The 121,028-nt window shown below is 38.1% G+C and overlaps 1 protein-coding gene across 9 annotated transcripts; it reads right to left on the bottom strand.

Annotated features, from left to right (window-relative positions):
• Positions 1–2,132: 2,132 nt before the first annotated feature.
• On the bottom strand, positions 2,133–106,415 carry PEX5L (peroxisomal biogenesis factor 5 like). 9 transcript variants are annotated; one of them, XM_051626657.1, is made up of 16 exons: positions 106,071–106,415; positions 46,754–46,819; positions 44,955–45,059; positions 43,545–43,583; positions 31,282–31,393; positions 29,485–29,694; positions 28,245–28,371; positions 26,983–27,082; positions 20,878–20,973; positions 15,272–15,388; positions 14,227–14,370; positions 13,297–13,367; positions 11,916–12,113; positions 10,050–10,215; positions 9,522–9,679; positions 2,133–8,949 (listed from the first exon to the last, which is right to left on the bottom strand). In XM_051626657.1, the coding sequence occupies exons 1-16, from the start codon at positions 106,089–106,091 to the stop codon at positions 8,745–8,747; spliced, it is 1,935 nt and encodes a 644-aa protein (XP_051482617.1). In that variant the 5' UTR covers positions 106,092–106,415; the 3' UTR covers positions 2,133–8,744. The 9 variants fall into 9 exon arrangements, with proteins under 9 accessions (XP_051482617.1, XP_051482620.1, XP_051482623.1 ...); XM_051626661.1 differs by lacking the exon at positions 2,133–8,949 and adding an exon at positions 8,964–9,224; XM_051626660.1 differs by lacking the exon at positions 15,272–15,388.
• Between the last annotated feature and the right edge of the window lie 14,613 nt (positions 106,416–121,028).

Here is a 121,028-nt window from a genome sequence, read left to right as displayed (position 1 = left end):
AATATTCAAGCCTTGAGTGGATATAAAACATGGCAAAAATAGAAAATAGGATTTAAACTTAAGATTGGATTTTTTTGTTGTTAACTTTTAAGCCAGTTGACATTCTTTGAACAGTAGAGTTGACAATGTTCTTATGGAAGTGGTGTCATTTCACCCTCAGATTCCTGCTTTATCTTTTTCTGTAACTCCTCATACTCATTTAGGAATTTTTCCTGCTATTTTGTAAAGGAGAAGTATCTTTTCCTCACGTGTAGGGGCTTTATATAACAGTGTGACCATCAGGCCTCTGGTAGATGCAAGAACAGGCCAAAAAAAAAGACTGAGGTAAGGCAACCCTTTCATCTTTTTATAGGGTCATGGGACTGGGAGCTTGAGTAGAGGTAACAGGCCTATAAGTGCATTTCCTGACATGAAAGTAGAGAACGAGTGAAGTGTTGAACAATACAAAATGTACAGATGATTCAGCATCTGAAGACTAAATTTAATGACCTGATTTGGTTTCTTTTCTATCACAGATGTCTTCTGTGACCACACTGTTCATATCACTTGTAGCAACTGGAAGAGCTGGGAGAATGTGGTTACTTGTGCAAGCTACACAACCTTGTTCAGACTTCATGTAAGAATTTCCTGTACAGGTTTTGTACCTACTAACTTTTGCAGACTGCTTATGGAAGGTAGTATTAGATACCTGACAAGCTAACACCACCCCTGCTCTCTGTTCCCCTTCACTAAAATGGGAAACAACACCTCTCTGTCCCTCAGGTGTGCTACAAACATAACATGAGTAAGGGAGGCACTGTGACAGCGGTGGTAAAAGACAAATGCCATAAAAATATTGAAGACACATGCATGACTGACAGCTGGTGTGGAGTAGGTGATTATATTTTCAGGCTTCTTTTCCCAGTATCCTTCCCAGTGATTCTTTTGAGCAGTTTTTTGTGTAGGATTTACTGTTACATTATGAGAATGAGATGATGAGAATGAGAAATGTTAATGCTTTTCTCCCAGCCACTCTGTGTCTGGGATGCAGGGCTGCATTCTGGTCTGTGTTGGCCACAGAGCTCAAAACTAATGGGCATTCCTGCTGCTTCTTTGCTGTTACCTTTGAGCAGCAAGAACTAAACTGACCTTAACATCTCCTGGCAAAACACACCAGTGTCAAGAATACACATTATTTGCATCCTAATTGTTAGTGTTTTTAGTATCTGTTCACTTTTCTTATTTTGTGGAATGTTCTGGTTAAAGCCTTAGACAGCCAGCTGGTTTTTCTGACAGAGCTTTTCTTCTACAGGCAAACTGGCTGTATCTTCTGGTTTGTGGGGGTTTTTTTGTTGGTTTTTTTTGGGGGGTGTTTTTTTTTTTGGGGGGGGGTGTTTGATTTTTTGGGGAGGTTTTGCTGGTTTGGTTTGGTTGTGGGTTTTTTTGGTGAGTTTTTTTGTTTGTGTTTTTCTGGACCAACTCGCCTGTCCATGGAGTGTCAGACTTCAGATCCATGCCAGTGCTGTCCTGCTTTGTCAACAGCCCCCAGGCTGCTTGTCATCTTTTCTGTCCACAGCAGCATACAATAATTGTATGTGCCTCTTGTGTCAGTGCTTGTGTTAGTGTCTCACAGCAGAAGCAAGAATATGTCATTTCTACTTTGCCAGCTCTTTCACTTCATCCCATAAAAACCAAAACTGAGAAACACCACCAGCCAACTCCCACCGTGGTTTATGGGATGTTGCTTGAGTAACAATTTCCATCACTGAATGCTGGTGGTGTTTTTTCAGAAAGGTTCTGTTGTGATATTGTTACTTTTTTAATTTTGAGGTGTGCAGTTGCATGATCTTCAGGAAAAATTCTGATCTACTTTTTTCCCTTTTCCTTCATAAAGAGTGTATGTGCAAAGTCCTTCAGGCCATACCTTAGCTAGTATAAATCCCAGTTATAGGTATAATCGATCAACATGTTGAAATTAAAAAAATAAAATTATAAAAACAACTGTACCTGAGAGTAACAAGGAATTTATGGAAAACATTTGGTAATTAAAAAAGCCAGAAGATTGGTTTATTTCACAGAGAAGTAGATCCCTCCTTTCAGTTCAAGTAATTATAGTCAAGACCATTGTCAAATTGAAAAGAGATTTTGAAATATTTGAAGCCACAGACAAAGTTTATTTTTAAAACATATTTTAAAAATGCACAATTATAAATACAGGTAAATAAATACAATTTAATATGTGGAAAAGAACCTAAGGAAGGCATGCTTCCATTACAGTACAAAAATACTACATTAAATGTGGTGCTCTGCAGATAGTCTTCTATGACCTTAGAAAATGTAACACATCCAATATGCACATTGTTCACTTTTGAGTTAACAGATTATTTCAAAAAGCAGTGCAAGGAAACATTTAAATTAAAGCATCAGTAAACTACAGGTCTGTGTTTAGTATTATACACAGCTGATAATGCACTAAGTAGACAGAGGCAAAATTACCTGTAGTAAGAAACAAATCTTTTACTCCCTATGTACTTACAGACTCAGATTCTCAATCTGGGTCAATATGAACCTTTGTAACAGAATGTAAACATTCAGGTGTAGGGCTGAACTCCCACCTCCACATCCACTGCCCACCCCACTGCTAAGCTTTGCATTTAACTGTCAACACAAAAGGTGAGCAATGTAAGTCTTTGCAGCAGCAGGGCTCTTCAGATGGCTCAGGTGAAAGCATCTGCCAACCCTAAAATCACTTCTTTCTTGTATGTTGGCTTAAAAATAAAGCCAAAAAAACTGATGCAAGATTGCAAAGGTTTTCAAACAGTTTACAACATAGAGAAGAAGCAGCACAGAATGCCTCTCAAATATAGAGTTTTATTTTACTCTAGATATGCTACACTCTGATATATAAAATATATTTATAAATATTTTGATTTTTCTGAATTTACAATAAATTACTGATATTAAAAAGGCTATTTAAAGTAAAGTTTTAGGCAATGTCAATGGCATTCTGTAAATGTGGAAGGGGAAAAAAGATCAAAGCACATTAAGTCTTGGCCATGCAAGCTTGCTCAATAGGCTGTCACATGTGCAAGCATTTGTAAAGTTTATTTTAGGAAACTAGATTCCTTCTGCCTCTCTGCTGTCCCAAATACCTGTCGCTTTGTGGGCTGAGGCTCTGAAACTTTCTGTGGATTCTGTGACATGCTTGTTTTTCATTTTGACTGGGTTTGTTGAAAGCATTAGTGATCTCTTCACACTTGGCACTCCTGTTCTCTGATTTATTTCACCAGTCTGAAAATAGTAGAACTATAATGAAGGAATCTGATCTCTAGCATAGATGAGTTTTAAATAGTAGATAATACTGCATTGCATACATCTTTTCCATAATGGGCAGTGCATTTTGTCTATCATGTCTATCTGTGAAGAATCCATATTTTATAAACACTTATTACATAAATTCACTGTACAGACTGCTAAGCTGACAACACTGGTGACCAGAAATCTGGTTTTCAACTGTGCAGGTTATTCATGCAAAGTAACTAGCATGTCTCATTTTTGCAGATGCACATTTAGGCGAAAGAGATCTGCAGCCAATTTGCGTTTCGCTCCAATTCTCGCTGCCTCCAACAGGCAATGATTTAGGCCTCGGGTTTTGCTTCTGCTGCTGCCAGTGATGTTATCAGTTATTATTTCTGCTATGGTGGCTTTTGTGTTATGGAGGCCCTATGCTCTATAGATGCTCATAGGATCACCTGGCTGATCTGTTGGTGTAGTCAGAGTCCTCCTTTTCATCTGACAAACAGGCCCAAGTTATCTAAGTTAGCATATTAGCTCCTCTCGCTTAACTCGGTGTTCTGAGCTTTCAGCCGAGTTAAGTTTCTGCAGCTGAAATCCATAGATGCAGCAGACACTCAGATTCTGTTCAGTTTTACATCTACATATTTCAAACAGGACAGTCAGATACTGAGCACCCTTCAGAGCTAGATGGCAAGTTTGAAAAGCCTGACCCATAGGAAATGTAGACAGAGGCCACAGGTTGTTTCACTCTTTCTTGGAATCTTTTTCTGTAGTTTGGCATTATCTGGTTTAGACTGAAGAAGACAATGGGAAAAACCAAATGTCCATCTTCATGGTAAAAACTGCACACATTTAGCTTTTTAATTCTTAAGAAGATACTAAAACATGTCTGCAAAAGCTGTTACTGCTCATATCTGTCATTAATTAAATACTTGAAGCAAACATGAATTCCACAACACAAAGTGATTTCTAAGGGTGAGATTTAAAAAGGGCTCTGAGTTCAGTCTAACCTCTTCCAAATAACATGAACAACTTAGTTTTGAGTTTGGCAAATGCAAAGTACTTTTAAAATATCCCATAGAAGATACTAGTCAATAGTATAAAAATATCTTATGTGTGGGCTTTCTGCATGCATTCTGTAAATGTATACTCGAGTAGCATTGCTGCATGCTTTGTGTTAATATTTCAGTGTGGTTATTTGTTAATGCAGTTGCATGCAATATTGTCATGTGAAGTTCTGTCATTTGAATGTCCCCCTCAATATTTTTACAAGTGTTGTGATGAATCAAACAATAAGAAAATACCATTAGATACAGATAAGTATACGTGTTTACCTAAAGATCAAATCAGTCCTTCAGACTGACATCAACCAGTCTATTGCAACAAAAGTCATTACAATTTAAAGAGATCAGTAAGAAATGAGCCTATTGCTTTCATTGCAAAGCCTCACTCCATAAATAATCACTTTGATTTCAGTGCCTGCTCAGCAAGTGCAGTGGTATCAGAGGCCAGCTCTCATCTGGTGACTGAAGACATGTGCACAAGCTGATCATGCAAAATGCTGAGGAGTCCTGTGAAAGCTATAGACTTTCAGTCTATAGTCAGCTTGATGGATCAGGCTTATAGGTCATACATATTCATAAAGCTTTGCAGAGGAGAGGGACAGTCACAAGCTGAGGTTAGGAAAGCAGTTTTTAATTGCATGAAATATAAAATAGATGTAAGACTCAAAAACTTGGAATCAATTACCTGGCAGTGATAAATCTCCTCTGGAAAAAGAGAGGAGTAACAAGAAGTGGAAACAGGCATGGAAAATGATGATAAACCATTTTAGCAACCTAATTCAGCATCATCCCATAGATGCTGTGCAGTTCCATCCTGAAATGTCTCCGAGTTTCTTCTCTGCTGAAATTGCTAGTCTCCATGTAAAACTGCTTCCTCAGGTAGACCTGAGGAACCTTGTCTCTGTTACCTTTCAATTTACATTGAGTGGTGACTTCACTGATGCAGGCTGTGAGAGAGTGGCACTCCCCTGCTCTCACGCAGTGCCATCACAGGCAATGGCTGTTATTTGTCCATCTTCCTTCCTTGAACACCTGGCAAGTCATGGATGACAGGAGGTTTTTACTTGATCAGGCTCACAGGGATCACTGAGAACAGGACCCAGATTTCCAGTCTTTCACTCTCAGGCTCAACCTCTTATTTTTCAGCGCCTGCCTTATTTACCCTACTTCATGTGTGTTTAGAAGTAGGAGTAGATGAATTTCCTCTTCAGAGTGTAAATATGCTGCAGCCTCCTCACATGTTTTGTCTTGCTGTTTCAGGCAAATGTATATGCTTGCCACTGAATATTTAAGAAATGCCATGAGGAGGTCAGATCGAAGTGGCACCTAATCCTGTCTCCTGCACTGACAGTGCTTGGCAGTGGGAGCTAAAAGACAATAAAGCCCAGGATGCTGAAGAAGTCCCTGGAAGTACCAAGAACTGCTGAGCCTGACCTGTTGAGAGTGAGGTGAGCCCAGTCACCAGCCACTCTCCCACACAGACCAGGCCAGAACTGGTATCTAGTATGAGGGGACGTGCCACCATCCCCCTATAGGTCAGTCTGCTTTAGTCTTTCTCTCACGTGGTGTCTTGGTCAGCAGTACAGGGTTGACCAACCATAGGCCAAAACAGGAGAGAACAATTGGGATAATCTCTGAGCATGTGCCCAATCTCTTTGGTGTCCTGTACAGCAGAACTGCAGTGCTTGTGATGAACCAGGGGCCTGAGTATCCCCTTGGGAGGCAGAGTTCAGCCCTGGGTAATTGGTCTCTAGGTTTACACAGAAAACTTTCCATTTTACCACTGGCATAGCTGTGGAAACACATCAGCAGATGAATGCAGTTCTGAGCAGTGTCCCAGGATAAGTCAAAAGCTGCCTACTCTGCCTGTTCTTTTGGGGGAAACCAGGGGCAGCATCAGGTTTACCGAACAGAATTGCTGTGTTACTTGTCCACAAACTAGAGGAGAAGAGGTTTAGTGGACTGCCACCAGTACCAAATGCCCCTTCTCATTCTGACTCTGAGAAGTCAAGCTGTTAAGTTTTGGGTTTTTTTATTTTATTTGCAAAGTATAAAAATAAAGCTCCTGAACAGCTCATTCCTTTGGATGAACACTGATTATCCTACATCACAGCAAGAGGATATTCTAGTAGAACTTGTGTGATGGCAGGGCATCAAACAAAATCTAAGCACATATGCCTTTGCTTTACAGCCTCTTCTCAAAGCTTCCTCCCTTCTCTCTTATCACTTTTGAAATTCAATTGCACTGCACCTTCTGCTCTGCCTTATCAATAAAGAGCTGTCATCACACATCGCTGTCAAAGCAAAAGAGCAAACTGTTGTCAGCAGATATGCACACAGCAGCCCACTTAGCTACAATGACGTTCCCAGACAGTCCTTGATAACCAACCTTAGAGAAAGTTGCAGAAATCAGTTACAAAATGCTCATTAGATAGTCATATATATGTAAACAATTAATTAATAAAGCACTATTAAAAAATTCCTGTAGCTGTTTCAGCATCTGTGTTCTGGGGGAGAGAGTGAGTGTTAAGTCTTTCATTTTTTAATGATTTTTTTTTAAACAAGCAGTAATTGGTGATTAGATGCAGTGGTTATGCTGTCTTACATGGAATTTTCCTCTAAGTGGTTGCTCAAAATAACAGACAGCTGCAAGAAACTTCAGGTTTGTACTGGTGAAACTGTCCAATTCCCACAGAGCTGCCCTCTCTGTGATCTGTGCAGTTGCAATTTTTTTATCCAGCTGATCAAGCTGGATTTTTCTTTTAATGCTGTTTAAAGGAAGTGTGCTATTTGTCCTACTTAAAAACATTCCAATAGCCACCCTGCACGTTGGTTTCCTGACCACAGATCAACACACTAGCCATTTATTTGCACTTTTTATGTTTGACTATTTTGGAAAAATATTTAAAATATCAGCAACTGAAAATTACCTCCTTAAAAAAATTCTACTCCTGTCTTTGATTGATACATTCACCTTGAGCTAAATGTGTTTGTGGCCAAATCTATCCATTAATCATGTGGCAGTGTACTGCCCCCAATACTGTTCCCTGTTCCTTCAGTCAGGAAACATGAAGCTTGTGTATATACACCATCTTTAAGCAGCTATAACTACCAATGTTATTTGAGGATTCAGTCTGCCACGACAGAGGTCACTGAGACTTTTGCTTCTGCTTACTGTAACAGCAGGATCAAATCTTAGTCTTGATCCTACAAGCATTAAATAGAACAATTTTTTCAAGGAAAACTTTCTCTTGAGCATGGTCTGCAGACATTCATTCCTATGAAGACTTTTTTTGCAATACATATCTGTGGCTTTCTATGCTTTGAAATGTCATAATTCACACACAACATGTATGGGCATGCACATGCATGTATGTGTGTCATATCTAATGGATGCATAATAGAATAATCTTTCTAATAGATATTGCAATTTATACTATATTTGCATTCTTAACACAAGAATATTGAAAACCCTCTCATCACATTTTAGGGAATGGTATTTGGTCCATTATGCCAATGAGGCTATCCCGTACATTCTGGTGTTAGTAACTGAAATAAAAGTACAGCACTATTTTACAAAAAGAAAGATTAAAGTGCATAAGTACATAGTGCAGATCCTGCTATGAGCTCCTTTGAAGCAGACATACTCTGACCTAGATTTGGGGTAGCTGGTTTAAACAACAACAACTCTAGTGCAAATTGCCACTTCTGCTGGCAACACTTGACCTTCTCTTTGTACGTGGTCTCCATTTACAATGTTCCTCCTAACACTGCACATTGTTTACAACTCTATGAGCCTGCAGAATTGGGCCCAAATTAATCAAGGTACCTTTGGAAGCAAAAATTGTCTTGACTGACAGCTAATAAATATATTCAAAACAAAATACATCAATTTTACATGCATCTATTTTCAGAGCTATTTTAAAAAAAGACCTTGAAAAACTTTTCAACTAAGAAACCAAAGGATGGGGAATCCACTTTGTAGGGCAAAGTGATGTCAGCAAAGTGCAATGAGCTACTAAGCAGGTTCCTTGGATGCATTGCTTGCCACTCTAGTGTGCAATGATGATTATCTGGGTTTGTTCTTAATATCTTTTTCTTTGTATACCTGTGCATATATAGAGAAATACAGCTTGGATGGAATGAAGATTCTTCAGAAATGGCTATCTCATCTAGTTCAGAGCTTTGTCAGATTAGCCGCAGTTTATTTCAATCCTTGGAGTTTGAATTTATTTACAATACTTTGTGCTTTTGAACTTTTTTTTTCCTTTTCAAATAATGTCCAGGAGAATTCCCCTACTGATCTACAGCCATGATCTTTTGGAAAATGTGGTCATTTGAGATGAGTAATAAAAGAGGTCTCTGTTTCCTAATACAACTTAATCAATTTGTAGATACTTTTTATTACGGCTCTAGGTTAAAAGCTCTTAACAGAATGTCTAGATCACCCACATTGGCAGCTTGAAATAGTTCTGGCTGGTCCATCATAGACAGAGCAATTCGAAGTGCTGCCCAAATATTGCCTGATAGAGCAGGATGGGGAACCTGTTGTTGATTCCTACTCTTCCTTTGCAAACTGAGAGCAGTGAGAAAATTGCTGACAGCCTCTCTGTAGGGGAGAAGAAAAAAGAAACAAGCAATATAATTTGCTTAACAATGAGAGTAAAACTTTTAAAAGTTCTGTGCTAGACTTAAGTATATTTTACAATGGGGTTCATCAGTCTCTGTGTTATTCTTGCTTGATTTTCTTTAAACAAGTGGACACGATGTGTTGTAAGGTAGAGCTAATATATCTGGAGATATTGTCTTCAATGCTGTGTAGCTCCCCTTCATCTTAATAGTCTTTAGCTGACAGCTGGGACTCTGGAATGTCTCCCTTGATTCCTGAAGGATGTATGAAAAGTGTCTTTTGACAGCATTAGCTACTTGAAGCAGTTTAACTGAACTCTCCTTTCTAAAGACAGGCCGTTATCTTTTATTTTAGAAAAGATATTAAGCACAGGACTAAGTTAAAGCATGAGAACAATCTGATAGTAATAAGACTAGTTGCACTGAGAGCTAAAAATATGCTTAAGCAGCTACATTCTGAGGTGTTTTTTTGCTTAGCTCCAGCTAGAAAATGAATTTTCAGTTGGTAGTTAAGACCCCTGACTTTTTTGTTGATGCATTTTTGTAACTTACCTGTATGCTCCTAGGTTTATGCAGCTTATCCCCAAATTGTATCTGGACCTAATGAAGCCAGGCTGTATTTCTAAAGCACGTGTGTAGGCCTCGACAGCTTCTTCACTTCGATCCCCATTTGCCAAGGTTGCTCCAAGACGGTTCCATAACGTGTAGTCCTGGTGAGAAAATCAGTTTTCTATTGTAGGTGTCAAAGAGGGACATGATAGCTCCATTTTTGCTTGCAAAGTAAGGAGGACTGCAGAAAATATCAGTACTGTATCTTCTAGTTGACGTGGAATGTGAGGTTCTCACCCATTATTATAGGCAACTTTATATAGCTGGTACAATTAATCAGCACACAGCTAGAAACTGGATGTGTATAAATCTGCTTCTAAATGGGACTGTCTTGTAATTAACATTTCTATTTCAGGTATTAAAATTTTAATGGCTGAAGTGACATCTCATTAATATTAACCTGATCAAGAGGGGAGAAAGAAAGTGGCCTCTGAAGCTAAATTCCTAAAAATGTAAAAGCATAAAATGTACCTCTGGCCGAACAGTTAAAGCAGCACTAAATGCATCTATTGCTCTGTTAAATTCTCCATTCAGGTGGAAAAGAACTCCAAGTCCTGTCTGCAAGTCAGGGTCGATCATATCACCATTCTGGTGAGCAGCCTCCAGGTACAAATCCTTTACTTCTTCAAGTAATGAGCTAGAAATGGGTGAAAAATAACTTAAAGTTCCATCTCACGGTTCTTTACAAATATTGCAACATGTATTGCATAGCCAGAAAGTATCAGAAGTTATATACTCCTAAAATTTGAAAATCAGCTTCTTCAACTTTATAATGGCAAAGATTCACTTTCAGGTGCTGTTGTGAACTCATGTCTGGAATAAAAAAAATTACCTCTATAAGGAAGAGAACAAGTCTTACTAGGAGCATCTGAGGGAACTGGGATTGTTTAGCCTGGAGAAAAGGAAGCTGGGGGGAGACTTCATCACTCTCTACAACTGCCTCAAGGAGGTTGCAGCGAGGGGGGAGGATGGGTCTCTTTTCAAGAAACAAGGGACAGGACAAGAGGAAATAGCCTCAAGTTGCACCAAGGGAGGTTTAGATTGGATATTAGGGAAAATATCTTCAGGTAAAGGGTTGTCAGGCACTGGAACAGGCTGCCCAGGGAAGTGGTGGAGCCACCATCCCTGGAGGTACTTAAAAGACGTGTAGATGTGGTGCTTGGGGATACGGTGGACTTGGCAGCACTGGGTTAACAGTTGGACTCAATGATCTTAAAAATCCTTTCCAACCAAAATGATTTTATGAAGTCAAAATGCATCTATGAACCCAAGTGAGATAACATGAAGGCTTGTTAAAACTATTAAAATTGGATTAATTTTTCAGACAGAAGAGATCTTTATTGGCAAAACTAGTAGTTATTCTTAAGAGGAAGAGATCAAGTGACTAGCCAAGGCTCCTAAAGAAAGATGCTAAAATTAAAGACTTCAGTATCCACTCGAGAGTTAATAAAACCTTTGCACTGACAACATCAGATGCCAGTGGGATGAAACCAAAGCAGAATAACACACTTGGCAATGAAGCAGAACATGCTTTTTTGTGTGTTTCTATTAGATTATCTTATCAACTCAGACTGGTTAGTGATAAGGGTAAAACATAAGACCTGTCTTCAAAATGATAAGCAGTGAGATGGCCCTAGTGTTTTAGTTCTATAAATCATGTTTATGCCTTTATTGACTTTATCATGCATCTCACAATTCAGAGATACATCAACCTCATGAAATCATGACAAAGGGCTGCCAACTTATGGGGTTTTTTTGTTATTTAAAATGGCTGCCAGCTCTATTACGGGATGCAAGACTGAAGTCAGAGAAAATTACTAGACTGTCTCTTTGGTTAGAACCAGAATGGCTTTTAAACAAACAGGTGCTACCTCCCAATATTTTCAGTGAAGCCATATCCTGATGCAAAATGATTATAATTCATGGATTCAAGTGGCTTTGTGGGGATATAGGAACTCTGATGAACAACAGGAAGAACACATGCATGTAGAGCAGGATACAGGCCTGATATGGATTTGGAAGCAGCTGAAAAATGAGGATGTGGGATGTGAGAACATGGACAGGAGACAAGGTGAGAGGAAAGTGGTGGGACTTGAGGGGAAGCATCTCTTTTTAGCTGTTTTGTTGACTTTTGAGTTCCAAGGATGGCATGAGATACAGCCTTCAGCAGCTGAACCTCATGTCCTGTGTTGGCTTCCCACTTCTGCCACTAGAGACACTGACTCTTCCATCATAGGGAACAGGAGGGATTTCTGTGGAGTAAGGGGGCACAGCACGCACCCTCATTTCAAGTGATGCCATTAAAATTTGCACCATCAGGATTTACAGCACCTTTACCTTTCATCTGATGTCTTGGACATTCTCCTGGTAAGTGCTGGGGACCCTTTTTTACTTTTTGTGATATACTTGTATTTTGGATTTTGCTTTATCCAGTTTCTTAGAGCTTGATAGGCTTCTTGTTGATGGCCAGTGTTCGTGTAACTTACAGCCAGGGCCATCAGAGCTTTTAAGTTGTTTGGCTGTAGTTCCAAGCACCTCGGCAGAAAATAAAAACATATTGAGGTATTTATTTAGTTTTTGCATTCTTCCAAAATAATCTGTGAAAGAAAAAAAATCACTCACACAACCAAGATCTATCAAATAACTCTCTTAAAGAAGGGTCTTAGTCTTATTTTTCTGTGAGAAGTTCATTTTACGTATGTGTACACAGACAAGTACATGCACATTGCAGACACACATATGTAGATAAATATATGCATACAAGATTTGTTACCATCCTTCTGGTTATAAATAAATGTAGGTAGATTATTTTGTGTAGTAGCTGTCTTGTAAACAAAGAGAAGATTTATGTAAATTCAAGTGAACAGTTTAATATGGGTTGCAGCTAGACAAAAAAGCATTTTGAGGGCAAAATTTCTTGCATCCCTATGAATCTTCTCAGACATCCTGATTTCTGTTTTTCTTTGATAAAGCTGAAGCAAATCAGCTCCAGTGGTCCTTTTATAGTTGTATGTCATTAAACGAAAACAGTTTTCTGAACCTCACTGTTGCTTGTTTCAAAACTGTGGGGATATACAAGCCCTAAATTGGGCAACTCCTGGGTTTTCTACCCAGCTAAGCTAATAAGATAAGTTAGAGCATCCTTAGGTGAAATGACTTGATGGTTAAAATTGCTGATGCAACTGAATTTGGAGAGGGTACTTGCTCCAAATGGGAACATGAAAACCCACTACAGAAAGATGATACTAATGCTGGTATTTTGGAACTGACATTTTACATAGAAGCTTGCAGTGATCTTCATGTCTCTATCAACCTAAAAGTGTGGTCAGTTTAGCATTCAGCAGCTGAAGGAAGCTCATTCCAATTAAGAAAACCTCTTCGTTAATAGACAAACTACAGAAAATATGCTAAGTGGCTAGAATATAAAAAAGGCATTTTATTTGCATCATACCTAATTCATGCTTATCAGACCATGCCACTTTTCTTTTGTGCAGCTGCTTAAATTACTAGAATAAATATTGCACTTTTTTAATAAAACAGAAATATTAATCACTAGTCATACCTCTGAAGTCACTGGGAAGATTTCTGTATCTATGTCTATGCTTTACTGAGTTGAATAAATGTGTCACATTACAGGGTAAGTATGATGTTAAATATACTTAGTCCACAATCACCTAATACTCATCAGACCCCTTATTTAGCAATTATCTTCATCTACCTTTGGAGGGCGACAATAGCTGCCTGCTCATTTTCATTCTCTGCCTGTGTTATGCCCAGGAACTGCCAGGCCTGCAAAAATAATCATCATTGTGTTATTTTGTTATATATACCCAACTGTAAGCAGAGTCACAACTCATATCACTGTGTAGCAGCAAGGTGGATAAAAACAGCAGATCTGTCCAGCAGTAACTACAGATACTTCTCTGAGGTGCATACAAACAGTGCCAGTCAATGCAGCTTTGATTATCTTTGGGCCTGATAGTATTTATAATCAATGAGTGCAAAGTTATTCTGCCAGTGTATGATCACATGCTGATTTCTTAAATTTGAGTTACTGTACGTTTTAAGTGTTGCTAGAATTTTATGGAAAAAGGTGAAGAAAAATGATCAAGTTCTACAGGCTTAAGGGATTCTAGGGAATCTGGGAATTCTCTGTGCTTTTTGAGATACTGCTTCTTAATTTAATGCAGCTATAGATTCAGAGAGACTTACACTGTAATTATTTTTCATTTTTCACAAAAAACAGACTTTAAATATACAGTAACTGAAACCATTAATGTTGCAGAAATTGAGATAACTTTTAAAAAAAAATTATCAGCAGTCTTGCTGAATCAAAAATGTTCACCTTTTCAATAGCAGTGTTTAAAAGATAGTTTAAAACATCAGGACAAGAAGGAAAGGCTTGAGATCTCATCACTGTTTTAAATGACAGCTTGGAAATGTTATGATTTCAAAAAACATTCTCAGCTCATGAAGAGCTCACCTTTATCTATTTCAAGGCATACACTCTTCCAAAGCCACCACTAGGGTTCAAGCTGTTTCGATCAGTCATGACTAGCAAAGGTTTGGGCCCCAAAATCATTCTATCCTTGCATGTTAAAAGGGAATCCCTTTTTCTTTCATCAGTTAAAAGCACATGAGTAAATACCTCTGCATCATTGGGCTCTTGTAGAATAGCAGCCTCCAGGTATAAGATTGTAACTGGCAGGTCACCTTCTTTCATTTTTTTCACTCCTTCCTCAAAAGCACCAGGCCAGTCTTTGAAGGGATTCTCAGTATGGAAATAATAACCCTAGAGAGAAGAGACAATAGACCCATGATGAAGCACCGAAGCAAGGAATGGCAAGTCTATAAAATTAAATGATTCACTATTTTCCAACTGGATGTAAACATCCTTTGTTTTATGAAAACAGTCTGAGCTCACCCATCAAATTTCAATGACAAAAAGTCAGCATTACTGAACATTTATGTTTCTGCTCTCTATTTTTTCATAACTCTGAAGTTACGCTTACTGGTACTCACGTTGGGCTCTCCTGCTCCTGTCAGAGATAATGGCAACAACTCACACTGGCTGCACTAACAGCAGAACTTAACTTAACATGAGCTCAGTACATCAATTTGATGTTAAAGAGCAAACATCAAGCACCTGACTTCCTGCAGTCTTTCTAACCTAAAATCTTCCATTAACCTCCAAGATACAGAGCAGTGTTGCAAGCACCTGAGTTTATTTTAAGATTTCTTTAAATTTTGCCTTTTCCTCTTCTTGTCACTGCAGTGTAAGTGCTGTATGCTAATATGGGCTGCATAATTTAAATCAAAATAGACGACGGAGGGAATGAAGAAGAGAGACAGAATCTCTACCATTTCTGTCCTCAACAGTGTTTCAAAGTGACTGCCCAGATTTTTTATTTGGCTCTCATCCTGAAGTGCCTGTCTTCAAAAGGGCCCAAAATCCAGCAGCTGGCTTCATGATTCTGTCAGCTGAACTCAGGCAGTTTACAAGTCTAAATGTATTTTCACTGTGGTAAGGTCTTCTAAATCTACCCTTCTCACTAACACTTACAGAGGTTGAGCTCTTTGGGGTAAAATTAGTTTCCATGTCCAAAGAGTTTTCTTGGGTTCCCTTGAACAGTTGAGGTTCCTGTCAAAGTTTCACAGGAAGGATGTACCGTATTAAAAAACTTCTGTGCTACCTTCTCAATGGTTGAGATGGTGACTTGCCCTGGTGCTTCCTGGTTCTCTGAAATCCAGTTTCTGCGGGCCATTTCTTCCCATTCTGCTTGCATCTTATCCCAAAACTCTGTGTCTGACTAGAGGAAAAAGAGGGGAAAAAGGAAGAAAATAAACAACAAAACTTTAAAATAAAATGGTAAGACTTTAATTTTTTTTTCAGTGGTCTGAGTAGGGCAATTTAGCTGAACAGTATTAATTCTGTTAATAGTCATACTGAAATACTAGTGCACAAATTTGGAATTCCATAAAATTAATTTTCACCTCTTATATTGGAATGTGTTTTGTCAAGAGAAAACTCTGTCTGAGAGGTGTGTTCTGTTTGAAGCAGGATTTGCAGCAGTTTGCACTGCATCTTACTGATGCTTAACAGCAAATTGCTACAAAAAGTTTGAAGGCAATGAATGCTGCTACTCCCTAGACAAAGGAATACTAGGAAGAGAGGAAAGGAGAAAGAAAAACAACCATGCATAAGTGCTAAAGAATAACAATAGATAAAACAGTTTAAAAGAGAACAAACATCCCTCTCTGGTACATTCAGCATCATTTTGTATTATGTAAAAGAGTAATGGCAAAGCTTGGGCAGAGGGGGTTTGCACAAGAGAATTAATGCCAATGGGGCTTTTGGCATAGTGGACAAATCCTAATGTTTCACCATATGCTGTGCCAGTGAGAGGAATCTATCAGAGATTATAAAAATGTACCATGAGATTAACACTCAGCTCAAAGACAAGAGGGGAAAATACATATACAAGAGAAACGATGAAAATATGAGATTTAGGATGTGTAATGACCAAAATGAGGGAACCACTGTAGCTACTAGAAAATGATGCCAAGAAACAGAAATAGGATTTAAAAAAAAGAGGGGAGAATCCAAATTAAGTTGCTGTATTTTCAGATTCCACACATTAGTCATAAGCCCTCAAAAGCAGTTCCAGAACAAAATATATGCTCAGCACTACAAGCCTTTGCAAAGTTCTCCACTTCCTGCAAGGTCGTGGCTAGAACTTGAGTGAACTGATGCTACTGAGGACAGTTTCTCAGCTCAAAGACAAGAGCACAAATAATTCTGTTGAGGTTTAGATAGAGCCATTTGAGAGTGAGGTGCTAAACAAAATTAACTGAAGGTATTATCAACTGCTTCAGGTAGTTTTGTCTGAATCTTCCTTACAAGACTGACCACTTTGCTACTGCTCCACAGCCAGGCATGATTAGCTAAAACAGAGCTTAGTCTGTGATTGAATGACTTCTTCTTAGGCACCTGGAAAAAGGAAAGCACAGACTATGAACACATCTAGAATGAGTCAGTAATTTGCACATTCGAGACTAGGTGTGAAGAATTAGGAGATTTTGCACTGGCTAACAGTAGGTGTGGTTGCCATAAATCCTAAGGTTCTTCACAAATGCCAAGGTGCGTTCCCTCTGGAAATCTGACAGGCATTGCCCTTTGGCTCCTACTGTAGCATGTGTCTCCTTCCTCCAGGAGACTCAGAATTGTTTGATTTATGCAGTTATTGGATCTGGGAAGGTACCTGCTGTGCTCCTTTGTGGACTAGAAAACAAACATGAATCATTCACTCCTGGAGATGAGATTTCACTCGTAATAGAAATGAGCAGAACATAACAACTCTCTTATAAAACAAATTCTGAGGTTTTGGAATTTGCTTTCATTCTAAATTTGAAGGAAATACAGCCTTTTAAATAGTTGTGAGTTTGTGCTGGATGTGCTGGAATGTCCATTTGGGTTTTTAGGAGGCTAAGGTAATGAATTAGATCATTCCCTCTTTTCTCAGCCATGACCAGAGAGAGGCACTTGAATCCCTTAAACTACCCTGTTCAATGGATGGTTCTGTCAGCTATTTTGTATTCAGAGGAAATATGCATTGAAGAAAACAATTACTTGACAATGTTTTTACTAGCAGTAATTCTGAGATTCAGGATGAGATAAGTTCAAATTTCCCCTTCCTACAGAGTAATTACAGAGTAATGTTAATAAAACTACTGAAAGGTAAGTAGAAATGCCTTTTAAAATAGATTATCTTATAGAACTAATCGTATATAGATACATTTACATACAAAAAATACATTTTTATTGGAATTTTTTGCTTATATTTTACCCACAAAAATACCTTATGAATTAATGCTTTGGAAACATATTGGATAACTTTTCTGCAGATCATAAGCAAGCATATAAATGATTTTAGGTTCAAATTCTGCTGATTAATTACATATTTATAATTCACACAAGTTCACTTTGGGCATACTCCACTTAAAAATCTAATGAATTACTATGAGCTATGCTTAATATCTATGGTGAGTCAAAGGTGGAGGAAAAATGTAATGGGGGAGGGAAACCCTCATTGCTATGAAGTCTCATATGCTATTTGGACAGGAGCCAGGACTCAACTGTTACTTTTCAATTATATACAAAGATTTGCTTGGTTTGGGCCAAAAGGACTTAAGTTTCAGTTGCAGCTTTCTAAGCACATCCAGCACATGGGTCTCAAAGTGGTGTGGCAAAGCTGCCCTGAGCAGCTGGATCTCACATGACTAGACAGCCTGACAAAATGCTCTCAAGTTGCCATGGCAAATAACTCTCTCACTAGCAGAGCAGTTTAATGTCCTTGAGAAAGAGCACCATAAATATTGCACAGCCTTCGTTAAAGGCCCAAGTCTATTTCAGCTGTGATTAGTACCCTTTTTTTCATTGACTTCAGTGGCAGGAAGGTTAAATAATTATTGAGTGTTTCTGAAAATCTGGCTCTGGATCAAGACTCCTAGATCTAATTTTAATGCTTTTTGCTATGTGACTGGTGCCAGTTAGTTATTTCAATGGTTTTGCTACCTTAATGCTGGCAAATTACTTTGGATGTTCCAAAAGTTTTCAGATCAGTTGAACACTTTTAACACATTCTTAGATCAACTGCAGCAGTTGAGTGCAATGACAACCAGGAAATGTGTTTGTGCCATCTGACTCCTTCCAAGCAGAATATTCTGCATTTTACCAAAGAGGCTATTTTTACTCTTAGTGTTTAAAAATTTGCTGAAGCAGTTCAGCAAATGGGAGGCAAAGTATTTCCAGGCTCTTTACATCCTAGGATACAGTGAAGTGGGGTGGGATGAAGTACTTTCTGAGTATTGATGTCTAATTTCTAAACTTACCTATATTCACAGCTTTAAGAATAGAATTCTGCCTGTCAAAATTTAATTTTCAGTGTTTCTTCTTGACCAATGCATAAGAAACAAAGATTCTGTGGGGTTTTTTTCTTTGAATTACTGCATCAACATACTCTTCAATGTGAAAGACACAGTAAATTAACTTGTGTGTTTACTACTTAAGATTTCCTTAGCTGATATCTTCTCAAAACAGAATTTGAAGTATGAGTTTTGAGTGAAGTTTAAAGACAAAAAACGTATAGCAAGGCAAAGATTCCCACTGTGATTTGAGAGAGTACCAAATAAAATTTATCTGAATGACTCAAGCTCCTAGATCCCAGTTTGAAAGGCTGTTTAGGCAGTTTCAGGCACATCCAAAAGGGATGTTGAAACAGTGAGACAGGAATATCAGAGGTAGAGAAAGGATTTGGGAACGACAAAGCTGATGATTCTGGACTAGGCTAGAATACATTAATCCCATCTTCTTTCCATTATTGTCACATAATTTAGTTCTGATACTTCAGAACATTGTATTATATATAGTAGATGGCTCATGTGACATGGTGGTGTAAATGAAATGATGCTAAGAAGGACAGCTCAACATTTATTTTACTTAATCTCATAAAACAGTTTGGTATCTGCACTTTGCTGTCTGCATCACGGAAATGTGGGATACCAAAATATCAAAATTGGTTTTTTTTCCCCATCTCTGAGACATTTATCATTTGGAAGTTTTTGTATGTTTTCATTTTTATTTATTCTAACTCACTATTTATAGGATGGTGGAGGATAAAGCAATCATTTTAACTGAACATAGGTACAGGATGGATATGGAGCCCCATGCTGGCATTTAAAAAAAATTTTAAAATGCCAATTATTCAGTAAAACACAGCTAATTTTTAGAAAGATTCCATTAAAATATATTTGGTATGGTAGTGAAAAATCATGAAGACTTTAGGCTCTTTGTGTTTCCCTCACATGGATAGCAAAGGGATGAGGCAAAAATCAAATCCAGTTTCCAGAATGACAGAAAATGCAACCAGGTCTGCAAGCACCCAGACACTGCAAGTAAATCTGGACCCTCTCTGGTAAAGAAGCTAATACACTTACCTCCTTATTCTTAAAAGATTCCCCAATGGCATAGACATTAAACCTTCTTAAGAAAGAATTACCTCACAGATCTTCATTAATCTCAAAGTTCGACATCTTAAAACCATTCCCAAAGCTCTAAAGTGAATACTGGGTGGAGGATAAAGTTTGGTGTCTTCATTTACTGAATTGTTAATTAATTCATTTCAAACTAGGCCACAAAGAACCTGAGATTTGCTTCCTTTTCTTAGTCAGTTTTATGGCTAAAACTCTTTCCTCTTGGAGCTTTCCCCTTTAAAGAATATTACAGAAGCATCCAAAGCCTAAAAGGTGAAATTTTGAACTGCATCCATTCTCCACTTGAGGAGGCACTAATCTTTCTGAGATGGGCTGCAATTTATTTCGATCACTCCAGCTTTCTAACCACTTCATTTTAGCTAGGATGAAAATTCAACACTTCTCATATGCAAATGCAAATAACTCCTATTTAAGGCCCTGAAGAATTCTTTCCTTTATATTTTAACTACCTGGTCCAAGTTTCTATTTTCTATTTTTCTATTTCTACTTTAAGCGGAAAGAATATTTTAAGCCTTCCAGCTACACAGTTAGGAAAACATTTAATTAGATTATTTTTAATAGGTGCTTTTGAGATGACATCAAAGCATTTTAATGACCTGTCCTTTGTTGTCTCAGAATGACCTTTTAATGTGCTGGGGCAGGGGGTGGATGGGTTTTGCAATATATTCTCCTCCTTACTCTAATACAATAATGTCTTGGAATCCACTGTTGGCCTCAGGTAATTTTTTCTCTCAGCTGAGTGCCTGGGAACTCCCCATCACACACACGTGGTTTCTGGCAATTGCAAAAGTACTGATCTCATTTGTTTAACTGCTGCCAGTAATGCTCTGGTGCACGGTGGCTGCTGCACGTGCAGTTTCACTCTGCAGAGCTGGTTTGCACCTGAGCTTAAATTACTGATTGCAAACACTCAGTGGCTGGGAAAAACATGTTTCACTCTTACACTTTCAGTTCAGAAGTACTTACATTTATAGGGAATTTTGTTTCTCTGACTTACTATAGCAATACAAAATGGAGCTGAAAAGTTGGTTCTGTCTAATCTTATAGCTAAAGTTTCGGGGGGGTTTATTTGTTCGTTGTTGTATGAGGTTTTTTTGTTTTGTTTTAAATTAGTAACTCCAGGAAACATATCTCTTATCTGCTTTAAATAATCCAGTTCCAACTTTCCCCTGTACTTGTACTGCAAGGTGAATAGGAAATCCATAGAACAGTAGCTGAAAATGAAAATGATAAAGAGAAGTCATACCTCAACAGCTGCCTTTGCTCTTTCAAATTCCTCCTCCAACGAGTGATTTCTGGAGAGAAGAGGCCCTCCCCAACGCTGCTCCTTAGTTGATCGTGCCTAAAAAATACAATAAATCAGAAAATGATGTTGTACTCTCTGCCACATCTCTGAGTTATTTCCTTAATTGCCTAGTGCCTCAAATGGCCATTTTCTTGGGCAAAACTAGTTGTGTCCCTGCCTTAATTCCTCTGAATTCTTGTACACTGTAACAGAGATCATTCCTCATGGAAAGCAAAGTAATTTATCTTTTCTGGACTTTTCACTCCAGATGTGTGAAAGATAAATAGACATTCAAGAAAAGAAAATGCAGGAGTTGGGCTACAAAGGGAAAAGCTGACTGACTATTTTGTATAAGACTTTTACCTTAATTGTTCCTCCACTCACTATGCTCCAGAAAGAAAGCATCTCATTTTCCCTATACATTTTGTGGTTTTCTTTCAGGTCCTGCTTTGGGATAACGTTGGAGAGCCAGGTTTGCCATGGATTTCACTGAAGGGACAAACCCTTTTTATGATCAGAAGCTGTCTCTTCCATGCCTCACTATCAGCTGATCACATTGGAAGTACCTAACAAGTTTCTTCCCGGTCTTTTACTTGTTTTTGTTTGGTTGTTTGTTTTGGTTTTCTTACAAAAGGCACAGTGCAAAACCAAACAGTATTCAGTGACAGCACAGAAAAACACAAAGTGACCTAATCTTGCTAAACAGAGCTCTGACTGCTAATCCCTTCCCTTGTGTTTGCTAGAGGTTAAACTCATTAGCCAATTGCCTGATCATGGTCCCAATTGCATAAATTAATGTAATTATATTGCTGATGTCTGTACTTGTAATATTCAATTTCAATGAGCCACGTTGCTAAAACACTGATTTTGCTCACTTCAGACTCATTGGGCTGTATCTGCAGTGTGGGAATGTTCACTGTTGGGATGAAACACCCCAAACACCCCTGGGTGTTCATACAAGCACCGTGCCAGGTGTGGTCAAGCACACAGATCTGCAGGCACATGGGTTTTTACCTAGAAAGATCACATTTGTTTCTCAGTCTAGACCTGAGGTTTCTCTGTTTTCCTGAGGTTTTTTTTATCTCTTGGATAGAGGTTGATGAGTGAAAAGCACGTTGGGTTGATGATACACGGTTAGAAAAGAATGATTCAGTAAAACTCCTGTGAGAAGGGCATGGGTGGGGGCACTGGGTGTGCTCTGGGCATGGCTGGGGGCACTGGGTGTGCTCTGTGCTGGCTTCTGGGCTTTGCTGCAAGTGACTGAGGTGCAGAGTGTGAGGGAAAGCTCACACTGACCATCTGTGTTTCCTGCTTTCACATCAACTACCTCTGGTCCGTGTTTGAAAAATATTATTTTTTCTTTGGTGAGGTCAGGAAGAGATTTGAGATTGTAATTGAAAACATACCGAAACCCAACCCTGTACATAAACCAGCTATTTTACTGATTAATAGAATTTAGGGCAGAAGACATAACTGGCTCAAATCATCTGGTTATCTGTGTATCACATGACAGTATTTCACTCCATATCTGCAGGATAAAACTGATGTTCCACAGAGAATAAATTGAGGTTGTCTGGAATATGTGTCTGAGAAAGCTGCTTGGATTTAATTTAACGTTATCAGGAGACCTTAATCTTATCACTATGTTTGCAAATTTATTTAATTTGCCTCCTTGTTTCTCTTATTAATTTTAATTTCTGTTTCCAACTATCACTTCTTATTTTCTTTTTCCAGTAGTGTAAAGGACTTTTTAGTACCCCTTATTTTCTCTGTGGAAAGATACTGATGACTTTAGTTGGGTTTTAACTGTCTTTTGCATGATATAAAGAGATTGAGATCTTAAATTCTCTCTTTATGAGGCATTTTATTCAGATTTTGACCATTTTTCTGTCTTTTACTCTCCCTCTTTTTTGTTTTTCATACTTTATTTTTTAATAACCGTACAGGCAACCAAAGTGAATCCTGGATTCCAATACCTGTCTTGTTGTTTCTCTGTACAAAATCAGGTCATCTCCTGTCTCCCACCAATTAAGTCTACTTCTACATGCTCTTCTTGCCACAGTACAGCACAGGGAGCACTCAATGCTGACATCCTTATACACTCTCAGCCATAGCTTCCTTTCAAATTACTTTCCATCGTGGTGTTGTAAGTACAGCCTGCATTCTTGTTCAGAAATGTATGTTTTTTTCAAGCAACTGTGTTGTAAAATGTATTTCTATAGATGTCTTGGTCACCAGCTCATTTTTAATGACTCTTTTAGTTACATTTTTTTAATTCCACTGTTGCATCATATGGAAATTTTATTAGGAATGGCTTGCACATTTATCTTCAGATCAATAATACTGAAGATCGTGGTTTCTCTTTGGAATCACTGAAGAACTCCCATGTGATTATAATTCCTAGTTATTAACTACTGCTCTTGAGAACGTGTTATCTGGTTTTAATCTGTTTAACAGCTGCTTTATTCATAGTATATGGTGTTAATTTTAAAATCAGAATATGGCATGTTCATTCAAACATCTTGCAGAATATCACACAGAAATATTTATGAACCCAACCTGCAATCTGATCAAAGAATTAATTTTGGTTTTCTTGACATAAAACTCTGCTCATAGAACTTAATTATGTTCCTAGCCTTTTTATTATTTACAAGTTGGCTCTTGGAAAGCGTTTGATTACTTCTGCTTTTTAATCTTTTATTTCCAGTGACTGCAATTTCCTCAGGTCAAGGACAATAATGTAAATCATTGTGTTCAGACTGAGTAGTACTGCAGGAGGGGAGAGTGAGCTTGCAGAGGCAGTAGAGAAGTGAGCAGGAAGAGGACAAGAAACACAGAAGTCCCCTCCTCTGTCACGTATCAGAGCATAATCCCTTATATACCTTCTTCCCCCTTAAAAGCACACCTGCCCTCCTCCAGAGGGAGAAAAAAGTAATTAACAAAACATGTAGACAATGCAGAGTCATATTCTGAGTTGTGATACCCAGAAATGAAAGGCATATAACAAACATCCTGCCTTTTGCTAGTGCATGAAGAGAGGGGATGGGAATGGAAGGCCAGTGCTGGAGAACCTCTCATCTCCAGCAGGTGATGGGGTGGACTCTGCAGCTGCCTCCCTTAAGGTGAGGTGTGGGTCAGGGTGGGATGGGTGTGTCTGAGGCATGGACACTTTGGTTTGATATGCTCACCACTCTACAATGGAGGTGCTGTAGCTGATCACTGACTGCTGTCTTCAGGAACAAAATCTTCCATTCCAATGCATTTGCACACACTTTCCTGAGCCTGTAGTCTGCTTATGTGCTGTTGGACCTTAACTGTTGGTGAGAGGCTTAAATTATAGTCTAAACTTTTGAGCAAGTCTTCAAATAATGAGCTAAATCTGTCCCTCCCTTGTAGCTTCATTTCATCGAAGTAACTGGCACTGCCCAAGGAGAGCTGGGGCCTTATTACTGTAGCTGTTTGGGAGAAGTGGGGAATGATATCAGAATTATAGAAGGTTTTTTAGCATGTCATACTCTTTGTGTATGCACTCTGAGTGAGCAATAAACATCTAAAAGGCATTTAGAAAGTCAAAACATGAGCAGACTTTATGCATGTAGAATTGAACACATTATCTCCCTCTGCAGTTTGTAATTATAAGAGAAAAGTTAAACATTCAGAAAGCCTAAACACTGTAGGATATCTCAGTGCTGTTAAAAGCACAACAATTTACCTTCCAGAATAGCAGATGAAAGAAAGAACAAAGATACTTTGGGCCAGTGCAGTGTAAGTGTTAATAATAGGCAATGTATGATGTGAGTGGAATACTGAGGGGCAAGATGGCCACATCCTGTGACAGCCACCAAGCTATTGCCCATTTCAGCCTTCAGACACATTGTTTCCTTATTAATTCAGAGCTTGTCTTTGTGATTTCTTATTGGCATAAGTGCTGGTAAACACAGGATTTTGCTAAGAAGCTTGCATGATTTTAATGAAATATGACCCAGTTACTTAGTATTTCACTTTGAGGAACTAAATCTACCCTACCAAAGATAAATGATGAAGGTGATAGTCTGAGAAACTGCTGATGGAAAACTGCAGCTAGTTTGACAACGTGAAATCTTTAGGGTACTGCAGAATTTGTTGCATATGCAAAGGTTACCCTTAAATGAGATAGACAAGATGTATAGAGGACAAAGTATGGAAAACATATGCTTTGATAAAAGCTCTAATGTGATTTCTTTTACAAGGAGATTAAGAACTCAGTCAAGACAGATGAGCCTGTTTGTTGGGAACTGACAACTCTTGGCAGTTGCAGTATAAGCAGGATGAGCAGGCAGTGAATGAAAATACTAAATTTCTAAGGAAACTACATAGAATAAGGACACAATCCCACTTCAGGTCATTTCCCTGTATTACTAATTAACAGTTTAACAACATTTTATAACTTGAATGGATCACAAGTTTGAAAAAAGCAGCTCATGATAAAACTCAACAAAACATGAAATATACCAGAATTACAGAGAAGAATTTTATAGTCTGCTTCTTTTTCAAGTTGGCTGATTCAACTTCACAGTATTTTATTTTGAAATACCAGTAATTTTACAAAATATGATGGAGTTTCAACTGACTGAATCTATCCCAAATGAAAAAAAATGTGGAATTTTGGTTCTGAATTCATTCTCCTGAAAGATAAATAGGAAACAGAACATATAAAGTAGAGATGTTACATACTAAATTTTGTAACTGCCGTTACAGAGAGCCACAGCACTTAAATGCTGTTACTGTCTACTTGATTTACACTCATCTCACTTAAGCACAAACTTCCTGGCATTTTGATCTCTTAGGCTGAGGAACAGCCTCCTGAAAAGAGATTAAGGTACTTAAAATTAAGCTGGACATAGTATGTGAAAACACACCCTCATTCTCAAGTGGATGTTATTGTGCAATAGATCTTTTCCATTACTAAGATGTTTAAATGTATTGCACAGAAGGGAAAGATATTGTGCATTACAGTTAGTGCTAGGCCTTCCAAAGGGAAAACAAACCAACCCTGTTTGTGATGTAAAGATGGAAGGGAAAGAGAGGAGACTTTTTTCCTAACCACAATTCAGGAATGGATCCTGATAACTGAGTTCTTTTTCCATTTTCTGCAAAAACTGATGCATAATCTTAGGAAGGACATTTGGCATTTTAGTCTCATTTTTCCATTTTTAAATGAGGTTATTATTTTTCATTAATTTCCAGATTTTCCATCTGACAGAAAGGTTTTGAAGTCCAGGCCTAAAAATAGCTGTGGAACATTAGAAAATTACTTTCAACTAAAAGCTAATCCACCAAACAACTCTCTCTTCCCCCTGCTAGTGGCATCAGCAGAACTTGAAATCTTTCACTTAAAAAATAAGAAGCGAGAAAGAAGGTATGTGAGCAGCCTGACCCATGTGAATGCATATATAAATGTGTGTGTGTGTGTGTATATATATATATATATGCATACATTAATATCTAAAACCATAAAATCTAAGTAATCGTTTCCACAAGGTCCTGTCCAACATACAATATGACAGTGGAATTGGGCAAAGCCACAAAATTTCAGCCCAGAGCCCTCTGTATTTCCAGCAGGAAAAAGTCCTTTGACCACACTGCTCACCCACCTGTGGAGATAAACCTGCTTACAAATGCTGGTTTAATGATTCTAGTCTTCCTTAGCTATTTCCCAATTCTGGGGATTCCTGGTTGACCAAGAGACCTTGAGGTCTATTACAGGGAGATGGAAACCATTTTGAATTTCAGAACTGCGGGAAGGGTAAAAAAGATGATGCTGAAAATTGTAGTTTGAAGTCTTTCTCTCTGTAAAGGAAGGTCCCAGTTCACTGCAGTATTACACTCTGAATGTTGGAGATGCTGACATAATTATTTTCATAAAATATTACTTTGGAAGCTGTGTGAAGATTTGACTGTCTGAATCTTTTAACTGGTGATTCTGAAAACATCCCTTAAATAGTTCTTCTAGAATGTGAATTGTTAGCCAGTGGGACAATACCTACTTGTCTTTTTGCTCTTAATAAATCTACCAAACCCTCTTACCTGTGTTGCAGGAGCAAGTTCTAGTTCTGACGTTGACTCAGAGTCCAAGGCACCCTTGATGACGTTAGCCAGCTCAGACTGTGATCTGTTTTCTGTGGACCTAGAAGTGATGTGTTTGCATAACTAATCACTGCACGCTCATACACAGTGCCTTATGTCTTTCAGCTTCCTAAGCACATACTGATTAATTAGCTCACTTCTTTTAACTCTATTGTTTAACTTGCAATTATCAAAAGTACCTGGACCCTTCTCAGTGCTCATTCTTACACTTCTGAGTCACATGCAGACAACAGTCAACACAGCAGAAGAGTCAGGCCTGATTCACCAGTAGAGCCCTGGGCATCTATTGGCATGAAACTAACATAATGGAATGAAGATTTTGCTTTTATTTCATAGCCAGGCAAAATGAGGTTAGGCAATGACGTGAGGCTGTGCCTGTAGTCAGTGCCTAAGAATCCACCACCACCTTACAAGACTGCACCTTGGCATATGTGCATTTTTGTGCTTTGATATACATAATATCCATTATATTCTTTCTTGCTAGAAATGAAATCTTGGAGATCAAAACCAAGTTAACTGACAAAAAGTTGTGTAAAGCTCTAAGTTACTGAAAGAGACACTTAAAGGGCCAGTTAAAATACACAATAAGTAACATTTGGTCAGAAAGGTGCTTCTAGCATATGAAAATGCTAATTGTGGTCATGCATAATGTAGTGAATGAGTGTTGCTTACAAATCAAGAAGGCAGCAGAATTAATCTACCCAAACTGTTCCCAAAGGCAAAGTCTAATTCTTCCTTCATTTATATCTCCTGCAATTTACTTGAACTGCACAAAAGAGGCAGTATTTTTTTGGATATTTTATCTTCCCACTTCTAGTTATCCACAGAAATTCTGCATTCTTGGTAGCAAAAAACAGAACACACTGGCTAGCCAGTGACTGCCAAATCTCTGCCAAGTATCCCTTTTTACTCCTTCTACTGACATGTTTTTAGTCAGTTTTGGATCACCGTGTACCTCTGCAGAATTCTCACCACCATTTATTTAGTAATTGCACAAGCTGCTTTTTTTGTCATTAAAAATTGCTGGCAAAATGTCACTTTATTGTGCACTTGTTTATGGCACATTGTCCAAAATATCTGCTTGAACACATTTGATGTGATCATAACAGATTTAATAATGTCACTATTCATCAAATGAGCCTTTCCATGAATTAGAGAGCTGGACTGGAAGTATTTTTTGTAAGTAAAGCAAAAAGCTGTACCATAAAAGCTCTTTTGATGGAGCTCTAGATGATGATGATCCTCTCTCAGTAGAAGGGTGGACCTTGCTACTCCTGTCTCCATGATAACTGACGTCATCCCATTTCTCTAGCTGTGTCTGAATATCAACTGAAAAATAAGTAAAAAAAAACAACAAACAAATCTTCTAGAGAATCTACTGCAGAAGGTTTTATCTCCTCTGTTATATGTAGGCTCTGAAGAAAATGGTGCCACAGAAGCCTGTATTTTAGTTGAGGACAAATATACGTAAATTTTGTGCATCGTGATACTCTGCGAAAATATTTGGTCATTCACAATATTTTTTCTAAATCTTTAGCATTCATGGTCAGAATGTCAGTGGAACTCTTGACTTAAATCAGAGATTTGTATATAATTTAAATATGTTAAGAAAATGACACTATTTCATAGTTTTGGATACTTTTTATCTCCTAATTGTAGAAAAAAAAAAGAAAAATAAAACATCTTTTAGTGACTATTATTTTAAAATGACTGTGTAGGCAATTGATATTTTCAGTCAAATGTTGGAGTTGCTTTGCAAAATCAAATGTTCAGCTCCTGTTTGAAGTTAAAGTTCTCTAAAAAAGTTTCTGTGCTGATGAATGGAAAATTTACTACCTTAGTATAAATTACATTTACCTTGCAAATGTCTCAGCTGTGCTGCAAGTAATTTAGTTTGGATGGAACTAAATTAAATTCCGCTTTTTCAAAGCTCATCTATAGATCATGCTCAGCAGGATGTTGAGTTGTTTGGGACCTTTTTACAATCTGTACAAGTATAGCTCTTTTGTCAAGAATGGATTTTTTTTTTTTTATCTTGTATACATGGACAAAGCACTATTGATAAATACCTTGTGTGTTTCTGACATCTGCAGTCTGAAAAAGGACACCCAGTATAGGCTGCCTCTGAGCTGTGTCCTTTACCAGTTTCTCATTATACCCCTATACATTTTTCTACCATTTTACTGAGGCTGATTAATTCTTTTTAGAAAGAATCCACAATTTTATTTGCACATTTAGTGACAGCAGGTATAATGGCAAAAGTAAAAGCAAAATGTGTTTTTAGTGACAGTGTTTCAAGTAGTTTTTGATGTAGAGCAAAGGTTTCACTGCCTGCTAAATACAGGGCAACAAAAGTTCTGGCGTTGCTCGTTTTGTGATAGCAAAGGAGAAGCTTGTGCTAAGCAAGGCTATGTAGCACTGACAAAATAGCTACACTCTTACCTAAATCTAGTGAGGACTTGTCTGAAACTCTGACAGTCTGGACTTTCTGCTCAGTATCCACACTGATAAGGTCAGAATTGTCTGTCTTCTTTCTGTGGGTTGAAGCTTTTAAGCCTTCACTTCTTGATGGATTCTCTGATTTCTTTGCTTTGTTTTGGGTTTGTAAGACAGGTTCACTAAGATCCAAGAGATCCAGACCTGTTGATAACACTTAGAGACAAGATGTTAAAATTCAGTGTCTGGTTAATTCAAATAGCTCACTTTTTACAGTTTGTTCTAACTGGAAAAAAAATTGCTAGTGTATTCTCATTTGTATAGAGTAGATGTACATTTCCTGGCTAAAGATGATGACCAGTGTATTCAAATCTGGCAAGGGATTTCAGGTGCTTAACTAAATGCAGTTTAAAAGAGCTTGTTTTGCATAAAAGGTTTTTATTCTAAAAATCTAAGAGACAATTTAGGTCTGAAGGCTGTGGTCTTACTCCACAGATATTCTTATCTTCTGAGAGTTCCCTGTACAACTGAAATTTTAGATAAGATCTGATTTAATCTTATGCTTCATCAAGTATTGGTAACAGCTGCTTAGGGCACCACTGTTGCTCCACCTGCCATTAAGGAAAAAGCTGAAGAGCAGGCAGCTTCTTGGATGGACTGCTTGGGTCCTAAAGGAATAGTGGTGTGCTTAGTAATGGTTTCTACTGTCATTGCTCTTTGTCTTTTTGGAGTAAAATGCTGAATATAATTATAAATTCTACTGCATGTTTAGTTCTGAGTTCTTAATTTAAAAGTTGCTTAATGAGTAACATTTAAAATTCTTCAGCACATAAAAGAAAAACTGTCTATCAGCATTTCACAGGGCAGGTATTTCTGGCAGATCAATTTGTATTATCTCTTGCAGTGCTTGATCTGTTCTTAGTAAACTGCTGAATTTAATCAGTCTTCATATTACAAGAATTTATCATTTTTTTCTTAAACCTAATTAACCCACCCAAATCTGACAGATATTCAAGGCAGATATAGGATTTACAGATACCTTTGTACAAAACCCACAACTGTTAAACAATCTGAAATATTTCCATTAATTTATATGATAACCTTACAAGGAAAAAATATTATCTACAATTGCTATTTAATAAAGTGTTCCGGTTTTTATTAGTACAACTTGCCTATTGCTTTAGACATATTAATTAGATGTGAAGATAATCACTCAGCTGTCAATTATTCATTTTAATTATTTGCATATATAAATTATAATTAAATAGCTTCTAACAAGCTAATAATTTTATGAGACAGCAGTAGAACATAGTAGTGCTCTGCTGGTTATGTTATATCTCACTGGATCTCCTCAACTGCTTTGACTACCTTTGTAAAAATACTGAATAGGAGGAGGCCAATTTCTAAAAACACTTCCAAAGGACAATGTACTTCCAGTATCATTCAGTACAACTCAGAAGGCTTTCAGGATTCCCTCCTAATTTTTCTTATCTGCTCTACTATCTCACCACAATGCAAAGGAGCTCAGAAATGCTAGATTATTTCACTAACAAAGTGTCTGAACTCAGCCTGGATAAATTGTTTTGATCTCTCTTCCTTTCTCCCCGACTTCCCATTTTTATTAAGTTTTATTAAAGAAGATTTGCCCTCATATGTAATAAAAAAGGAAGTTTTTTATACTAACAGATCAGGCAATTATTATTTAATAACAGCTTGAGAACTCACTTGGCAAAAATGTTTCTTAGTTAAGGTAAAACTGAAATTCTTTCTCTCTAGTTAGGGATAGTAAAGAATTTTGTTTACCTGCAGTATTTGATGTTACAGGCCTTGCAACAGCTTCTGGTTTAGTTTCACAGAGAAAGTCATCAATGGAGGGGCTCAGAAGAGGTCTGCTTTCTTGTTGCTCATTCACCAGCTAGCAACAAAAAAATCCAGGGTCAGAGAATGTTGTTGAGATGCAGAACATAAAGAAATAAAACACATTTTTACAATACCATGTGCTTTATTTTTGATTGTGAGAGTAAGAGGTTGCAATTAGATGATGTAGAAACTGGTCTGAGTGTAAAATAAAAAACCCCAAAACTTTAGTCACTCTTTTGGGGTAAAATTATATTACAGTTTTACAAATTGTAAAAAAATTATTATTAAAATTATTGCACAAAAATAAAGCAGCAAGGTGATTTTCAAATAGCAATTTTTGCATACTATTGCTTATAGGGCTAAAGTATACAAGGCCTGTTGTATCTCGCTTCAAATCAACTGGTGAAGTTGGCCTTTTCTATCACCAGGAGACTAAGCAGGGCTGTTTTAGTATTTGGAAGTAGCTGCTTTTTTCACCAGTAACATTCCTCCCCACGGAACTTGTACAGTACCATTTCATCTAGCAAATGTGCATTAGCCCATTAAACAATAACCTGCTGAGACAGAAAACACTTCTCTGCAATACAGAGACATGTGAATGACAGTGGATGGAGCCTGGTGAATGTTTTAACTTCTCACACGAGTTTTGACTTTGTGAAGACACATAATACAGTTTGTATTCATGAGCAGTTTTCCCTTTTTATTGTGATGGCACCAATGCATTGGTTTTCTGCTACCTAAATGAAATCTCTACTTTGCAGGGTATTGCACGTATTAGGGATTAAAAAGACAAAACAGCAAAACAGTCTCATAAATGAAAGTCTCCTCTCTGCAATCTATGTCTGATTGGAGGATCAAGACCTAAGCTGAGCTGGATGGATGTCTGATGGTGTGACCTGCATTTACTTTGTCTTTGGTAATGTGAAAACATATTTTCCTTCTGTCTGTTACTTTCATCTGGAGCTATTTCAGTTTTACTTTCATCGTCTCTGTTCTCCTTCTCTCTGTTCTGTTCTCCCTCTTTGCTTTGTTGAATGTTCAACATTTTTGCTCAGATATATTTGGACTTTTAAATTTAGGATGCTAGCATGGACTACAGCTGGCAAAAATGTATTTACTCCTTCTCCTTTGATATGTGTTAATTAGTAGCATTTACCTACTCCAGTAGCTGGATTGCCTCTAAAGATATTACAGCAGAAGAGCTCAGATTCACTCCTGTTTGGTACTTGATTTTCATTTCACAAAGTTGCAAGAAAATACTGAATCTATTGAAATAAAAAGTCCTTTCTTGTGATGGGTCAAACATTTAAGCTGTGACCTAACACTGACCGGCTGTATAATGGGTGTGTTTATTCATTTGCCCAGGACCTTACAATTTTGCACTGAAATACCAATTTACATGAGTAACATGGGAGACAGATGAGTGATTGCTTGCCTGACTATGCCTAGCAGAATATGCAAATATGGGCACTATTTAGAATCTGGCAGTGATGCTTTTCCAGACTAATTCTGCGTATGCTTAACCCAGACTGCAGATGTACCTCATGAGGGACTTGATCATGTGGGCTTTTAACTCTCTGAATTGATTGTCCAGGTCTCCTTCCATGCAGAGAAATTACTTGCTTAATTTGGTAAACCTCAGCACTTGACTGGAAATTGCATTTCTACCAGCTGTACACTTTTGATTTCCATTAGAGGTGTCTCTACAGTACCTGCATTATCTCCACTTCTATACTTCTACATAATACTGATCTTTAAGTCTTAAGAGGACTTTATTTTTCTGTTTATGATTTGGTGACTATTCTTACTCATTTCTGTTGGGGAAAAAATAAAGGTGGATGCCCAATTAGTTCTTACACAAATTATTTCTAATATTAAATTCCTTTATGATCAAGTCCAGGTAACAGAAAATAAAATCTTGAATACATGTCACTTTCTGCATTTACACATCTCTCATTCTAGGAACTAGCATCAGTAACAGCTGCTGCACTTTTGCAAGCGGGTGATCCAGCAGAAAGATTGTCAAAGCCTCTGGATCAGCTGTGTCTTCAATGATCTATTCTGTGATCAGAACAGATAAACATGAGGGAAGTCCTACACCACCTGGGAGGGACAAGAGGGGGAAAGGAGAGGTTCTATCAGAATCACTGTAAACATAAAAACTTCATAGGAAAGATTTGCCTCTGTGCCTGCAAGAGGGTATCGACAGGGTACGTTATCACCTAAGATTTGGATGCTTATCAAGTTTACCATTACATTCCATGGAAATTTTCTTCAATAAAAAAGAATGGGAAAAGGAGAGAATGAAGAAGCACTATGAGAACCAGGACAGCCAAGATCACTCACTGGAGACAGTGAAGAGTAGAAAAGCTGAAGACCAACTGGAAAGACGATTTCTTGACCAGACATGTTGCAGGGGTAAGAGGATAAACTCTGGGAAGACCAGCAAGGCTGAGAATCAGTCACAGAGGGGAAGGAGACTAGAACCAACAAAGATCTGCGTTTCTCCAAGGTTCGACTCAAGTATGAAGTAGCAGATGTCTGGGAAATGTTTTTTCTTTTCAAAGCTGCTTATCACATCCCTTGTAATTTATTATGTTGTTTATATAAGGAAGACCTGCTCAGCAGCAGGCCTTCGGTAGTTAGATACCAGCAGTGTACTCTTCAGAGTCCCCTGATAAAATTCTACCATCAAACTGAAAGATTGATGGTAACATCCACTTCTTCATAATCAATTTTGCCAGCAAACACCAATGTTTAATTTTTACTAAATTGTGCTTTCTTTCTGCTGCATTTGTAGCATTTCTGATTAATTAGAAAACAAATAGGTGCTTCTTCTGATTTTCTTGCTTTGTAAAACTTATACATTAAATTAATCAGAAATAGGCCACCCAAGTGATCAGAGGAATAAAGAATACATTTTACAGGGAGATTTAAAGAGTTTGACTTGCTTAGGTTAACAAAATGAATATTGAGTAGGAATATAATTATTCTTCACATGTACTTAGAGGAGAGTGGTCTCAGTGACACTGGAGGAGGAGTATTGTTTCAGCTGTAGAGAAAGGCAACAAAGCAACAATAGCAACAAAGAGATCTAAACTGGCCATGAATAGATTGGGGCTGAGAATTAAAAGAACCTTTCTAACTATCCCAGCAGTGAAGTGTAAGGACAGGAATTTTTTAGGGTAGGGGGAAAAAAGGCCTAACTATTTAAAATGGCTTTTGACAAGCTTTCTGCATGGCTGTTTATGATGTGATTCCTTTTGGGAGTGGACTGGGGCCCAGAGGTTCCCTCTCAATCCTGTGTCCTGTGCTCCCATGACTAAGGACTGGAAGGCTGCAGGAGTATCTTATTGAAAGGATTGTTCCTGTGAAAAAGAATCTGCATTCAACTGGAATACCTGAGTCAAACCAGATAGGAAATACATTACCAAGTCTGCTAATTTTTCAATAAATATAAATTATGCACGTATAGCAATAGAACATATTAGAAAAAACAAACAAGCATGTTTTTCACATGAAGCAGATATTTCATGATGAATCAAACATTAACAGGTTAAAAAGTGCCATGAGCTGATCTTTTTGCCATAGTTAGGAAGGCCGTGGGGTAGGTTTCTGACACTGCTGTGCATGCAATGCCACTTGGTAAGCCCTCAGCCTCACACTTTGAATTTCATTTTGCTGCCTCATATATTGTACCAAATATATCCCTAGTTTAAACTCTGCTGAAGTTATTAGACATCAGGCATGAGTTTGGACTGGTGCTATAAAACATTCATGAGATTAAAACTATTACCTATATTAAAGTAATAATTTATAGTTCTCAAGCACCTTTCAGGATGAATATCACAGAATGCGTTAAAACATTCATGAATCAAGCTTGGCACCACCACAGAGCTGAGAAGTATTATCTCTTCATTGCAGACAAGAGAAGCAAAGCAAAATTAAGAAAGCTGCCCAACATCACCCAGCTCTGGAAGAAGTGACACTGGGACCCAGAGCCAGGCAGCCAGTGCTGCACAGTATTTATGTGTGCAATATTTGTACACGTGCCAAGCAATATAGACTCGGCCTGGGGAACTGCAGATTTCCAAGCATTAATTTAGCCAGTGAGTGCCATAAATTGTCATTATGTCTCTAGGAACTTTATTTTTCTTTATAAAATCCATTTTAATTAAAGGAAGAACCCACACACTCCTTTAACTGGAGGATATCTGACATCTCTGGAGAATGGTTTTCCCTACTGCTAATGCATCTGAAGAGACTCATCTGTAGTGTAAAATTCTCCTTCTAAATTAGAATTAATTTTCTGTGACTGACTTTTGCTGTTGGACAGCACCCCAGAAAAAGGCGCTTTTCCTCATCCCAGCATTGCTATTGGTCTTTTTTGTTTCAAAAATCATATCTATGGGTCTTTTTGGTGCTTTGGGAGAGTCAAAAGTGTCATCTGGTGGCTGATAGCAGCCCCACTGCTTAAATACCCCCAAAGCAAGGATTTCTTAGCAGAGACGTGAGGCGAGGTGCAGAGGCCGGGTCAGACGGGGGCGGCTGCTCTGTTTGAGGCCACGTTACCGTGTTCCATTCAGCACCCTGGGCTGCAGGACTGCCCCGTCTGCACTGAGGGGAAGCACCTGGCCTCCATTTTCTGAGCCCGGCCACCCACCCCAGCTGGCTGCACTTGTTCACTTGAGGTAGTTTATTTGCCACAGCTGCTGCTGCTAATGAATTTTCCTTTCCCCAGTGCTCACAGTTGGCGGGGGGTGTCTCGTTATAAGCCCCAGAGCTGCGGTAGGGTGAGGAAGAAGAAGCAGTGGTGGCTCATGGTGGTTTCTTCACTGGGTGATCTTCAGGCTTGAAAGGTAGGTGAGAGCTCAATGAATGATAGTAGTTGGAGGTAAAAAAAATCAAGCTCCCGGTGGGCCTGGGTGTGCTGAGGCAGGAGAGGAGATGTTGCTGTGGAAGAGGCGCTGGCCTCCTGAAGGGGACCAGTGGCCATGAGAGGGATTTCTTCCTTCTAGCTAATATCTAGCCTGGTCTCAGCTTCACTATCCTGCAGTTACCTCTAAATCCTCTGAGGCTTTATTTTCTCCCCTTTCTCCTGTTGAAGGGCCCTGCCTGGTAAAACTTTCCCTGACACCTCGGCCTGGGGCCTCTCTTCGGGGCTGGTACTGCCCATGGGCTCTGTGGGGAGCAGTGGGAGGGCTCAGCTGCTGCCATGGGGGAAGCTCTGCTGTTCTGCAAAAGCTTGTTTTATGCTTGTTTTAAAGGCCTTTGCTTTAAGGTTTTAATGCAGGTGTCTCTTGTGTTGCTGGTTTTGGTGATGGTGTGTCTTCCTGTGCCAGAGACAATGTGATCGTGTGTTTACAGCCATTGCTATGACTTAGGTTATGCTTTGCTCCCAAGCTACGTCTTATGCCTTATTAAGAGCGCTATTAAATGCTTAGGGAGCAGCCTGATTGAAAATGAAAAAAAAGCAGGAAGGGGGGTGTTTACAGGCCTCTGTTCTGAAAAGTTTCCACAGAGCGACTTAGTTTGGCCTTAGGCAAGGAAGCTGGAGCACACCTGGTGCCCAGGGAAACAGGTGAGAGGACCAACTTCTTGCCTAGTGTCACACAGTTGATAATGCTCAGCTGCACAAAACTGAAGGCTACAAGTGCTTTGTCTACTTTCTCTTCCTGCAGTGCTGGGCTTACACTGTGGGAGTGCTGGGGCACACTGAGGCTGCCAGTAAGGTAGAGCTCAGACATCCCATTTTGTATGCTCTCTTACTGTGTTCCTGGTCTTGATCTGTTTGCAGTGTGTAATGTGTGCTGGTTTGTTTCTCTTCTTAATGTTAGTAGGACATAATATAATGCTAGTCTTTAAGATAAATTCTTTGCGATCTAAATTGGGGGTTCCAGTCAAGCATAGGCAGCTAATTAGCACCTGTGCTTTCAGCACATAGTGAACTAGTTCTCTTAAATTAAGAGCCCAAATTCCCTCCATGTTCAAGAGGGAGAGATAAATGCCTAGAAAAGCAACTCCAGAGGGAGATCCTCCCTGTCTAATTTAAGCTGTCCCTCAGGAGGCTCTCAAAGGCACTTAGCTTTCCCACTGGCTATATATGGCACTTATTTTAGAAGGACTGATTCAAGAGGAACCTAAAATTTAGATGTAATTAGCTACCCAAGTTAGTTGGATTGACTTCTGCTTAATTTGTCACCTGAGGCTGATTGGATTACTCAAGGCACTAATTTAGGAAGCCCCAAACTACTATGGATAATCCCCTGTATAGTTCAGCAGCAAATCTGCTCCTGAGCACTTACACCTTGTGGTGCACTTGTGAAAGTGAGATTGGGAAACTAATTGACTTACAACACTTACTGTGTGGTAATGAGCATAAGAAACAAAGGAACCTTTAAGCTCAGATTTTCTATTGGGGAAACTGAATTTTTGAACTTCATTCTGAGAAACTCGTGTGCTTCCTGGGTAGACTGGATGAATAAGGGAACAAGTTAGATTAATCTGAGTACTTCTTAAGTGTTATACTGCTCTTTAAAACTAGCCAGAGGTATCTACTAAGGCAGCAATTAACTGCAATCACTATTTATTTGATACATAGTAATGATTTCTTGATAGGTTCTCTGCACCTATCTGTGGTACATTGTGATCTTTGGTGGCATTCACTAGGGTAGGAGGAAACAAGTGAATCAATCCACTAAGTAGCTCTTTCTAAAAACTGATACATGGGAACCATAACTAGAAATTGAGGTTATTGTTCTCTAGAATCTAAGTGGAAGTACTAGCTTGCCTGACATCTGTGTCTATGGATCGTTATCTTGGCAGGGTAAGAACTGGAAAGACCTCCTTTTCTGTTTGCTGAGGGAGGTTTGGAAAAGGAGCTCATGACAAAACCACTAGTCTTGTGCTAAAAGCTCAAATTGCACAAGTTGTTTTTCTTCACCCACTTTTCTCGCATGTTGATAAATACTTCACAATCGAAATTCACACCTCATATGCTTTATTTACTATTGTATAGTAAGTGTGATCACTAATTGACTTATTGCATTATCCTTGTGCTGGTGTCATGCTTTATGTTGCCTGTCACTCTACTGTGAATTTATGGCCCCATAGAACTGATATGACAGCCAAATACTTGGTTTTCACAAGAACAGAGAAGCAATTCACAGAGCAGAGAGTGTGACTGACTTCCACCTAACATGAATTGTGGGAAGCTCTAAAACTGAGGCAAACACATTTCACCCTCCTGCAAAGAGCAGTTCGGTGTTGCTGCCTCTCTGAAGACTAGTCTTGCTCAGCAGGTGGTAACACATACTCTGTTGCTAAGTAGCAGGAAGTGTGTGGAGTGGCCTTGTGAATCAGCTCACAACATCTTACCTGAAATCACACAAGCCAATTGACCCCCTGGGGCTTAATACAAACAACTGATGGAGGTTTTGTGTGAAGTCAGAGAAGCTGTGGAGGATTGCTACAGGCACTGTACTGGATATTTAAATTCACCTGCCACCTGTATTGTTTAAAATCTATGCTTGATGTCTGAACTGGTAAGTGATAACATGCTTTTGCTGTGTCTTCATAAACAGCATTTGCAGTGCTTGATGAGAAGGCTCACTGATCTCTGGGTCACAGTAGCATCCTATCTGTGTTTGGAAGTGCTGACCTGTACAAGCCATGGTCTGTTGTTGCAGGGTAGAACTAAATATCTCAGTTCACCATCTCCTTCCCTCTGTTCCTCTTGGACTGCTAGAAGAAATTAAGCATGGGAATTGGAACTGTATCTGGCGTCTGTGTTTTGGCCCCTCTCCAGCAAAGCACTTAAGCATGTCCTGCAAAACTCAAGGTTATGCATCTGCTTAAGGGTCTTGCTGGATCAGAGCCATGGGGGAAGGGGAGGAAAGTTGCTCTTCTCCTATTTGGACTGTGGCTGACAATTAGACTTTTACTAATATAAAAACATGATTTATTGTAAATCTGTCTGTCACATTAATGTCTACGTGCTCTATGCCTGTTTTCAGTAAAGGAAGCTGTTTACTAAGTGCCTCTCCTGGGTGTTGGATGATCATTTATTTATTTCCCCTCACTCAACTATGCTTTAGATTTGTGGTGTTGCCCTGCAATTTGTGTTCTAGCCTCTCCCCTTCCCTGTATCACTGTCTGAACTACAGAACTACTCTTCGCAGTGATCAAAGGACAAAATTAACTCATCATTGTAGATGCTTAGAGATCCTTGAAGTAATATAATCAATAAGAAATTACAAAATATGCCTTTAAGATATGATTTCTGTAATGTTTATTTATACAAGTGCCTAGTCTGTACTTCTAAAATGGCCTCCTAGTTAACTGAGGGGCTAATAAACCTGACATGTAAACTGAGTAAATGCAACTGGGCAAAGTCTTGTGGAACAGGAAGGCCATAGAATCCCAAGTTATCTGTTGAGAAAGCCTGGAAGAAACCTATACTGTGGGAAGAGGCACAAATATCATGACAGTATCTGTGGGGAACAAATGGTAACTCCTGATGCTGGCTTCTGGTTTCTCTATCATTCATTGAAATTACTTCTTGTGTGGCAGCTCCAGCTGAGGAGGATTTCCCACTTTGTGACTCAGTTCTCAAATGCTTTTAAATAAGATGCTGAGTACAGAAACTAGAGGAGTCCTGTTTCACTCATGTTGCAGGGATTACTTTAGTACTCTTGCAGCATCTTGAGGGGCAACTATGATGATTGCTTATGAAATATCAGAAAATTATCTCATGTTTTTCATTAGCTGAAAGTAAAGGCTGCCAGTATTAGGATTTGAGCTGCATGTACAAATTTTTTGTGGACCACTAGTGATCCATAGATAAGCTGAAGAGTTTCAGCAGTTGTGGACTGCATACAGTCTCATGTGCCATTCTGACTGTGGTACAAATGTCAATTTAAATGAAAGGTGTAAAACTGCTGCTTTTTTAAAACCTAATCTTCATGCTATAGCAGCATAAAGACTGTAAAGATTAAGAGGAGAGAATTAACAACATAAAATATATCATGGTTTATCCCAGAGTTTAATTTCTGTCAAGCTTGTGGCATTCCTACTGATTTTCAACTGTATTAAAAATGCCCTTTATTAATTTCTCATGCAACAAAATTAATTTTACTGTACCCTTGCATATAGGCTGCAATTCCTTTTAAATTGCCCAGATTTTTCTTTTCTATGAGTGCTTCCTTTAAAAGACTTCTGTAGCATAGCTGGAATAAGGCTGTGGTTTTAGATGTGTTGCTGTGGGCAGTCATAGGAGGCAAGTCATGGTTTCTTTTTAAATTATACTGTCTTTCTCCACAGGGATCTGTTATGATGTGTGTGTTTGCATTGAAATGTTGTGTTTTTTTCAGATTGAAAAGCTGGAACCTGAAAAGCAGTTTATGTTGTTTTTTTTTTTGAACTTGCAATATAGAACAACTCTAGTACATGGCAGGCAACTTTTTTGACAGGATAGTGTATTTTTACTTAACGTATTCATGAATGAACAATCAACATTTCTTTAAATTATTTCAAGTTCATAAAGAATTAATATTTTTAAAACAGAGTTAAACTGGCATAATTTATTTATAAAATAGTTTCTCTAAATCTTTCTATGCTTATGGAATAATAAGGCATTTTATAATGTATGAAACAGTATAGTTAATTTTTTATTTTATGAAAAAATTACACCATTAATTCCCATGGTAATTTTAAATTGAAACTGTTTTTTTAATGGAAAAAATTATTTAATGTATGTGACAGAAATCTGTATAACTTTAGGCAGACAGCCAATTTATCACTTTTAAGCACATTGTCGAGGCAACTTTATTATACTAATGAGAATGTTTCTGCTGAAATGATGCTTACTGCCCTAAAAGCAGTAACAGTGCTGAGCAATATTTAACTTGGAGTTTAAGAACCAACAAATATTGGTACTTCTAAGCACGCATTTATGCATTTTGTGTTTTCTTTTTCTACTCTTCTTATCTTTACTCTGTTTTAATATAGATGAAAAAGTTATCAGTAGGGCTTAGGAAGTGTCCTGCGCTAAAATACCCAAAATCTTATAATAAAACAAACAAGACAGATTTGAGTTTATGGAAAATACTGCTAATAAATTTTCTCATGAATCCTTTAAAAAGAGTATAAAAATAAGCTGTCATGTCTAGTCCTTCTAAGGTTAGTGTGGAAACTACCACTGTTCTCAGAGGACAGACTGGAATGTACAGTGAATTATTGTAGTCTCAATTTCATTCTTTTTACTATCTAAAACTGGCATGATTTTTTTTACATGTATCAGTCAGTTAACATGGATTTAATTCTGGTTAAGCTTGGTATAAAAGAGCACAGGAGCTAACTACATTTACCTTAACATTCCATCATTCTGTTACAATGTTATTTAATAAACATTCGTGGAATAGGCTGTAAGTCCAGGCAAGTCTAATCCTAAGAAGCTTAGAATGAAGATGATTGATTCAAACAGGACTTAACTTTTGTATGGAAAACTGTGATTATACAATCAAATACATCCTTGATACACACATCAGAAAATCTACTAACAACATTGGGAGCTGAATACTAGCAGTCTTTGCTCTGTTTCCCTTATAAAATTGAACAGAAGCAGGTGGAAGATGTCCTATCAGAATTAAAAAAACCCAATCGAAACAACCACCAACCAAACCACCACAACCCAGAACAAAGCAAAACTGACCAAGCAACTGAACAACCCACTTCCCCCTCCCCGCCACCCCCCCAAAAAAAGAGAAAACAGAACAAACAAACAAAAAACCCTAACAAAACAAACAAAAAAACTACAAGCCCAGCAACAACAAACAAACCCCAACAAACAAAACCCTTCAGAAAACCAAAACAGTGGCATTTAGGCAGTGGAAATGTTTGGCTACTTGGCTCATAGACCCTTGAGCAAATATAAATGTGTGTGGTTCAACTAGGAGCATGGACATGAAACTCACTTAACAATATTAAAGTTGTTCCCCCTTTGGGCACTAATACCTCAGACTAAAAAATCTTTAGTGTCTGGTGCAATTATTTGAGGTGTAGTCATGAATCTGTAGGGGGTTTTTGCATTGGGTTTTTTTGAGATCGTGTGTTGTGTAGCCTGCATATTCATGGGATAAGAAACATGCTGAAATTAATCTTATAATGTGATTTATTTAAAAAAATTCTTCTGTTCAGTTCAAAGAAGCTGTGAAGAGGTTAAAAGTATTTTGGAATTCAAACCAAATCTCTCTGCATATGTTTTCTTACTTATTTCTCTGCTTCAGTTAACAATATATTTGCTATTGCTTAACTTGTTAAACTTTTGAACTTTCAGCAAACTTTATAAAATCTTCTATTCATATTTAAAAGACTTAATTATTTGTCTACTAATTATCTTTAAAAAGATAAAGGGGGACAGCAATGTAGTATTGAGTTACATTCTACAAAATTGCATTAGTACTGAAAAGCTCACACTGATGCTTGAAGTATTAAATTTGGCAGCTACTGAGTTCCTTCTCATGCCAATACTGACTTTCATTTATAATTTATATCTACAGGGAGTATCTTCTTTGTTTATCAGATTCCACTGATGCTTCCTTTGGAGTCTGCTTCCACAGTCAAACAATCCTCCATTCATCAAGGGTTTTAGAAATGAGAGACTTGACAATTTTTTGTTTATTTTTAGTTTTAGAAAACCCAGTACTTCTCTGTCTGGGCTTGATCCTTGTATTTTACTTGGAGGCTTCTTGCTTAATTGTAGGGATAGAGCAACATAGGTACTTAATATAAACAATGACTTCCTGAGATATACATGTGCTTGTACCGGGTTCGGTGGTGGTGATAACTTTGGAAGAACCAGGCCTTATTCTCATAACCCAAACTGATCTGGCTTGGCAAACTTGCTTGCAGCCAATTTGGAACTTGCATGTTTCCCCCTGTGAGCAGCAACCACATCCATCTGTTTCATCATGTAAAGCTCAGAGACAAACACTTGGATGGTGATGGCTGAGCGTGTATTGCGACACAGCGGTGCGTTGTTGGGGGTGAATGGGCTGCACGAGAGGCTTGCACGGACAGGCTGAGGAGGAAGCATCTCAAGACAACACTACAGCCAGACAATTAGGGTATTAATGATGTATGCAATGTGGTGGTATAACTGCACATCACACATACATGATGCAGAGATGGCTATGGAAAATACTCACTTTTTCACTTGATTCTGCTTCCTTTTGGCCTCTGCACCCCTTTAGTGCGTAGTGGGGAAGTAGGTATTTGTGTTTAGTGGAAGAAATTACACTGACTAACAGACATAAGCATTTTACTCATAAATTTATCAAAGACTATTGCTGAGTAGACTGACAGACAACCACTACAAACGGTGCATTACACATTTAATGAACCCAGGCTGAACTCCTGGCCCTGTTGAAGCCAATGGAAATTTTGCATTTTTTTTGGATGGAGGGTCATGGGTAGAGGGAGCAGCATTTTATACTGGCTTCTTATTGTTTGTTAATAATTTAGAAAATTAAAAATCATAGTTGAAATTTTAAAATGATGCTCTAAAGAGAGCATCCTTTCCCTTTGTGCAATTACTTCATAGGCATTAGAGTTCACCACCATGTTCAACAGGGGCTGAGGAGGAGATGGCCAGACCTGGTTTCCAAAGTAGATGATGACATTTCCATAATGTGAGTGTATTAGTGCAGCACATGTGTGATGCACTCTAAGCTTGTGCTGGCCTCGTGTGCATCTTCAATACTTTCAGAAGTACAACAGCTGTTATCCTAAAGTGTGAAAGGAATAAAACAGGATCGTGGATTTAGTTGAAGGCTCTCACAAAAGAACAACTACGTGCTGAGATTACTTCCATTAAACCTCCTGTTGAGTAGAAATAACTTGTGTGTGCTCACACAGAGTAACACTAAAATAAATGTACTTGGGGGACAAATTAATCTATGTGAGCAACAGGAGGGAATAAAATCCAGTCTTGCAGCAAGACTGAAGTGCTGTGTATTATGGGGGTGTTCAGTCACTGCCTTCAATACACTAACGAAACCACCTGCAGCTCCGCGGGTGCTGCAGGGTGCGGGTTTAGCGCAGTGACCTGGTGTCCTTCTTTGACTGAGGCTGTAGACAAGGGAACAATGAGGAGCGCAAAATAACGCGCCGTGGCTGGAATCCTGGGGAGCTTGGGGCTGGGATCTGAGGTAGTGAAAATGCTGCTGCTGCAAAGGGGTTGTTCCTTGTTTTACGTAGGCGTTGAAGATGACTATTTTATATATGCATTGCAAATGAATATTTGTGGTGTGAATATGGCTGGCATTAATTACAATGGAAGCTTTAAATTGGTTTCAATTGACTTTCTGGTAACTGACACGTGTGGTGCTTTCTACAGATCCCTTTATTTAAGGGGGGGGGGGAAGCCTTTCTGTCTGAAGGTTTGGGTCAAAGCACCCGAAGCCCCGAGCGGCGCCGTTTCCCCCGCGCTGCGCTGCCGGGGGTCCGGGCGCTGCCGGGGGGGGGGGGGGGGGGGCAGCCCGGGGGTCGCGGCTCCCCCGGCCCCTCCCGCGGCGGGTGCCCCGCGCCGCGACCTCAGAGCCCCGCGCTCCGCCCACCTGTGATGTCATAGTTAGGAGGGGCTTTTCTTCTGCAGACTCCTCCCTCGGAATCTCCTTCATCACCATGGCAACCGCCTTATCGGCCGCCCTAGCGCCTTTCCCCTACAACAGCGAAATCAACAATGGCCGAGTCAGCAGCGAGCCTGGCAACAACCGCCTCCCAAACACACCCCAGAGCCTGCCCGGCGTCAAACCGACGGCGTTTGCGGCTGGAGGCAAAGCCTGGTTGAAGGCAGAACACACCGGCACTTTAAAATCAGTCACCGGCTGCCTGTGAACCCGTTAGTTACCGAGCACCGCTGGGGCCCGGCTGCAGCCTCCCTGGGTTGCCCCACGGAAGCCAAAGGCAGCGCCCTGCTGGGGCAGGGCGGGCTGGAAGCTCAGTGGGAGGGTCTGGCCCTTCTCCAGGATCAGATCTCCGTAGGAGCAAGGTTCGGAGGATCAGCCCCCTGATTTAGTTTTAGCTTCCCAAATGCTTGTATCTGAAATACCCGCTTTTTTGCTTAAAAATGGCATCAAACTGGTTTTGCAAACACAGCGTAGCTCCTTGTAGTTCAGTGAGGCAACCTCTCCCTGGAACCTGGATCTAGGAACCGCAGGGCTGGCCTGCGGTGTTTATAGCTCTAATAACATTTAAAAACACAATTTACAGAATGGAAACAGTCTGGGTTTTTGCTAACTAAATATGGAGCCAAATTCTGCCATCATAGGCATCGCTACTGTTCTCTCAAAAAAAATGGTCTTTGTTAAACTTCTTGTTTCTTAACATTCACTTGATATATTGTAACTCTTCAAGACAAAGTTACAATATTGTAACATTATTTAATACTTTAGCCAAACAGGATGCACTAACATTATGTGCTGTACTTTCTTTGAAGCCATACTCTGCATTGAAAGTGTTTTTGTCTTCCTGAATCCACATGGATTTTTGTATTTTGATCTCTCATACACTTGCAAGATGACAAAGTCTGAGCATATGCACCAAGCACAGCAGCAGAATTGTACTACGTTAGTGACCCTGGACGTGTCCTTACTTCCACTTCAAAAACTCCCATTGACTGCTGTGGAAGTTACAGCTGTGCAAAGACTGCAGGATCTGGCTCCATAAAAGCAGTATTTTACTCTAGACTGAAATATATTTACTTAAAAGTCTACTAACACAAGGGGTTCTTTGCTACCACATCATATACTAGAATTACTTTCTCTAGCACTATATTTTGTCTTGAAAAACGCCCACTATTGCTTATACTAAACCACAGGTTGTTTCAGAAGCATTTATTCAATTCCAGGTAAAAACATTGCATACTATTGTGGTTCTTGAACCAATTTTATTGATCGTGAGGTCAATCTGAGGTTAGCTTGCTTGTGCAACACATCCCAGTTACCCTGCAGAGAGTTCTTTGCATGCTGCAAGAAATTCTCAGAGCAGAAGTGTCATGAATGATAAGCATGCTGGATTGGTGATGCCTTTGATACCCAAAGAACTGCAAAGTCATTGTAAAATGAAATATATTCAATTCAATGAGAATTGCTTCTAATTGGTAAGCATACCAAAGGTTCTTGGCCAATTAGATATTTACTCTGATCATGGTTCTTATGACATATTCCAGGTCTATGAAGCTTGTTTCTAGTATGAGGTGTGGAGCTATTGTTAGCTAGCACTAGTAACATGCTATTTGATCTCTATAAAAGGTGGTCCTTTTGTGCTGAGTGCTAGAACAAAATAGTTTATCAGCTAGAAAGGATGCATTGGAAAGCATGCAGTGCTTTTTATTTCTTGCAGAGTAAAAACCCACCAAAGCAAAGGTCAGGTCACTTTTTTGAAGACAGAGCCACTTTTTCTTCAAGGTTTCACCTACTGCCTGAAAAGAGTCATGATACTCATATTAGTGCCTGCTGTTAACCTTTCATAAGCATAACTCTGCAAAACCCTGGGAGGGGTTGATACCAAACATAACATCTCTCTCATGGGTTTACAAGGGCAGTAGCACAGTGTAAGACAGTAACCTGATTAATACAGCTGTGTTGTTTTTTATGAGTAGACTTAATAGGTTTTCTGGCCAAAGCAAGTGGTTTAATACTACTTCTTTTATTAAGACTTCCTTTTAGCTTTCCTAAAAGACTGAATGTGAGTCAGATTCATTTATTTCTGGCTACTCAGCCTAAGATAGGGAAAACATTCTGAAACTTGAAGTTAGTAGGCAATTTCCTGGATATCAAAGAGAAAGGCACTGCAGTCAAATAGCTTGAATTCTCATACCTGGTGGAGAGATCCACAGGTGACCAATTAATTGGTTCTGGTAACTAGAAAATGGATTTTGTTGTCTAATGCAAGGAATGTAAACTTGAAATCGTTGGTCTCTGTGTTCACTCTCGTGAATACTATATATTCAGTCCTTGCCTGCGAGGTGACTGGGCAGAAGAATTGGAGAGGAAATAAAAGGTTTTCTATGAAGGGGACAAACTTGTTACTATTTTTAACTGCAGCTGCAATTATCACCTCTACCACATTTATTACAGTAGCCATTGAAGGATTTTTTTTTTCTTAAAGGTGCTGTTTACTTGGCCTCCTTCAATATTAAGTGTTGTTTCTTAGTGTTTTGGCTGGCTCTGTGTATTTGTCACAGTGGCTTATTGCTCAAACCCTGTAATTCTGTAACACCTATCTTTACACATGCCAGGTCTTTAAAACTAACACTTTGTTGTTAGTGCAGATTTGCAAGGTAAGTTATTTTCTCATGTAAACAACAGTTTAATAGTGTAGTAAATAAATTCCGTCATTTCCTGTTTGTCTGCAATAAAGAGATAGAAGGAATTGTGATGCAGGGTATGACAACCTGTGTACAAATTCACACAAACATGGATTTATGAAGGAAAAATACAGTATTTGTTTTCATGGAACATAATGCTTAAGAAAAACTGAGAGGCATGGCAGTATTTCATTATTTGATAGGATTAAAATGGAACAGTGCCTTTAGGTGATGTCTCCAGAGCAAAATAAGGAGTAGGTTTCAGAGTGTTCCTGTGATGCTAAATATTTATAATAGGATTGGGTTCAAAACGTAATGGTTTCTCTAGATTCATCCTTTGGGATCAGATAATGGATAGTGATATACATCTCCAAAGGGGTATGCTGAGTTGGCAGGATTTTGTAAGGAAATATAATTTTTTTTTTTTTTTTTGCAGCTAGTGTTTCTGAATAGTTCTGAATTAAATTGTATACCAGTAACACTATTTCGATGTGGCACTTAGTTGTGAGTATTTAATTAAGCTACTAAAAGAGCATATTAATATACATTCCTAGGACAGCACACAATTTGTTTTTGTTTTGTTTTTTAAGTCAGTGATGTGTGTAGCTTTGTAACTGTGCTCATGTACAAGAAAGCTTTTCTAAGGTACATGGGACCAATAGATCACTTTCCAGTCACGATGGGCAGATCAGTTAGAATGAGTACATGGTCGTACTTCAAACATTTCTGTTTGGTGCAGTGCCATGTAAATCTGTGATTCTTCATTTATAGTTGTTTGTAAATTTGTTCTTGAATATGAAAAGCCAAGGGCCAACACCTGGTAAATATCTAACATTTTGACAACGGTATTTAAACTAGGTGATTAATTATGGATTAGTTAATTCTTATAATCTTTTATCTAAATCTATAACTTAATTAGATGTTTACTTTTGACAAATATTTAAGGTACTTGAGTCTCCAATTCACCTTTCAGGAATGTTTATACCACTTATTCTTGTGAGAAAGTGAACAAAGAAACTGAGTGAATGGATACTTCAAAAATATTTGTATGAGAAATTAACTCTGCCTTTACGTAAACCTGTGCTGTTCCATTTGCTTTCCAAAGATCCTACCAAGCTGTTTCAGCTTCACATGAAAAACTACAAAGCATTGCTATTCACTGAGCTAGCTTCCCTTGTAAAGAAGTATGACAGGAACAAGTGATAGGCAGACAGAGCTAATACATGTATGATATGATTCCTGATTTCATGTGGCATCTCTCTAGTTGAGGAAAAACAGGACAGCTTGCTGTATTTATGAATATGCCAAAACCTGACCAGCTACCTTGAACTTCTCACATCAGGATATTGAAATGTGTTTAAAAACAAAAAATCTGCGAAGTACTTTTCACTCCAGAATATCTTGAAGTACTGATACGCCCTTTTTCCAGCTTTAATGGCTTGGGAAGGGGTTTTATAAAGAAAACATCATGAAAGATTCATTAGTGGTAACTTCAGGTTATAATGGCTGTAGTCCTTCTCTGCTAGGAGAAAGAGTAGCTCTTTATCTTCTATCTGTTGAACCTGGGATTCTTGGCTGTTGCCCAGATCCACAGGCAGCTGATATATTAGACTTACAGTACCAATTAAGCAGCCTACTCAAAATGGGTTTATGCACTACAAATCTTTGTGTTTTGTGCAATTAAAAATTAAAAATGAAGGGACAAACTTGACTTTACTGTTTTTCCTGTGCTTGCATTTTTACTTCTGAAAATGAGCACATGCAGCTATGCGATGGTAATATGAGTTCTAGTGTCCACAAGATGACTGTGAGGTCTTGATTTCACATAAGATGTTTCTTTATTACTTAGTATTTTTCCCTTCCTAGGCTATTCTATTCATGTTTTCTCCATATGGCTCTAATCTCAACAATTATGTTTGTCTGCCATTTTCTAATGGTGTATATCTTGCATCTGATCTAATACCTGTAGGTATCTATAGATCATAAAAAATAACGAGAAAACACATAGTGAGGCAGTTTTATGAACCAACATAAAAAAAAATTCTGCTTCAAATATCTGGGTAGTTTTTTGTTTGTTTTTCTTTGTGTTTTTGTTTGTTTGTTTTTTCTTTTTTATTATTATGGACTTATCAAAGTGAGGTATATATCTAAGGTCAGTGAGAACATAATGCTTGTGGCAGTACTCTGCCGCCTGTGGAGACATGTGAAGAAGCCATATGTCCTGAGCTGGAGGCAGTATTGTCAAGGCAGGCCAGATTTCAGGTCCTGAAATTGTACTTGCATCCTTTGGATGCTTCCTGTTAGTGATGGTCCAACCTCTCTTGTCTCATGGCCTGAAGTAGTTCATTCTTACGGGATTACGATGAGGTACAGACAGTGGTGGTTACAGACAAGAAACTGGGTATAGGAGGACTTGCCTAAGAAGTAAATTACAGTAAAGCAGCTAAATCCATATTTGCTGAGTTCAAATTGAACTGTTCATCTCTCCTTTTTTTTAATGTTGATTGAATATCATTCCAATATTAATATGGGAAGACATTTTCTTTAGTGCATACAAGGGAAAATGAAAGAGATAATAGTTGATAAGAGGGAATCAGCACAAACTTTCACATCTGCCTTAATTTGTGTGTCTTTTGTCCATTTAAATGTCTATACTGTGCTTAAATTGCACTACAGCTTGAAGCATTTGCACTGGCATGGCATTGCTAGGTTTTCTGTTTATTTACCATCAGTAACTGTTGCTCTATGTGGTCTCATTTTAGAATTTTCTCCTTCAGATGCCTATAGATCCATTCTGAAAGCCAGGTGGGAGTGCTTCCAAAGCATCTCCAGGGCAAGCTTTGCAAGACCCATTTTGCTCTCAAGAACTTATGCAAAGTTATTGTACATAATGCATCTGAGCCCTGATTATGACCCCAAAACTGTTGTGCTTTAACCATTGTCTTGATGTTTCTCAATTTAAAAATGCACTTAGATGTGGGAACACAGGTGTATTTGGGCCTTGTGTAACTGGCCATCCCCAGGTACCTAGTAGCAGCCTGTCTTCAGTGTCAGACTCCAGTTTTTGCTGATAAAAAAAGTGGATGATCTCTGGAGAGAGATCAGTCTATGGCTTGTTCTCTCTTTTATTACTTCTTCACTTGGGACCAATGAGACTCTGAAAAGTGTATGACAGCACTTTTAAGAATGCATAAAAGACAAGTAAAAGTAGAACTGTGCCTGGACTATGATGCAAATTGCTTTTTAAAAGAAAGTGATACAGGTTTTGATGTTAAAATGGTATAATCTATGTTCTCTCTGCCTGAAACATGGAAGAAATGTGGGGTTTTTCCCAGTGTTTACAAATTTAAGTGCTTTGTTCTTCTTGTTCTAGATGTCATTATGAACCCATTCACTACACAGTTGTATGCCTGTGTAGCCAAAAATGGAACTAGGTCCCATTAGCCAAATTTTCTGGTTTGTGGGTACTTTTTCTGGAAAAACTAGACAGAGACTTATCAGACATTTAGAATGAGAAAAAGAGAGGCGAATGAACATAATTTATAAGAAGCATCTCTTTTTGAGCTAAGAGAAGGCTCTGCATAAATATTAATCTGATTATAACCTATATTTACAATTATATGAGAGTCTTAAGACCCTTAAAGTCCTGAGACTGGTTTTCTGTGCAGACAACTGGCAAACCTTTAGAGGATGTAACAAAGCTTTTAATCAAAACTACTGGGTGGATCTAAGGGTTGTCTGTTGTTTCCTCTGGCTTTTATGTTACCAGATTAAAGGAGTCTCTGTTCCTTATTGCCACTGTAGGGATGGTTTTACTCTTGTTTGAAAGCCCTTGAGGAAGGTGGTATTTTTTGGGAAAGGTGGAATTTTGTTGAATAACGAATGGCACATGTTCAGATGCCCCATTAATTCAAAGTCAGATAAAATTCAGCATACTGCTTTCAATAATAAGATATGTATTCAAGTAAATTATTTGGTATATATCTTTTGCTAGGTGCCTAATTTCAGAACCATTTTCAACTTGTATTCCTTCTCAAACAGCTGTTGATTTGATAGTTCTGATTTTGTTTACAAAGGAAGACAGCTTGGGCACAGAAGACAGTAATATATTCTCATCAGTACTAACTCTTGTTAAAGATTAGGATGAAAAGCTCAGGATTTGAGTTCTGTAAATCTGGGGTAAACATTATGTATTTAAAATCTGTGCCTTCAGAATAATTCTTTCATATAGATACTTTTGTGATTTGTGTACAATAATTACAAGAAAAGATTTAATTCTGTTGAGGATTTTTGGCTTAGTTTGGCTCTTTTGTTAAATGCCTTTCTCAAATGCTATGCAAAAAGAAGGGAAAAGTTTCTTAATGTGAAATACTAAAACATTTAATCCTGACATAGCAATCTATGTAATATACATAGAAGGGTAGAAAGATGGTGAGGCAGAGAATGAATGGAAAAAAAAAAAAATAAAGAAGAATAGATGGAGAGTTATGATCTGGATTTCTTTTGAAGCAGATTGTTGCTGCTTTCTCATCAGACCTGTGATTATACCTGTACATGTTAAATAATAAAACCATCTCATGCTAGATGGCAGATTTGAAAACAGCAGATCAGGATAGTTCATGATGGAAAAAATATATTTAGTGCTTATATTCTTGAGCTATTTGAGTTCTCTCCAGCCCCTGTTCTCAATGTTGCCAGGACAGATTTAGCACTTTCTGTAGTACAAACATTTGATTCCCACCATAATATAAACATTTGATACTCTTGATTTTTTTCTTTTTTTGGTCATTTTTCTGCTGCAGCCTTAAGATCTGAGTCCTTTTTACAGTGAATGGAGACCAAAGTAAAACTGTTATAACCCTTTGGTAATAAGGAGCCTTCATCCTCTATCCTTGCCCAAAATTCCTTCTGTTCCTCTTGTGCTGTGTGATTCTGGTAAGGGAGGTTTCTGATACTTTGTGTACTTACTTCTAGAGTTTTAACACAGTATAGCGGAATATATTTACCTGCTGATTTTTATTCGGTAAAAATAGCAGGTTGCGATTTACCAAACAGTAACAATAGTAGATGAGGCAGTGAAATAACACTGTGACAGCAAAATAACTTGGTGTCCCTGACCAGGAGATGGCCTCTGCACTCAGTGTCAGCTTTGGGATGATCTCATCTGGAGTACTGAAGTATGTTAATGCAGCAAAAGCAGCATTAACACGTTGTATAAGCCCATTTAGAGAGGATTATGGTACTGTCCCTTCATTTAGGCCCTCATTTATCACACAGTTGGGAAACCTTCAAGAAGCAAGTTCTTAAAATTGAGATATTATGAGCATAATATGAATTCTTTGTGTGCTGTTAGTTTAGAGAATAGACTTTTCTGCTGTCATACTGCAAAAATGTTGTAGTTACAAAAATGGGAAAATGTAGGTGCACTAGTGGATAATTAATTCTAGACCTGATAAGAAGTTCAACTGTCCTGGACAACAAAAGCTTCTGTATTTGTGGTTTAAGATGATTTTTTTGGTATCATGGACCATATCAGTTACATTTGTATAATTTGTATGTGTTTGCAAGTACTCTGCGTTCTTTTTGGCCTCAGTGTATTTAATTTACTTTTACATCAAAGTGAGTGGTTAGCATTTGGTCTGTTCTACAAGGAGCTGAAGGCAGTACCTGCTTCTTATTGCCAGCACGTCCCTGGCGTCAGATACGAGTTGTATTGCTCTGTGTAAACAGACATTCACCCTCTCCTATATCTGAATGCAATAAAAAGCAGTATTTCTCAGCATTTTTTACCTTATTTTTGCATGCTTGTAGCAAACATCTATTAAATAAAAAGAAAAAAATAAAGGAAAAATGTACTTATTCACTTTACACATGCTTTTAAAAGGTACACTTTAACATGATGTAATAGGTTTATAAAGCACACTACATTTTGCAGTCCATGTGCATATATTGTCAGGTTCCTCATTAGAGGATTAAGGTCTCTTTTTTGTAGTTGAAAAGTATTTTAAAATTAAGCTATTTCCTATCAGGTTGAGGGTGTTTATAGGTCTGTGGTATAAGTAGGAAGGTGCTGAATCCATACTTGTTATAACAACTATTTAAACCAGCTTAGTTTGGCTGGTAAGGTAGTAATTTTGCTTAATAAAAACTGAACACCTACAGCGACTGGGTTGCTGGGTAGTAAATATCTGTGACTGGGTAGTAAAAAGAAGCTGGTAATGGTAAATGCCTCTTAGAGAAGTCCTTGATTCTTAAAAGATCTTAATTAGGATTTTATGTGCAAAGAATTGTTAAATCATCAAATATACTTGCTGTGAAGCTTCTTTAGCACTTTGTTGGAATGTGAATGATACTGTTTGTACATCAGAATTGGCTTTAGGTACACAGAAAATCCCTTGGATGCTTTGTCACACTAACTAGTGGATTCTGCCTCTTCTGCTGGGATGTCAAACCTAGCACCAGTCTGTCCTACGTAGTTAAAGCTAAACTAAATTTTCCCTGTAGTTCAAGGCACAGTAACTCAAGGGTGTGGGTGTTAAGTTGCCTGATAATACCGTGATAGCTGTTGTCAGAAGTATTTCTCCTCAGAGACTCTATAAAAAAATACTTTGTATTAATCTTTTAGTCCAGTGCTATACTCTGCTTGTGCCCCCTGCCACAGGAACACACGTTCAGCAGAGGCTGCTCTTGAACATCAGAGTAAATCTTGATTAAGTGAAAGAGCAGGGATGAGTTAAGCACTTCCTGAAGTGCTTGCAGACAGCCTCAAAAAATGTGCTAATTGTCAGAGAATTAACAAGCTGGCGTCTGAGGGAAAGGGATCCAGTAATGTGCTCGTGTTTGCCATTTGTACTGAGTAATAGACAGGGATGTAGCTGACAAACACGTGGAGTGTGGGTATTTCTGGTGCTCCAGCACAAGCAAGACAAGTACCGGGCTCGGGTATGTGTGTCTTCACTTTGCTTCCTGCTCACTGAGAACAATCACTCAGCCAGCACAGGAAAAGAAATAGTGGTTTGCTGGTGCAGTAGTCTAGCTGTAATTCACTATATTGTCTCTGGTGGGTTTAGGAAGAAACTGGATGTCTTTAGGTAGGTTTTCTAGTGAGAATGCTCTGACTGTCAGTTTATCAGACTCTCTGAGTTTTGTATTCACTGAAACACTGCTGCTCCTCTTGCTCTGAAAAACTTCTAAATAGTGACATCTTGATCAAAATTGGACTCTTTTTCCATTAAGCTTCAGACACTTCATGTTACTGAAACCCCAGTGAAATTATGTAAAATATGACAATGTCAACTCAGATCAATAACAATTGCTTGAATAAATATGTAGGCGTATGCTTTAGACTGGCAAGGACTGGAAGATTTTTACAGCCCACATAGCATGAGCATAACTGAGGAAACAAGAATCTGTCACAGATGGTGATAGCAGTGAGACACCCAGTGACATGTGCTTCAACCCCAAGTTTGCTGCAGGGGAGTCACTGAGGTAGGATAACAAATGAGAGCAACTGCCAAAATCTCTAAGAAACACGCTTACTAACTAATTAAACTTGCATATTTGTTAAGAGAGTGAATGGAATCATTCCCTTCCATGGGGAGATGTTTGAGTAGAAAAGTGAACAGAAAAATGTGTGTTGGTCCCAAGGGATCAGTGCCAGAGAGCATCCTGGCACAGATGAGGGAATGAGGATTTGCAGGAGTGAGGCAGCCTGTGACATTGGCGTGGTGTAGCTACTGCATGGTCAGGGTAAGGAAGAATTACCTATAATTATGTAAAATGCCTGGTAGAATCAGAACACTGGTGCTTTCCTGTAAGGGAGAGTGTTACCTGGGCCACATAAAGGCTTCCTTGTTTGAAACCCTGCCCAGCTGTGGTTTATCTGTAAAGGCTGACCTAAGAGTCTAAGCAGCATGACCAGGATTTTCTTTTTCTCCCTCCTATTCACACCTTAAGGTGAAGTGTCCTTGGGGTCCTTAGAAACCCATAAAAAATGTAAACAGCTGATTCATGGTCAGTGATGTGGAAATGATAGCTTTGAGCTATTTTCACGTACTCCTTTCTGAATTGTACTGTGTGCTTATCAACTACACTGGAGTTTTTTTCACACATTTTGCCTCATTTCATTAATAAAAAGTTTTCTCTGGTCAGTAACAGTGCCAGTGATTGATGGCAGTTTGGCTAAGGTGGACAGAGCTTGTTCTTGTTTTCTAGTATGTGGAAGACCATCTCCTTTCAAATGCTACTGTATTATCTTGAACATGCTGAAAATGCCCTTTCTTTCATGCCCCTGTGCCCTCACAAGTACAGAAGTAATTCTTTGTATGCTTGCTGAGGCTGTTGCTATTTTCTCCAAAGGTTTTATTTTTTTTTTCTGTTGGCATTTTTGTCAAATGATGACTTTTTATTTCTTTGTCTGTAACAATATAGTTTAAATATTACTCTTCAATAGTGAGAACTTGGCAATATTATTAACTGTCTATGATTCCTGCTTACAGGCTTTTTTTATTTCTTTTTTTGCACTCCCTAAGCATCCTGACGATACCAGGGACTAAGTTTTTAGAATTTCTCTTCAAGATCTGCTTGCAAATGTTAAAAACATGCAGGTTGGTTTCCAAATATAAAGGTAACTGGTAATATTTTTTAATGAAAAGGAGACATTGTCTTCTGTGCAGAAGTGAGACTTTTGAGAGTAAATGTAGATCAGAAAGAGTTAATCCAAGTTAGTGCTTGTCTTTTGTGCTACATTTTGAAATTTCAGTCTGAAGTTTCCTTGTTAATTTATGAGTAAAAGGCTATGTGCACAATCTTTCTTGTGCACAAGAGAAGGATCAAGACCAAAGTACTGGTTTTGTTTGTCTAATTTAGAACTCCTATTATCAAACAGAACTTGTTTATGACTATTTCAAGTAATCTGTCTCCTGAGAAATATTACAGATATCACCAGAACAGCAAATTATAGATGACTTTCAATTGTTACAACCACTGTGAGGGGTAAGAAAAGGAGGACTTTTTTTTGTTGTGAGGTTTTGCAGTAAGGTTATTGTACCCTTAGGAGAGTAGCTTTAAATTTCTGGGCTGCATGATAGTATGTGATGTACTAATTCCTAGAAATTCTTAGCTTTTAACTTTATAAAATTCCATGTGCTCAATTTAGTTCATCTAGTACATAACCAATACAAACCCAATGTCTTTCTTGTGTGCTTCCCTTACATCTTACAGAGAATATACTATATATATGTATTTATAATGAAAAAATAAATTAATGGAATCTGGAATATCCTGCTGGTGAAACTCTCTAGTGCTGCTCTGAAGTGAGCGCATGTTTGTTGACTACCTGACCTCTCAGCTCAGAGATAAACCAAGCTCAGCTGGAGAGGCTGACTTGCTTCCTACTCCAGCCTCATGAGATGCATCCACAAAAACAATTCTGCTATCCCCTTCAAGTCTGTGCCTCACTTCTCCAGCAGGAATAGGTGTCACAGAATACTTCGACAAGCAGTGACTTCATGTGGCATTACTTGATCTGGAGGGGAATGTTTTAGTTTGGAAAGCTGCTACTTCTCCTGAGTCTATATTTCTGCTCAGGTGTGATGATGTGCAGAGGATTTAATGAATTTTCATTTCTGTTCTGCCTCTCCCTTCAGTGGCCTTAGGATTCTCTGCTGGTCTTTCTTTTTTTGCTGCTACTTTTCCACTCTCTAGTACAGCCCAAATGGTAGCAGAGATCCTGCTATCACTGAAGTGTTCTGTTGTATGTAAAAGTGGACTTTGAGATAATCACTTGCTATCTTTTTCTGTTCATGATTTCTATAAATCCTCCTAGTAAATATCTGTAAAATACTTGACTCTTAATTTTACTTTACAATAAATTAACAACTCTTGACATTCAACCTCTGAGAATTACATGTTCAGTAAGTCAGAAATGCTGTTACAGAACCAAAATAAGGTATTTGTTTCATTTTTTCTCTAACAGGAGGCTTGTCCTGATGTATGTTGCCTGCCTCTTTGTTACACTGAAGATTGTACTTAGAAACAATAGGAAGTGTTTGTAGAGCAGGTTGTGAAATATTCTCTAATGAAACTGCCAAGTAACAATTTCATTGTGGACCAATAAAGCACAGCTGTGGCTTTTGAGGAACAGAAATTATATTGCAGTAGCTATTGTAGAATGTTGACATTTCCCCTAACCTGTTTATTAATTTAATACCAGTATTTAGAAAAATATTTGTGAATGGTCTTGAATACTGAGCACCTTACAAGACCATCTGAATAAAGCAATGTCCAAGCATAGATTTAGCAGGAGAACTGCTGGGACTTCTGCTCAGTTAGCACCAACAGCAGTGTACATGCTTTGGGAATACCCTTGTAAATATTCCCAGTCCCTGTCTGCTATATTTTTCCTGAAAAATCTGTTCCACGAATGTTTCTAAAAATTGCATTCAACTCTCAGTCATATTGGTCAGTCCCTCTCAGTGAAAAGAAATGTGGACATTTAAAACCACCTTATATATGTTCAATCAGTAGGATTTTTTTTGTTGCTTTTTTTTTTTCAATGCTGCTTCAGAGCTTGCTGCATTAGATGTACCTTTATTTCTGTGTTTTTGTTATTTCCATAGATAAATTCCAAAGGGGAAAAAGTAATCATAATCTTCCTTCTCAATTGGTCAGTTTGTGAGAGCTACCTAATGTTAGCAGCAAGTGGGATAAAACCAGCAGGACTAGAGGGATGTAAAGGAATTTCTGGATTTTATGGCAAGGCTCAGCACTTGACAGGATAGCTTTGCAATCTGGTTATCACCTCTATAGCAGAACAGAGCAACTTCTGAGAGTCTGAATTTTTTCTCCCTGGCGTCTTGGTGAGTGGATGGATGTGAGGAAGCACTCCTGTAAAGGAGTATTAACTTCTTAAAAACATATTCAGAATTGTGAACCAAGGCTAGAGGCCATAGAGCAGCACCCTGGCTAAGAGGACACCAGCATGAAAGACAAATTGAAATAAAGGAATGTGGCACAAAGGGTAATGAACAAGCACAGCTGTCCCTCACCACTTTGAAGAGACAATTATTTTCCATAGTCCAGCTTTCTAAACTAGTTTCAGCTATGAAAGTGAAATCAAAGATGAGACTGTACTTAAACTTCTTGCAGTAATAACATCTGTAGTCTTTTACTTCTTTCATGTATAAAACTACTGAAAGAAGAGTGAAGATGAACAAAAATCATGTAGGTGCTTTGTCCCATTTAGGTTGCTGGGAATTCATGCTGTAAAATAAGCTATTGAAAAATAGTTCTCTTTTGCCCAGGGAAATCCACAACACTTATTAGCTTTTCTTACTGTAAAACTAGCAATTATCAAAATGTCCCGAAGCCAGTTTAAGTCCTAGTATAGGATTTTATACTGTAGGTGTTGCGATATTACAAGCCCATGGGGACATGAGTTCAGTGTGTTCTGTAAGTATTTCCCACAGCCAAACTGTTGGTAGCTCACAGCAGGAGCAGGTAGCTCTGCATGTCCCCTCCATTTCTGCTAAGGTCTGAGTAATTGAACAATAAAACCAGAAATTATATCCTGGATTCTTGTTGTAGCTACATGTGACACTTGTATTAAGATTAAAACTTTTCTAAAATCTGAGTGTAACAATCTTTTAACAGGTAAAAAGATGAAATTTCACACATTTAAATACTAGATATAATGCCCTATCTGTAGTTAGGGATGACACACAGGCTGGCACTTGTTATCTTCAAGCATTAACATGGTGGGATTTAGGCCACATGTTGTGGCCTGACCCTGTAAGATCTTAAATGTTTCTGATCCTGTTGCATTCTCAAGCTATAAGGGACACAGTAAATCCTGTAAGCAGGAATTACACTTAGTAAAGTAAGTCCTCCTCCTCTTGTGGTGATCAGTTGAGTTCTTGACTTATTGGAAGCATTCAGAATCCATTAAAAATAAATATTGAAAATGAGCCTGAAGTTTATACTCATTCAGCATGAAACTATGGCTGATTGGAAATTCCTAACTTTGAACTTAGGCACAGGTGTTAGGCATGATGAAGAGAGATTATAAGCATATACCATACACTGAAAGCTTATCTGCTTATACACTATATATCTGTAGCACTGAATTTTTTTTAGAGCATGTTTGTGATTAAAGGCTCAGAAGGAAAAAAAATAAGTTATCCCATGAGCTCTGACAACCTAATCTTTCCAAAGTGTCTGCCACAGGACTTGTATTGCAGAGAGCTTGAAATGCATGAGGGCAATCAAGAACCACAGCAAGTGAAGCTCAAGAGCTATATCTGTATTTGAAGTAATTCACCACAGCAGTTCATGTTCAGTACTATTTGCATTTATAGGTAATGATTAAGATCTGTGGAATGATTAAGATCTATGGATTTCAGAAGACCTCTAATCAAGTTGAAGTCTCATGACAGTTGTGCAATCTGAATGCCAGCACAGCACGTGGATCTAGCTGTAACATCTCACAGTTGAAACTTGTCCTATGTACTTATTTTGAGGGAAGATGAAATAGAGCTGGTTGGCTTTGCAGTTATGATGCTTGTAGTTGGCATCAATGCCTCTGTTTCCCTGGTATGATTTGATTTGGAATAATGTATTTTTAGTAAGTAATGATTCTATCAAACTGGGCAGGTGATTGACAATGCTGGTGTAATTTGTATTTTATCTCCCAGTCTTTGTATAATCTTTTGTAGCCATTCTTGCATGTTTTTCTGATTGTGTTGTTGAGTCTTCAGGGAGGTAAATCTTGTATGTTTGACAGTTTCATGAGAGGTATGCAACTATATAAAGTCATGCTATGTCAGGGCAAAGTTCCCTAGATATTTTTCACAAGGGCAGTAGGATGGTGTTTGTTCAGGACCATACAAGAATCTTAATAGTTAAAGGTGTCTTTGCAAGTTCTTCTCTGAGAAGCTTTCCTGTGATATCCTGAATCTCAAAACTGTCTTGTGTGCAGTCGTTGGCAGTTTCTGCAGCTCAAATGAACCTGGGCTTCCTGTTAAGATATAAAGGTCAGCTTGGAGTCAACGGTGAAAGTTGACTGTCTTAAACTCCAGGAATAAATTGTAACAATATGACCTGTAGTAATCCTTTTAGCTCCACATCTCCATGTGCTGCATGAGGTTAGAAAATATTGTCTCCATCCTGCAAAAGACACTGTATTCTGAGGCACAACCTTTTCCTGCAGGAACCCATTAGCTGAACTGTATGTAACTTCTGTTAAAAGTCTTCTAGAGAATTAAGCTTTTAAACATGTGTGATTGACCTTGTACAATGTACTTCTTTTACTGCTTAAGTAAAAAGACTCAGTGAAGTAAAACATCTCATTTTTCTAAGTGAAATCTTAAAAACCAGTTAGGAAGAAGACTCGGCAGGTGCAGAAATATGAATATGGGAGTTTTAAGGATTCAAATTATTGTATGGTCATATTTCAACAGCATGCACTTATTTGCACTTAATCACATTATCTGTTATGCTTTCCTAAATGTACACAAGGATGTAAATAGGTATGAAGATGTCAACTGAAAAGCTGCATTATTGGCAAAATGTTTCAGGACTCATACTGCCATTGAGCTTGACCTATTGCATATGTGAAATGCCAAACAGTGACAAGCTGCACAGGGCATGCAGCCTTTCTTTTTGAGACTAAAGGTCTATCACATAATCAAACATAGAACTAAAGCTTCCAGTAAAATGGTCAGATTCCAGTTACAAACTGGAATTAAATTATTGACCTCTGGAGTACTTAAATAATCTTCAGAAGTAGTCTGTGGGGTTTTATGCAATACAGTCCTTCTCTGACAATTTCCAAGCTCTCCATGTGCAATATGGCAGTGGTAAGAGTGCCATGACTGGGAGCAGCTGTTTATGATGATATCTGGGAGGTGAAAAAACCTGAAGAAAATGCTAAAAACTTGAAGTTTTAAAATCTTCTCCAGGGACCTTTTCCCCCACTTCCCCCTAGGGGATAACTTATTCACAAAGATTAAAGTTAATTTTTGAGGGAAAAAGAAGACAATTAAAATGTAAAGAGTTTATCTTATATTTTTTCATCTCCTATCTGTCTGTGCATTTTTTTAAACTAATGGGGAATCCTGGCACATCATATTGTGGCTGTTCAGACTGATACATGATATAAATTTGGCTGTTTCTAAAAGACTCGGGTGTGAAGGGGGGGGGGTCTTGTGGGAATGTGCTACACCAGGAAGATCAGGTACCTTGTTTTTCCTAATCTAGTCTAGTATCTCTCTTGTGTCTGATATATCTTTGCTAGGAAAATGCAGTTGTATTGTTGTAGTATCATTTCACCCAGTTTGAAGTACAATCCTCTAGCCTCCTTTTGGCAAATGTAGGTGGACTTCTGTATGCCTAGGGAAGTAGGATTGGGGCCTAATAGATAGGCTGAAGTCGGTGTGGAGCCCCCATGTTCATGAGTCATGCCAGGAGACAGTCCTGTGCTGTCACCATGCAATCTCATCACCCTGCTTCCAGCTGCCTGGTATGGATTTTGGGTGCAGCTGTAGCCTTGTCTTCAGTGTACGCTTCCTGGAGACTGAGTTAGAAATGCTGCATGTACTGATGCAAGCAAGAGGAACACACAGATCCTGTTTATTTTTATTCTCCTCCTGTCTAAGGCCACTTTATGTAACTATTGTCTTCCTGCTAACACTGTGTTTCAGGCTTTGCATTAAATGAAGGAAGCAAAGGGCACCACAGCATGATTCTGGAATTGAGTCATTGGAAGTGTTACTTATAAGGCACTAGTGACTTCTCGAACTTCCTCAAGAGCTTTCTTCAAAGGAGTTAATTAATGTGCTTTGCCATAGAGAGAGCTTTGGTCCCTGGATGCATGAAAAGATTCAAGATGCTGTACTTGGTGTGTGTCTCCAGAAAATGCAGCTGAAGAGGTGGCCCAGACAGCTCTGCCAGGGTGCAGCTTTCCTCAGGGCTCCCTCTGAAATTTGTTTATAATCAGTTTTATGAATGTTCTTGATGGTGTAATAGATATGGTTTGTAGGCAAAAACTCTTTGCAATGAAGGGCTATAATCTGATCCTAATCTCTATTTTTAATCTGTTTTAATTTGCACTAGAAGAAATGGATGATCTGGGCTATACCTGCTATTTGATTATTATATTGTGCTTATTGGGTTAACAGAATTTAATTAAAAACAGGGCAGGTTATATTTTTTAAGTATAGTAAAATTCTCTCTGTAAATGATGGAGTTAAGGGTTTTTCAAAACTGGCTTGTTTTTTCTTTTTTTAGTTTGCTGTATTGCTGTCATTACATAATTTTAAAGTACTATTATTTTATAGAGTACTAATAATCTTCAGGCAGCATCAGAAAGCCTGACCATCCTTTTGTCAGTGGGTCCCACACTACTGGCTGACTATAACTTCCTTTTTATGTGAGACAATGTATTTCAGTGGAAGCACTCCAAACCTACAGAACTAACTTGAGAGTTGTAATTAACTGTCTTTTTGCTTTTGGCTTCTGCTCTGTGTGTGGAAGAGTGGGATGGCAGAGCCTCTTGGTTACTTAAGCTGTGCTATGGTAGCACTGAACAAAACTTCCTCCTTGCCTTTTGCAAGAAGGACAACAAAGTAAAGCACTTGTACTTTCCTTGTAACTTTTCATTTGTTCTGTCTGGGGGGTTCATGGGACTTAGCCCATGTGTGAGGCAGGAAATCATTTGTGCTAGGAAAAAGTGGTGATAGTGCTTATCAGAGGAGCCTGAACACATTTCATAGTTAAAACCTACGATTAGGTCAGCCAATGAGTGCCAAAAGAACAAAGGTTGTCAGTTCTGATTGCATTTGTTATAGTTCAATTAATATTCCAAGCTCATTTTTTCTGTTCTCTCATCCTGAGTTTACTCCCTTTAAAAAAAATAAAAACCCCACTTTAAATAGCAGACCTGAAGTGAGGGAGCTCAGAACCACTTGTGGTGCATTTATGCCTGTGAATCATTCAGTGCCTAGGTAAGAACTGAGGGACAGTGTTTATGAAGTTGTCCAAGGTTCCTGTTCTGTAGATGCCATCTGGCAAATGAGGTTCTTGCAAATGGTGGGAGTATTAATCTCCGGTATGTCATATAAAGCACGTACTGTGAGATAATCCTGAAAAAGTATTTGCAGCAAACTGTCCTGACTCAAGGAAAAGAAGCTGTGAAGGAATGTGAGTGAGCCAGGAATATGCAAATGCTCAGATTGATAGAGTGAGTAATGGGGTATCTGAAAGGGAAGAGTATGAAAATCTAGCTCTTACTGATCTTAAATGCAAAATTGAGTCTGTTCAGCAGAGGGAGGTGCCAGCCCTGGCAGATTGTCATGCTTGCCCCTCTTCTTGCTCCAGGCCCCTGCTCTGGGCAGGGATCTTTTGGTCTCAAGCTTTAAGAGGGACCCCAGTAGCAGGAAGCTGTCTCAGAAGATGCTGTCTCTAATTGCTGATGGTAAATTTGCTGTTTGATGTGCTCTTCTTCCTGTGTCTGTCACTCTGATTAATTTCTGTGAGGATGTTCTCCAGAGTCAAGGCTGATGATTTAAGATTAGCTTGGGTCAAAGAAACATGAGTCTTTGACATGTTTCAAGATTGATACACATGAGCAATTCTCTTGTGCAGAGAAGACAGTGGCTCATTAGGGCATTTCCAGTGGAAGGAAATGTTACATTCTGTACTTCTTACACAAGGAAATAATTCTAAAAATTCAAGTATTTGTTTCAATATTAAGAGAAAATTACTTTGTTTAATAACTGTTTTCCACCAGTATTTCCATTAAAAAGAGGGTATATCACCATCTGTTCTCTAAAGGGTAAAAAATGTTATAATAATGAGGAATGCACTGAACAGATCCATGGGACTATTTTGCTGGAAAGGTGTGAAGTAGAGAGAATGTAAATGCCTGACCTTTAGATTTCTGTTGGGAGTTTTGATGGTGTATCTTTGTCTTGAAATGAGAAATCCTTACACCATTTGTGATGGAGTTGATGGACAGTATGGACCTAAGGACTGAAGCATGAAATCTGGCTGTGGCAATAAGAAGGCCTCTGAAGAAATGAATATTGCTGTTATGTTATGTCAGGAGACTATGCAGAAGAAATAATTGTAAACTGCATTGGTCCCTTTCCAATAATTTCACTTTCCTTTCCATGTAAAAAAAAAAAGCCTCAGTTGTTATCCAGCCATCAAAAACATCAAAAAGCAGAGGCACACCCTGAATTCTTCCTGTAAAACAGCTAAACCCTACAGATTTTCTAAATAAGTTCAGAAGGATGGCCCTACTAAAATTTGTCTCCTAGGAGATAATGATTATCTCTATTTTCACCCTCCTAGAAAATAGTTAATTACAGAATCCTTGGACTAAGAAATTAATTTCTATTGCCTGTATGAGAACAAAAATGTCTCTAGATTCACTGCTTTCAAGTAGCCTTTTGAGTATTGATCTCTACATCAACTTTATTTTTCACATCTAAAATTCTAACAAGAAAAATGGCCACTTTGTTCTGGTTCTTAATTTTAATCTCTTCCTGTGTTATAGTTGAGTTAGACTGTAAATTCCTTGTGTTGGTGCACATCATTCTGTGAAAGTCATCACAGAAATACTCTAGCAGGTCCATGCTCACTGAAATTTCTTGTTAGCATATGAAACTAATCCTGTGTACCTGAAGCAGACAAGCTTTGTCTCTTCTGCTGGTCATCATCTTCTTTCCAAACATATTACTTGTGATATAGGCACTGGCCCCTCTCTGCATCCTTGCTGGAAATCCACCATTAACTATAACCTGAAACTAACCAGTTTTCATTGTGACAATGCAAATTTTGGATAGTCTTTTTACTTAATGCTTGTCACCCACTTAACCATTGAGCTAAAATAAATTTTCAAAAGAAAGAAAATATGCCTAAGAGGTTAAAAACTTGGAGCAGAAGCCTTTTTCTCCAGTGAATATTTGATGCAAGTAATGACTCAAATATTACTTTATGAATGGCACTAGAGATGGGTTGAGTATTCAGTCCTTCTTGTTGAGAAATCACATGTGAAAAGTCCCTCATTCTCAGTTGCAAGCTTTTTATTCAGAACTATTTAATGGATTCTCATGTAAATGTATTTGAGTCTACTCAAGGATTAAAGATGTGTTTTCAGTACTTGGCTTCTGCATTATTTCTTACTTTGAGGATATGGTAATGGCTCTGTTTCTTGGTTGCATGAATGTAGCTCTAGCAAAGACTTGAAAAAAATAATTAGAGCTGAAAACATTTTTAAAAAGCAGATAGAAGACTGGATGGGTAAGAGATTTTTACATAATCTCCTCTGGGTTTCTTGAGCTAAACTTTGCTAGAGGCATTGTTACAAGGAGAAAATATCTTGTATAATATTTCTTGTGATGACACTTAAAGCATATGTATGTATGTTGGGCATTTCTGTGTCAGGACTTAAGCCTCAGGCATTGTGGACGTTTCTTCAAGCCCTTCTGTTAAATCCATTAAGCATTAGCCTTTGCAGAGTTGTGTCAAACTTCACCAAATTTTAGAGGCTAAAGGTGATAACATATGAAGGAGGAGTTTGCCAAGCAAATAAATTTAACTATAGATATAAATTCCATATGGTGTCAGAGATATTGCCATTGTTCTGGTGCCATCTATGCCTGAAACTTTGGATATGGATGTTACCTTGTTTTGTCTTGGGACAAAATACAGGGAATAGGGAAAAGATAGCAAGATAAGATGTATTTGATGATCCTGAAATACTGTGCCTAGTTCTGGAGACCTCTCTGATCTTCTCAAAGGTTGAGAAAAAGAGGCTTTCTAGCATGTACTTGGTGAAATCTGTAATTTATTGCCAGAAAGTAATTCTGCTCTGTTTTGTACACTGTTAATCTCTCCTTCAATTCATATTCTCAGTAACTTTTAAAATTTGTTTACTAATTTGCTTAACACAAATTTCTACTGAGCTTTCAACTTTTCTCTTTCCTCAACTGTTTCTGAGGATAGCTGTATTTAAAAGGTACCTAGCCTGCAACCTCCTCACAACTCTTCACATATGAACGCAAGGAGTTTTTCTAAGGGTCTTTTTTTCACCTATTGTAACCTTCTGAGGTATTTGCTATTGTCCCACCTGAGGCAGACTGAAACGTTGGCCCAGTTGTATATTTTGAGCATATGATCAGCTATTTCCTTGAAGACTCAGGATTATTGTTGTGCCCAGGTTGTGCAGAGTTCTTCCAGAAATACTTTTGTTGGAAGTCAAATACAGACACTTGTTCAAGAAACTTAGAAGTAACTAATACATGTTGTTTAAGTTGAATTCTTTATGCATCTTTCCTGGCAAAGTTGCTGAACCTTACTCTTATAAACATATGGTGAAAGAATTACTGAATTGCAGCAGGCTGAATACAGTTCTTGTTACAAATTGCATTTTGATACAAATGTGGCTAAGTGGATCAGCATTTAGGCAATTTGTAGGAATTTATTTTCAAACTTTTCTATCTTATTCCTTTGAAATCTTTGTAGTAAGAGATTTGAGTTCCAGACGCATTAAAATTTGGAGAAAATGTACCAGCAAATGTTTCTGTTGGTTTGAATGAGTGTTGATTGACCACATGCACAGTTTTTAGGTGTGTGCTTTCATTTGCATGTGTAATGTTAAAAGCAGTCACGCTTTGGCAGGCAAAATGAGAGCTATTTAACCTCAATGACAAAATATTGCACTATCCCCTTCAGAATGACAAGATTGTCTATAAAATCCTTGAGAGTTTGAAGATGCTTTGTTCAAAGTTCTTTTTTACCTTCTGTTTTATATACATCATATATTCTCCTGTTTTTCTCCTGAGAAAACCCTGCTATTCCAAGACTTGTCATCCTACTGCAGTCAGCATCTATTACATGATTTGATATAGGGAAATGATAGATTTGATATAGTGTTGCTCAAGATGTAGACACCATTTTCTGAGAAATTTATCAGTGCTGAGGCATACTGTTCTCAAAGATAAACCTCAGGAAGCCTTCTCTACAGAATATCCATCTGATTCCACTTTGGAAATGTAGCCACCAAGAAAATGAAGTTCTTAGAAGTTGTAGAAAAAGGTGCTGACTAAATATGATGCATTGCAGTTCTTTATTTTACAGACTTGAATGATGTTTTTGTTTTATGTAATATCACTCACATGTTTTTATTTGAGCAAATATAGATAATCCCTAGTGAGATTTTTATGGCTTCTAAAGATGTTTTAGGAGTGAGGTTATTTTTGTCATCACTTTGTTTGTCACTGCAGTATTTGAATGTTTCACAAATATTTATCTTCACAGACCCTTACCAGATCTGCCTGCTGACAAGGACAGTGTTAACCCTGCCTTTTTCAGCATAATGGTGCTGGTATTTGAAGTCATCCTACCTGTGTAGTGTGACTTAGACATATTTAATAGTCTAGGCTGCATTATATAAGACCTCTGGAATCCAAAGTTCAGATATGGATTTCTGACTTCAGAGCATAGTCAAGAGGGAAGAAGATCTTGCACAAAGAGTTTGGAACAAATATTTAAAAGTCTTTAGCAGCTTGGAATGACTCAATGATGGGTTGCATTTTTTTTTAAACATCAGTACTGACTAAAGCCCTCAGAATACTCAGCACTCTCTATAATGCTTTACAAAATATTTGTACATTGTTACTTCTACAAGCTTTATTTTTTATAAGATTTTTTAATTAATATTTTATTTTTAATTTTGCGCACTTAATAGATGTACGTCTCATCTTGGACATTGGGGATGAAATCCTTGGATGGTGTTAATTATAATGACTCCACTGGCAAGAGGTTGCAATATATACCTCTTTTGAGCCTGCATTTCTGTACTGACAGGCAAATTCCCAAGGTGAACTGATCTTTTGATGCTTTGTGAATCAGCATTTCTGCCAGAGGAGGAAATATATAATCCCAGGAATGGCCATGGAGTATTGTTTAAAATACTACAGGATTTGACTCTTTGAACTTAAAAACAGTTATGGGAGACATTTTCTTCTCATTCTTTAGTATCTAGATACCATGAAACAACAAATTCCTACCTAAGTACTTTCTTCCTTGCAAGTACAAAATCTCTTATGCTGTGACTGAGCTTTTCCCAAATAATTTCAAGCTACTGATTTTTCTCTTGCTTCTTGTAGGCTCTCTAGTTTAATAAAATAGTTTGAGTGGCAGAATGTAGAGTTTCTGATTTTCTCCTGTGATTAATATCATATCTGGCAGTTGAGGGGCAACTTTAGTTTTTTGTAATTAATATTCTTTCACAAAAAAATATATATTTATTCATAGCTGTTTCATAAATAGCTGTTGCTATTTATGCTGGGTGCTGTTTCTAATATTCATTCTTCCACACTGGAGTAAAGCCAGTTAATCCACTGATAATTATAGGTATCTGCTTCTATGGATGTTTCTGAAATAATTCAATTGGCAGCTGTTCTTCCATCTAGTGACACCTATTGACAATCCATTTGAAGGGCACACCTTTAATGCTGTTTTTGCAAGGATCTGGAGAGAAAGGTGTGCGTGCCCTGTTTTGCAGGTAGTGACTCAAGAACAGAGTGATTGATTTGCAGAGGACCACATAAGTTCATGGCAAAGCAGAGGTCTGAATGCTTTTCTCCAGTTCATAAACTTGCCTTCTAATCAATGAATTGCTCATTCTCTCCAGGGTGGGAAGCATGGGTGCTTTTTTGAATCTTTTTCACTTGTAGACCCTTGTACATTTCTAATGGAGGTACAAACCTCTGCAGAGGGAATTTAGACCTAGCAACCATGACATTGCTTTTGTTAATTGCTCTCTAGTCTCCCTTGATGTTATCCATGAACTTTTCTCAACTGTGATTATTCCCACCTGGTCACAGGTAGAAAACCACTGGTGCAGGCTAAGATACATTGGATAAAGCAACAAAGGGCAGCAGACCAGAAAAAAAAAAAAAAAATAGTAGCACTGGTGGTATTTCTGCCTTGTGTATTTTACTACTGCCATCTGAATAGCTCTGTAGTCACCTGGACATTCTGGATCAGATTCTGGCCCCAACTCATTTGTTCCTGTGCAATAAATGGTTACTTAAAGCCTAGCATTTCCTACATTTACAGTAAAATCCCTTTATACAGTCTGTTATCTAAATTCAACCACTACAGTGTGGCAAGAAATGAGATGACATCTTCTCCAGTGAATTGAGAGTAACTAACTGCCAGCTGATCAGAAACCACACTGCTTCCTGTAACTTCACACTTATTCATCTTTGGAAAAGCATCCCACTGAAAACTGGCAGTAGAATTTTGGGTAGTTTTAATTGCTGATAGGAAAGCTATCTTGAGATCTACTTACATTGCATAAGCTGGAGGTGCACAACAGTTGCCTGTCTTACACACAAGAATTTCCACCAATTCACTGCTTTAAAAAATCTGTCTTTCAGTTACTTGCCCTCTGTATTGTCTCAGATGTCTTGTTAGGTCAGGACGTTCTGGCTGGAAGTGTATCAGCTCAGCACCAAGCAAGTGAAAAACAAAGCAAATGTCTCCTGCTTCGCTGCCCACCTCCTGATTGCTCCTTCTGTCAGCCTCCTACTCCAGCTTGTAGTAGACTTGTGAACCAGACAAAAATGTTGGTGAGAGAAACATGAGGCAGCAGGGCAGAGTTGGAGAAAATTAGCAGCAAGGAGGAGCCTTTAGACCAAGTACAAATGTTATTTCAATCAAAATCAACTCATCCTCTATTTATAATAAGAATGGATATATATGTTACCCCTGTGTAACTTTCACATAACTTTAGCTATTTTACCACAGCTTAATTCAGAAAGGAATGATGCTTAAATTGATGTGATTAGGTTCAACTCCTGGCTTAGCTACAATTTTCTGGTGAAACTTTGCCCAGATTCTTATTGTTTCAATTTGTCACCTCTAAGAGGACAGTGACAACTAATTGCTTATTTACAAAACAAGAATAAAAATTTCAAATGTGACATTTCTTGGAGCTGGAGTTACATTTAAAATGTGATTATTTTTTTGCCAACTTTTTGGTTGCCAAAAGGTGCAGGTAGGGGTTTGAGTGGTATTTCCAAAGTATCTACAAAAATTAGGTTGCTGATCCTGATGGAAGCTGAGGATGTAGTCTATGGGGTGGTTCTGTAAATCCTGTAAAGTGTCATCTTTACACACTTCATGAAGTAGGACTAAGGACCAGTTATAAATAGATTCAGCTGTAGGAAAAGTGTCTGCTTATCTACCCCAGGGATCAATACTGGACCCAGTACTGTTAAACACCTTAATTAATGACCTCATCAACAGGCCATGGTGCACCCAGCAAGACTACAGGCACGAAACTGGAAAGAGTGTGTGGTTCACCAAATGAGTGTGCTGCCATTCAGAGGGACTTCAAGAGGCTGGAAAAGTAGGGTCACATGAATCTCATTAGTCCAACAAAGGGAACTGCAAAGTCCTGCACCAGTGTATGCTGGGGGCAGACCAGCTAAAAAGCAGCTTGGCAGAAAAGGGTCTGGAATTTCCTGGTGGATACCAAATCAAACATGAGCCAGTAAGGCATCCTTGTGGCTAAGAATTCCGACAGCCTCCTGTGCTGCGTTAGGAAAATCATACTTGGCAGACAGGGGAAGTTATTGCTTTCCCTCTACTCATCCCTGGTGACGCTATACCTGGAGTGCTGCATCCAGTCCTTCCTTTGCTCCCCAGTAGAGGAGAGACATGAACACACTGGAGTGAAACCAGTGAAGGGTAAGGAAGATTATTAAGAGACTGGAGCATCTTAAATATGAGGGGAGGTGTGAGAGAACTGGGATTATTTAGCCTGGGACTTTGTCAATGTGTATAAATCCCTGATATGGAAAGCAAAGAAGACAGAGCTAGACTCAGTTGTTAGTGAAAGGGCAAGAGGCACAAACTGAAATATAGGAAATTCCAGTTAAACACAGGAGAGAACTTTTTTACTGGAAAGGTGATTGAACGCTGGAACAGGTTGCCTAGAGAGCTTGTGGACTCTCCATCCTTGGAGATATTCAGACTCCCAATGGATGTGGTCCTTAGCAACTTGCTTTAGCTAACTCAGAGCAGCTAAGATTTAGATGATCCCTGAGTTTTCTGCCAGTATCAACAGTTACATGATTCTGAGAAACTGAAGAATGACTGAAGTAAATTGACATGTTTTGTAAGGAGTGCAGCCTAATAAAATGATGGGTTAACTAACTTGTCACAATTTCATGGATCTGCACTTGGTGTCCTTAATTATAGATGCACTATTAGCAATTTCACCTGAAGTCTGAGTGTGTGACTGCTTTTCTTTTTTCTTTACCTATGGGGGATATGACTCTGAACCCTCCCTCCCATTGAAACTTCCCCTTAAACTCTCAGATCTTATTATGATTAGCTGGTCAAAATCAAAATATTCTCATGCTCATTTTGAAATTGTGGATGTTAGCATGCAGAGGCTAAATTTCTCTTTTGTATGTACAGTGCTAGCACATTTGTAAACAGAGGTAGGCATGCAGAGCTCAGTATGTGAGTGTGACCTCTGGGGTCTTCTGCTTTGGCGTTCGGCAGAATGCTCCTCTTGGCTGGAATACTTAATCCAGCTATGTTTGCAAAGGGAGTTGAGAGGCTCAGATGGAAGGTGAAACAACAGTGCAAAGTATTATAGCTACATAATACTTATGCTCAGTCTAAAGGGTTCTGAGCACAAGAACCCGGGGGATCATTTTTTATTAGAAAAGTAACATTTCACTCTAGGTTTTTTTGCTAGTCTAAAACATCTGATCTCTGAACATTTTGCAGGCCTTGCTGCTATAATTGTCTCTGCAGATGATTCAGAGACTTTTCCTGTTGAGAAGATCATAAACAGATGCTGAATTCACAGTGGGTTACAATACACTGAGTCTCTGCAGTTTTTCCCAAAGAGGACAAGAAATTGCTGAGACTACACATTATGTGGAGAAAGCAAAGGAGGAATACATATTTTCCACAGTTGTGGAGTCTATTCTCCTAAGCCAGCTGAAGTATAGATACTGAAATATATCCATTCTGTGGAAAAAAATTAAAATCAATGATACACCAGCCTTTCTAACTTACTTTAATTTTCAGTTCAGTGGCTGTTATGTTAAATCTGTTAATGCATATAGTTCAAACATTGGTCACACAGAATTGTCCATGAGGATTTAGATTGATGGAGTTACTCAGCTGGAATGGAGAGAATAGTTTGGCCACAACAGAGAAAATGTGCATATTTCCAGTCCTAATTAAAGCTGTCTATTAACCTCAAATTGGTGCAGAAGGTCTTGACTCAGCTGTTGTCTTTTCACAGATTGGTTATTGATTTCAGCAAAATCCTAGAGAAGAACAAAACAAGCAGTCCTAAAGGAGATGTCTGCTGCGCACATGCATGTTTGCAGCTGGTTAGGACTTCAGGCAGGGTAGAGGCTGGAAGCTTTGGATCCTGCTTCCAGAAGCAGAGTCAGGAAAGCATAGGTTGAAACTGAGAGTCAGTAGGTGATCATGAATAGACACTGTAAAGCCTTAAAAAATGTTTAAAATAAATATACAAGAGCCATAACAAATTATCTGTGTTCAGCCTGTGCTAATAGAAACTGTGTGTGAAATTATGGACACAGAGTTGTTCTGCATATTAAATACAGATCTGAACATTCATGCTTTCTATTTGCCTATTGGCATTCCTGGACTCCTCAACAAGGAAAGCATTGCTTTATGCTCCTATCACAAGAAAGAGATGAGGATTTTCTATATTAAAGCCCAGTATAAATTAGCATGTTTGAAGAAACCAGAAGTCACCTGCTTCCTGCAGCTTTCAGGTTCAGTAACAGCTAATTAGTTTATGTAGCTAGTCTTTTACACAGTCTTTCAGGTTATGAAGATAAACTAAACAGGATGAATAGGAGAAAAAATTAAAATCTACAGCACACTAATAATAATCAATCTCTAGGCATTTCCCTAGTTTAAAGTATATTGAGGCATCTTTCCAATCCACGGTTGGAGCAGCTGAGAGAAGCTGTAGAGAAGCCTACAATAGTGATTTTCATATGATTACTTTTGTGTTAAGAACACAACGGCTGCTTAGGGTAAGATGCTTTTCAGACTTGAAATTGAGGGGTTAGGAGAGATGAGAAGAAAAACAAAATTAATCCAGGCAGTTCTGGAGAGGGAAGAAACAACCTGATTAATTTTTTTCTGTAGTATCATGGCAAGAATGAATTGTGGAGCTGTAGCTGTGCTCACCTGTATGGAGGCAATTTCCAAGTGACATGTGGACATGGAAGAGCCCAACTTAGAGTAAGAAAGATGAGAGAGGTGTTTTCAGATCACTGTTACTTAGAATTATGTGGCACCAGTCACCACCATCTAAATATTTTGCAGCTTTATCAACTCTCCAGTCACTAAATTCTAAGATATTTGCACTTTCGTTTCTAAAAGAAAATAACTTATTTTTTTCAGTGTGTTATTTGTAGTTCCAAGTGCAGTCAAGTTAAATCAGCTTAAACATGACTGGTTTTGTTTTTTTAAATTAAAAAAGAAAAATCTTATATATATTGGCATTCTCAGTATTCTAGTATGATTCACTTTTCACACACTGGTACTTTCAACCTGAGGAGTTTTATACTGAAATTCTTAAATTTATCCTACTTGCAGGTGTATTCCTTTTGAAAATTCTGAGGAGAATATTCCATGTCTTAGATTCAGTGTTGTCCTAATGTGGCTCTGAAAGTCAAGAATTTGACTCTTTTAGGAAATATAAGCCAATTCATTAAAAGTAATGAGAGAGTAAAAATAGAATTGGCAATTATTTGACTTGCGTTCTGGCTTGTTAAGTCTTTGCATTTTAAAGTTTCTCAATAACCATAAAAAGCCAGAAACAGTTTTCTGAAATAAAAAGAGAGCTTTAGATAGAATTGTGTAACTCTGGGAGCCAGCTGTTGAAAAAGAACAGAATGAGATATAAAAGCAAATTGGTGGAAATGAAATAAAAAAAGGATGCAATAAAGGTAAGAAAGAAATGTATGGAAGAAAGCTCTCTTTTATGGTACACAGTTGCTTGGATTGAAGTCAACTGGAATTGATTGTTACATGATGATTTTGTTTATTAAGCCAGAAGCATTTGTACAGGAATGGAGCAAATCACATAGATGATATGACCAAGGGAGTGACAATTGTAACAACTTGCATTTGATTTATGTGTTATTGGATGTTGTCAATAGCCAGCTCAGTGAATGGCAGACCAGTTGTCTATTAACATAATTAAATTCTTACTGATTCACATCTCGGATCTGTTCCTTTGGTAATAAGCTGTTTTGTGGACATGACATCTGTTGAAACTGTATGAAACATTGAAGACTTATTAGTATATTATCACTAAATTGATAGAGAATGCTTTCTCATTTCATCACTTGGAAAACCAAATTATTTTACAATAAAAAGGATGTAAAAGAGCTAATTACTTGGACTGAATTGCCTACATGACTTTATTCTGCAATTTGTATGTTAAAGACTGACAAATGAGGACAATTAATACTGGAGTAAAGTTCAGAGTGTACAAGGTATAGCATGTAGTGCCAAGGGAGGTTATTCCCTTCTCCCAGCTGCAGCTGTTCCACACCTAGTGTCAGGCATTAGCACCCACCTCTTATTTCAGCCTAGGCTACAATAATTTGTTGTCTTGTTTTTATGGTTTCTGTACTTGCCCATATGTATTGTATGTGACGTGTCACGTGACAGGTGCTCTTTGTGATTGAAAGCTCCAGAATTTTTATTATTGATAGAAGGTAAAAAAAAAATTCCAGCCTTGAGGAGAATAGAGGAATTGGCCCAAGAGGACTGAGAGCTTGTGAGATCTTCTCCCTTGTTACTTGGCTTTACAGCAAAACAGTCCATACTCCTTACTACTTTACAGTTGCAAGCATGAAGTCAAAGGACAGGTTATTTTTCAAATTGTTAAAGTATGATTTACACATTATATATTGTACACGTGTCCTATGCATTGGCTTTCTCTTGTTCTGATGGTTTCTTTTAGTTAGGCAGACTTTAGATACAAAATTATTACTCTAGGTATTTAAGTCCTAAATGTCATCAGCCTAATCAAATGCTATCTTTCTCAAAGAGCTTCCAGATGAGGTAAAAGCTCTTTGTGTGTTTTGGAGTGTTTTTGGTAGTGAAAGGGGATCCTTGTATAAAAATTATTTATCTTGCAGTTTCTCAGCTACCTGAAGTTCTTCTTCTGGACATCTCCATTTTGGTAGCCCAGAATTCTCTTCCTGCATTGATAAGATTCATGAAATAAGTGTTCTCATGTCTATTTTGGCTGTTCAAGTCAATGTGGCAGGCATTCTCAGAGCATGTCAGGTCCTCACAACCACAGCAGCCCTCTCCATTTTCACTCAGTAATGCCACAGTTAAAATAAATATCCTGTGTCCCATTCTTTCTCAAAATCATTTAAGCTTCCTCACCCCACCAGAGTACTCACATGCCAAACTGTAGGATATCCTGGGGTAACTGAAAGCTATTCCTGCTACTTTGTTATTGCAGCAACTCTAATTTATGTGGAATAAATATTTTTCCATGGGTTGGAGAAAGCCTAGTGGTGGGGGAAACTGGGGAGAGGAAACACCCTGAGTTTCACATCCTTGCTCTAGTGAACGTTGCATTGTTTATTTTCAGCAAAAGTAAGACTAAAACTCAGGTGTTTTTTCAGCATGACTACTTTGGCTGCTGGGCTGTATCCAAGTTTGCTTTTATCCCTCTTCTGACTGTTGCTATGAATATTTAATGAATTCTATGCACAGTGGAGCAAATTCAGCAGGAAGGAATGAAAATGCCATTAATATAGCATTGTCCTACAACTGTTGTTTTGGGAACACCTTGAAGATGGTAGATGCTGTTTTGGAATCCTCAGACATTCTAGAATGGGGTACCTTTCTTTTGGAACCTGAGTAGGTGCTGCATGCTGGAGAGGGCACTGCTGCTCCTCTATATTCTGTATTTTGGGAGTGAGGGCTTAGGCCACCTCAGCTTCTTAACAGCAAAGTGTTGGGTGTCAGATTCCTGGTTAAGGGGTCTAATGAAGGTGTTTGTGTAGCCCAGAAATAAGCCAAATCAGCCTTTTCTGAGCATTAGATTTCTTAACCAGTTCCTGCTCCAGCTACCAATGTCTGTGAATGCCCACTTCAGGCAGGCACTGATCCCAGGTGACCAGGGCCTAACTTGTGCTGTAGCTTTTGGGAGACAGTGCAGTACAGCTGGTGGCTTCTGCTGTCCTAACCAAGTGCTTGATGGAGAAGACCCTAATGGGCAAATGTTTTGCAAGGCCTTAATCACTTTGTATTTCAGCAAAATTTTTTTATCCCTGTGGATTTTCAGGATATTCCCAACAATAAAACAAAATGGTTGCTAAAATGATACAATTTATGGCCAATAGTACACAGCAGAGACAAGCTGTGTTTTTAATGATGCAATTTGAAAAGCATATGTCAAAACACAAGTGAAACAGCTTACTAAAGAAGATCATGCCAGGTAGGTTAGCAAAGCACATACTACAGGATGAAAGGCAGAGAACAAAGAGCTATGACTTCTGTCTCACTTGTTAAGTAGCACTTCACATGACCTTCTCCAGCACTTGAGCTGCAGAGCCACAGTAACACTTGCAGGTACATCAAAGAACTATTTTGGTCTTTTTTTACAGTTGGGATAATTCAAAGTGAAGAGAAGTAAAAGTACAAAAGCAGAGGAGACAGAGAAATATCCTTTGTTTCTTCGAGCTCACAGGCAAACTCTAATCCCTATACAATTAATCCCAGTAAGTGTGTGACAATGAGGACAGAGAAGAGCTGGGAAATGTGACCATTGACATTCCTCATACTGTTTTATAGTAATTTCAGACAGAACCAAGCCTATATGAGCTGAGTGAATCTCTTTCTCTCTTCCAGTCTAGAGGCCATGTTGTTCTTTTTTCCCTTAGTAGCCTCTAGAGGCACTTGAAATACACTCCCTTCTCCCTCCCTGTTTTAGGCAGTGTCTTATTACAAGGTGACAACTTGCTGTTTTCTGTAGCTCACTAATACCAGAGATAGGAATACAACCAGCCAGGACTTTTCTCCCTATTCATTTTCTGCTTAAGGAATACTGAATAAAACTATTTTCTATTAATGAACATTGATGGAACCGAAGCCTGGACAGAATGGAAAGTAAAATAGAGAACAGTGTGATCCTCTGTGCATAGTGACACTCTCCACATTCTTCCCATGCAATCCTACAGATGTCAGCTTTGATGCCTAATTGGACCATTTCTTCTTTCAACTGCATAATTTTCTTTTTTCTTTATTTTCTTTTTTTTTTCTTTTTGCAGATTTGTGCACTTAGGATGATTATTCTGTGATAGGCTGCAAGGCTCCAGTTTTTGTCTAAATGCTGCTTTCATGGTCTTCCTCTAAGAAAGGAGTTTTCTAGCAACAGAATTAAAAGGAAGCTGGCTTGTACTTGATGCAGATGAGTCAAAACATTGTGCTGGTGCAACACTCAGTGCTGCACTTGTTTGCTGTCATTCATCTAATAAATGCCTGGTTCTTCAGGATTTTTGCATTTAATTAGCTGTATATTAATTAGGATAATTTTGACTGACACTGCTGACTTGTTTCTCTGCTACTTATAAAAAAAATGTGTATTTTTGATTAGTTATGCAGTTATGTTTTGCTGTGGAAAAATCTAATTGTAAGCTATCAGTGGCATTGCCAGGAATCACTGCGGGGGCTGGTCTCCACTTATTAATGGTATTGCTGTCTGGTATTTTTTCTGGCCTCATCAACTTATAAATCTTTCTTACTCATCGTAGCATTCAGGCAGTCTGCCTTTCTTTCTCTCCTGACCATTTTCCTACTGGTCTTAGTGGTTTCTCTCTAGTCTTGTTTGGCTCTCTGCCCTTCTCTTAATTTTTAGTGTCAGTTCTCTGTTATTGTTAGATCTTTAAATATTGAGGCTACCGTTGGGCCTTTTATTCACTGCACTTTATTTCTCAGTCTGTCGCAGTAGCACTAGCAATCTCTTCTTGGATTTCTCCCACATTTTGTTTTCATAGTCTTTTTCTAACAGGAAGTGGGAGGTGGACAGGGCTGTAAAAATGATATTCAACATTCCTTCTATATGTCTAGGAAGTGTGGAACATTACTGACAACAGTATCTTTACTGTTGTGAGGCAACTTTAGAATAACTATTGCTTTTGTAGGAGTTAAGATTAGCAGGAACAGTCAGAGCCAGGCTTCTGAGCAGAGATGAGCACAGGAGAGGAATAGGGGGTTAGAAGAAATCCTGTGCTTTTCCTCCCCCCCGCCCCCTACAATTTTGAGCAAGATATTTCATTTGGCTTCATGTGGAAGTCTGAAATTTCAAATTAAATAAAGCAACCTTCAGCATACCCCACTTCTTACTCTGTTCCAGTTATTTCATAATAGCATTGTCATCAATATAATAAGATTAAACTGAAATTGCCTGTATTGAGTTAGTTTTTGCTGAAGAAGGCACTCTATGCCCAAAAGCATGCTTGCTCTTTCAAGCTGTATCAGCTAATCTAATAAAAGATACCATTTTTACAAAACTCTCTTCACTTATGCCCATTCCTCATATCCTCCTAAATCAAGAAATAAAGTTAAGGGAATCTAAAAATAAATGGAACTGTTTCTGTGGAAAGTTTCCAAAGCATACCTTGCAAAACACCTTAATCTGGCTGTGTAACTGCTCAGCAGTATTTCTCCTGGGAGACAATTACTAGGAAAAGAATTGGTGAGATATGAGGACTTGTAATTTTTTTTTAGAATGCAGCTTTTCTCATGTTGCATAGAAGACTTATGTACAGAGATTAAATCCTAGAGATGTGCAATCTGGTATGATAAATTGTTTACTTCTCAGTGATTCCTTTCCTAAGAGCAGAACAGCTTAGAACAGAACAACTTCTTTTATCTAACCTTGTGATCCTCATCTGAAGAGTACAGTCTTTTTTTTTGTCTCCACTTAATCATCTTCTTCAATTAAGTGAAATTAAGGGAGTATCAGAAGTTAAACCAGTCAACAAAATTGTTTGTCTCCCACTGTTGATTTAGTTTCTATTATTTGAAATCAAAATACTTCTATGATGCCATAGTAAATATGAGACCAGTGTGGTAATTGGGGTGTTCTTTATCACCAGAAACTGTGAAGTTCTTCATAGAACTGAGACCTGACATTTTTGGGGCTCACACATTGCCTTGTAAAAGGAGAGAGATGCCCATCTAATGACATTTCTGGGTATTTGGAAATATCTGTTGGAAGATGTTTTGACCCTCCCAATATTTAATTACTATAGGTTGTGCTGTAAGCCAGAGATTTTGTGTTGATTGTGAGACACAGAGCACCATTCTTAGATGTGGCATTCCAGATTCTGAAATTCTTACATTTTCTACACTAGTTGGTACTTAAGAACTCATGATTTACTACTTCAATGTAGGTAGTCAGAATTTAAATTGACAAGCAAAGGCTTTTTTTCTGATTCCCATTTTTCATTGTCCATTGAAGTAACGTGTTTGGTACAAATTTCAAGATACATGTCCTTTCATCCTAAAAATATACTGAAACATTGTTTCCCTGACAATATTCCAACTAAAACAAAACCTTTTTCCAAAATAACCTTTTTTGGGAAGTTGCTTGTTCATTTTTTCTTTGCATATGTTCTGTCATAAACCACTCAGAGAAGGCAGGTTATCACCTCCCCACATGAACAGTCTTATGTCTTTAATCTTTCCTGCCTATGTAAAAAGCAGGCAACCTGGAGGGAAAACATGTCTCTACTAGTGTCAGAACCAATTTACCTTGGTGCTTGAAGACTGAGCTACATTTGCAGTTTTCTCTGCCAGAATTCAGGCTTTTGTGAAGTAGAATGGGCTCACTGGGGGGAAACAAGTTGAGATGATGTCAGCTGCACCTTTTCTGCTTTTAAATCTACCTGGGTGTGCAGATGAAGGAGAAACTTTCCCCAAAAAATATACACAAGAGAATATATATACACACACATGTATGTAAGAGAAAAAGTACTTAGATAGATATTGAAATTAAAATTCTAGCACTCTCCCAATATCTCTGGGAGATACAATTTGGAATCCTCTGGAAAGGCTTTCTCTACATATCAAATATTAAATTAATGCAATTCAAGCTTACACTGAAGTATACAAAGTGAGCATCTGATAACTCTTCTGTGAGAGTTTTCAGTGATATTGCTGTCCAGTTGTATTTAACTTAATTATAAATGATGGTAAATAAAGTGCTGTCCTTGCTAGGACATAACAATAAAATAAATATTTCTCATCTATTCTTGATGTTAACAATAAGCTACATAAATCAATGCAGTTGTAGAGAATTTTGATCTCAGATTTGAATCTGACCTATAATATGCAGCTGGACTGAACTCTGAGGTCTCAGTACCAGATCAGGAAGCAAAAAGCTGTGCTCGCCCTTTTCTTCCCTGACACATGACCTAGAAACATTTGGTGTTGTAAAACGTGTGGGTGCAGCGTGTGGAGGGGAAAGCTCAGGCTGTTGATGCCTCTACTCAAATAACTCGTTCCTCTTCCCTGTTATTTTAATCCAACAAGCACAATGAAAGGAAGAAAAAAGATGGGATGGAGTATGGGTAGCAACTCCAGAGGAGATCTTGTGCTACCCAAACATTGGTCCTCACTTGTGTTATGGGAAGCAATGGTCAGACATGAGACTTCTCATTAATTCACCTTCTGGTCTGCTCATTCCTCTGTGGTTAGCTCACAAAGCAACTCACCACCCTTTGCTGCAAATTCAAAATATAATGTTCCCATTTAACCAGAAAGGCACCTGGAATTCTTTGCATAAACAGTTAGGTGCTTGTGTTTATTTACAAGGCAATATTATGACTGCAGTTATTAGCCAATTAAACAGAGAGAACATGACAGGAATAATAAAACTGATGTAATAACTCCAAGGGAGAAAGTGTTAGCTAAACACCTATATCACAAATACTTTTAAAATTTCAAGAGTTAGGGGGCTTTTAATTTTATGCTTATTTTATGTTATTAATTTTATTTAGGAGGCTAAGGTGTAAGTCAGATACCGCTGCTACAGTCTGCGAAATACAGATAAAGACCTGTAATTGAGATTATGTAAAATAAGTTCTGATCAAAGTGAATTTTCTTTCTTTTATCTTTTTTACCTTCTCAAAAATGAGTTCTGATCAAACACAAATAATCAAACAACACAGATTTTGGTCCACTTCTATAGCATAAGCTGGTAATAATTATGGCATTTATGATATTTATGGAAGAGTGGAGCTCACAGTGGAAATAGTTGTGTAAGCAGTAGGTTGATAATGTGGCATCTGAGATGATTTTATTGCTGTGCCAAGCAGACCAAATTGGAAGGCAGTTGGGTTTGCCATGGGTTTCCAGTTTAGAAACCTGCCAGTGGATTGTGCTGGAGAGTAAGCTGTAGTTGAGGAACCACAGTTAGGTGACTGCATTCAGATATATCTAGACAACCTTCCTTAAGGGGCTGGGGGAGAACACAATGGGAAAGGGCTTCCCTTTATTTTTTCTTTTCCTCTGTGAAACAATACAATTGAACTAGTCTTACATACTTTTGATCAATGGAAAAGTGCAGAGCTGAGCTTGTGGTACCCACCTGCTTGGAACACTCTGTACGTGCCCAAAATACTTGTGCCCATATTGTTGCTGCACAGCAGTGCTCCCTGTAATGAACCATCCAGATTCCTTTCTGGTATGCAAAGATTGTTTTAGTTTTAAGATTCCACAACTTCTGGTGTCCTACTATCAGACTATCAGTCCTTGGGACTTCAAGCAGATCATTGATGCTGAATTCTAAGATCTGGAGCACTATGTGCCAGCCTAGACAGTAGTAAGAGTGGTTGTCCCTTGAGTTTGTGCAGGCTTTCAAGAATTTCACTCATGGGCCTCTCTAAAGCAGCTGTGTTTACCAAAGTGGATCTCATGACCAAAGCAGATAAAAGTGTTTCTTTATGTGTTTAGGACTTTTCTTAGACTCTTAGGAGACAAGTTGTTTTTGCACACATTGTCTCTTGTATGTGGTCCAGTACAATATCATGAAGAGTTTACAAAAACATTAAATAAGCAGCTCAATTATTTGTAGTAAATGACTTTTTGAGGGAACAAAGTCTAGTTTTGAAGGATTTTCTGGCTTGCAATAACAGATCTGATGTCATGCTCCATGCTAGAGTAGATATTTCACACTGCTGGCACTGAAGAGCCCAAGCACTTCCATCAGTAGGGAAGAGAGTTTGGCAAGAAAAGCTTTGAGAGTAGTGACATTCCCTGCAGTGTTAAATTAGATTGGACCCCTTGGATAGCGGTTTGTTTTGTTGTTTATATATTTATTTTTCAAAGACTGAGTTAGGATTATCTATTCATTGAGAGTGAGATTCAGGCTTGCAAAGAGGTAATCTCAAAATTTTTGTAACAGGTCTTGAACGCAGAAGGGATAAGATAATGTTGACTAGTAAAAGTAAGAAGTGTCTTTAGCTGACTAGTATAATTTAGGCAGATATTTAGAAATACACAATAGCTCTTTATAAACATAGTCTATTACAAATACACTTTTGGTAAACATTGTCTTAAATCTCCAATGTTCACATAATATCAGTGCTTTCCAGATGGTGATTATGTAGGGAATAAGCCCTCACTGTATCGTGATCTAAAGAAAACGTATGTCAAACAAACTCTCAGATGCAAATCTGCAAGCATTAGATTGCCTATGATTTTTTTTCAGAAAGCATCATTATTTTTGTGACAACATAAACTGCTGAGAATGGCTAAAACAGCAAAATGTACATATTATCCAGAGACATCAGCACAGCCTACATGCCCTTTGCTGACTGCTCATTTTCAGATAATTCTGCATTTATGAGCATGTTATAATTTCTATTAATGTCTTTTAAACTTGGAGACTTTAAAGCAAAATATCTGCTCTCTCCTTCTCTTTCACTAGCGTAAACATAACCTGTAGAGTAAAACCATCAGACTTTGTGCTTGGGATAGATGCCTGAAAGTTAGCAGTGTACGAGTTACCACTTTAAAAAGAAGTTGTTTTGAAAAATGAAACTTGAAAGCTTTTTGAGGCTACTGTAATATTACTGCTTCCTAGATGTGAGAAGTAAAAAAAAGCTGTATGTTATGCTACTTCCTCTGCTCACAGTTTGGGATTATTCTCCATGACATTTTTTCATGTGTGAATTAATTTTAAAGCATAAAGACAAGGTTTCATGTAGATTTCTGGTACAGTTACATTATACTGGAACACCAGAAGGAAGAGGTGTCAGTGTTAAGATTTGCCATAGAAAATGTGACTTGTTAATTTTACTAGAATTGCTGACTGCAAATTAATTAGTGTTCCATTTGTCTTAGACAATTTTTCTTGCATGTCTGTGTGGAGAACAAGCAGGTTTTTGCAGTTCACTGGTAAGTGTCTGCAAGTCTGGGAGACACAGAGAATTAGATAAAGAGATTGTAGCTTTCTCAAGCTTACCTCAACTTTCATTTGTTTTTTCTCCCTCAGTATCTCTCTGCTCACTACAGCCAGCCAGTAAAACCCACTGAAGTTCAGTAAGATGAAGTAGGTAGGTCATCCTACAGAAAGTGCTGATGTGAGCTGTTTCTTAACAGGTTGAGCTTTTTTTTCACACAACCCTGTGGATGTGCTGAAACAATATATTTTTTTCTTAGTGTAAGTATATATGCTGCTCTTGGACTTATGCTCTGTATGTACACAATATTTTCTGATGGAGCAGGGTTTAGTATGTCCCATCTTGTGCTGCAAAAATAAATAACTTGCTGTATTATAATAGTAAACAGTTACCACTATTGCAAGATCCAGTTTCCTTTAAAAAAAACCTGGTATGAAGCAGTCTTCAACTTCACTGTACACTAAAATGGCATGGTATTGAAAAGCAACGCTAACGGGATTACACATTTACACACAATGTGTGATGGCAGGTGTGAATGGTTTTCTGAGCATGATTCTACACTGACCAGATAGTTCAGGACTTTCTCAGTTTCATGTGTATGCGTTAAGTGGAGTGGTTAAACTTGTCATGATGAAAAGGCTCCGAGGAAAAAATATGGTTAGAACAGTGAACAAGGCAGGTAATTTCTGCTTTTTGTGTAGGTTTGGAAGGCAGGGAACAGAGTTGATAAAGTTTATTCTCAGATTAAAGGCTCCATGATAAGCCAGGAAAACTGTTCAAAAGTAAACTGCTGGAAAAAGCCTCTCATAATCTTACACAAATAGCTTTATTTCCCACAAGGCTGCCATTATCTTCCACAGTAATTAGGCTACAAATGCTAGCTTTACAGGAAAAACTTCATTTTTAAATACATTTCATATTTTAGATAAAGCAAGAAATCGTTCAAGATGATTGAACTTCAGAATTCAGAGCTTATAAGAGATATAGAGATTATTTTAAGAAGTTCTAGAACAGTGCAGCCTCTGCTATGTGCACTGCAGCAGCTGTGGCCTTGCTTGCTGTCATGGACTTGGGTGTGCAGATTGATGCTGATTACCAGAAAGTTCCCACAGCCACAGACTGGCAGCAACATTTTACTGTTAAGTGTTACCAAAACTAAGACAGCCGTTTTTAAAAACATGTATCTGCCTGTTGTGTTTTTTTCAGTGCTTAGAGCATCAAATATACAAGATCTCAAATTTCAAGTCAGAAGATAAAAGTTTATCTCATGGCAGGATGTTCAAGCTATTTTCTTGGAACTATTGGAAGTTTGATTCTTTCCACTGTATTGTCACAGTTTGAGGTATTGGCAAGTCTTACACACTGAATTAATCTCAGCTCATAGTCACTCTTCATGCAGTCAGCCCTTTAAATGCTATTGATGAAGCAAAAGGTGAGTGAAGTAATGAAAAGAATGTGTGCTATTATTCAGTAAAGTGATTTCTTCTTTCCAAAGTAAGACAGCAGCTTGTTAACTTGCACACACTCATATGAAGTTAGCTTTAAAGAGTTATATGGGGCAATGCAGCAGGGTCCAGCAAGTCTTGACATACGGGGGAATCCATGTACCTCAAATGCTGTGGTGTTATTAATGCATCACATTCAGTTTCTGTGAAAACTCTAGTATGACTTGATCTATTTGTCGAAATGTTACGTAAATAATACTGATGGATGGTATTCAGGATAGGCCTTAGTTAAGCAAGTCTCTTAGCCTTCTGTAGTTTTGATTATTTTATCTTTTAGTAATTCCATTTCCAATAGTTTTACCTGTAGTTTACCCCCTGGTTGTAATAACGTAAGCTCTCTAAAAGAAGATGTCCTTCCCCGGGGACCTCCGGCTAACACAGACACTGCTCTCTTTGTGGCACTCCTGCCAGGGAGCCGCTCATCGTGACCCAGAGTCCCCAGCTCTAAATGACTCTAGCGCAGGAGAGAGACTTCCACCTACACTGTCCAGTAGAGTGTAAGACTAGGAAGAGCTGCGCTGCCAAAACAAACGGTCAAGCATCCATCTCCACAGACCTGATATAGCCGGCCAGGCTGTGCTAGCGCCGGGGCGGCCGCTGTGGGGGGGACGCTGGGGTCTGCCCTGCGCTGCCCACAGCCGGTCCCCGCCGGCTCCCCAGCCCCCCTGGCAACAGCTGAACCAATCAGGGGAGCCTCTGGCCCCTCTCGACCAATCGGAGGCCGCGGCGCCTCAGTGGAACCATCTTTAGGAAAGAGCGGCAAAGAAGGAAAACGGAGGCCAGGGCTGGCGGGAGCTGCTCCCTCTGCTTCCAACCACTGACCGGGCAGGCACCAGAGAGACAGGTGACTTTTAAATCAGCTAAATGGGACACTGGTGCCCCATCACGGCAAACCCGAGCTGCCCTGCTGGTCGTCTTGCCAGTCTGGGGCTTCACTGATGGTGTTCCCGGGTGAAGCAACCCAAGCAGATTTGCGCTGTGGCAGAATGATGTGTCTTGACCAAGGCTTATTTAAATAGCTTAATTCTGAGAATATACAGCTGCAAAGTAAAGGTATGGGCACATAATCTTGTCAGTGAATTATTAAGTATCAACCTTTGCTGCTGGATAAAAACAATTTAAGTACTTTGGAGAGAAAAAAAATAATTGGACAAAAGGTTAGAAATTCAAGACAAGGAGCTGCTTTAGCGTAGTAGGCTGACAGCATCCAGGTAGAGATTCAGTGCACTACCTGAGGTCTGCCGAGACTGTGCAAAATAAAACAGGTAGGCTTTACTTCATAAACAAGTTGATTCAACTACTGAGTCCCTATGGAGGGATTTTTTCTACCTTTGCATTGTCATAAGGGAATAGTGAAAACAGCCCTTCAATCCTAAACCAGCATTAAAAATATATATGGTAGATGTATTTTGTTTTGAATTAATTTAATTGAATTATTTCTGTGAAAGAAGTTAAATATCATACTGTCTAATTATATACAAGCTTCCATAATTTATTATTTCCTGACTGACAGGTTCAGGTAAATGTTCAAGCAGCTAGCGATGTATTTTGTAGAGAAGGTGACTCCATTTGTCTCCTGCTGTGCGCAGTACGTTTCTAAATCCCTGCACTTCATGTTGGTATTAGTTATACAGAAATTACTACTATTGACATTAATAGGGAGAAGGGAATTAAAACAAGAAATTGGTGGTTTTGGGGAGTTAACAGAACAGAAATGAATCCAGTGAATGTAACTGGAAAGCTTGGAATAGAGTTAATGTTGCAAGTACTGGTAGTATTGCTTTGGTTATCATAAGTGACAAACAGTGGGAGTGGGTGGTAGTGCATGTAGTATTTCTCCTTTCTACTGAACAGGGAAATGACAGGTTAGTAGCAGAGTCAATGCATTTGCTGTTCTGACCTGTGTTGATTGCTATCTTGATTTACTAGCACAATGCAATTTCCCCTTTCAGCTTCTCCCTGGTCTTTTCTTGGCTTCCAGCATTCTCTTGATGAGAGGGTTGTCTCCAACTATATTCAGTTTAATGGCTTTAAATATTGATTATTCTTCCCAAATTAGGACATATGACAACCTATTTCTTTTAGTGACAAGTTCAAACCCCTTTTTCTTTTGCTTTCATTCTAAGCATGGGTAAAAAGTATTCTTCAATTTTTTCCAACTGGTTGAATAACCTTGTTTCCTTTCTATGTCTAAGAAAGTGAAGAGTTTCTTATCTGTAGCCTTTCTCACACTGTTGGTAGTTTTCAGGCGTAGAGGCTGTCATTCACTATTCTGGTAACTGGACTGTAAAAACTCTTCTTGCCAGGAACTTCCTGAGAAAATTCTAAAATAGATGTATGATTTAACTATGTCAGAGTAGGTAGGTTACATTCTCCTTACTATAATATACATTCTAATAGATTTTAAGTTCACTCTGCAAACAACCTTCCTGTTTCCTGACTAAGTTGTTTTCTTCAAGTTGACTACAATTCCCTCCCACAAGACTAGAGGTGAAATCCTGATTCCTCCAAAGGCAATGGAAACTTTTACACTATAAGATCATTCTGTGCCATATATAGCAAGAGGCTGCTGTTGCCTTGAGGGTTATTACTCTAACTCCTCCAACTGCCACTTTTGTCCACTGTAAGGGAACTAAAATGCTGTGTTTGGAACAAGAAGATAAACTTTTAATTGATTCTTTCATGTCCTTTTTTTACACAAGTCCTGACTGAGTTAGGCACATTCTGTATGCCTATAAATATAATTTCAAAACTTTTCATTATAGTTCAGCTTACCTGAGAATTCTAAAATTATCTACTTTATTATATCGTTGTAAGATAGTTTCTAATGTGTTCTGTAGGTATATGAAATAAATATTATAATAATGTGCTAATACTCACTAGAAATACTATGAAAAATCTGAGGAATTACTACTGGAATATCTTGAACAAATCCTAGTAGGTTTCCCATTGCTTTGTCTTTAAACTTAAACTAGATTCTTTTCCAGCTTTTCTTATTTAGACTGTAATCCTGAGGATAAGTGGTAAGGTTCATCAGCCTTTATTATGTTACAGTTTGTATGAAACGACAATAAAAGGATCCTTCTAGCCTCAAAATCTGTCAATGTATTAAAACACTTGAAAAAAAAAATAATTCAAGTGTGGCCCATGTCAGAAACATTTGCTAGTTTTACTATTAGTTGTGCACCTCATTATGTGCTTATTTTTAATGTATATCTCAGTCCTAGCTCATTAATTTTGTCACTGGTACGGTGTCATTGTTCAATGGGAGTTTCTGCCTGGGTTTGTCTGTAGTTTGCATATGGGGAAAACTTGTACAATTTTCAGATGATCAGCTTCATTTGTCATGTTACCATGAGACTGAGATTCTAGAGCAATCAATATTTCCTCATGTACCTTGCAGCTATTGTTAAATTGGATTAGAATTATATTTTTTTCTCTTTTGTCCTCTCTCCTTTGGGATCAACCATGTGGAAAGTCATAGCAAAAAAAAATACCTTGCTTGCAGCAGTGCAGTAGCTTTCAGTAAAAAGGAAAATATTTAAGTAAATTTACTAAGTAACTAAAATTGTTCAAATGAATTACAAATTATATCTAAATGAAATTTTAGAAAAGACTGTCTAGGCCTACCAAAATATTAAATGCAACTCTACCAATCTGCTAATCTGAGAACAGTAATTCATTATCTCTTCTACATGTCAAATGATTGACTTAAATTCTTTCTGTGAGGACGGATGGTATGAAAAAAATCAAAATATTAAGCAATGTTTTTGGTTTTTTTATAACAAGCAGAAGATGCAAGTGAGAGAAATAAGTGTTTGCTCTACAGAATAAACCACAAGATGTAAACAGGAAGTGGTGTTGGGGGCTGGTTAATCAAAGAAAAATCTTGCTCTCTTAGTTGTAGCATTAAATCTAGTAGCGTTACTCTTAGAAAAGGCACATTCTTGTAAATTGTCACAATCTGACACCACAGGAATATAGTTTATAAGACAGCAATGCAATGTTTCCCCATGGTGGCTCATCTGCACAATCGTAACACATCTGAAATACTAGTTTGTTTGGGTTTTTTTCTTTTTTTTTTTTTTTTGAGGGGGGGGGTTGGTTGTTTTTTGTGGGGGGTTTTTTGTTTGTTATGGGGTTTTTTGGTGTTCTTTTTTCCTTTTTAAAGACCTGTATCTCTTATTGGTTATGAAGCTTTCATACAGAATTCACACAACATACTGCATCTCTGATGTTTTGCACAATTTTGTTTCTACTGCTCCCAAACTATGACCGTGTGTACAATTTCTTAATGTAGATCCAAGCACTGACATGGTCAAAAGGTTAATAAGTTGCAGGGAAGGAGAAAAGGGTTCCCAAAAGGTTATGAGCCTCTTTACAAACTTGACAGCAGTCATGATACCTATATTCCTTTTAGATGGCAATATCTGGCAATAGGCTTGCATGTTTAAAATTAGTAGATACGCAATTTACATTCTCTTATTTTCTCTAAAAGCCTTGCCATTCTGAAGCAATTTATTGCTCTGTGATAGCAGATCCAGATTTTGCTGTTCAGCCTCTCAGTGTCTGGAAATTATCCTCTTTTCCAAAGGTGGGAAATAATTTTTATTTCTGTACCTTATAGTCTCTTCTGCAAGCTGACTGTTTCTGACTCCCTTTTGCACTCAGTCTCTTTACCACAAAATACAAAATCCTCTTAACCTTTTTTTTCCCCAAAACTTACCTTGCAGTATTTTGGTAGCATGATATTAGCTTGCACTGGACTTTCTTCTCTGGAGCCTGACATCAGAGTCCAAATGAGGTCATTAACCTAAAAAAGTGTAGTGGTCTCATCCTAGTCTTTGTTATGGATGCCTGCAAATTCGCATCGCAGAAACAATTCCTCCCTCAGCCTGGTTCCAGTGTGCTCTGCAGCCTCTGCCTGAGAGGGAGGCTTAGGGCTTCAGTAGCAGAACAGCTAATGGTCAGGACTGTACAGCTTGAGCAGTGCTGTGTCAGTATCAGGAAGCTTTTACTGTGCCTGGGTTCCTGTCAGTGCTACTAATTCAATCACATATGCAATAAATTCACATGAAAAATTAACAAATACTTAGCCAGCAGCACTGCCCTCTGTTCTTGCCTTTTTTTTTTTACCCCTAAAAAAACCATGCATCTTTCTCTTAAAATGATTCCTGGATGGTTTCTTAATGGTTTCTGGATGTTTTCAGTGTGTTCTGTATTTCAGCATTTGGCAAAAGAAAAAGATTTTTTTTGTTATTGCTAAATGGTTTCTCAATATTAATCCATTACATTGTTATTTACCTGTCGTGTCTATTATCTTGCATCAGGTTCTCTTCTAATTATATCTGTATCATCCTTTGAATTAAAAGTGTCTCTGCAGATGTCAGAGGGGGAGTATAGCTCAGCAACTTGCAGTGATCTGTTCCATTCAACTTCAGATCTGATTTTACTCTGTTTTGCATTTCTAAGATCCACTACAGATAATTTTTGGTATCATCATTAGTAGTAGTACCTCTAAAGGCAGCACAGCACATAGAGATAATAGGACCCCAGACTCTTTTGTCCTCCTAAACAAGAATCCCTAGGGAATTGAGATCGGAATATCTTACCTTTCTCTACTAACTTTTTAGTTGATGATCTTCCCTAGAGAGCTGGTCTGGAATTCCACAAGCAACAGCCTGCAACTTACATAGTCTAGTGACAAAGTGCATTCAGAAGTGTTCTGAAGTGTTTCATCTGAATTTAGTTATGAAGCCTAAAATATAGTAACTGTCTAGAAAAGGTCTCTTTCTCAGGCCTTTAACTCTTTCCCCAGGTATCCAACAGTCTTTGAGACATCACCTCATTATGTTCTTCAAATTTCAGGTTGATATGCATGTAAATTACTGTTAGGAACCCTTTCATGCTCTGAATGGGAGGGCTCTGTTGTTTCTAACAGTACGCCCACTTTATGGCCCTTTTATCAGAATTATTGAAACTGGTTCTACTGCTTTGAATAAACTCTTTCAGCTCATACCATTTCACAAGTCTACCTTGAAAAGCCATGTAAAAAATGTGTCAGTGCAGTAGTTGTTTTTTTGCATCTGATTGCTCAACACCAATCTGTTCCCTAGTCCCATAATTATCATATTATGTTATTAGCCTTAAAAAGACTCTCTGAAACCAAATCATCTTGCTTTAGAAAAATTCCAGGTGCACTATATTATTTTTCTGCATTATTTGTGAAAAACTGAGAAATCAGAATAATCTTTTGCTGTAAGTGATAGATAAATAAGACTTTCTAACAGAAGTAAGCAATGTTGACTTGTTTCTAAAGACTGTATCATTTTCTGGAGTGCCCCTGTGCAGCAAACTGAATTGTGTAAATCAAAACTGGGCTCAGGTGTTACTCCATTTATCATATTTCTTTTTATTATCTTTTATGACAGATTTTGAATATACAACAGTTATGAAGCAAATGCATTGAATGAATCGCATTACAGTTGATTAGCCAGACATAGCTGGGATTAGACTGGGACCCTGTGGTGCAAAACAAATATAAATAAATAAATTGTTCTGGTTTCATAAAATCAATGGGTAAAATCCCAGGGGGTTCCTGTGCCATCTGCTAAAACACGATTTCAACCAGCTCCACCCTGTTACTGAGCCTGGTTCAGAATGACATTTTCCTCCACCTTGCCCTCTGTGGCTGAAGGTTTGATCCTGGCCCCACTTCTATGGTGTGACTTGCATGCCCAGTGCTGTGTGCCCTTTTCAAATCCAGTCAGTAAACAACAGTTTCACAAAAACTGCGTAGTAGATTGAGAGCTTTTCTCATCTAACCTATTGGAAGAAATGATATAACAATAATGAAACCTGCCTTTCTTAGAATAGATCATATTAAAACCCCGTTAAATTATACAAAGGGTATTTTAATCCTTCAACTAGAAAGCAGATAATACAACATACAAATGGAATGTAAACAGGTAGAAATTGCCAAACTGGAATTTAGCCTACTTCTATACTAGTTATTTCTTTGCGTTCACAGAATGAAGATATCCTTTTTAAGACTGCCTCGAGGCAAGGAACACTGCTTCCTACTGTGAAAGATTCTAAACAAAATCCTGATTGCAGTAAAATTGATGGTATCTTTGTAATTTATTTGGCTAGAACCAGAAATTCAGGATTTCAGTGGATGGGGAGTTGATGAACATAAATTAGAAACTTTTAAAATTAATCTTAAAATTAGTTAATTTAAATTAAAATGATTTAATTCTTAAATTAATCATGTACATGAGTACATGGTGCCATAATCCTTTGCCAGGAATAGGTATTAGTAAGAAGGTGACATAGGACAGAAATCTGCAATTAATTTCTTATTTTGAAATTGTTTCTCATATTTCAGAAATTATTTTACTGCCCATAAACACAAATTCTGATGGACTGCTCAAAGCTAAAACTGGAGGGAAGCAAATGGTAAATCAATGTACTAAATAACTGTTTCTCCTGTGATTTAGTGAGAACCTGTAAATATAAGTCAGAGCAGAGTTTATTTAATGTCTGAAATGTATTTATTTTGTCCTTTATGAAAATTAGTGAATTCTTTGAGGTGAAACAAATGTCAAATGTCGATAAACTCTGAAGCAGTGATTCCATTGCTTTTCAGAAGTGTCAGTTACAAAGAATAAAAAAAAAACCACCAAAATGCCAAACCACCATGAAAAAATACAGACACATAATTGTCTCTGACTAGTAAATTTAGAACATATCCTAAAGTATTAGCTGGTCTTTGATAGGTATGTGCTTAACTGTCAGCTGAAGTGGGAATGGAAGTCCAGCCATCCTCTCAGGAGTTTCAAAACTAAACATAAACCAGAATATGCTATATAAATGTCATAGTGAAAAAACTCACAGTGCGAAGTTTTCACTTGTAGATGAGTGCAAATGTTTTCTTTTTGCTCACCTTGGTAACCCCTGATCATGCAGTTGAAGCAACTGTGTTTTTGTTAGCAGAAATGCTAGGTAGGTTTTTAATTTTTAGAACTGATTATTTAGCAAGAAAGAGTAGAAATCAAAGAACGTCTGTCAGTAGCGATAGATGGAAAAGACCGTGCAGGCACTCAGCTTGTTGTCGTTGAAAAAAAAGAGTTGATTGTTTTTTGTGTCTCAGTGTAAGCCGAGCACTCTATTGCCTTGTGAAGGGTTGTACAAAAGTCTGTAAAAAACCTCTTTCCCCCATGTATTCTCTTTGCAACTCTTCTGCCAATTGCAGTTGTTCAGTGGGCACACTAGATACATACATTTTAGCCATCTGACAAACTCTGCCTTGATATCTGTAGTCTCTGTAGGCTGTGTCTATCTTGTCTGGTTGGCCATTTCAGTAACGTAATCCTCCTGCTCTCAAATTATGCAACTGACACTTCCACAGGATGGAACTTGAGCAAGTTCATGTGCAAGTTGGAGTAGCAAATACTCTTCCTTGTAAGGCACATAAAATGACTTTGCTTGATGCTTAGCAAATACACAGAATAGATATAATTTTATTTGAAACTTGATTTCTGATGTATGTCAGTGACTTCTTGAGCAAAGGGCAGAGAAAATTTGTTACTCTGACAACTATAAAATACTTTGGCAATAAGTGTTTAGTTTTTTGTGTACTGGCAGGAAAAACTACTTAACTCATCAAATGAACATCCTATTTCTTTGCTCAGTAAATTTTGCAATTTATATTGCATATATTTGATTAGCCATTATCCAGTGATCTCACCTATTTGGAAACTTTTGCTGGCATGGCTCCTGAAATTCTGAAATATGAGTAGCAGACTTATGTTCAGTAAACTGCAGCACAGCAACTCCTAGCAACCAAGAGTTGCCAGACTGTAATGATGTTACCAAGTTGTGATGGAGTGCCCATGGACATCTGTCTGCTTGATATATTGAAGGATGCAAATCACAGCCATCATGACCTGAAATGAGACAGAAACCCTAGCAATCAGATCCTGAAGTAGTTTTATGAGCCTGATTTAACCCAGAAATAATTGTCTGACTCAGTCTACTAAAAGGGACATGGGACTGACTATAAAATGTGTTTTTATGATCCCTTCTAAGAGAATGGTCTAAAGTGAGTTCAGTATTTCCTGACTAGGACTGGGTTACCTTATTTAAAAGCATATGCTCTAAGTAATTGCCATTGCATTCATTTTTGGAGCTTAGGAGAGAAAAGTGAGCTGCTGGTAGCATGGAGAAAAAAGCTGCATCCTAGCTCTGCTGAAGTCAGGGAAAATATTCCTTCTGGTTCTGATGGGTTCTAGTTTTGATCCTCATGCACACACACTGGCTGCAAACAAAATAAATTTAAGCTTGCTGTTACACAATGTTAACACAGCTGGTGATTTCAAACCCTCAGTGCTTCTTGCAGGCACATGAATACAAGATGGAGAAAAGCTTCAGTTTTTCTAGCTCAAACCATTGAGTTTAGCTGTATGGGGGAAATAAATTTCCTCTGATTATTAAGGTTTTATTTGTAGCAAAACTATCAGTTGAGCTGAGTGGGAGGCTCAATAAGAAAGCTGGCAGAGAGAGCATTCAAACTGTAGAGCTCAGCTCCACAAGTAGTCAAAAGGAGGTTTTGGACTGGGCAATTGGAAGAGAAGTGAGAATAACTAGTCAGTTCCTGCATAGCTCTCTTAGTAGGAGGTTACTGAGGCTCTGAAGACAACCAAGCCCTCCACAGCCACAATAGGAAGACTTTTGACTTGATGTTGGCAATTTTGTTCTTGCTGAACATGGGTCAGGGTTTCTTTCTGCTGAAGTCTGAGAAATTTCAAAACAAGGAGTGCTGCTGGGTTACTGAAGTTCAGTCTTCTGCTCTCACAGGCAGCATGTCATACAAAGTCTTTCATAGATTGATTGTGTTTAATCTTTAAAGTAATTAGGTTTTTTGCCTCCACTATTCCAGTTGGAAGGCTATTGGAAATCTTGATTGCTTTAATGATCAGAAGCCTTCTTCTAATTTCCAATCTAAATTTATTCACAGTCAGTTAATATCCATTTGTTCCTTTGCCAGTTTTGTCCTTAGCTAATGTAGGTTTTTCTGTACCTGGTGTTTATCTCCCTGATGCATTTACATGCTGTGATTATGCTCCTGTGCTAAGCCTTCACTTTGCTCAATGAAATAAGCAAAAATCTTTGGTCTCTTCTGTTCTGGTTTGTCAAGGATTAACTTTCCCTTCTCCTTGACTATACTTTTTTTGGCCTGTTTTCCATGTCTTCACCATGGATTCTCAATTGAAGATTCTCAATTGAAAATTTGCTAGTGGCATTTTAAACTGGCACTGCTGTTTTACTGACTATTCTGGAAAAACCTCCTCTAAAACTAGAACTACATCTGTCTCTTTCATGGATACATCATTTTGATGGCTTACAGTTATCTTGTATGTGCAAGTTTTTCTTCATAATCATTGCCAAATTATAGGTTACAGCTTAGGGTAGACATTTTTCATTGTTGACATTCAACAGTATATTGTGCTGTTAAAAGTAACCATATATGTATTGTTGAAGTTCACACAGTTCCCTCTGTATAGTGACCTGAAACTTGTTAGTACTGATGATGTTTCCTAGCATTGACTAATCAACAAATATAGTCAACATCTTCCTGTTTCTCGTATGTTTATGGGTGAAACATCGGACATGAGTTCCAACACTGACATCAGTTCCAACAGACATCCACAAAGACCTTCCCTATTAAACTTTCCATAGCCTGACAGCCCTTCCTTTAATGATCTATTTTTCATTTCCCCACGAATAAGTTTTTTGCTGTCCTTACAAATTTTCTATTACTCCTTCCTTTCTCCAGCTTCACTAATAATTTCTTTTGTAGCACCATAACAAATGCTCACCAATGACTATATAGATCAAGCCAGTTACATCTCGCTTGCCTAAAAGCACATTCAGGATAACAGAAAATTCTGTCCGCTTAGTCTGACATTATCTTCTCTTGATAAATTTAGAGAACATATTTTCTGTTTTTCTGCTTATATTTATTTGTTTAATTTTCCTTAAAATCTGTCCCCTAAAACCTTCCAGATTATGGATAGCCATATAGGTATCTGGCCTCTTACTCATCTTACCATTTTTATCTTAAATTTTGACATATTTTTTATTGTCCTATCGTATGACACCATGCCCAGATTGATAACTAGACTATTAAATATTTGCTGCCAAGTCTTCAGTTTTATGTACCAGTTCCATCAGCAGTTTGGAAGAGAGATTACATAGTGTACCTCTGCACCAGCTTTGCTTCACAAATTTGTAACAATTGCGTGATTCATATCCCTGTAAGAACTGAGTTTGCACCATAAATTATCTATAATACTAATGCAACTTTGAGAATGTTTTGCTTCCCCCCCTCTTTCTTAATCATGTAACTGAAAAAAATTAGATAATTTTTCTAATATATTTTCAAGGTCTAAATAAATAACTTTAGGCAACTTGTACTATTCTCCCTGTCTTCAAGAACTTTATCTCCATTCCTTGTGTATTCTTGACTTAGTCTGAACATTGTACCATTAAGCATACAAGTTTTGAAGCTTCTTACAAAAATTCCCCTGTGTTCTTGGCATCCATGCTCCTACTGCGACCAACAGTTCTGATTTTCTCTTTCCTGAACAGCACAGAGTCTTTTAGTTTGAGTGCTCCAGGGATAAGTGTTTTTTCATTGTTTCCATGTTGTGTCCAGCTGTTTCCTAATAATTCAGATTCCTTTGTTTTGTTGCAAAGGTGCTCATGCATCCCTTTTGGTTTTATATGACTCACCACATTGTGTACATTACCTGGACTAAGTACAGTGGTAATATTAACAATGTTTTCTACTCTTGAGAAAAATAAGAGCACTTCCTTCCTTACTAGTTTCCTTTTTTCTGCCTTATTTCTCTCTGTTGTGCATCATCATATTCCTTCTTTTATTTAACAAACTAGATCAAATATGATTCTCATCTAACCTCCATCATCTACTGCTGGTTATTCTTCCTTGTATTCCTATTTCAGAGGCATCTTGAAGTTGTCCTGGTTCTTGGAGGGAAAGTTAGATGACAAATAGGAAAAGATGAAATACCTCATCTACATCTGAAGCCTGTAACTGGAATATTATCTTCTTTGTTAAACTTCAGTGAATGACAGCAAAAATAACATGACACTCTGATGCGACACATATCAAGCTACAGTTATTTAATTCATAATTTCTATGACATTACTATTATTATTTCTATTACAATAGTGTCCAAGGCACTAGTGAAGACTAAGGCCATCCTTTTCGATAATACTAATCTGTTCTTCTGTGTAAAATACCAGGTACTTGCTTTTTCTTCAGATCTTCCTATTAGGAGATACTCCCTTGGTTTTAAAAAAGTTGTGACAGGTTACCATCACATCAAAATGCCACGTTTTCTCTCAGTTTTACATAATAGTAAAAATACTCAAAAAAGCCGCTATTATAGTATTTGCTTATTCCTACATTAGTATTAGCAAACCTTACCTTTAGTAAATTCTGCAAACTTAAACTATAATATGAAGTGTTATTTTTTGAGACACAGGTCTCTATATTCCAGGCTCTAATGTTGCTAAGGCAAATCATAAATTTTGTTTCTTCAGCTTTTGAGAAATAAGCTATAAAGCCAAATGATTGATCTAAGGAAAATAATACAAAGGAAAATGGACTGGTCCTAAAAGAAATGGATGTCAAAATAATTCTGATGTTGTCATGTCTAAACGTCAGTGGATAAAGAGTATTTTAATTTCTTTTATGTATCTCAGAACAGAAAACAAAGTCTTAATGTAATCAAGAAAGATTGTTTGTCTGAATTCATTGCACAGTACGTTCCTTATCCCATGTGCTTTTGCTGTTATACTGACAGATTCTAAATGCATAGCGGTTATTTTGTTTGTTAATTGAAAAATGCTGTCCCAAAGACATTTGCATTCATATAACTTCTATATTATTTTAAGACAAGAGGCGTTTTAAAGTATTGATATTAGATTAATAGTGGCAAGTTAATTCTGTTAATATCTACAGAAGATAGCAGACTGCTCTAGACAAGTGAACATGAGGCAGCAGAGTGTTCCCATACTTTACAGAGGAAGTCACAAAGACTACAGTGTAGTTATTTTTCTCTAGTGACTGCTAAAATAGATAAGCATGTGAGAAAAGAGAGCTCACAGACTTTGATCTACCCTACAACTATGGTGTAGTGCTTGTAGCTAAAAAGTAAGGTTGCTTTTTCCAAGTCAGCTACTTTCCTCTTCTTGGTGGTCCCCTATTGTCTCCTGTTTGTGAACTGTGAGCTCTGCTGGCAGAAAAGTTCTCAGCCATCAGTTTGCTTCTTTCTACTTGTGGCAGTGAACATCACTGTGGAACACGTTTGCCTTGAGACCAAGCACTGCTGAGAGGTGACCCAGACCCCATTCCCTGTAGCAGACAGTCAGGACATGGGTGAGTTTGGCTGTGTACGTGAAACTGCAGCGCAAACGTGGTAGGAGGCAAAACATTTCAAGAAAGCCTTTGAACTTGGAGGAGACCATGAACAAAGAGGACAGTTAGAGAAGAAATACTGGCAAATCTGAATGTCTTCATAAGCTATGAAGAAGTGGAGGAATAAAACTTGGGGCTTACATCTATTATGCCAACCTGATAGAAGCTTAATGAAAAAGTGTTTGGGAGCAACTGCAGTAAATACTGAGACTGGACTAAACATAGAAACTTTGATTTGTGTTTCCTATTGACGGGGATATGAAAATTGATTACACGTTTGTTTGGCTTTTTTTCCATTCAGTATACTATGTTTAAATTACTTGATATTTTAGACTTCACTTTATTTATTTATATGCAAATAAACCATTGGATGTGAAACTCATGTACCAGTGACTCAGAATTTCTAAAGCCTGAGAGGAAAGCAATGAAATATCTCACCTTTCATAATAATTGTAACCTGGTACAATTTGCTGAATATGGTTTTTATGTTCCTCAGGCATTTTGTTGGTAATGTTACTGGACAATGATGAAAATGCATAACTACAGAAAGTCACCTCCTAGTTAATATGTCATGACACCTGATTTGGAAGGCAACTACTTCTCCCAGTTTTGCAGTATCAGCTGTTTCTGAAATAGACTGTGCAAACTTGTATTCTGTGATCCAGACAACTAGTAGATAATTCCTTTTTTTGGGTATGTAAGAAAACAAGCTGGCCAGATTAATTCTAATAATATTTCAAGGTATTTTTACCATTTTCATTTTTAACTAGTGCAAAAAGGGTAGCAAATTTAATGAGACAGATGGTTTTAAAGAGACCCAGTTTAAACATCAAAACGCTTTTTGGTTTGTTTGTGGTTTTTTACATTTCAGGAGAATCAGTTTTCTTAGAAAAGAGATTATTAGAAAACAGGAATTATTTTCTGCAGATGAATGTTTTTGTAAGACTGCATTTCCTAAAGGGAACTCTGAAATTTCCATATGTGGATATCTTATCATTCCTGTCCTTTCCTGCACTTTGTCCATGGATATTTCAGCCTGATCTAGCTTGTGGACTTTTTTCCCAATTTTTTTGGCATCCTCCTTTGCATAGTAGTTACATCTACATTCTTCCATTCTAAGACTGCTAGCCTGCCTTTTTCTCTCTCTTGATATATTAAACAGTGAGTGCCATGAAATGAATTAGTTTTCAAGCATGCATAAGCCTAAACTTTCAAAGTATAAGCTAAGTAATCAAAATAGAGCCTCTCCCTATCTCTGTATAGGTCTTAATGCAGCTGAGTGTTCTGCTATTGATCTTCAATCCTTGGTTTTAGTAGTTGTGAAGATGCATTCTAGAATATTTGAGAACACAATTAAAACAAACAAAAAAAAGTAACTGCTATTCAAGCTCAGCATAAAAGCTGGGTAATCAGGGTAGGTGATGTACGTGGGGCAAAATGGATACCTGGAAAAGTGACTGGGCTGGCTGAAGCTGTATGATGAATCTAGAGGTGAAATACACATTTCTGGATGTGTTGTTTAAAGACTAGTAACAGCATCATGCTGTCATAAATTGTGACCATAGTGGTAGATTTAAAGAAATAATGTAGCATGATTTCTTGAATGAAAAACCCATGCCTCTCCTGCAAAAGCTATATACTGGATTTAGACTAACACATTTATATAAATAAATGATAGTGCTAGAGACTGTTGTTTTTTTATGTTTTGAAATAATTTAATTGCAGAATAGAGGGATGGATCATTATTTAATTATAAGATTTCCTCTTAATTTGCATCCAAGCAAAAATACACTATGAGCCAAGAGTTTCTGAGCCCTTGCAAGATTTTCTGCTAGGTTTCTGTACAACTGCCTGACAGCTTCAAGGAATGCTCCTCTGTACCAGCATTACAAATACTCACAATGTGTACAGTTTCAGTATGCATCTTAGCCAAAAGCAGTACATCACCTGCTTTCTTTGAATAAACTTCTTTCAATGAAAGTGAGCTCATTATTTTTAGCTTGTTTCATTTATAAGCAGTTCATAATCTGCTGTTCAAAACTTGAAAAGCTGCTAGTGAATAAGTGGCAAATATCAAGATTAAATGGAAAATATACACTGCCCTAGGACTGTGAGTACTTTTAGAAAAGGCTTGTAATAATGAAAAATTATCAGTTTATCGTAATGGAATTTCAGCTAAGCTAGGATTCATGGACTTGACTAGGGATCAGTTATCATTCAGCTAACGTGCCCAGTTTTTTAAATTTTGTAGCTTCAAGATAGGTTTATTTTTGATCTTAATAGCTGAACAAAGATTCAATTTAGCATCAAATTCAGTTTGATGTTTGATTCTTTGTGGCCTGTTTTACTCATGTATCAAATGCATAGCTGGGGGATTACCTTTGTTTAGTAATAATTGATTAATAGTTTGGATTTTATTTATTTTAGGTGGCAATGTAACCAACATTATTGCAGTATTTTTAATAGATTACCGAATAAGCAAAGATAGGACTTGATGATCTACAGCTAAACTTGAGAGAGTTCTGCTTCACTTCTCCCAGTGAGTTAGCTGTGACTTAAGCGTTGGGAAATCTGTGCAAAAATGTTTTTTGTAACTTCTAAAATATTTAGCAACACTTTTCATGCCCAGTAAAACATGGGAAGTCCTTGAGGTTTAATCTTGCAAGAATTTCCATGTGTACATGGTTATTTTTCTGCAGATCCGCTATGATCATACAGTTATGTGTTTGATAACTGAGATGTGAATGATCACTACAGATAATTTAATGTAAATATGAAATGCTATGTAAAAGGTTAAATGTCTTTAATAATAGAGAACAAAACAATTAATGGCATGAAGTTGATTGCCTATGCTATTAAAAGTTTGGGAAACTATCTGAGCTGGGACTTGGCCAAGGTGTCGTGACTAACAAGCCTGTTTTTGCGAGAAAATGTCAGAGGAACTCTGACAGCCATGTGTGGTCAAAAATTTCTGCTTTGTTTAAATTAAGCCATCTCAAAACATATTGCTGTCATACATAAAATCCCATGCCAGCATTTGGCAAAGCACTTCTGTTCAGGCACTTGTGCAGGAGAAAGCTGACTATATACAGCATCAAGGCAAAAAACAGCTTTGAAAGCATTTATTTTGAATTTCCTAGCAAGCCAAATACTGCTGCAAATCCCATTCTATGATTATAATTTACCCTCCATTCATTTATAGAACTGTCATAAAAGTCAATGGGAAGGACTGGTACTGTAAAAAACTTGAAAACATCTTATTGTTGGTTGTTAAAATGATAGATGCTTTAGAACAGTGACTGTGGGCTGAACTCAGCATATGTTCTGCTTCCATCTGGCCTGCTACTGTTTCCTCAGAGATGGAAAACAGTACACAATGGGTTGCACACATTGTCCTAAGAGAGAAATTGTCTCTCACCTGTACAGTTTAACATTTAGACAAATTTATTTTGTAATCTTATCTGTGTAATCCTTGGGTGTGCTCCTGTAACCACCATGTTTTATCCTTTTGGAGCCTAAGTTTACTGAATTAAACAGGACTTCCTACATAAGTGAAGTTGTATGTTTGTAGGTACAGTCTGTGCATCTCATCTGATGTTCTCTTTCTCATGCAAAAGTCCTACCTTAAAGGCTCAGGCTTTAGGAGGTAGCTACAGGCCTTAGAATCTATGCCTGTTGTGTTTTAGATGGTGACTGTGTAAACCAAATAGATTGGTAAACACAGCTGATGCTTATGATAGTGAAATACCTTTGGAAGAGCTCCCGTGGCACTGTACTTTGTGTTCTGTTTCTGTTTGTGGTACTGGCTCTGCAAAAAAGGCTGTTTTTGTCTTTCTCCTAGTATTCTGTGAAAGTGACAAAAAAGCTAGCCCTACAGAAAGGTAGGTGGAAATGTGAAGACAAGTGTTGAACAAGTAATATACCAGTAATATACCTCATATTTGTGTTGTGAGGATTCGTTTATAAAACAGTATGAGGGAAATCTAAACCTAGGTCTCTGGAATAAACTAAGTGATTTTCTGGGATTCAGAAAAAAAAAAACAAACTACGCCAAAACCAAACTGTATTATAAGTTAAAAATTAAGGAGAGATACACATATTATGGCCCGATGCAGTAAAATACTTTAGGTGCTTGTTGGACTTCAGCAGTGCTTAAATACAAAATCTATTTCATTTAAACTTGCAGAATGTACTGAGCTTAGTCAGAAATTTCCCACTGAAGCTGATAATGCTTCATGCATATTCAAGATATGCAAATTCTCAATATCTGTAACTATGTTTATTCCATTATTACAGTTGTTAGTGTTCTCACCTTTCAGAAGTCTTCCAAGAATTAGCTGAGTTACAGCAGGTTATTAGTAAAACATTGACTCTATACAGCTTTTGAAGTAACTGGACTAAGGAATTATTTCTGCAGATTTTACTTTTACTTCTGAGCATAAACACTAGGAAAAATAAAATGATGACTGGTATTCTACATCTGATCCCACATTTGATCACAATTAACTTCAGAGGAGCTTTTGCCTTAAAGGGTGTAGGATCAGGCCTTATATATTGATACATCATGTTGCCTTTGGATGTGATGCATAAGTTATATGTTTAAGTGCCCAAGTAAGGTCCAGCTAAACACTCCAGATTCATTCACAGAAGTGGAAGCTCCGTGAGTGCTCATTGTTTTTAGAAACCAGATTGTCTTTGTTTAGGAGTCCAGGTACTGACTTAGATGCCTGACTTAATCCACCCACATTTAGAGGGTTTTGTGGTTCACTTTAATTTTGACTTGCAAGTAATCGAAATAGTTTTCCTTAAGTTAGTAAAGTCTAATCAGAAGTCTGGGAGATATTAAGAAAGGACCTGTGGTAATGTTTAGGATGTCTACGTTTTTTTTAAGCATGTGGTTTGATACTGTACTTGTATAGTAACTTGATAGCTTGTGTTCCAACAAAGTTTAATAAACATTACAGTACATAACTTCATTGCAAAGAAATTACCTCTTTATTGTCTTTGCCTGACTCATTTAAAGGCTCTAATTAAGGATATAGTAAATATGAAAATCTCTCCTGATGCTTTAGGCTTTTTAGGTGTTATCTGAAGAACATTGATGATTTCTGTTAGGGCAGAAATATATTACAAAGTTTGGTTGATGAACTCAGGTGGGTTTTTATTTTTAGCAATGACAAGGGTATTCAATATGAATATTTTAATTCAGCAAACTTTTAAAGTTAATTAGGTTAGAATTTTATCATATCTGGGCTAGAAAAATAAAAATATTTTAAAAGAAAATAATTTAAAGGACATCAGTCAAAACATAATTGTATGTTTTAACCTGATTTTCCTGTTGCAAATTGGATTCAACCTTTTAATGACTCCAGACACCTCAATATTCCATAATCTTTCCTTTTAAAAATGGCTTTTAAATACCTTGCAATATATTACTCATAGCAAAGAACTTCTGCTTTCTTAAGGGTATGAAAGCATATTTGGCAATGTCCCATTCAGTATCATTAGTTCTAGAATTATTTTTTTGTTCCCATAAAACAATGAATACTTTAACCTTAGTATCAGAAACAAGTAGTAATATATATACTCCTTCCACTGACTGTTTCTTGTTAAAACCTGTTTGTTCTCCTGTCACAAGCAATATTACGATACATTATTTATCATTGTTGAGATCAGATAACACAAACATGGAAGAGTAACTGGAATCATTCCGTTCTGGAAAGCAGAGTGCTGAATCAGAGTCCTCACTTAACTCACATGCATTGTACACAGCTCTGTGTTTGAAATTGACTTAAGTTAAATCTCCCTGACGACTACTCCGCAGATTTGTAAATGCTGTGTGGAATCACACCAAAAAGAAGTGGTCAGTTTATGCTTGCCAACCTGCAGGTTCTCTGTAAACAGCCCTGGTACTAAAAACACTACATGCAAGGCTAGTGCCACCGTACGTGATACAATCACTTGATCATTTCTGGCAATGATCACACAGACAGACTGGGGCCAAAAGCAAAGAAAATAATTTGGGAGATCAATGTAAACCTTTACTCCACTTTTGCATTTCCTCCTCCTCCAAAATACACTTGGCTTTCCAAGGAAGAGCCATGAGAAGGGGAGCGGGAGTCAAGGTTAAACTCATCACGTCCAGGGCACTAGTATGTTTGTATCGGGGAGAGGCATTTTCTGCTACAGCGATGTGGATCCATAGGATCATGAGACACTGCCTCAGATGTTGAAGTCACTTAGACATGTGCTTTAATTCGTTCTACAGAGTCATCCCAAGGCTTAGCAAAATTAATCCTCATCCCGTGTTGGGAGGGAAGAATAGAAATCCATCACCTTTAAACACAACACTGCAAATCAATGACTTCAGCGTGGCACAAAATCTTTGCAGATTTTGCAAAGCAAGTGCTCTGTCTTTTCCCTTATTGTTTGCCCTTCACTTGACATACAGGAAAAGATGCATCAAGAGGATGGCAGGAGACGTGTCACTTAAAGCATGCCACAACAATGTTTGCCCTGGAAGGCTTCTTTCAATCTGTTTGAACAAGCAGGCATAATAAATGAAGAATAAATACACACACAACTTCACCTAGTTACAAAGTTGATAGAAGCCCTTTTCCGTCCCCCCCTTGAGCAGAGCCAGCCCCAGGCAAGCTATTCCCCTCAGCACGGAGCTGGAGTGCCACGATCATATTGCACCAGCTCACTTGTTGCACGGTGCCAAGGTGGCATCTCCCCTCTGCTCAACCCACAGAAACTTCACAGAATCACGTTTCGGCAGAGCCCGTTCAAAGGGCTTCTCCACTCCAGCCGCTTACCTGCATGTGTCCCTGGTACATTCTGCTTTGTCAGGTTCGGGTGCCCCTCAGGCCGACAGGTTGGGTGTATGCTGGGGTGAGGGCACCGCTCCTCTGCACTTGATCAGAAGGGGAAAAAAAAAAATCACAACAAAAACGCCTGACCCTGAAAGAGCTATATTTTTGCAAAAGATTGTTTGTCCTGGAAGCTTCTTTACTGCTTTCTGTAACCCAGCGACCTGGGCTGCTTTCTCCCCTTCTCTCTTTTCCCTTCTGCCTCTCCCTCTCTCCCTTTGTCATGCGGTGCTGCAAACTGCAAAGGAGCTGCTCCTGGCGGGGTGCTGGGGGGGGCGGGCCGGACCCAGGCGGCGGCGGCTGGGGGGTTGCCGGGTGGGGAGCGCGGCGGGGCGGAGCGGGGCCCCCGCAGCCGGGCCTCGCCCGCCGCACCTCGCCTTGTCCCGCAGCCCCGGCCTGCCTGCCCGCCCGGCGGCCCTGGCCCCGGCGGCCCTCCCCCGCAGGCAGCCCCGGCCACCCTCCCGCCTCCCTCCCCTCCTCCCTCCTTCCTTCTCTCCTCCCTTCCTTCCTCCCTCTTTCCCTCCCTCCCGCCGTCCGCAGGGGGAGCGCGCGGCATCCGGGGAAGGCGCGGAGCCCCGCGGAGCTCGGCGACCACCGGGCGTAGCGCAGCCGGCATCCCGGGGAACCCCGGCCCCGCCGGCATCCCGGGGAACCCCGGCCCCGCCAGGGACCGGCGGCTGCCGCTGCAGCGATTAAAAAAAAAAAAAAAGAGTAAGAACAGCAACAAAATATCGGAGTGTCCCGGAGCCAGAACGCGGCATAACCTGGATCTGGCACACGGAACCTCCCGCGAGTTTTGCTTCGCAGTGTGGAGGGAGAGGGGACGCGCAGGGAAGGGGCCCGGGTGCGGGCGCATCCCGGGGAGTTGTTGCTTCCCAGCCTGGCGTTGGCTGCTCACTGCGCTGCCCCACCGCTGCTGCAGCTGGAAAGGGCTGCTTGCTGCTGCCTGCAGCACTGGAAAAGTTTGGCATTGCAGATCCAGGGGGATGGGATGTACGGGCTGCGGCCGTAATTAAACCGAATTTTGGTAAAATGCTTGGGTCAGGACCCGCTCTGTGTATGAAGAGCAAACGTGATCTGTCGTGATTCACTGAAGGTAGCAGGAGACTCTTGCTCCAATTTGGTGGCGTTGCTTGGTAATGTTTTCCAATACTTAAAAAGATGCTGTCACATAGTAAAAAAAAAATAAAAAATCTGGTAATAGCCTGTATATACAGAATTCTAACCTTGTAAACAGGCATAACAGGCCTAGATAAATCCTGCAAGTGACACCTGCATCACCTTGGATCCAGCTTTTTTCTCCTTTCCCCTACCTCAAACTTTCAACTTCTCATCTGGTAAAAAAAGCATCTGCTTCTTTTTCATCGCAAGTTTCTGTCCCACCCAACATATCTATGTTCAGTAGCACAGAAAACATACAGCACCTGGAATTTGCTAGATTGTATAATTTCTTGTCTTTGAGCTCTCCAGTCTTACTATTAAACTACATAAGCATTTGTTTTTTACTGACCAGAGCAATCCAACCTTAAGTACTTTCCAGTACTAGAGCAATACAAAATAGATTTCTTACTCCTGAAATGAGCACATTTGTATTATCACCGTTCTCATTTCAGCTGACTAAATATGCCTTTTTGAAGTGTTCATGTTCAGCTAAAAAAATGAGGTTTTGCAGAACATGAGTTGTTCAGTGATGTCATAAGCAATATCTAGCTAATCACTTTTTTTTTTTTTTTTTTTTTAATAGCATCTTAGAAAATTTTGGGTTGGAAAGTCATCTAGTTCCAACCCCCTACATGGACAAGGGCACCTCCAGCTAGACCAGGTTGCTCCAAGCCCCATCCAATCTGGCCTTGAACACTTCTAGGAACAGGGCATCCACAGCTTCTCTGAGGAGCCTGTGCTAGTATCTCACCACCCTCATAGTAAAGAGTTCCTTCCTAATATCTAATAAAAATCTCCTCTCTTCTAGTTACCCCTGGTCGTATCGCTACATGCCCTTGTAAAAAGTCCCTGTGTAGGGACTTTTTAATTCACTTAAGCTTAAGAGTTTTATCTTTTAGATAGAAAAAGTGTCAGTTCTTTTACATCCCATGAATATGTATCTAGCTCAGAGATTTTCAGAATAGCCGCGGAGTTTAGCCATGTATTGGTGGTAACAGGAAACAAGAAATTATTTTTTTTCTTAGTCCCTTAAACTGCTTTGAAAACCTCAGTTAAGAGCTGATGAGTTTAAAATATTTCTTTAGGATTGTCCATACATGTTAGATATAACTTACTGTAAAACTTCACTGTAAAATACAAAAGGTGACTGCACTTACATAGATGAAAACATCAGATTTGAATTACTGTCATTTCACTAAAAATATAAAATATGAAGTACAGACTTTTCAGATATAAATATCTGGCTGCCTTCGTGCTCAATTTAGAAGAAAGTTTAGTTCTAGATGAAAGAAGTAGGTCCTATTTAAACTTGGAGCCTTGGTGTCTTTGGTGATTGTTGATTGTTGAACAGAGATATGTTAAACTCTTAAGCTTTTACTAGTCTTGAACTTTTTCACTCTGACTACAGTAGATCCAGATTATTCTTTCCCGGGTTATTGTGCAAGTGTTCTATAGCAGCTGAGTGTTTTCAAGGCATGTGAAAATTTCTTTTTTATTGCTGTTTTAAGTACAGGGCTCTTTTGTTTTTCTCAGGGGGGAAGTTGGAGTAAATTTATCAACAACAATATGTACCAATATCTATTTTTTTTCTAAATCTAAGTACGTGCGTAATTTTTTAAATTTTTCATTTCTGGTAAGAAAAAGCACACTTGCAGTATAAGAACTGCTAAACTGGGAATGATTAATCATGCTATCTTGTTTGTGGATGAGAGACATCGGTAGAATCTGGCAAGATCTAAACACAGTATGTGAGATTTTACAGCACAGTGTGTGTTGGAACAGGCATTTTTCTTCATGCATCAGAAGCAGGTGCATTCATCTCTCGACTTGTTGGTGCAGTGGCATACTGATTCCACAACTGCTAGGATCTGGCAGATCCAGTAAAGCAAGGTTGATACTTTTTTCTTCAGGAGGGGGCTAAGTCACTTGGCACTGGTCAGTAAGAAGCCTGGCAAAGCAGCAGTAGGTGCAGTGGAGAGATGGAGGGAGATGCATATGCATGGAGAGATGGATGGCAGTGCTTTCTTCTGAAGGAGCTGTTCTTTCAGTACCAGCAACACACGCGTGCAGTGCTGTGCTTTCACAAGTGTAAACTGCCTTTACTCTCGCGCTTCACCAGAGGCAGCTTCAGGAAGATTGTTTCTCTGTCTGGTTCTAATCTGAAATCAATGCAAGATATTTACAGCTCAGTTACAGTACAATTTAAAAAATGTGATAGTGGGTGGGACAGAAAGTATTAACGTGCAATTCTGAAATGTAAATATAAAGGGAGGTTCTTAATCACTTAGAAGAAGGTGAGTGCCAGGACCCATGCTGTTTGTGAGACTGCTCTGTGGATGTGGAAGTCTGTTTTGTTACAGGGCACAAGGTTCGCTTGACTGAAATACTTCAAAAACACTTTTCCTTTGTGGTCCCTTTTGGTCTGTCTGTATGGATGCATTAATATTTGAACTAGTGATGCCTGTGTGCTCTGAGCTTTCTAAGCTTTTATTGTTTGCTGTGGCAAAAGGGGAAAAATCATGGTAGAAAATACAAAAGTCAAAATGTTTGTGAAGAAAAAGAGGAGTCACCATATGGCTCAACAGATTTTAATTAATATTGAATTGCCAGGGGAAATTTTGCAAAAAGTCAAATAAAAGTCCTTTATTTTACAAATAAATGCTCAGAATTTGTTTTCAGTTAAATTTCAGGGGCAATTAGGACTGTTAGGAAGCCTAGAGATAGTAATGGGAGTGCAGGGGCATTTTCAGAAATACAGAAGTGAACAAGGTGTTTTTGGAGAACCTGATGGGTACGTAGTGACTGTCAAAACCCTGACATTTAACTCCTGCTCGGAGGCCTATTGATTTTCAATAGTGGTAGATGCTTCATTCCTTTAGGCCTTATTGATATTGGCATCATCCTGCACATTTATTTTTAAACCACTGATTCTAAAACTGCACAAGATAACACTTGTCTAGACTCCAGCTAAACAACAGTTACCATGGTAGTCTTCATTAACCAAGTGATTGGAATGGCAAAGTCTGTGGTTTCCATGCCAAGAATCCACATGGTAAGGGCAAGTAATTATTTTTATTTGGGAAATCATGAGATGATAAACAGACCTGCACATTCCAAGTCAGAAAAGCCAATAGATACCCAGTGTGAAAAATGCAGTTAAGTGCACCTCCTTGATAGGGATGCTTTTCTGAAGGTGGGCAATATGTAACTTGAAAGAAAATGAGTTTCACTAGCTGTAACTTGTGCCCAGTGTGTTCAATGGAAGAGTTTTAAATGCAAATTGAGGGTGATGATTAGTGGAATCTGAGGCAGCCATTGCATATAGTGTGCTCTATTCCTGCAGCTTCAGAAGAAAGACTTGGAGAGAACACTTTGGGGAACTCAGGGCTCAGTGTGCACAGCAGGTTGTTGTTTCCATCACTCTAATGTGCTTCTCAGATCTCTCTGAATTTTTTGGTATTTCACATATATGATAACAGATTGTGTTGCCAGCATCCAACTGTAGCATATGCTTGGTCATAAAGACACAGATTTGCTGCTTGGTTCAATAGTAGGTTACTTTTCTGGTGAATATACCTTATATAAAACATCAGCCTATTGCATGGTCATGTAACCATGGAGATAATAAGTAATCTGCATACATGGAAATTCTTTGGATTCATTTAGGCCTAATGCCTGCATTTTATTAAGAAATAAATCTTTATAAACGTGAATGCTAATAAATGTTTTCATGAATTATATTTGCTGATAACTGAAAATAATTGGCCTCATTTGTGAAAACATGGAGCTGATTAAAAATGAACTACTGAAAAAACCCAAGCTTACTCTTAAACTCAACTGAGGTGCAAAAACGGTGAAAATTAAATACAGTTGTTAATGTATTAATAGTCTTAAATCTTATTAATAATATAGAACTAAGGATTTATAGTATTATTAGTTCTGACAGATTCTAATTGGACTTTATACTTAGTTTTCTAGTTGCAGTTGTAAGGTACAAACAGTACAACCACACATCAATGAAAGGCACTGTTGTATTATGTATATTTACACATTAATTTTGTATGCTAACATGATTTATATGTGTTTAGGGAATGCATGCAAAGGAGATATTTACTGTGTTCTGCATACTTCGATAAATTTGAGCAACACACAATCCTAAATTAATTTTAAAAAGGTAAAAGTTTTGCTAACGATGCATATAGAACATTTAATTAACAAGACTCAACACAGAAACCACAAGTCACAATAACAAATAGCAATTAGATTGTAATAAGCCTGATTAGAATACTAACAGGATAATTCTTTGTTGCATAGGAACCACACCAGTTTTTTTTCACCTGTAACTCTGTGCCTCTCAGTACATACCAGCACTCAACAACAGAATGAAGAAAAAAGACCACATTATTACAGGTTATGACCAACATAATTACAAACTCCACATCCAATTTAATTTGAAACTTTCATTGCTGTTACCCTAATTTATGTGTAGTATGCCCCTTGTTATCCCAATTGTATGTAGAGGGTAAGTGCTGTGAGTGGGAAGAGGAGGGAGCAAGCCAGAGGACTTTCCTCTGAGAAGTCCTACATGCTGTACAGGTGGTGGCTTGAGATGGGGCAGGGTCATTGCTGTGCCAGTGCCACTCCTGTGGAGAAACTGTAACTTCCTTAGGGAAGATGGGCTCTGAGTGGGTTTTTCACATACATTTGTATTGAGCTCTGCAGCAGCTCATGCTGCAAAGGGACCTGTTTGAGGTAGGATAAAAAGTCATGGTTATCCATTAATAGATCACCCACATCAAATCGTAAGAGTAGGAAATAGCCTTCTAGCAGATCTGTCCTGCCTTTATCCTGTGTGGTTCTAGTTCTTAGCACCATAGATACTGTTGTTTGTCCAGCCATACATTCAGTTTCCTAGCAGAGGAGATTTTCTTTGTGTACAGAGGCTGTTTTCAATGTGAAGAAACAGTGTTCTCCACACAGAAAAGCCTTATACAAAAAAGATCATCTGCTTATTTAGACAAAGAGAGGAGGAGAAAGGCAGTCACTCTGGTTTCCCTATGTGTCTGACTGCAAAATCCAAGAAAACTGAATTTCAATGGCCAAATGGCCACTGCTCCTAGGTTTTTCTGAATTTGGACCCTGGCATGCTTCTGCTGAGGTAAACAAAATTTTCACTGACTCCACTGAAACAGAGTGTGTGGATAAAGGCCCCATATGCATAAGTGTTGCAGGCCATTCCTCATTTATTAAGTAGAAAAAAGTTGTATCAAAGTTGTAGAATGTCCAGGCACACACTTGTACTGCAGTTCCTATGATTTCAGGGTAGCATAAGTATATTAACATTGATTCTGCTACCTCTTATTGAAAGTGTCAACACGTGAAAAGTCCCCAGCCCCCTGGATAATCAGCTCCAGTGCTTAATTATCCTACGATTTGAAAGTTTTTACTATTGACCTTCCTTAAATATATATTATTTCTTTTTGCTTTAGTTAAAATTGATTTGGAGAAGGATATATTCCCTTTCCTTTTGTACCTGTGCACATAAAAAAAAAAAAAAATACTGCATCTCCCACAATTTCCTCTTTTCTAGAGTAAGCAATCCCAGTTCCTTAAGCCTTGTCACATAAATTGTGTTTTCTAGACCTTGATTATCTTTGTCATTACTTTCTCTAGGCTGGTTTACTTCAGTAATGTCCAAAATAGGACAAGTACTCTAGTCTACTCTTGTTCAGTAGACCAGAACATTTCTTCATGTGTCTTACATGCAGTAGTTCATTATATACATCCCCCCCCCATATGGTGTTGCAGCACTGTGAGGCTGTTGGGTTGTGTTCAGCTTGCAATGTCTGTTACCTTTGGTGATATTCCTGAATAATTTCCTTATCCACTGTGTTTTTTGTTTTTGATTAGTCCTACCTTACTGTAGAATATCACCACAGTACCTATTGACTTGTATCCTACTTATTCAAAAGCACTGCTCTTTCTTATGTAGACATTTTAAAATTCTGATCACATCCTTGTCTTTTTCCCACAAGCTTTTCCAGCTTCATGTTGCCTACAAATTTAACAAATATGTTTGCTATTCCTTTAGCCAAATCATTAATCAAAGTACTGAATTATGTGTTTTTCTATGGAAGCCACTTGAGAAACCCCTCTAGTTGACAGTGAATCATCAATAACTATTTTCTGAGCAGAGTTAAGAGTGATTTTTCTAGACTATGTTTCCCCCAGTTGTTTATGACAATATCATAAAGTTCTTACTAAAATATCTAGTCTTTTTGTCTGTCTGTAATGCCTGTTACCTATTATACAGAGAAAACAGTCAGCATTGCTGGCTGCTCATCCCTTTATCGTCATCTAGATCTTTCTATTGTTTATTTGATTAATTGTTATAGTGTTTATGCTGTAATTGTAAGTAAGCTTCCTGCTCTTTCTTCCTCCTCTTTTTAAAGATACACACTATGCTTGTACCTGTTTAGAAGTTCTATTTAATGCCTCTGAGAGTGCTTCAATCTATTCTCAGAGTAACTGAGAGTGAATTTGAGTAGATGTAGTTATTCTGAAAGCTACTAACTTGCCAAAATACTTTCAAGTCTTTGTTTTCCCATCACTGGTGTTAGGTCTGTTAGACTTGTGATCACAGGTGACCATCTTAGGGAACTTAAATCAATTTTTTTTCAGATACCAGTAATATTTTTAACAGCAGGTAGTTAACTGGGCATTCCAAAACATGTTTTAGAAGCTGTGTAACGATGCTCCAAGCTGTTGATGTCTGTGCCAGATTTGTACTAACATCCAAGCTGGTGCTTGTTTAAAGCTAGCTTTGGTGTGTCTGCACTACATTGCCATTATGTCAGTGAGTGCATTGGAGACACATCAGTTTCCCTTAAAGTTCAGTAAAGTTATTTATATAGAATACTTGCTCACAGAATTAATAAAAATCTGCTTTAAATGGTTTAGTATAGCTAAAAATGTTTACACGGTGCCAGTACCTAAAACATATTATGCCTCAAATGAACAGATGATTTGCAAGGATTTTCTGATCATTTTTCTTGAGTATAAAAATGTTTTACAGATCTCGAAGTGAAATAATTTGCTCTTTAATCAGTTTTTATTCACTTGTGATTACTGATAAAAAAGAAAACTTATTCCTCTTACCATATCAACAGCTTCACTTCTTGTTGTACTTGGCAAACTTTTGGAATTTACTGGATTCAGTGAAGTATCCATTTAGAGTGACTCCACACACATAAGGGATTTTCTGGCAGTGGAATTTTTAATATTGCTGTACACATTCTGAGTAGCCAGCATGAAAAAGGTACAAGAACACTTTGTACCTCAGATCCTATTCAATACAAAAGAAAGAAGGAATTTTGGTGAAGTATGAATATTCTTAATCACTGGAGAGATACTGCAATACAGAGAAGTTTAAAAACTTGAAGAGCTTGCTCTTATTAATTGTTTTGAAACTGCTGATCTCAAAGCATTTTGGGAGTAAGTGCTGTTATCTACGTTTTGTACAGGTAGAGATAGAGATTCTGAAATTATTTTCATTTCCGCATTAACTGTGAATGTTTTTAAACAGCTGCTGTTCAAGTTAAGACATTTTATGATCAGGAGTTCCAATAACGTTCATCAGAAAGTGTTCAAGGGACCACTTAACAACGTCCCTGGACTGTTAATGTTGTGTTTTATTAATTGATATGGCACTAGGAAGGCAAACACTGTGCCAGAATTTTAAATGGTATGGCTTAGTAATTACAGACCTTTCAGCCTGGTGCCAATCCTTGGCAAAATTATGGAAGATTAATATGGGATATTATTAGTAAAGTAATAATCAGGAATAATATAATTTATGGCAGTTCTCATTGGTTTATGGAAAATATATCTTGTCAAACTAACTCAATAGCTTTCTTATGATATATGAGGATTGATTGATGACTGTTGTAGTGCTGATGTAATGGACTTTCTTAAGGCGTTTGTCATGGTACCACACAACCTTTGATTAAGAAATTAGGATAATGCAAATTCAGCTGGGCAACACATTGAAAGGACCTAAAACTGCTTATTTGTAGTCTTACTATGCAAAGTGAGAATCATTATCTAATAGGATCCCTTAGGAATTGCTGAGCCATGCTCTGTTTCCAATTTATTTTAATGACCAAAAATATTTTAAAAGTCACTAATGGTAAATTTATGTAGTTGGAATAAAGTGTTGAACCTTGGAAATAAAGTTAGCTTATGAAGTGATCCATAAATCATATGTTTCTGTAGAACTGAAGGTAATACCATGTACATGTATTTGGTTTATGTATGTATTTTTCCATATATATGAGCAAATAGTTTTTGCAGGATGAATGACTCTATGCTGAGAAATAATGACTGAGAAGTTTAGGGAGGGTCATGATAGATAATTGGTTGAATGTATTTTGTGATTTCACTATCACACAATGGCCAATGGCCTAAAAAGATATTTCAAATAGGAATCATGAAGTTTTCCTACTTCTGTGTCAGAAATGACAGTGTGATAACTTCTGAAATATCTGAGTACATGTGAAGGTTCAGATTCATGTTTCAAAAGGAATGAAGAGTTGGGAAAGGCTTAGGGAATAATTAATGGATTTGACATTCTGTGGTGCAAGATATTCAAGGGCTTGAACCTATTTAGTTTAAGCAACGATAATTTGTCTCAACCTGTATGTATGTAGGACTCAGAATATGGTACTGGAACACTTTTAAACATAACAATTATTTTTTTTAAATGGTGGAAAGTTGGAAGTTAGGCAATAGCAGACCCTAGGTGGAAATTTTTATAATAAAAGTAATAAACAGTTGAAATTGTAGTTAAAGGACCATTGTGGATTCTCTGTAGTTTTTAACATCGAGATTTTTTTTTTCTCTCTCTGAAAAATACATTCTGTATCAAGTAGGAGTGGATTTAGAGTGGACCTATAGTTGTCTTATAGGAACAAACAATCATAATTACTGGTTTTGTAGTCTCTAAACTGATTTACTCAAGACTACCCAAAAGGACACTGGCAGAAGTCAGGCTGGAACCTGCTCTTACTGATTCTCAAGCAGCAGTGTTACCCTTTATAGCATACAACTTCCTACTAAATAAGAGAAAGGGTGGGATTTCTTTACCTGGATGTGTGTGAATCCTGCTTTCATGCCCAGTGTAGGAGATTAAAAGAAGCTTTTTTCCCCATCTGTGCACCTTACCCAGAAACCATTATAAAGCTTTATTTTGGTTGTATGAGTGCAGAAGCATTGAAACCCCAGTGGCCAACCTGAACCTCAGTTCCTTTCCTTGAGACAGTTGATGTCACCCTGGGAAGGCTGTTCTGGGAAGCCAGGGCTAATCTCCCACATACACCCCATATCAGATGGAGAATGTGCTTTCCTCAGTGCCCTTAGAGCCATAAAACCTTTTTTCATTACAGCTTTTGGCCTTCCTATGCTGTGCTGGCTCCCAAAGTCACTGTTTTTCTGCTGAGCAGGAAGTTAATCTTTCAGATGTTGATTTTTCATAACGCATGCTTAGTTTCAACCTGTAAGAACATTTCTGTTAATTATGATCCCTTCTTTTGGTTTTATTTTGATGGAAACAACTTGGTGGGTTAAAAAGTTCCTGTCACACAGCTCAGGAATCAGTTGCTAATGCACAGAAAAGGCATCCCACTGCAAAAGGAGCACACAAGGCAAGACCATTCTGAGACCTGACTTTGTGGGATCTTGGACATGAGTCTGTCAAAAGTAGTAGGCCAAATCCATATGTCCTTGCTCAGATGCCTGAATATGAGAGGTGCTCTTAAATTTTCAGTCCAACTGGGTCAGCTCCTGAGTGATTCAATGTCACTGCTTAAGTAATTTGGTCTTCTTTCTGCTTGTTGTAGTATCATAGAATCATCAAGGTTGTAAAAGACCTTCAAGATCATCAAGTCCATGTGGAGACCCAGCACATCTCGGTATTTTATAGCATTTCACAACAACAAAGGCAATGATGCAGAGAAGTATGTCCATCACCTGGTTGATACCAGAACAGATGCCCATTTGATTCCAGCACAGGTTGGTGGCAGGGCCTGTGATGGACACCTGCCAAGGGAAAAGCTGCAGGGTCACAAGTTATGTGGAAATACCAGCTTCAGTTCATCTTTTTTCCTGCTTTCATAGAAACGGCTAGACTTGATTCATAGCAAGGAAATAACTTTCAGTTAGTAAGACCCTAAATGTGAGACTCAGCGTGTAAGACTAGTCTGCCACAGACAAATTCTGCTGGATCTTTCCTTTTGCCTTTTCTGTAATTCACAAATAACCTGCGCTTCAGTCTCATGATTCAATTATTCTAATCTTGCTGTTAACAGAGGCATTCATTTGACTGCACAGAGGGGAAAAAGACATTTCATCTTTTCTTCAGATAGTAAAAAAGTAGCCACCTTAAAATTATGAGATGTGTTGCTGGTAGCAGAGACAAAAGTGATTGAGGTCCTTTGACACAGAATGAAGTTTACTGTAGATTTTAAAGTTCTTTAAAGAACACGCATCCTGTGATCTAGAATATCAGCAGCAATCATCAATTTAACAGACTGAGATAGAACAAGAACCATCAGTTACACCTTATGCCTACGTGAGAAATGTCCCTGTCTTCACACCTATGAAACAAGTGATTAAAGTGCATGGCTGGGCTCTGTCTTTTGATAAAGTGTTCTTTGAAAGCTGACTTCTAGTTTATCAGTGTCAGGTAAATCAGGTTTATTTTGGGATTTATTTCATCTCCATGTGATAATATAAGACTCTAATGGAGGAGGGGAAAAAGAAAAAATATTTTTACTTTGACAATGGGCCAGTTGGTTCCTGTTGGCAAAACCAGAATGAAAACCCCACAGTTTTTAGGAGAGGTGATTTGCAAAACAAACATGAGTGATACAATAACACAAATCTCACAGAAAGACATGGGATTTGTGCTCAGAGATCTTAGTGCTTTTGCCAATCTCATCCCAAAAATCAGCTTACTTATTACAAACAACAATGTGCAACAGAATAGAGTACAAAAATAAAGCTTTAAAGGAGAACACTTCAAAAAGTCCTATTCCTAACCATTGCTATATTACAAGTTTTCACTAATCACTGTTTTTGTTTGCCTTTAAGGCGAATTCTTCATTATCTGTAATGTCTTTGCATCCTTTTGAAAAATAATTTCAAAAGAAAACTACCTCACTTTTTCAGGGGATGTTTTCTGGTTGTGTAAACACAGGACTTAGAGTAAGAACTTATATTGTCTAATCTTGTCCTAGCACTGTTTCTCTATAAAATTGTGACTGGCACAGTCTTCCTACCTCTGTTTTCTCACTTAAAAACTGGGGCAGAATGTGTCTGTAATTAGGTACACGTGTCCCAGGACCAGTAGAGAGTGATAAAGGCTGGTACTCACAATTCATCTTAATGGGGGATTTCAGATTCAGAAAGTAGCAAGAGCAGATGTGATTAGGAAAAAAAACCAACGACGAGTAACAGTCAGACACAATAACACAGAGTTATAAATAAAAACAAATAATTGTGTTACACTTAATTTCATCATGATAGACAACCTTTCACTGCTACAATACATACACAGCAATAAGAGCTGCAAAATCCTGGAGAAGATCCTTCAGCAGGGATAAATTCTCATAGCTCCAAGACAACAGAGTTGTGATAATTTATACCTGACAAAGACCTGCTTTTTACTGAACAACTCCACCTCTTTCAAGGTGGAATTTGTCTTTTTGAAAAGGGGTATTTGACTCCTCTGTTGTAGGCTTAGTAAGTAAATCCTACATGAAGGGCTTAGTAGGCAAATAGGTCTTGTACTGCTTTGCTGCTTTAGAGTATTACACCTGCTGTGTTGTAGCAATGTTAAGGTGAACAATTTGGTTTCTGAAGGATTCCTAATAGGAAAGGCTTTGCTAACTGATGTGAAAGTCAGCTGGTGCCCCTTGAGATGTCATAATTAAGATACAGCAGATGTTGAGACTTTTCTTCAGGAAGTAACAGTGATAAATATATCATGTGTAGCTGACATATGTGTTTGCTTAGATATGAGGTAGAGTATAGGTAACATGTGAGGTCTTTGTTTCATGTGATAAGGAGGAAGATGCAGTGGGTGCTGGGACATTTGTTTAGACAAGTTCATGGCAAAATAATTAACTTGGAAAGTGTCAGGCTGATGATGAGCAAAATGTTGCTGATGTTTGGAAGCTGGAGGGCACGTAGAGAATTTGTACTTTGGCGAAAAATCTACTCTATAGGTCCAAGCAGGAGGCACCAGCTTAATTTTTTTAATGCATCTCCTTTACTCATTTTATTTGGATTACTGCATAACATCCTGCTTTGCTCTGTAACGAAGCATAGACTTTAGAGAAATATTTGGGTTCCTGTCTTTCTCTCTCTACCTTGGAAGCTCTCAAAACTCTTGTCCTTCTCCAAAGTATGTACTGATTTCCAACTGAATCTGCATTATTGCTTGCCTACTATTTCCATTTGCTAGTGAAACTTTTCTTAGTGTATCTGCTCCTTGTGACACACGGTGTCTCTTTCTGATGTGTTGTAAATCCTTCCAACAGCTGATTCTGGGATGCTGATGCTCATCTTCATAAACCAAGGCCAGAAAAATGCTTCTCATATGCTGCTTATGCAAGCTTTAGTTCAAAAACTGAGTGGTGTTTCTTTTAAGAGTTCAGAAAATGCACTTGGACTGTATAATATTGAAGCCTTGGCTCCAGTGATTAATAAAGAAACTTTAATATGTTTGATTAAAACTTCATCTTTCTTTTCATAGTAACAGATGATGCTATCACCCTACAAGAACTGTGAAGTGAGTTAATAGTGATCAAAATACCTACTGTACCTGTGTATCAGTTTTCTTACATTACTGGCATGTTAGCTCTGCTGTCTTGTCTAAATTCCAACCTTCTGCCCACCTTAATTCGAGCTCCTTCCCAAGCACTCAGCACTCCTGTTGGCTCCCCCTTTCTTTCTGCTCTAACCTGTTGAGCAGTTATTGGGAAGTCATTGTCAAGCTATGAAGCTCTAGTGCATTCAGTATGCTTTTATATATATTTCAGTTGCAGCAAATGTGTTCAAACTTAAAAAAACAACACAAAACAAATAGTTTATAAACACCTGTGATCCCTCCAAAGCATGAGCTACAGTTCTGTAAAGGTCTCACTCTTCAGCTGCAGCAAAAAATTATTTCAGTTTCTGTAACAGTTTTCTCCTAAGCACTGCAAAGCATTTGATAAGTTTTAATGAATTTAAACTTGAAATATGATAATATGGGTTATTATTATCATCTTCATTTGACACAGGAATGTACTGAGTCTAAGAGGAAAGTTAAATGACTTGGAGAGGAAACTTTGAAGTACTGACAACCCCAACTCTGAAGTCTGTTTCTATCCAAAGTGTAAGATTTGTGATTTCTGTAAAACAGCATTCTCAGACAGGGATTTGTGTTCTCCAGAGAGAGTAAATAAAGTGTTTATATTAGCCCAGAAATATCTAAACATCTTAGGTATGGCTGAAGTGGTTTCTTCAGGCCAGGGAAGTGAGTAATCACTTCCTGTAACCAGTAATTACAACCAACTCTCACTTGGGCATTCTGTCGGAACTGAGCTGTTATTGGAAATAAAAGATGATTAACAGTTTCCTGGTTACTGTAAACACATGAGAAGAGAGAGGTTGAATCTGGATTGCTAACTCCTTAGAGGA

This window comes from Apus apus, chromosome 8 (assembly GCF_020740795.1).
Source record: "Apus apus isolate bApuApu2 chromosome 8, bApuApu2.pri.cur, whole genome shotgun sequence".
Classification (NCBI taxonomy): Eukaryota; Metazoa; Chordata; class Aves; order Apodiformes; family Apodidae; genus Apus; species Apus apus.
This window is presented reverse-complemented; position numbering and strand designations above follow the sequence as displayed.

Excerpts from the sequence above, each read along its gene's own strand:
- PEX5L (XM_051626657.1), bottom strand. The coding sequence starts at position 106,091 with ATGTACCAGGGACACATGCAG. Across the intron at positions 29,695-31,281 it reads TGTAACATCAAATACTGCAG|TGTTATCAACAGGTCTGGAT; the intron begins GTAAACAAAATT and ends CTTGTCTCTAAG. Across the intron at positions 14,371-15,271 it reads CCATCTCAACCATTGAGAAG|GGTTATTATTTCCATACTGA; the intron begins GTAGCACAGAAG and ends TCTTCTCTCTAG.